This window comes from Carassius gibelio, chromosome A11 (genome assembly GCF_023724105.1).
Source record: "Carassius gibelio isolate Cgi1373 ecotype wild population from Czech Republic chromosome A11, carGib1.2-hapl.c, whole genome shotgun sequence".
NCBI lineage: Eukaryota > Metazoa > Chordata > Actinopteri > Cypriniformes > Cyprinidae > Carassius > Carassius gibelio.
This window is the reverse complement of record NC_068381.1, coordinates 10550497-10691257: the sequence shown is the minus strand read 5'-3', so window position 1 is coordinate 10691257 and position 140761 is coordinate 10550497. Positions and strand designations below refer to the sequence as shown.

General features: G+C 36.6%; 14 protein-coding genes, 1 long non-coding RNA gene and 1 pseudogene across 28 annotated transcripts in view; 11 read left to right on the top strand and 5 right to left on the bottom strand.

Annotated features, from left to right (window-relative positions):
• Window positions 1-2126: 2126 nt before the first annotated feature.
• On the bottom strand, window positions 2127-3750 carry LOC128022309 (transcription factor MafB). The gene has a single exon (XM_052609702.1). It carries the CDS (start codon window positions 3541-3543, stop codon window positions 2608-2610), a length of 936 nt encoding a protein of 311 aa, XP_052465662.1. The 5' UTR covers window positions 3544-3750; the 3' UTR covers window positions 2127-2607.
• A 2548-nt stretch (window positions 3751-6298) lies between these two features.
• Window positions 6299-8439, top strand: LOC128022822 (DEP domain-containing mTOR-interacting protein-like; annotated as a pseudogene).
• LOC128022307 (activity-dependent neuroprotector homeobox protein-like) lies at window positions 8320-15279 on the top strand. Of its 3 annotated transcripts, none has more exons than XM_052609700.1 (4): window positions 8320-8449; window positions 11768-11880; window positions 12016-12105; window positions 12203-15279. In XM_052609700.1, the coding sequence occupies exons 2-4, from the start codon at window positions 11773-11775 to the stop codon at window positions 14900-14902; spliced, it is 2898 nt and encodes a 965-aa protein (XP_052465660.1). In that variant the 5' UTR covers window positions 8320-8449; window positions 11768-11772; the 3' UTR covers window positions 14903-15279. The 3 variants fall into 3 exon arrangements, with proteins under 3 accessions (XP_052465660.1, XP_052465661.1, XP_052465659.1); XM_052609701.1 differs by lacking the exon at window positions 8320-8449 and adding an exon at window positions 9568-9934 and having other exon boundaries at window positions 11771-11880; XM_052609699.1 differs by lacking the exon at window positions 8320-8449 and adding an exon at window positions 9569-9934.
• Window positions 15280-17456: 2177 nt separating this feature from the next.
• On the bottom strand, window positions 17457-22362 carry LOC128022306 (GATA-binding factor 1-B). 2 transcript variants are annotated; one of them, XM_052609697.1, is made up of 6 exons: window positions 22211-22362; window positions 20148-20355; window positions 19108-19599; window positions 18880-19025; window positions 18133-18258; window positions 17457-18058 (listed from the first exon to the last, which is right to left on the bottom strand). In XM_052609697.1, exons 2-6 carry the CDS (start codon window positions 20353-20355, stop codon window positions 17774-17776), a joined length of 1257 nt encoding a protein of 418 aa, XP_052465657.1. In that variant the 5' UTR covers window positions 22211-22362; the 3' UTR covers window positions 17457-17773. The 2 variants fall into 2 exon arrangements, with proteins under 2 accessions (XP_052465657.1, XP_052465658.1); XM_052609698.1 differs by having other exon boundaries at window positions 22215-22355.
• A 7248-nt stretch (window positions 22363-29610) lies between these two features.
• LOC128022305 (host cell factor 1) lies at window positions 29611-45913 on the bottom strand. Of its 4 annotated transcripts, none has more exons than XM_052609696.1 (28): window positions 45712-45913; window positions 44408-44611; window positions 41940-42088; window positions 41310-41470; window positions 41017-41225; window positions 40826-40910; window positions 40627-40733; window positions 39921-40100; window positions 39426-39764; window positions 39173-39324; window positions 38878-39072; window positions 38363-38581; window positions 38171-38275; window positions 37860-38073; window positions 37641-37783; window positions 37407-37539; window positions 37067-37263; window positions 35429-36182; window positions 35103-35230; window positions 34582-34914; window positions 33858-34083; window positions 33487-33750; window positions 33197-33300; window positions 32973-33110; window positions 32494-32679; window positions 31870-32167; window positions 31707-31770; window positions 29611-31266 (listed from the first exon to the last, which is right to left on the bottom strand). In XM_052609696.1, exons 2-28 carry the CDS (start codon window positions 44601-44603, stop codon window positions 31227-31229), a joined length of 5319 nt encoding a protein of 1772 aa, XP_052465656.1. In that variant the 5' UTR covers window positions 44604-44611; window positions 45712-45913; the 3' UTR covers window positions 29611-31226. The 4 variants fall into 4 exon arrangements, with proteins under 4 accessions (XP_052465656.1, XP_052465653.1, XP_052465654.1 ...); XM_052609693.1 differs by having other exon boundaries at window positions 33475-33750; window positions 45712-45899; XM_052609694.1 differs by lacking the exon at window positions 45712-45913 and adding an exon at window positions 45509-45641.
• A 5712-nt stretch (window positions 45914-51625) lies between these two features.
• Window positions 51626-54022, top strand: LOC128022303 (blue-sensitive opsin-like). The gene is made up of 5 exons (XM_052609692.1): window positions 51626-52180; window positions 52290-52458; window positions 52668-52833; window positions 53306-53545; window positions 53686-54022. Exons 1-5 carry the CDS (start codon window positions 51802-51804, stop codon window positions 53791-53793), a joined length of 1062 nt encoding a protein of 353 aa, XP_052465652.1. The 5' UTR covers window positions 51626-51801; the 3' UTR covers window positions 53794-54022.
• LOC128022304 (uncharacterized) lies at window positions 53008-56890 on the bottom strand. Of its 3 annotated transcripts, XR_008185899.1 has the most exons (4): window positions 56725-56890; window positions 56369-56566; window positions 56088-56188; window positions 53008-54224 (listed from the first exon to the last, which is right to left on the bottom strand). It is a non-coding gene; the product is annotated as an uncharacterized LOC128022304 (long non-coding RNA). The 3 variants fall into 3 exon arrangements; XR_008185898.1 differs by having other exon boundaries at window positions 56369-56890; XR_008185897.1 differs by having other exon boundaries at window positions 56088-56122; window positions 56369-56890.
• A 1159-nt stretch (window positions 56891-58049) lies between these two features.
• Window positions 58050-60524, top strand: LOC128022302 (red-sensitive opsin-like). Its single transcript, XM_052609691.1, has 6 exons — window positions 58050-58263; window positions 58571-58867; window positions 58966-59134; window positions 59300-59465; window positions 59549-59788; window positions 59880-60524. The coding sequence occupies exons 1-6, from the start codon at window positions 58161-58163 to the stop codon at window positions 59976-59978; spliced, it is 1074 nt and encodes a 357-aa protein (XP_052465651.1). The 5' UTR covers window positions 58050-58160; the 3' UTR covers window positions 59979-60524.
• Window positions 60525-66397: 5873 nt separating this feature from the next.
• On the top strand, window positions 66398-76208 carry LOC128022301 (transcription factor E3-like). The gene is made up of 9 exons (XM_052609690.1): window positions 66398-66519; window positions 67435-67670; window positions 68938-69162; window positions 71230-71325; window positions 72255-72366; window positions 72471-72527; window positions 72620-72695; window positions 73295-73442; window positions 73700-76208. The coding sequence occupies exons 2-9, from the start codon at window positions 67479-67481 to the stop codon at window positions 74150-74152; spliced, it is 1359 nt and encodes a 452-aa protein (XP_052465650.1). The 5' UTR covers window positions 66398-66519; window positions 67435-67478; the 3' UTR covers window positions 74153-76208.
• A 171-nt stretch (window positions 76209-76379) lies between these two features.
• Window positions 76380-80862, bottom strand: si:dkey-245f22.3 (uncharacterized protein LOC492819 homolog). The gene is made up of 6 exons (XM_052610589.1): window positions 80725-80862; window positions 79047-79097; window positions 78401-78533; window positions 78183-78320; window positions 77879-78106; window positions 76380-77095 (listed from the first exon to the last, which is right to left on the bottom strand). Exons 3-6 carry the CDS (start codon window positions 78504-78506, stop codon window positions 76782-76784), a joined length of 786 nt encoding a protein of 261 aa, XP_052466549.1. The 5' UTR covers window positions 78507-78533; window positions 79047-79097; window positions 80725-80862; the 3' UTR covers window positions 76380-76781.
• Window positions 80863-81185: 323 nt separating this feature from the next.
• On the top strand, window positions 81186-87118 carry LOC128022299 (CXXC-type zinc finger protein 1). Its single transcript, XM_052609689.1, has 15 exons — window positions 81186-81264; window positions 81424-81448; window positions 81926-82041; window positions 82133-82233; window positions 82339-82463; window positions 82733-82888; window positions 82971-83108; window positions 83304-83411; window positions 84839-85017; window positions 85132-85339; window positions 85469-85579; window positions 85701-85750; window positions 86112-86208; window positions 86610-86762; window positions 86843-87118. The coding sequence occupies exons 1-15, from the start codon at window positions 81191-81193 to the stop codon at window positions 86987-86989; spliced, it is 1788 nt and encodes a 595-aa protein (XP_052465649.1). The 5' UTR covers window positions 81186-81190; the 3' UTR covers window positions 86990-87118.
• Window positions 87119-87476: 358 nt separating this feature from the next.
• LOC128022298 (uncharacterized) lies at window positions 87477-95247 on the top strand. Of its 3 annotated transcripts, none has more exons than XM_052609687.1 (15): window positions 87477-87614; window positions 88115-88488; window positions 88632-88769; window positions 89389-89512; window positions 89599-89909; window positions 90007-90091; window positions 90237-90272; window positions 90361-90531; window positions 91363-91425; window positions 91505-91537; window positions 91624-91704; window positions 91966-92130; window positions 92492-92722; window positions 93637-93771; window positions 93859-95247. In XM_052609687.1, the coding sequence occupies exons 2-15, from the start codon at window positions 88148-88150 to the stop codon at window positions 94333-94335; spliced, it is 2391 nt and encodes a 796-aa protein (XP_052465647.1). In that variant the 5' UTR covers window positions 87477-87614; window positions 88115-88147; the 3' UTR covers window positions 94336-95247. The 3 variants fall into 3 exon arrangements, with proteins under 3 accessions (XP_052465647.1, XP_052465646.1, XP_052465648.1); XM_052609686.1 differs by having other exon boundaries at window positions 87553-87691; XM_052609688.1 differs by having other exon boundaries at window positions 87554-87691; window positions 90007-90089; window positions 90241-90272.
• A 749-nt stretch (window positions 95248-95996) lies between these two features.
• On the top strand, window positions 95997-111058 carry LOC128022297 (coiled-coil domain-containing protein 120). Of its 3 annotated transcripts, none has more exons than XM_052609684.1 (11): window positions 95997-96222; window positions 103858-103972; window positions 104058-104161; window positions 104396-104526; window positions 104894-105001; window positions 105083-105203; window positions 106645-106701; window positions 106812-107010; window positions 107106-107207; window positions 107902-108933; window positions 110448-111058. In XM_052609684.1, exons 3-11 carry the CDS (start codon window positions 104113-104115, stop codon window positions 110545-110547), a joined length of 1899 nt encoding a protein of 632 aa, XP_052465644.1. In that variant the 5' UTR covers window positions 95997-96222; window positions 103858-103972; window positions 104058-104112; the 3' UTR covers window positions 110548-111058. The 3 variants fall into 3 exon arrangements, with proteins under 3 accessions (XP_052465644.1, XP_052465643.1, XP_052465645.1); XM_052609683.1 differs by lacking the exon at window positions 95997-96222 and adding an exon at window positions 101211-101370; XM_052609685.1 differs by lacking the exon at window positions 95997-96222 and adding an exon at window positions 101212-101370 and having other exon boundaries at window positions 106854-107010.
• A 3284-nt stretch (window positions 111059-114342) lies between these two features.
• On the top strand, window positions 114343-119883 carry comtb (catechol-O-methyltransferase b). Of its 2 annotated transcripts, none has more exons than XM_052609680.1 (6): window positions 114343-114475; window positions 117049-117220; window positions 117405-117522; window positions 118513-118706; window positions 118857-118988; window positions 119293-119883. In XM_052609680.1, the coding sequence occupies exons 1-6, from the start codon at window positions 114444-114446 to the stop codon at window positions 119470-119472; spliced, it is 828 nt and encodes a 275-aa protein (XP_052465640.1). In that variant the 5' UTR covers window positions 114343-114443; the 3' UTR covers window positions 119473-119883. The 2 variants fall into 2 exon arrangements, with proteins under 2 accessions (XP_052465640.1, XP_052465641.1); XM_052609681.1 differs by lacking the exon at window positions 114343-114475 and adding an exon at window positions 114668-114797.
• Window positions 119884-120905: 1022 nt separating this feature from the next.
• LOC128022296 (metabotropic glutamate receptor 6-like) lies at window positions 120906-138849 on the top strand. Its single transcript, XM_052609682.1, has 12 exons — window positions 120906-121243; window positions 122324-122928; window positions 130041-130257; window positions 130449-130581; window positions 131278-131432; window positions 132536-132676; window positions 132833-133033; window positions 134094-134233; window positions 134313-134936; window positions 135638-135949; window positions 137460-137709; window positions 137973-138849. The coding sequence occupies exons 2-11, from the start codon at window positions 122380-122382 to the stop codon at window positions 137697-137699; spliced, it is 2712 nt and encodes a 903-aa protein (XP_052465642.1). The 5' UTR covers window positions 120906-121243; window positions 122324-122379; the 3' UTR covers window positions 137700-137709; window positions 137973-138849.
• An 836-nt stretch (window positions 138850-139685) lies between these two features.
• Window positions 139686-140761, top strand: part of LOC128022293 (OTU domain-containing protein 5-A) — a 4586-nt gene continuing 3510 nt past the window's right edge. Inside the window, exon 1 of the mRNA XM_052609679.1 lies at window positions 139686-140473. Within this exon, the coding sequence (XP_052465639.1) occupies window positions 139931-140473 (543 nt within the window). The 5' untranslated portion in view covers window positions 139686-139930. The remainder of the gene's footprint in view (window positions 140474-140761) is intronic.

Sequence of the window (140761 nt, the reverse complement as noted above, 5' to 3'; positions counted from 1 at the left end):
TGTTATCAAACACAATATATTCAATACAATTTTTTTATATTATTATCAGTATAAAATGAAATATTCTTTTTTTTATGTGATATACATTATATAAATGTATATTACATTAAATCTATAAATGTAATAAATATAATGTATTTTATATTAAAACTACACATGCAGTTCCCAATGCCAAACAATGTGGCAAGTTAACAAATTAATACAAAACACTGACATTCATAGGAATGGATTTGTGTATAAAAAATACTTTAAAGCCAACTCATCCTATCGTCGTAATTAAAATTTTTCTACCGGAAATTCAAAAGCCTCCGTTTATCTAATATCAACTTTTTTTGAGCTTTTGCTTGTTCTTGGTCTCTTCCTGCTCCAGTCTTTCTGGTTTCAGTGACCCTCTGATGCCACAGAGAAGCAGACACCTTGGGCAAAGTGCTGACTCAATGGCCCCCTCCCCCTCGGGCAAAGGCAGAGTGGGGGAAGGAGGGGACGGGAGGGTTCACATTAGCCAAAATATCTCGCGCATGGAGAGGTTGTTAGTGACTTTTACAACGCCACTGCATATGCTGTGATAAAACATTGTACACCGAGTACTTCTCACTACAAGAACACCAAACAAAACAAAACAAAGATTAATGATACAAATGATTATCTACATGTAAAAAAATGCATGCATTTGTATACAGTCATGTAGATGGAACCCGAGCAAAGTTGAGTAGGCTACAGTAAAAAAAATCTACAGCAAATATACAGAACAGCTTACTGCGGAATAAAAAATAAAAAAAACCTGAATAAATAATAAACCTATTTTGGTGCACACCCGGGTTGCTTTAGGGGTGGCCTGGGGGTACAAGGCTAAGTTCGCAATCATGCCAAATCGCGGAAGGTGACCGCTATTAATGACGTATTATTTGATAAAAATGTGTCTTTCACTCACTTTCCTGACGAGCATGACTGATGCACTGCATGCAGAGAGCTGAAGGCTTATATATCATTTCTGTTCGCCTTCAGGCTTCTTTAGAGCAGCAGTACAGTAAGAAAGATGCAAGTGCTGTTTATACTGAAACTTTGGAAACAAAACATAAATATAAAAGTAAAAAAAAAGAGCAATGCTAGGCATTTTTACTTATCCTGCGCCGTCGTTAATAACCAATGGGGCAAACAACTCAGGCAATACAGCCAAGTGTGAAAGTACCCTATTAGTTAAAAATCATTCTCCCTTATGAATGTCAAGCTACTTTTCATTCTAAACGGGATGAGAAAGAGATCATAAAGCTGTTGCTTAGTGAAAAACTGCTTTTACACCTGTGGCCCTGTATTGCACAGGTGGCAGGTCATTTCAAAGAGGTCGGTCTTGCACTAACTTGCACTAAAGGAGCAGTTGACAACAAGGTCAAGGGTTAAAGGCTGTTTTGCCACACATGTTGTTTGGATCCCGAGAGAAGGAGAGTTGTGTAATGCAAAAATAACAACCAGTGCTTGAAGATCTATATGTCAATGTTGTGAAAGTGTATCGGCAACTTATTTAGCTTTTTACATTTATTTTCATTACCGAAGTATTCGCACATTTTAAGTTTGCATGTTTAAATCTTTTTAATTCATTACAAGTGCAAATGTTCCAAAGCGCATTGTGGTTTAAAGTGTAGATTACTCACTTTGCTCGTAAAGTCTTTCATAATGGGCTGGCCTTTCCAGCAAAACGGTCAGTGTTATTGGAGTTCTTAGTACAACAATTACTTTCAAGAGAAACCAAACAACAGTTCAGATGGATGACCTTTGCTTTCCTTTTAAGGAGAGAGCAGAGGGCTAAACTTATTTCCACCTTGGTACAATCAGTGCCGCGCAGCTCTTCACTGAGTCTCTCGAGTCATTAGAAACACATTTGTCTCAGGAAACAGCCGTTAAGCAAGGTCAAAGGTTGCTGCAAGCAGTCATACCTGTGTACTGGGGTTTTTATGCTCTCATGATATTTTGTGTGTGTGTATAGGTTAATATATTTGTTAGTGTTTCAAGTCAGTCTGTTGATGGGTTACATATAAAACATCTGTGCTACGTATGTTTCGCGCAATAAAATACAGCATGAACTGTGTTCTGGGGAAGTGTTAAAAAACTAAACAAGGGAGACCGAATGATTTTTTTTTTTTTCTTCAAAAATTTATTCTGGAGGTAACAATGAAATCACAATCACAATCGTTTACTCTTCAAGAGTTTCAAGGAACAACTGGAACACATGGTATAACTGATTAATGAAACAAACAAACACAAATACTAATGCAATGCATCTATTGCCAAAAAAAAGGTCAAATGTCATTTGCATAGCTGAGATGACTGATGGAGACTGTTGTGAAAACTACAAGATAAAAGATACATTATCAAAACCAGCTTGACATGTCAGAGATAAAGTCTAGTAAAAACATGAAATGGGATACTGAATAACAGAATAAAAACTTTCTCCTCTGCTGACAGAAACAACTTCAATCAGTCTCAGATGGTTTGCTGGTTTTCCAACTGGTTTTTAGGCATGTTTCTGTGGTCAGACCAAGGTTTTTTTTTGTTTTTGTTTTTTTTTAAGAAGAAGAAGAAAAGTTAGAAATCTTATTTGAGGGTGTTGAACTATCTCAAAAATTCAGGTGACGATGGTTTTTCACAAGAGGGTCCTTTACTCTGACAGTTCATTCCGACAACGAGCCTCTCGCATTTGAGTTTATACGCGTCCCTCTCGCGCACCAGCCTGTTGAGCTCGCGCTTCAGCTGCTCCACTTGCGTCGCCAGGCTCGTCTTCTCGCTCTCCAGCGTGTGTTTTTGCTGAACGCGTTTGTGCCGACAAGACTGAGCGTACCCGCGGTTTTTCAAGGTACGGCGTTTCTGCTTGAGGCGGATAATATCGTCCTTGCTCATGCCGCGGAGGTGTCGGTTGAGATCGCGCACAGACATGGACACCAGCTGCTGGTCGGAGAAGCGGCTCTCCGCGCGCTCGCTGCGCCTGTGGTGCGTCTGCTGATGGAAATTATGGGACTTCAGGTGCGATGCGCCTTGAGATGAACAGTCGAGATGCTCCATTAACTGCTCCACGCTTTTGCCTTGCCCGAAGTCTGGATTGTGGCCGAGTTCGGTGTACTGCTGCTGCTGCTGATACTGATGCATGTTTGGTGCGTGGAACTGACCCATGCTCCTGTATCCCTCCATCTCTGCCTGGTGGAGCTGAGGAGGGTGTGCATGCATGAGATTGGCGCCTAACGCTTCCCGGACATCCTCAGGTGTCAGTTCAAGACAGTGTGGATCTGCGTGCTGTGGATAAGCCCCCGTGCTCAGGGTCCAGTAGAGATCGTCAGCACCGTTCCTCTGTCCACTCGGGCTGAAGCTCGGTGATGAAGGCACGGAGCTGCACGGGGTGCTCATGGGTGTGCTGGACACGGAGCCTGGTACGTGTACACCGCACTGCTGGATAAAAGAGCGGTCCGGTCCCAAAGCTGCAGTCTCCTTCTTCACACCAAACCTCATGTCAAATTCGCCGTAGTCCAAATTCAGCTGATGCTGCTCCGCCGTCATGATTTCTGCTGAGGTTTCGATGAAGTGAACAACTTATTAACCTACTGCGGTTCAGGTTGAATTAATGTTCCGACGATCCCACCAGTTGCTGGAAGTGAAGTCAGCTCTTTTAGCCACTCTCCAGACAGAACTTTTGCAAGTTGACGCTTTTTAGTTTCAGATGGTCTCTCGGTGACCAGGGCAGGATGTATGTTGAAAAGAAAGTAAATCACGCTGCTTTAAAAGCGGCCGCGCAGTGAGGCCACGCCCTCTTTCCAGCTGTCACTCTCACCAAAACTAGTCCAAGTTACTTTTACTCCAAATCAAAAGAAAAAGTTGAATTTTGTACAGTGAAAAATAAACTTATTAATAAGGTTTTATAAAACAAAAGTACGAATTACTTCACTTTTTATTTTCATGCAGGGTTGATTCTCAGTATTGTGTATTTGTTTTTGTCTATAAATTAAAGACGAACAAGTTACTGTCATGCCTACACACTTTCCAGCATAACGATCACTTTCAAACCGTAGTGACAACTCACAGTGACAAACATTACGGGATGCAATTTTGTGACTATAGTTGTTACTTTTCATAATTGTCATGAAATTATAAAATTAACTACAATGCACTGCACTGCATTTTTATAGTGTATCATTAGCTTTACAATTTTGTACCTTTTTTTGCTGAGAGTGTAAGACACTGCAACTGTAATCTGGTACCGAGAATTAGGTTTTAAAAATAGCTTCAACTGAAAGCAATTTAAGTCAACATGGTATTTGGACCCGAGTCCAAATTTAAGTGATTATCTCAGTCTAGAAGATCCTCAGAAAGCTCGTGGTATGACTGTGTGTTTCTCTGTTAACTCTTTTACTGACACCATGTGGCCATTGTGTGAAACTGTTGAAATGTTTTCCAGGATACGATACGGTTGGTAATTTTTACATTTAAAAATTAAGTTAAGACAGCGTAAGAGCCGCTACCTTTAAATGTTTTGTCTGGAAAGTCTTGGCTGTAAAATCACCCTAAACTTGGAGCAATGTTTAAAATTCTTTTAACAAATTGATATCGAGAAAGAGTAGGCTATGTGTATACACAACACGTCACAGTATCGAAAAACTGGTGCCTCGGTTCACTGGATGTTTAGTAAACACAAAAGCACAAATACATTGAAGGAAACAAGTGCACAGAAGCAGATACTTAACAGAACATTCATGGAGCTACTGGAAACATTCAAAGTACAATGATGACCAGACTCCAAAAGGCTGAGGTGACGATTACAGGAAAAGTGACGTGACATTCAGCCAAGTATGGTGACCCACAGTTACTCAGAATTCGTGCTCTGCATTTAACCCATCCAAAGTGCACACACACAGAGCAGTGAACACACACACACATTGTGAACACACACCCAGAGCAGTGGGCAGCCATTTATGCTGCGGCTTCCCGGGGGGAAGTTGGGGGTTTGATACCTTGCTCAAGGGCACCTGAGCCACTTTCTCACCACTTTTATTTGTTGGATATCGAAACATTATTCTGTTATAGTAGGTTGCCTAATAATCACAATTTTTGTATGATAATGGTTGCTAATACAACTATCTTGGTTTTGAAGATTGTGACATGATAGCAAGCTGATAAAGGACCACAGACACCATTTGCGAATGCACCTGAATTGTTTTGTGGCTCAGGAGCTTTTTGACTGAATGCTCATAAAGATCGACAGAGACTGCTGTCCAGCTTATGCAGCACAGCACATTATTTACTGTACAGTGTACACCAAAAACAAAAAGTATGATAGAAGGTCATGTCTCTTTTCCTTCTCTGTTGACTCATATTAGGACCCGTTTATTTGACTTGTTTCAATGAAGAGAATGTATTTATCAATGCATGCTATGTAATCTTTTCATCTTGATAGTGTGTGATAAGTTAAAGATGCCAAAACAGATTCAGAAAGGATGACGGCATGGCAAGTTCAAAATGTTAATCTGGTGCTTATTTCTGGAGTAGGCAATTGCAGTCCTCCCTCATAATGTTTAATATTGACATAATATTTTGTCCACTGTATATATATATATATATATATATATATGAGTCCATTTTGTTTCCAGATGTTTTCAGCTACATCCCACAAATTCAGTATAGACCTTCAGCCTGTTCTGATGTTATCTTGAAAACTTTACTATTAATTTCTTGAAATGTAAAGAGAAAAAAAAGTTTGAGGTCAGTAAGTTGAGGAATTAAAACTTTTATTCAGAAAGGATGCCATTGGCAGTAAAGTGACAGTAAATACATTTCTAAAGTTACAAAAAAAAGATAATTATATTTCAAATAAATGCTGTTGTTTTTAACTTTATATTCATGAAAGAAACCTGAAATAAAATTATAATGGCTTTCACAAACTATAAAGAATTACTAATTACTAAGAAATATTTCTTGTGCACCAAAGCAGCATATTAAAATTACTTTTGAAAGTTTAACTTGGTCATCATCACATGAATAAATTACAAACACCACAAGAAAACAGTTATTTTAAATAGTAATAATTGTAATAATAATAATAATTTCACAATATTAATGTTTTTACTGTATTTTAATCAAATAAATGGAGCCTTGGTGAACATAAGAGACTTCTTTCAAAACCCAAACTTTTGAACGGTAGTGTATTTGTAAATGTAGAAATTAACATTTACCTACAGTCATAAATTCTGTAGAAGTATTTTCATTATTTGTTTATTATTAGTCTCTTTCAAACATTTTTTTCAGAATTCATGCACCAAAAATGTATCTGTTGCTTTTTAAAAGTCTGATTACAATCAGAGACTCCATCTTACAGCTGAGACAGCAAAAGGGAGTGGCTTATGAACATTCTTTCCCTGGTTACATGTTAATTGATTGGCTGTTACAGAACAGGTAAATAGAGAGTCGACAACAATTACTAGATCTCTGCAAGTCCCTACTAGAGCATGGTATCATTCAGCATAGTAAGAGTAAAATAGTGTGTGTTTTATTTCACCATTTACCAGGTCTAAATGCACTACCTATTCATTTAATCTAATGCAACATACCCGTGTATAAAGCGATGACCTCTTCAAGTAACATTATATCTGCAGTGAATTTTCTATTTCAAGTTTTGTCTTGCTGTTTCACTCTGCAGTCTCTCAGAAGCACCACTTCTTTGACAGTGGGCTGCTGTATAAATTCTGCATTAACTTTCGCTGGTGGCGCTGTCTTTCTGAACTGTTGCATGAGACAGAGAATGAAGAGGTTTAATGTAAAACACACCAAAGCCAATAAGACCAGGCTGACAGCCCCTTCACACTGCACAAAACTCTTCCATGTGAGGACAACAGTTACTTCTTATCTGGTAGCAAAATCATCTCAAATACAACAAATATATTTCAGTGCTATGATATGGAGTGTTAGAGCTTGAGATGGTGCTTAGGCGAATGGCCCAATTAAGCCAGAGGTCAGCCCCTCTGGAGTAATAAAGCAAGGTGAGGTTAAGTGCCTTGCTCAAAGCACAGCATAATGAGCTCAGTAACTCACCCATACATGTAACCTGCAACCTTTGTTTCAGCAACCCAGATCCTTAACTTAGGGTTTCTCATTATTTAATGTTTCACCAAAGGCCCCTTTCATAACCCCAACTATTCATGGATCCCCTGACATGACAAAACTTAATACAAGAGCACCATTAGGCCAACATAACCATTTGAGCAAATGACTGATATATATTTGTAAGTACTAATATTATATAACCGGGTCAGTATTACCTTTTTTGTAAAAGTTTTATTCAACAAAGATGCAGGAAAAGTGACAAAAAAGAAACTGTTAAAAAAATAAAAAACATTAAGCAGCACAATTGTTTCCAACAGTGATAATTATAAGAAATATTACTTGAGCACCCATTAAGCAAATTAGAATGATTTCTGAAGGATCATGTGACACCAAAAACCGTAGTAAAGCCTGGTGAAAATTCAGCTTTGCCATCACAGGAATAAATTACATTTCAAAATATAATCAAATAGAAATTTCAAATTGTGCAATTTTTTTTTTATAACATTACTGTTTTATTGTATATTTGATTAAATAAAGTCAGCCATGCTGAGCATAAACCCAAACATTCAAATGGTAGTGTAAACCCATGTATAAACTTTTCTAAATCATAATTATTATTTCTAATTCTAGCTCAAACAACTAAAGATTTAAAAGTGCCTAAAAATGGATGACGTGGAAGTTTGACCCACCAGCAGCATAGTTCACATGGATACCCATTCACTGCTTCCCTTACCACTGCCCATGCAATTTGTACAATCCTACATCAGGTTATAGGAAAGCATTTGCATGCTTTTGAAAATCTATTACAGGCATAATCTTTATTTTCCAAAAGAAAAGGCATTCCAAAAGTCTATGCAAAAAATGTAGTGACATAAATCTATCAGTTTCTAATGTAGTGACTGATATATTGTGTATTATTTTTGACAGTGCTGAAAAGACATGTAACTTGTGAGGACCTGTTATTTCTATCTCTATCTTTAAGTTATGCATACATCATGATTAGCTGGCCACGCAAAGAACCTTGAACTACAGATTGTTTATGTGAGTTTTATAATTAAAGATCCTAGGTGATGCCCTAGGCTGGGGCTCTGTAGTACGAGGAAAATCATCTTGTTTCAGGCTGTGGATCCTGGAAGCCCTGCTGTGGCAGCAGGAATTAAGGTGATTATAACATGTAAATACAAACAAAGTTGCTTACACAATGAAAATTTTGAATCCAATATCAGCTCCAATCTTGCTTAGGTACGCTAGTGCCAAGTGAATGGATGCAGTGTGCTTTACCTGGACTATCATACTCTTTCAAAGGTGGTGATGACTGGACCCCATGTTGTTAATTTGGAAGTGATGAAACCAGTGGATTAATTCAGTATAGGTAATTACATTACATTATATATATATATATATATATATATATATATATATATATATATATATATATATATATATATATATATATATATATATATATATAGTAGATTTAGGTGAAGGATGTGCAATATTTTTTCTCCATATACCATGTAAATCTTCCAGTATGTTAACATAATATAATGAAAAATATAAACACAAACACTTATTATATATACGGTATATATAGTTTCATATCTGCTTATAGGGTTGGTTCTCCATTAGAAGAGGTGTAAGCACAATACACTATTTACAGGGACATATTCAATATTCCAATATTCAGATTAGTGGTCATCCAATATGTTATCGTCACTAGTTTATCCTTATATTTGTGATGAAATGAAAGTAGCAACAGATTGTTGAGTGAAACATTAATGAAAAAGAAAAAAAAGTAGGACAATGATTTGTTTTTATACATTGGTTGTTGATTGGATGGATCATGGACGCAGATCTGAATGCAAGCTTAAATACGATTCGCCAGGCATGGTTTAAGAACTGAACTAAATGATTAGAGAAGTCTGGCACACATCAGCAGAGAAAAGTGTTACGAGGTCAAACTTAAAAAAATAAATAAAACATTTATTGTGAACATAAACATACACAATAAGATCAATAACATGCGTTTAGAAAATAGGGTGAATTTTAATTTCATGTCAACTTTAAATTATTAGTTTAGGTGCCTTCAATCCTGAATATGTATGAACAAGTGTGAACATTGAGTGATTCTGAAAACACAGAAACCACTTTGTTTCAAGTTCATGCTCAATTACAGTTACAGCTATTTTAATTATAATTTGTTTTAGTGTTGAACTGGCAGATATATGACAGTAGTCGTGTATATTTGACCCTACCACCACCATCACCGCTGATGTCTGGACCAGCACTAATCGTAACACTAACACAATATCATACTCTCAATTGAAGTGTAAACCCTAACGATTATAACTAATTCAAGAACAAAAGCTGCGATTCTTTCGTCAACCAACGACTTGAACATACTTGGTTCGACTTGTGTGGCGGTGATGAATGGTCTCCAGACATCAGTATGGCCCCTTTTGAACTTTACACAAATGTCATTTCCGTTTGCAACCGTCCGCCATTTTGAACAGGCTGGGCTGGTGTGAGGAACGGAACGGTGCTGAGAGAGAAAAAGTCTGTTCTGTGCCCCGTGCTTGTAATGAATTGACATAACAGCCTATCCAAATCGTGTATTAAAGAACAAGCCCATGGAGTAGACAGAAGCTGCCCTGTAGTCTGTATAAATCCACCTGAAGACACATAGTGCGGATTCTCAGGATGAGTTGCCGAAATCCACCGGCGGCAGCGGCGCGAAGGACTGCAGCATCTGCCGAATAAACCTCCATCTGTATCTGGCCTTTCATCCTAACTATTATTTTTGCCTGAAAGCAATTCGCTTGAAGGGAATTCCATGCAAGACTGTGAAGAAAAGCAGGTAATGTGTCTTTAAAAACGTCTGCATTTCTCTCTCTGTCATCGGTGCTTTTGTGTGGAGTTCAGTGAGCACATCAAGCATCCCGTGTGGCTAAGCTAACGTGCTAACTGCATATATGTGCATAGAGTAACAATTGCCTTGTTATCGCTAAACTAAGTTTGTTTTAAAATGAAATTATACATTTCAAGTATTTCCCTCCCATTGGAAAGTTGGTACGTGGTGGGCAGGGCAACGCCAGCGTAACCTGTTAAAATAAAAGGGGTATTTTGTTGAGACCATTAAAAAGGCCTGCTGTGGCCTGTATTGTTGTCTAGTGGAGTGGCATTCATATGATCAGCCTTCCCAGTTGCAGGGATGCATGCATGCGTTTTGTTTCAGGAGTCAGAGTTGTATAATGGCGGTTTGTTTACATTTTGCGAACTCTATCACACCATTGACCCTAGAGAGCTGGATGTGTAGTGTGGTTCATTTAGCATAACTGATCGTCATTGACTTACTGTGTGCCCAAGGATGAGGATGTTAAGTCCAATGACAAGCTGAAAGCACTAACGTCACTTTTATAATAACTGTACATTTACATTTAAATGTATTTGTTGTTTACAAAACAGTATTTGGAGTGCACAATGACACTTTAAGATGGGTTTGTACCATAAACTAGAACAGAAGTGAACTGCAGAAAAGATAAGTGAACTTTTTAAAACAGTTGTTTAATGCTTTTGGAAGATGTTTCAGTTGTATTTTTCATTTGATGAATGTATGCACAATTACATACTGATTGTTTTATTGGTCTCAGTTTTTTTTAACATGTTTCTTAATTAATTAATGTATTATTAATTAAAAAGTGTAAAATTGTTTAATGGAATAATGGTTTGTTCACCTCAAAAAGAAAATCATGTCTGTCATTTACTCACTCTCATGTTCTTCCAAACCCATAAGACTTTTATGTTTAATTTTTTTGTATTGTTTTATTTTGTTCGTCCACTGAAAGTCAGTTCACCTGAAACTTAAGAAAAATGCACATACAAAGAGCACAGAAAATATGGTAAACAGAAGCTCAACTATACTCGATAGACACTTGAGAACAAACCTCACTGGTTCTTGTGAATGCTCAAACATGCTAATATGCCAAGAACAAACCTCATTGGTTTTCATGTTTGGAACAAGGTTCACTTACCATATTTGATGTGCTCTGTGTGTGCGCATCGATCATAAGCCTAAATTAAATTTGTTCATCATATAAAGCAATTGTGTCTATTCAGAAGACTTGGATAAACCGTTTGATTGATTTGAGTTACTTTTACAAATTCTTAATTATGATTTTGAAGCATCAAAGTTTTAATATAATGTACTTTCAATAAAGAGACAGAAATCTCAGATTTAAGAAAAATGCCTTTATTCATGTTTCAAAGATGAACAAAAATTGTATTGAATTGGAGCGACATTTAAGTCAGTAAGTGATGATATATCTTATTTTAACTTGTTTTTTTTTTTTTACTATTCCTTTAAAATTGTTTAATGTGATGTACGCTCTCACGAGGCTAATGAAAGCTGGGGCCCTATTTGTTGAAATCACATGACCAGCAGATTACTGCTCATGTTTATCCCTGTAGCCCCTCTGTTTTGAACACTTACACTTGTGGAATAAGTTAATCATGGCTGACTGCAACTAGAGCATTTCTACAATGGTATTAATAACTGAAAACTACTGCTTTTGCATGATACTACATTTATATTGCAAGTGCATAAGTCAAAATTTGTCTGCACAGCATAAATAGTAATCATTTATTGAAACACTAACAACTGAAAGCTTTACTAAAATCCTTCTTTTCTTAGAAGAGATGTTTCAGCTTCCAGTGAATAACCTCACTCGGCTGAGAAAGGCCAGGAAAAAAGTCAAGAGACTGCTGAGTGACATTGGGCTTGACTACTGCAAAGAGCATGTGGAGGTAACTCTTCTTGAATTATTATTGTGTTTCCAAGTCATATTGAATATCAAATACAACATCATAACACAACTTGTGTGATAATGCATAACTTAAACTTTGCTTCGTTAATGTTATTTTCTGTCCATTTTCCTGTAGGACTACAAAGATCTTAGCCCCAGTGATTCTTACATGAAACAATTTTACCTTGACATTTGTTTGTGGGATCCATCTTGGACAAAGTCACAGGTATGTCGCCCATAGCCACTGCAACAAAAGTCCTCAAAGCAAAATATTTTGCATTGCGTAAACATTTTGTAATTTGCTTTGTTTTCAAATGTTGTAGGACTACAGAACAAAGCAGTTTTGCTGCTCAGATTGCCCGTTTGCCTCCAAGTACTTCTCTGCCTACAAAAACCACTTCCGCAATGTTCACAGAGAAGACTTCGAAAGCAAGATCCTTCTTAATTGCTCCTATTGCACATACAGTGGGAACAAGAGGACACTGGAGACCCATGTCAGGCTCTTCCATATGCCTCACAATATTGTGCGTCAGGGTTTCGTCGGCCTTCACGGAGCACCAATTGGGGTTAGGGACGGTATGCGTGTAGACAAGCCCTTGTTGGGTGATCGAAAGGAGCTCCCGGTGTACTACTGCAAGAAGTGCACCTATCGAGATAGACTGTACAATGTGGTGCGCAGGCATATCTACAGGGAACACTTTCAGCATGTAACTACACCTTACCTGGGAAAAAACTCAGAGAAGCAAGAAAACAGTGTAGAGGCCCCTGGCAACAGTCATGGGATTCACTGCAAGAGCTGCCACTTTACACCTCGTTCTTATGAAGCACTGGTGCAGCATGTTATTGAGTTTCATGAGCGCATTGGCCATCAAGTCACCGCTATGATTGGGCACACCAATGTCATAGTGCAGAGGCCCCAGGCGAACTTAATCCAAAGAGGCGTTGCAATCACTCCTGGTGTGCGTCCTCAAACACCTCAAATGAATCGCTTTAATGTGCCCAAAATGGTGGGGTTACCTGTCGGCAACCATTTCAAGCAAACCCTTGCAGGCAACTCCATGCTTGGTCACCCAGTACGCGTAACACTACCTGATAAAGCTTTTGTTTCTGGTGCGGTCTCTCAGTCACACACAGGAAAACACCTGGGCAGCTTTGGAGTACATGGTGCTACACATCTTAATGCCCAGTCGGCTGCTTTCTCCCCCTCGTTGAAGAGTCTACCTCTCTCTTCATCCGTGCATCCTGCTGCTGCCACGTTGACGTCACTGCAGGCCAAGAAAGCTTCAGCCAATGCTCTGAACACCTCACAAACACAAAAGTGGAAGATTTGCACCATCTGCAATGAACTTTTCCCTGAAAGCACATATAGTGCTCACTTTGAAAAGGAACATCAGGCGGAGAAGGTGAGGGCGATGGCTAAATACATCATGAAAATTCACAACTTTACAAGCAAGTGTCTATACTGTAACCGTTACCTACCGAGCGACTCTTTGTTGAACCATATGCTAGTGCATGGGCTATCGTGCCCCCAGTGCCATTCCACGTTTCACGAAGTTGAGAAAATTGTAGCACACAAGCGACTGGCGCACCCCAATGAGCCAGGGGATCCGCCAACTGGTTCTCCTCTTACATTCGATCTCACACTTCAACAGGGAAGCCCCAAAAATGTTCAGCTTATTATAACCACCTACAATATGAAGGAGAACCCTGAAGCCTCTTCAGCTGCCAATCAACCACCACAAAACAGCGCCATGGCAAAGCCTGCAAAGATGGCTACAAAGCAGCCAGATACTCAAAGTGATTCTGTGGTCCGAAACATGTCCCAGTCTTCGGTGTCGCAAAAGAAAGAAGTTGGGAAGACACTCTGCCCGCTATGCTTCACTATTCTCAAAGGTCCCATCTCGGACGCCCTAGCCCATCATTTACGGGATCGTCATCAAGTACTCCAAACGTTGCACCCTGTAGAGAAAAAACTAACTTACAAGTGCATCCACTGCCTGGGAGTGTACACTAGCAACATGACTGCTTCCACGATCACGCTCCATTTGGTGCACTGTCGAGGTGTTTGCCAAACCCCTAAAGGCACCAAGCCCATCACACCTGGACTGCGTTCAACTGGAGCTGGGTCTCTCAAACATGAGTTAGTCACCCCAGATGCATCTGACCCCAAGAGAAGGAAGATGGTGGACCAGTCTAGCTATTACCCTACAGTCTTTGCTGAGAAGCCAGAGGAGCCAGTCGTGTTGGCATTGGATCCGAAAGGTCATGGCGACGAATCCTATGAAGCACGCAAAGCTTTCCTTACAGCTTATTTCAATCGGCATCCCTACCCTTCCCAACGGGAGATCGAGAAACTTGCTGCAAGCCTTTGGTTGTGGAAGTCCGATGTCTCGAGCCATTTTGCCAACCATCGGCGCTCATGTGACCGAGACTTTGTCTCCCGCAAACCTGCTGTGTTACTAGGTTTTAACATGCGGGCCGTAAGCCAGCTCAAGCATGACATGAGCTTTGATACCAGCTGGCTGTTTGAAGTCAACGACGACGAAAAAAGCGGATTCTCAAGGACCTCAAGATTCAGGCTGAAGTCTCCTGTTGGTTTCTCTTCAGACTTCAAGGGGAAAAAGCAGCCATTAAACACTGGACAAAGTAGTCAAAGCAACTGTGCCTTCAAGCCATGCCCTGGATCATCCTCAGAACCTATTGCCATTGACTCTGACAGTGATTCAGAGCCGGAGGTGATGCCTAGTGAAAATCTTAATCAACAAACTGCGGCGTTAAGGCCTTCAGTAGTTCAGTCCCACACAAAAGAGGCATTGCTGCGAGAGAGCTTCCGTTCTGAAAGAGATGTCAGGGGTTGCAGAAGTTCTCCCAGACTTGGGCCAAAAAGTCTAGATGGCTCCGTTTCTAGTTCCAGTCCTGACGAGGCGACCTGGTCAGGCAGCATGCCTTCTGAAGAGAGCCACTGCAGACCAGCAGGACGATTCGATGTAAAGGGGAAGAAAGTTGGGTTGCTTGGTAGATGATGACTTAAGGTGACCGTCCCCTTTCTCTTCTATCTATCCATGCCCAGATTTTGGGTCAGAGCTTTTACCTCACATTTGGCTGACATTGAACGTTATTATATGAACGGAGTAAAACGTGTAAAGTTGGATGAGTTATACAGTTTTACTGAACGTACTGTTTACTCTCAAACAATTCTGCTGTCAGAAAAGCAGAAAAAATAATATACTGTATACTGTTTATTTTGTTCCAACCAATCCATAGTCATTGTTGAGGTTTTTTTTTTTTTTTTGTATACTGTTTTCTGTATCTAATCATTTACTTGTTGGATTTGTAACAAAATTGATAGGTCTATTGTTTTTTTGTTTTTTTGATCAAATAAAAAAAGTGTAATTTACAATCAAGTGCTTGGATTTTTATTTTGTATTTTTTTTGTAAAGAATTCAGAATTCAATGATTATTCTTTTATAGTATAAATAAAATTATAACATGCAGACCACTATTTCGGTGCAATGTGAAAGCAGGTGCTGTAATACATGAGCATCAGAGCAATTGGTTGTGTTCAATTAGTATTAGAATCTCATCAAATAAACATTATCTCTTATACTATTTATATTGTTTTATATATTTATTTTGCTTTATTTGAGAACTCGATTGTAACCTTTATCTTGACTATTGTACTGACACCACACTGCCCTTAGAGGTCACTGTCTATAAGATCAATGTCATTCATTAATACAGATTATAATTTACACAACGTTTATGGCAACGGCATCTTGCTAAGTCGACTAAAAACTTTCATCTACAACAGTCCTAAAACCTGTTGATGGTGATGATAATGCTAAATGTAGTTTTCCCACTTTTATACAATTTTGAAAAGTATTATGGTGCTATTGCGTTCATGGAGGGCATGGTTGCTCAAGATCTTTATAGAAAATATGTAATGTGCACTGATTCAGTAGAATTTTTATAAAACATTTGGTATTTAACATAGGGGGTTTTTATTAGCAAGTGTTGTAGTGAGCAAGGAGAGACCGAGGCACATGGACTGTAACAGATGTTGTTTTGTATTTGCTCGGCTGGTCCTGTGGTTGCTAATCTCTTACAGTCATTTGTCACCATTTCCCCAATACATGGCTGGCCGTCCCAGCCGATAAACTAAGTGAGGACAAAACTAAAAAACTAAATAAATGCCCACCTGCCAGTCACAGTTTGTTAGTTCAACGTTTCAAACATCTTTTATGGAAACACTGTATATTTTAAGTCTGTTTTTATTAATCAAACTCTTAATATTTGCACATCAATGTTTTATGGATATGAAACTGCAAAAGTCTATTCAAGATTGAACGTCTGGCAGTTTGTGCAAGCCTTTGCAAATTGTGGCTTTTCTAAATAACAGGGCAACCAGGGGTCAGGATCAGGTGGTGTCCGCAGATATTCACGATTCCCCTTGAGAAGTGAACCTTCATCTCTTTTGCACATGACTAATGATCAATCATGCAATGATTTGCCCCTTGTATATGCAAGTAATAATTATGCCGTTTTTGTTTTAATGTATCCATAAAATATACGAGTTTATTTTAAGGCTTTGCTGGGGAACAAAAATAGCTTGTGCTTGAGTTATAGTTGCAATTTTCCTCTAAACTGCAAATATACAAAAAAAAAAAAAAAAACAGAAACTAAACAGATTCTATGGTAATGCCAATGCTTTCAGTGTATTAATGATAAATTAATGTTGATTTAAATTTCAGAGATGCTTTAACATTTTCAGTCTTGTTATTTGGAAGTGGATCGTGTGGTTAAAGGACAGTAAATGTGATTTCTGGAGATGCTGAGGAGTTGAGAATGTTATGAATGTGATAAGGTATCACTTTCACAGCAGTCTAAACTGAACTGTCCCAACACCTTGCAGAACGGTTATCGAGTGTAAATGCTAAGTGGTAACAATTGAGTGAATTATTTTTCTTTTTTTGTATGTGTAGGTCACAGAACACACAGGTCAAAGGTCACTGTAGTATGTCCAGGAATTAATTCATATTAAATATGATATAATTAATTTTCACTACTGAAAATACTTAATTAACAGACAAATCCTGTACATACTATGACAGTGTGTATATGGATACAGTTTGATAGTTTTTCAGTATATCTTGGTTCTTATGTTCTCTGTGAGAATTCTGTGCAGGTGCATTTATTTTGCCAGCACCTGAACATGCAGTTGCGTTTTGGATACAGATATAACAGTTTTTCCGTCTGAGCTAAATTTAGGACCTGGCTCAAGTGGAACCTTGGTTAAATGTTTTTTCACCCTCCGCCAGCTTTATGGAAAGTGTTTCATTTGCATGTTCATGCTCCAAAAGCAGATCAATTGTCAAAGCCTCTGCAGAGTGAATGAATGGACAATGTCACTATTATTGCATGGCTGGAATGACATAAAGTCCAAACCACAAGGTCTAAAACAGTTGGCAATAAATAAAAACCATTACCACATAGAAAAATTGAAAATGGTCACATTAAAGGTGTGTGTGTCTATATACAGCATATATATATATAGAAATTTCTTTCAACCTCAAAACATTTAATTATAAGACATTTATTGAACATCTTAAAAGAACTCTAGTATGATTCTAGCACATACAATAAGCCATAAATCATAAATATTTACATTTGTCATTATAATATAGCTGACAGTTTTAGTTTTACTGTTCCACTATTCAAACTACAAGACAAAATCAAATCAGTGACAAGCTGTTAGAATGCGGCTCTTATGGAGCAGCTTTAACGCATTTTCTTTTTACTTAAAAAATGTGATGGAATGCATTTATGCAAGAAATGTGTTAACTATAGGTACAGCGTAATGTACATGCCTCATTATGGTCCTATACAAATTTCCTTCACACTAGTGTGGGCACCATGCCAGAGTTTGGGTGGTGGGTGTAGGGCAAAGTTGGAGAGGAGTGCAAGCTGGAAGGGGTCAGTAGGTGAGGGGTGTGACTGTAGGACAGGAGGGGTCCTGGATTCATCGAGTAGTGTCCTACATGCTCATCAGGAGCGCCCATGTGAGACATGTCAGGGTAAACCTCTGAAGCAGCACTCTTTTTGCCCTTCTTGTTTCTATTAGACACCTTGCGATTCCGCGTCTGTATACCGTCCTTCTTCATAGTTAAAGGCCTGTTGACCTGCAGAAAGACATAGCGGAGATTTCAGGTTTGGCATTCCTTCTGCTGAATGTAGTATGAATGAGTGAACTCACATTGTGCAGTTTAAAATAGAGGCCGCAGGCATTGCATACAGGCTCGCCGCTGGCATTGCGTCTCCATAGTGTTGTAGTGCTCGTGTGGCAGTTGGCGCACTGCGTTCCAGCACGTTTGCTCACAATCTGACACAGATGCAAAGTTTATTGTCACTACACTGTATATGAACCCCAGATAATGAATTAATAACTCAATTTAAAGACATTCATGATGAATAAAAAAAATGACAAAACTACTATAAGTAGGCTACAGTATATTCAGCTTTACTTGGATACATACAGTACACAGTAATGCAGTAAATACTATATAGAAAATCTCGGCTATGTTATTTTTAAACCCTTCAAAACTTATTAATTTATTTATTATTATTATAAATATATTATTTCTTAGCGATATATAAAAAGTTGGCTCTTACTTTACTGCATACAGTACATACAGTATGCTCACATAAAGCTATATATATATATAAAGTTGGATATATAAGTTTGTTCAACTTTATCTGCAGAAATACAGTATATTTCTGTAGAAGCGATGCATACTATATCAAATCTTAACTGCTTGGTTTCTTATATTGTTGCAAAATGTAAGTTTATTATCATCCACCTTTAATAGGCAACTAAATGCAACTAGGCATGAAGGCATGAATATATTAAAATATAATAAACATTAATATCATGATTTTCTGAAACAATGTGTACTGTGCAAATGTTATATAAATGTATATATTTTTACATTGTTTTACATACCAGCCTCTTTTTTGGTCTGATGAGGGGTCTGTTCTGGCCGTTCATCTTATGGTACAGTCCGCAAGCATTACAGAGGTAGTGGCCCGTCCCATCTCGACGCCACAGAGGGGTGGCAGTGGCACCACAATTTACACATTCACGTGCCTCTGCCAAATTCAGCAGTAATTATTATGCCAAATCATCCATGATTTTAAAATTCTCAATAGATTCTAGAGGAGATTTACATACCTGGTGGCGAAAGTCTCATCTTGTTACAAAGTTTGGGTGAGTATGATGAAGGGCTCATCCAGGGTCCCACGGAAGAATAGAGGGCCGCTGAACTATAGTCTTGTGATGTGGTCATGTACGACCCGTATGGACCCAGCATGTGCGAAGAAGGACCATACACACCTCCAGCGGCTGAACTCAGATTGAGAAAGCTGCTTCCGCTTCCACCCATGGGACTCAGGCGCTCGGCTTTCAGGACTTCCTGAAGCCTGGGACTTTCCTTCCCATCGTGGCTCGGGGAAGGGAAGCCATCTTTGGGGGAAGTGAAAGATGGGGTAACGCTGTTGGGGTAGATGGACGTGGAGGTGTGAGGGTGTAGAGGTGTCTTTGTGAATGGACTGCTTGCCCAGACAGTGGATGTGGGGTTGTACGAGGAGTTTAGAGAGTGACCACCAGAGTTGTCCAGCCACTGGATGTTTCCCAGAATTGATGGAGAGGAGTAGACTTGGCGAACTATTTCAAATTAATAAAATTAGTAAAAAGCATTAGTATAGCATAGTATTCATGCTTTTAGTGAAAGTGAAATATGCTTTTAACTTTTTGTCTTTCCAGTAACAATTGAACAACACTGGACACCACTGACCTTCGTTGTATGGGCAAAAAACAATGAGACATTGTGTTCCGTGGATTAATGATGACATACTTTTAATTTTTGGATGAGCTACCCCTTTACATTCTTATTAATAAAGGTTCTTAATTGGTATCTATGGTTTGATGAGGAACCTTTAATATCTTTGGAGCCTTTTCATTGCACAAAGGTTCTTCAGACTCTTAAAATTGTTCAACTGTTCATGCAAGGTTCTTTGGGGAGCCTAAAATGGTTCTTCTATGGCATTACTGTGACAAACCCTTTGTGGAACCTTTATTTACTAAGAGTGAATGGTGGTGTGGAACACAGTAAATGGTTGCATGTCTTCATATAAATCCTACTAATCTTTTATTATATTTGCAATGCCATTGTGATGCTAGTGATGCAGAAACTGCAGCAGTGAGGAACTCACCTGGACTGTGTCTGTAAGATGATGAGGCTCGACTCTGTCCGCTCGTGGAATAATATGATGGCAGTAAGTCAGTCTCAGAGTTGGAGTAGAAAGCCTCATCATCTTCACTGGGTGGCAGTAAACCAGGCTCTGTGGTGTAGTTTGCCAGTGGGTCTGGACTAATCAGGCCGAGGGACAGCCAACGGGACTGCTCGGATGAGTTCTCCATCTTTCATGTGGGAAAAATAAAATTCAGACTTGCATACCATCTATTTACGGTATAGGAAAGATTATTAATTTATTTGAAATTGAGCACATTTTTTAAATTTTGATTGCATAATTAATGTTAACATGTAATAATATAAATGAATGCATTCAAAATTCTATACAAACATTTTTCTCAATTCTTGTTAAATGATCAACTGCCATGAATATGGATGGGAATGCTAACAGATAGCTAGACGGGTATTGTAGACCTCCATGGTCCAAACAATACTTTATTAAGGTATCTAGACAGTACGGCCGGTCACACTTCCCTTTTAAAAGGTTCTCATTTGACTGTAGCAAAAAGTCAGCACTAAAAATACATTAGCATGTACATTCATAACAGCTAGCATTAGCTCTCAACAACGTTTACTCCCTTAGGGGAATTGACTATTAAAAGATTAACAGAAAGACATTAGCATTGCATTTGAAAAACAGATTAACTGTTGAACAAGATCAGTATTGATTATATATTTGTCCTGAAAAAAAAAAAAACTTTTATTTTTGCTCTACAAGCGTCAAATTTTATTACATTTAAAACTACGTTTTTTTTTATTAGAATGTCAAACAAAATGTAAGCACAGAAAGTAGTGAAAAAAATAGATCATTATCAGAAACAAATATTATTAAATAAATCATCTTAGAGCTTTAGTCTTTATTGCACTGATAAAGAAAGCCTTTCCACTTTAACTTTCACTGGCACTTTATGCATTCAAGGCATTATGTGTGTTTATTTATTTATGAACTTATTTATTTGATTATTTATTCACTTGAAGTCTAAATTTAAGTTTAATTAAATTAAACACCCTCAGACATTGTAACTTAAACTATAACATAAAATATATTCACAAATATTCACATAATCATATTTGACAAAGGGATATAATGGAAGAAATTACTGTTGAGTAATCTAGTTGAGTAATTATGAATAGCATCCTATTCTCCTGATAACTGTAGCTTATCATTATAAGTCTGTAATGAATGCACATACTGAAAATGTCAGACAGAATTCAGTCCATTTTCTGCATATTAGCATAATGCTGTGCAATCAGTTGAACAATGTTGAACAAAAATTGAATCAAAGTGTGAATGAACCGTTTCAACTGTGAAGGCACTGGCAGTTACGTGTACTTTGGAGAAATATGCGTTTGCTTTTAAAGTAGTTCTATTAGTTTAATATTAATACCCTTAAAATGTTATTTATAAAATTTGTATTTTAATAATAGCAATACTATGTTACTATCATTATTTTTATTTTAATATGTATATTAAAACAATTACAATACATGTACAAAGTAATAAAATGGAGAAAAACATAATTGGTATATTTATACTTGACATTTAACTAAAAAGTAACAACTGATTCTGCTCACATTTTTCATTTTCTTTGTACTAAATTATTGTTGCAGTATAGTCTCTTAAATATAATAAGCAGTAACTTGCTCTTTGAATGATCTTCAACACTGTTTTAAAATGTGCTGGTTATAATAGCAAATAAAAATTGCCCATTTATATGTATTCAATTTCATAAAATATATTGCAAACAGTACACACATTTATTTATTGATTTATATGTTAATTGATGGATTAAATTGTTTTCCTTTTAGGCTGTCTGGACACTAAGATCTAGACCATAACAAAACTTACAAACATAAAACTACACATCAGAACTATATCAAATATTTGGCAAATATGAAAGTATTAAATACATTTAAAGAAATACTCTCTTCTTTATCTAAACACAAAAAATATATTTGTGAGTACAAAGCCAGGTGATGTGTTGTGAGACACTTTTTCTGGCACTGTATGGAAGAACTTACCTACAAGTGATGTATTGAGTCTCTTGTTTATCAGGTGAGTGGATTCACACCACTGCACAGATCATGCAGGACGTCTGAGGAAAGACAGCGTAGTCTGGTCCTCTGCTCGCTTGCTTATCTCCCTCAGTCTTTGGGAACTAGTTAACTTCATTTGAAATTGTAGGGCACCAATGGGTGGGGTTGGGGTACTTTTTTGGACACTCCTACCACACGGCCATGCTTAGAGTTTTGAATATTACATGACAGATCTCTGGCTGACACAGCGACTACGTATAGATGAGTTTAACAATGATGGTTTGTACAAATATTCTTAATCATTATGATTGGCAAAAACATGATTTTGAACACAAAATATCACATATCCTATATTTCCTATTCAGATCTCATAATCTCACAACTTCAATCAGTTATTCAGCTTTCTGGTTCACAAAAACACCTGTAACATTTTAGCAAGACAGCTTTTAAAAGATATACAAAGATATAATTAACATTTGATTTATATTTCAAATGTGTCCAGGAGTAAATGTGACCAGTTATAAGAAATCCTTGTACTGTAGAGGTTATATAAAATGAACTGGTGTGTACATAAATACAGATAAAGAGGCAAATCCAACAGTTCATTGTCTGAGAAAATCCCACAAAGAATATGAGAAACCCTAGTTTACAACAACCATAAAAGTATCATTCATATGACTCAAGCACAATGATAACGGTGCAGTTCTGTGAAAAATAATAAAATAATAATCATAGAGCAAGCAAGTTTTCTTTTGGCACACATACAAAAAGAAAAAGTATCATTCATATGACTCAAGCACAATGATAACGGTGCAGTTCTGTGAAAAATAATAAAATAATAATCATAGAGCAAGCAAGTTTTCTTTTGGCACACATACAATAAATATAGAAATAAAAAGAGCACAAATGAGTAACAAAGACTATTCCAATTGGAAACGGTGACTATGACAAAGCAAATGAAAATGCAAAAGCACTTTTCCCTGGTGCAGCTCAGAACAGTAATGCAAATCAACTCAAACGCTGCAATCATGGTCAGAGATACGGACGCAGAACGGCCTGTCTGAGCACAGGACTTAGACTGTCACTGTCATTTGACAGTCAAAACACTTTCAACTTCCCTCCACCATTGTGCATTTATCATTTTCAGGGAAACTGGGAAGAGATCCAGAGAAGCAAATCCTTCAACAAGGGACGGGTTATTGATTTACATATGGCTCAATTTTAGAACTTCAGGATGTAGGCCAATACACTGCTGCATCAAAAAAAAAAAAAAAAAAATTATTCCATTATTCCTAAGTGTACATTCCAAACAACTGACTTTTTTTTTTCCTCAGTGGAACACAAAGGAACTTGTTTTACATGTAATAAAAGTGGATATTGACTATATAGGGGGATCAAGCTGCATAAAGGCACATAGCAACATAAAGCATCACAAAAGTTGTCCATACGACTTATGCACAGGTTTTGTATGAGAAACAGGCTCAAATTCTAATCATCATTCATTGAATTTTCTATGGAGGAGAGTAGAGTAGCTTGCACATTCTAAGTTAACTAGCATTTCAAAAACAGACGAATAAATACATGTTGTAAAGTTACAGTATTTCTGGTGATAAGGCATTATCCATTGTTATATATAAAAATAATTTAATTATCCATTTTTGGGTTGAAGTGCAAATGTGTAGAATTTAAAATGCTTGTAAAAGCTTAGACTTTAAAAAATAAAAACTAAAAAATAGAAAGAAGTCTCTGAAGAGAGGCAGTGTTGAGGGATGTGGCTGGTGGCTGTGTGCGTGGCTGCTGAACTGTGATAAGAGGTTATCAAGATTGGAGTGGGAGGCTGGGGAATCGTAAGCCATGACACTACATGAACAAACTCACAGGAACAGTGACAACCTACAGTGGTAGTCAAGACAACTCTTTTTTACACTCACATACAACATACACTTTACTCGGTTATTTAAATGAGGACACACTTTAGATGTCTATATGAAGCTAATTAATATGACACAGTCTAACCAAGCCTAAATCAAGAAATGTTTCTCATTGTTTTAAACACACACATGCATACAAATATATAAAAAATAAAAATAAAGTTATAAAAAGCATAAATAACAAATAAATTATATACTGTTCAGAAGTTTGGGGTAATGTTTTTAACCATATTTTTTATATGAAAGACTAAAAAAAACAGTTTCTGATTGTATGTATATATCTACACTACACAGTACTAAACGTTCTACAAAAAAAAAAAAAAGAAAGAAAAAAAAGAAGTCTTGCCATGCTCACCAAGGCTGCATTTATGTGCTTAAGAATACAGTAAAAACAGTAATGTTATGAAAAATTTCTAAAATTTAAAATAACATTTTTTTAATTGAATATACTGTATTTGATATATATATATATACAGTATGTATATATTCCTGTGATGTGAAGCTGAATTTTCAGCAGCCATTACTCATGATTCAGAAATCATTCTAATATGCTGATATGCTGCTCAAGAAACATTTCTTATTATTATCAATGGTGAAAACATCTCTGCTACTTTTTTTTTGGAATCTGTGATATGTTTTTCAGGATTCTTTGAAAATGGACAAGAACAACATTTATTTGAAATAAAAATCTTTAATGACATTATGAATGTCTTTAGTGTGACTTTTGATCAATTTAACATGACCTTGCTAAATATAAACAGACTCCATTATATATGTTTAAAAATATTGCATTGCTTTGGTCTCTCCATATCTCGAATGAAATAACTCTGTACAACTATGTGCATGTACACTTGTGTTGTGTGCTTGCAACCCAGGGTTTTGTTTAAGGGGCAATGTGACTGACAACAGTGACAGTGCATTTCTGTTAGTACAATGATATCCAGTCCTGAAACCAGGAAGCCCTTAGATCCAGGTGCAAACTACACAATGCCGTGTGGATCCATAAAGATGTTTCAGTTGGTGAGTGACACAAGATTCTGTGGGAACTGTTACTGATCAGGGTGGTGTGGGGGCCAGAGCAGAAAGGGCAAAAGGTTGGGGGCAGTTGTGGGTTCTTGTGGCATGGTTCCAGTTCCAAGGAAAGAAACTTCCATGAAAGCAGGCCCTTATCTCTGCCTCACACAGCCAGCTGAGCGACTCCGTGTCATGAGGCTACAGCTCAAAGGACCGCCTCTCTCTTTCTGCCTTGACTTCATATTTTTATTTATATCCAAAGTTAGAATGAATTTGCTTTAGGTCGTCCACATTTGTAAGTGTTATTGCCAACGAGTAGCTTCATTCCCAAATAATTACATATCTCATCCTCAAGACTCTGTATAAAATCATTTCTAGTCAAAAGTCTTATCCCAAAGATAAGTCCGAGTGAGAGGACACAGAATGCTTCTTGTCTATGGGTTGCAGACTGTAAGAGGATATATCACACTGAAATAATTTTTGGTCTGTCCCTCCTCCACACCACTTCATCCACAACATATATAACAATAAAGCTGTTAATTCATGACGCAAATTTGTAGGCATATTCACCATCCTTTCCTAAGGGGAATTTCTCATTTGTGTTTAGAATATTGGTTTTCATGAATAACAAGAAAGAAACTACAGTGGTTGTCCGATTCTTCAAGTACGTAATCTCACATCCTTGTGGAAGTTGCAGTTAATCGCTAACAATGTTTAAAAAAGTTTGAGGCCGAAAAAAAGGCTCTTATGATCACCAAGGCTGCATTTAATTAATCAAAATACAGTAAAAACTGTTTTTTAAAAACCCATTAGAAATCCATGGATGGGTTCCTTCAGAGACAGAATACATGTAACACTTGAACATAATTCATAGAGAGAGTGAGGAATGGCATGCAAGACAGAGGTTGAAATACTAAACTTTCAAAGAAGAGGATGTGTACCTGACCTCAAAGCCACAGCTCCCATAAGTAATAGTGTGACTCAAAGGTACCAGCTAAGTTTGTCTGTGTTTTTGTGAGGTAAATTAGTCGAAACCACGTTTCAGTTATGGAGAACTGGTCTCAATCTTCACTGTTACACTGTTACAGTTTTGGCCTCCACACCCTTAACTGACATAGAACGAGACACCTCCCATGTGAGGACCTCACATATAGCGGCTTCTGCCAAGTGTTTGCCTCTATATTTTGTACTTTGAAAGCCAAAGGAATTATGAAAAAATACCCTTACAAAACAGAACTTGTATCACATGGCTACACTGCTGTACTTATACATAGAATATGGTAGTTAATACATGTATGGTATTGTATATGGTTCTCCAAGAGCATGTATACAGGGAACAAACAACATCAATTTTGGCCTACTACAAAAATGAAGAGCAATGCTATATGTTGACTTGTATTTTCAAATATCAGATCATAGGATTGCAATTGCAATAGGCTACATTTTTGTTAGCCGACAGCATGTTTAGTTTGGCAGGGTGTTTGTTTACCTTTCACTGCGAAGGTGGTTAACCGTTACCTATTTTGCCATGTTTTCTTATGGATCCGTGATACGAACAGGACATTACAGTCTGAAATACAGAACGAAGAAGTGATGAGCGAGATGAGTTCCTTCATGACCTCTTTTCATTGAAGACAGCTTTGGTTATTTTTATCATGACACAGTGGAGCACACGCAAACCACACTTGAAAGTCACTCTTATCGGAAACTCTTGGTGAGTGTCTGTCTTAGAAAGTATTGATAGTATTACCAGTGAAGCATGTACATGTAGACCCATGTGCAATTCACATAAAAGGCATTATGAACAATTTTTCCGGTTACCTATTATAGTCCAGAATAGCTCCTTTTGCAAGAACAAACACATTAAAGGGTTAGTTCACCCACAAATGTAAATTAGGCCATAAAGGACTCACCCTCAAGGCATCCTAGGTGAGTATGACTTTCTTCTTTCAAATGAATCCAGTCGGCGCTATATAAAAAATTGTCTTTGATCTTTCAAATCAGCCTGGAGCTGCTTCCGTGTACAACTGTTGGAGCAAGCTAAATTAAAGTGATTATTATGTTTTGAATATGGATTTTTTTTTTTACAAAATGCATCGATTCGCTACAGGAGGCCTTTATTCACCTCCCCCGATCCTTGTGAGACACTTTTTTAAATGGATGGGCGCTTTCTATTTCACTTCTTTTGAAGTGATGCACTGCAGCATTGCCATGAAACAGCTTGAAAGATCAAAGATAATTTTTAATATAACTCTGACTGGATTCATCTGAAAGAAGGAAGTCATATACATCTAGGATGCCTTGAGGGTGAGTCATTTATGGCCTAATTTTCATTTTTGGGTGAACTACCCCTTTAATGCTAGCATTCAAATGTCTGGTATGACTATGACTGGTATCACTATCACTTTAATTTTGATGTTTCTGAAAGAGTGTGATACTTTTATTCACCAAGGTTGCATAATATTGATTTTAAAATACTGTAAATAGAGCTCCCTCACATATAGCAGCTTCTGCCAAGTGTTTGCCTCTATATTTTGTACTTTGAAAGCCAAATGAATGATGAAAAGATACCCTAACAAAACAGTACTAGTATCACATGGCTACACTGCTGTACTTTTATATAGAATATAAATAAATAAATGTTAATGTTTAAAAATAATAATAATAATAAATAAATATTATTTAAAACCGTTATTTTTTATTTGATTTTTTTATTTAACCTATTAGTGTTTTTGATTGTATTTTGATCAATTAAATACATTTATTTTAAAAACGTTTCAAAAATGATTGCAAACTTTTGAATACCAGTGTTTGTGTGACCCAAAAACAAAAAACAATGCACTGTTAAACAAAAACAAGGAAGTACAGAAAAAAAAACCTAAAGTTTGGCATATTTGGTTCTGTAACTCAATGGTAATGCCCTGTAGTTAGTTAAAACCCTCTTAAATGATAGAAATATTAAAGAAATAATTCTTGAACTAAAATAACAAAAGCACAAATATATAGTAATTCATATATACATCTTCATTTGTATGCTAATCTATAAGAGTCTGGGATGTTTAATATTAGGATATTAATCCCCCACCATGGTCCCTCCCTGCAACATCAAGCCCCGCCCCCTTACTAAAGAAATCACTATTGATAAAAGATCAGTGCTTCTTCAAGTGAGATACATTTACACCCCTTAATGTTAAACCAAGTTTTTAAAAATAAAAGCAATCTTAAAAAATAATTGACTTCATGTCATACACAGGATCCACAGAGTGTTTTCATCACAACATGGGTTACATCTCAACTGACTCAATAGGGCTCTACAAACTGTGTCATGCAATACTCAGCTGTTTTTGCACCAGATCTGGGACACTGCAGGAACAGAGAGGTTTTACTCCCTGGGTACCATACCTGGGTATATAGTGGAGCTCACTGCTGCCTCCTAGTGTTTGATGTTACCTCGTCCATATCATCTCCTCTGATGCACTGGAAGTCTGGCAGAAAGAGTTCCTTGTGCAGGCATTCCCTTTAATAGTGCTTGGCAATAAAATTGACTTGGATTATTTCCAGAGGTTAGCCATCACAATTGAATTATGAGCTATAAGATCCAGTGACTTTGCTTAATAACTGATAGCTGGATTTGATTGACAGGTGTCCCTAACAAGGCCCAGCAGTAGTGCAGTGAAACCAGAGCTGAATATTTAGAATTTAGTGCCAAAGAAGACAGAGCAGCTTTGCAGTGTGCGAGTTCAAGCATTCTGTTTAACCAAGACTAAATCAGGATTCTTCTTCAGAATGACAACTACAGTGCATGATTATAATAAACATTGTTTTTTTTATTAGTGTGGAGGCTAATATAGCTCAGTTCTTATTCTTGGTGTGAATGGGCCTTTAATCATGGAATCAGTCTTTTCACTGATGAAAGGTTTTTTTTTTAATGTTGTCAGCAATAAAGACGACTATAGGTGAAAATGCACATCATGACAATAACATTTTTGTTAAATGTTTAAATATATCAAATGTGTCAAGCGATAAAATTTCAAATCGACTACTACACTTTTCATCTACTAAAATAAACCATTTTAGTCTGTGTAAAATTAATGACATAAACATGATTTGAAGAATATTTTCATTAAAACCAAATTAAATAATACAATAACGCTGATCTTGTTTGATGCGTGTAAAAGACTTTTATATGAAACTAAAACCGCATTAACGGTGTCATATGAATAGAATGCTGGGACATCAGTCCTTTATTTCGGCAGAAATAGCTCCATATTAAATGCAAACAAGTTAACCGCCTTGTCCATTTAGCTTTCTGAAAAGAGTATAATCAAATATAGCTACTCAAATGGACTACATTTCTGGAAGACACTAGGGGTGGAACGAACTCTCAAGATGTGCTACATGAAACTAAAAGAAATTGGTCGAAATTATTCAGGGAGACGGTTTATATATTTCCTTTTCTTTTATAAGTCAAGACAAAAAAGGCAATCAGGAGATGACCAACATGTAAAAACGTTGTACAGGTAAATATATAAAAGGCCAGGGTATCATCTTCTTGCATTATGAATGAACTATATTACAGCTGAATCTGAACTTTCACCAAGAGTGAGTAAAGGCATCCTCACCCACACGGAGACACAGGTATACACTGAACATTTAGTTTGCATACCTCTCAGATAATCAAAGGAGGGGGGAAAAAGTAGAAATTCATCTTCACATGGACAACTTCCTTCACAATCTAGAGCAGAGAAAATTTGACAAAGAATATGTTGTGGAAAAAGTTAAGAGGAAAAGCCAGTGGAAGGGAAAAAAAAAGAGTGTTTACTAATAAAAGGCGTCTTGATAAGTTGAGGAATAAAAAAAAAAAAGTTAATCAATGTTTTATGATTTTTACATCTCAAGGTTTGGCATACACAAACACCGAGTGGAATCAAGCTTAGAAATATGCAGTAAACAAAGTAAAAGCCCTTCAGATGTTTACATCCTTTTCAGTTGCATTACCACTCAACTTGAGCACAAATACAAGGTCTTTCCTTTTGTAAAAGTACTTGACATGAGAACGGCCATCCAAAAGCCCTTCGTTCCACAAACCCCTTAAACAATGGGGATGGCCAGCAATTTTTAAAACAAAAACAAACCAAAAAATAAAAGTAGCGAGTAAAAAAAAAAAGCACAGACATACACGTACACACAGGAGAAAAGCTTTAAAAATACAAAAATAAACTACACAAAAGATCTTCTCCATCATCGCTTGCTAATTTTTTGTGAAGTTTTGCATTTTTTCAGTTTTTTTTTTTTTCAATTTTCTTTCTTTTTTTTTATGGCAAATCTCAGTTCTAGCAAAGTCTCTGTCCTGCCGGTAATGTACTTCCATGGCCACGTCTTTATCTGCAGTTCTGCTCGATTTCTGCTTAATGCAAAAGAGCTCAGACTTCACCAGGAGGCTGGAGTCCAGAACAATTCCTTATGCAGATCTTATTTCACCGAGCCATTCAAGTGAAAAATATCCCCTTTTGTCTGAGGACAAGTGCTTGGTTTGTTTTTGTTTTCCACCCCATTTCCGTTTTTTTCCCCTCCCATGAAAATTACATCACTCATCTCCGATCAGAATCGTGTCCACACATTTACCGTGAACTAAAACTTCACACTCAAGTCCATCACAAAAAAGAGAGCATCTTCAATTGAGCCCAGCTGACAGATCAACCGATACGAATATCTTAAAACTGGCATTTGAATTTACTCAGGCAAGATACGTGTATTGAAAGTAATGGGGGAGAGCAGGAAAGGAAGACTCTACAATGGAAAAAGCTTCTTTTTTTTTTCACCTCCCACTCCAAGTATGTTGAAAAATACCCAAAAATATGCAATGTGCTTTTCTCCATTCACACTACTAACAAGAAAAAAACGATTTCCCTAGTAACTGTATTCTTTAACACTATTTCCTTGTTGATTTTGTGCTGTTTGTGATGGATGGTTACAGTTGAAGATGTGTTGGATCCGAATGGAGCATTAGGAATAGTGTAAGTCTTTCTGGTCTTGGAGGATGAACGGAGAGGGGCTCATTGGTCCATTCTTGCTTTCTTCTGACCAATCCCTTTCCTGTAATAAAACATACAAGCATTTTAATACAACCATAATTCTACTACGGTTTAAAATTTCTATTTTTTACACTTATTTAGCAATGATGCATTAAATTGATTAAATATTTATATAATGACATTTGTAATGTTTTATAAATATTTATATTTCAAATAAATCCTGAACTTTCTTTGCATCATAAAATCCTGAAAAAAATATCACTGTTTCCATAAAGATATTAAGCAGCAACACTGATAATAAGAAATATTATTATTTCTGAAGGATCATGGGACACTGAAGACTGAAGTAACGGCTGCTGAACCTTCAGCTTTGCCATCACAGGAATACATTATGCATTAAAATTGAAAACAGTTAACTGAAATTGAAATAATATTTAACATTATTACAATATTTTTTTTATCAAATGCACTTATGTAATACTGAAGGCATGGGACACTCACGTATCTGGTGAAGAAACTGCTCTTTTTGGGGCAGGCTTTGCAGAAAGGCCATCTTTGTTAGACTCTACAAAGCAAGAGGCAGTACAAAGCAACTGTAAAATCTACTGTGTCACTGCCTGAAACAGAAAATACTATACTGCAAAGAAAAACAGAAATCCTTTACCTTGCAGCCATCGCACTTGTGTAGCCGGGCCGTAACCTTTCTCGTTGCGTGCCGCGATGCGGAAAATGATGGCGGGTTTGGTGGTATAGTCTATATGGGCGTTGGACAAGATGGAGGACTGGACCAGGCATGAGGGGTTTGGCCCACAGTAAACGCGCATGAAGGCAAGCTGGGCCGGGGCCGAGGGTTTCACCTCGGTGGTCTGGCTGCTCTGGATGGCCAAATACACAGAATACTCGGTGATCTTTCCTGATGTCACGGATGGAGGCTCCCATGTAAGATGAGCACCGTCTGGACTCTGAGGAGAGAAATAAGTGAAGAGAGGATGCATTTATAGTGTATATATTCAATTTCTTGTGGCATCAATTACACATCCTCCTGATCCAACTGCATCGAAGAAACTAACACTTTTATTCATGGAGGACACATTAAATTGGTCAAAAAGGTTTTTGAATTTTTATTTTAAATCTTGAAAAAAATCAAATAAATTACAATACAGTTTTTACTGTATTTGATAATAATAAAAAAGTAGTATATAATTCGTTATTTTTTACAAGATTCTATTTATCATAACACCATATTTAACAACAGGTAATCAAGTGCAAATTAAGATTTGAGGTGTACCTTGCTGATCTTTATGGCACATGGTGCCCCTGGGAAACCCGGCAAACAGGTCTTGAAAGCAGATATTTCCGAAAAGGCTCCACGGCCACATGTGTTTATACCAGCCACACGGAATTTATAGGCCGTCCCGGGCTGAAGGTCCACCTTCTTCATCTGGCTGTAGTCAGGTATTGTGCCAGAATCATCCTACAACATAATACACAAGTTCTGTCAGTATATTTACTTTTACAAACATTTACATTTATTCATTTAGCTGACGCTTTTATCCAAAGTGACCTACAATTGCTATGTATGTGTCAGAGGTCGCACGCCTCTGGAACAACTAGGGGTTAAGTGTCTTACTCAGAGACACATTGGTGTCTCACAGTGGATTCGAACCCGGGTCTCTCACACCAAAGGCATTTGTCTTATCCACTGCGCCAACACCACCCAAACAAGCAATGGTGTACTGTTTGAAGAAGAATGTCATTGTGGCTCACCTCAACATAAGCGGCGTCATCTGCAGGCATGTAGAAATGCGTTACAACCATGTTGGTGACTTTGACAATGCCAACATCATGCCACTGGTTTTCTTTTTTCACTTGAGGTTTGACTGTAACAGTGGGAGGGTTTTGTTTCTGTGAGGAAAAACAGAAAACGGGATTTTAAAATACTCTTTCCCATGCAGTGCATATTACTGTGATTATTTACTTATGAAACTCACCACAGCCACAATACCATTGGCCACTTCAGTCAGAGCTGCAGCTGCCTGCATTTTAGCTGGACTGGCAACTACTGCAGGTGCTAATGTACAGGATGGAGCCAAGGCTACACAGGGAATAAACAGAATCTTGAGGGTTTTTTTCTAATGAATGTGAAGGTTTTTTTCTGTAAGCAATTTTCATTGGGCTTTTTTAAAGCACATTAAGTTACTGAGAATTCAACTATAATAATGGTTTAAAACAACTAATTTAGTCTATACTACTGAAAAGTAACATGAACCTTCACACATACTCTCTGCCGAGGTGCTGGGCAGCAGTCCCACTACTGTACTTGTGGCAGCGGCGGCGACCTCATTGTGTCCATTGCTTTCTGAGGAGGGATCATTTAGGCTGTCAGCCGGAGCCAAGCCCTCTGTGGGCAGTGCGGCCTGGGCAGCAGCTTGCTGGGCTGCCTGGAGCTGCTGTTGCTGCTGAACCAAAGCTGCTAGTTCCTGCTGGGTCAGAACGATGGGTATGGTGTGGGTCTGCTGGTTGTCTCCTCCAGCATCACCTGAGCCTGACAGGGGGATAAAGACACAAAATGAACTACTGCAAGCTTTGGATTTAATATGAACATATGCAGGTCATAGGTTGGGATTTTGTGGATGAATGATGGGGACTCACTCATAACAGCCTGCTGTGCTGCTTGCAGTACAGCCTGAATAGCGAGGGCCTGGGCCTCCTCTGTCGCTGCAGCCTGGGCCGCTGCCTCTGCAGCTGCCGTGACGGCCAGCTCCTCTGGGGTCAGACCAGTCACCATCAGTGTTGTGGGTTGCCCATCTGACATCAGCTCTGGTGGCAAGGCCAGCGCCTCGGCCTGTGATGCTGACACCGCTTCTACACCCTCCATCTACCACACAAATAAATAAATAAATAAATAAAATACAGGACATTTGAACCAGGAGTCTCACACCTTAAAAAAAATTACTTTGTTTATAATCCCTATAAATATAAAAACTATATTAATATATTTAGTACTATTTTAGCAACATTTTAAAATGTTAAAACGTTCTTATTTCTATTAATCTTTTTTTTTTAATAAAAAGTTATAATAAATATATTTTTGCAAATTAGTTTGAATTCAGCAATTTATTTGCAATAATAGCTGAAACATTCTACAGTAAAAAATGCATATGAAGTTGAATATGAATAAATTTTTAAAAAGTACAAAATTCAATTTAATTTGCAATAATAACTGGAAAGTTTTGCTGAACATTTTACTAGAATCACAATTTATCTCTAGAATTAAGATTTTTCATTTTTCACAGTCAAAAATTAAAAGGTAAATATTGGTATTAATCTGAAAAACGAACTGATAAATGTATAGTTAGAATGGAATGGACTGTACCTCTGCTGTAGGTAGTTGCTCCTGAGCTGTTCCTCCCTCTGCCATGCTAGAAGCGTCATGCTCCATGGGCACTGCCCCTTCTTCCGCCTGGCTCTCTGCCTGCATGGCTACTGCTATGGCTTCTCCCTGGAAGTCACTCGGCAAGGCCGCTGCCTCTGCCTGGAAGTCACTGGGCATAGCCACTTCCCCCGACTCTGTCTGGAACTCTGCCTGCATGGAGACTGCCTCCGCTTCAGCCTGGCCTTCTGTCTGCAAAGACTCTGCTTCCGAACTCTCCATAACAACCGGCTCAGCTCCGGCATCTGAGGACGACTCCGTGATTGAAGAGATAGACTGCAGGAGAAAGACAGAGAAAGAAAAACTGATGTTATGAATCCCCCTTTCTTTTCAACCATCTCCAACCACCTTGTCCCCCACTCGCATTTAACCTCCGTAACGGTATGAATCAGTCTCAAAGTGTACAAAAGTATACAAAGTCTCACCCTATACAAAGTTTAGATCTCAAAATACAGGCGACTCACCGGAACAGCTGGTCCTGGTAGAGGTGTGGCCTGTGTGACTATGGTAATGGCTCTGCTCTGGGAAGCTGCAGTGGAAGGCAGGCCTTCTGTACTAGTGGTAGATTCTGATACTTCATCACTCTGTTGAGCTAAATGTGCAAAATAAATTGTTACAATCAACTTTTAAAAGATATAAAAAGGACAAATTGCAGGAAGTAACTGTGCGCATGTCATTCTTGTATGTATAAATACAAATAATCCACACAATTATCATCAAATGAGACCCAGTTAGTTTGTAAATATTGTAAATGTGCATATTTATAATATCTTGAGGAATTCTAAAGTACCTGTTCCCTCATCAGTCTCCATACTGCAGGTAGCAGTGGTTGCTGTGTTGGTGGTGCCTGTCTCATGGGTCTCACAGGGTGGGTTCGAGCAGACTTTTTGCACCGTTCCTGTTTGATTTCCGCCCATGTTAGATGACGCTGTTGTTGAGGTGTTGGTGGTGCCTGTCTCATGGGTCTCACAGGGTGGGTTCGAGCAGACTTTTTGCACCGTTCCTGTTTGATTTCCGCCCATGTTAGATGACGCTGTTGTTGAGGTGTTGGTGGTGCCCGTTTCGTGGGTCTCACAGGGTGGGTTGGAGCAGACCCTCTGTACAGTGCCAGCAGGAGCAGTGCCCATATTTGAAGATGCTGTGGTTGCGGTGTTGGTGGTGCCAGTCTCATGGGTCTCACAGGGTGGGTTGGAGCAGACCCTCTGTACAGCGCCCATGTTGGCAGATGCTGTTGTGGCGGTGTTTGTTGTACCCGTTTCATGCGTTTCGCAGGGCGGGTTGGAGCACACTCTCTGTACTGTGCCAGCTGGTCCAGTGCCCATATTTGCTGTTGCTGTGGTGGCCGTGTTGGTGGTGCCCGTCTCGTGGGTCTCACAGGGTGGGTTAGAGCACACTAAAGTAACATTTCCAGAACCATCGCCTGCACCAGACTCAGTAGAGGTGGCCTGCTCAGAGGTGGGAGAGGCCAGGATGGAAACAGGCAGATCTTGGACCGGCTGAGCCTCCACACCACTGGGTGTAGTTATGAGAGTCACCTGGGTGGGCTTAAGAAAGAATGACACAAAAACAGATTTTGTTATATTTTTCAGTAAATTGAGCTAATATGGTGAAAACTATTCATTTTACCAAATTATATTTTATATAATTAGCATAAAGTAAAGTTTCAATTATTTACTTTATTACACATTAAATTACACCACAGTTCTAGTTTTCAGTCAGAATGACTAATTGAAATAGATTTTACTCACAGAGGACACATTAAATTGATAGAAAGTGACAGTAAAGACATTTTATAATCTTATAAAATATTTATATTTCCAATAAATGCTGTGCTTTTGAACATATATATATATATATATATATATATATAAAACAAAACAAAAAAACACAGTTACCACAAAAACATTACCTGCTTTCAACACTGATAGCAGGAAATGTTTTTTGAGCACCAACTCATCACAGAATGATTTCTGAAGGATCATGTGACACTAAAGACTGAAGAAATGGCTGCTGAAAATTCAGCTTGGCCATCACAGAAATAAATAAATTTTTTATAATATAAACTCTTCAATTGTAATATTACATAATATAATTTTTTTTATATATTTTTGATCAATTAGATGCAGCCTTGATGACTTCCATGCAATAGACTTCCGAACAATAGCAAACAAATTATAATATTTTTTTTTATAAATAATTGTTTTTATAAATACTACTACAAAAGGACAAAAAAAAGGGGTTTATGGGGAAAGAAAATTAATTGCAAAAATTTCAGTGAATTGTTTACAGGTAATTATTTTGAAATATAATCATTTATCTTATTTAATTAATTTTAATAACTTTAAAGTACACTTGTATAAAAAAATTACTTAAAGATAAAATAATTGCAATACTTAAGATTATTAACCTCTGATTATCTGGTTCTCACCTGCATGGTAGAGGTGACAGTGTTCAGGTTGCTTTGGGCAGCTGACACAGCGGTAGCAGTAATGACCTGGTTTGAGAGGGTGGCAATCGTGCCCAGAGTGGTGACGGGAGTTGCCAGGGTGGCATTGGCACTGGCTAAGCTTCCTCCAGCTAAGCTGGTAGAAACAGTTCCTGTGACTGTGCCAAGTGTTGTTACACCTTGGAAAGAGAACAGACACGGCAAGAAGGAAATACTTCAATCATTCATAATAGAGGTTGCTGAGTTACTCTTGGCACAGAGACGAATTCAGTCTTTTAACAATGAACAATTACTATTGACTTTACTAGGTTCATATCCTCACCAGTTGTTCCCTTGACAACCAGCGTGGTTACAGTTGGCTTGACCCCAGATACTGGAGACACGAGTCGCATTCCTCCCATCGGCAAAGTGCGAAGAATGGTTCCAGGCTGACCAGGAGCTCCCTTCAGAACAACCTTCAGACAGGAAAAACACAACACATGTAGGAAAACGTGCCTTGAAGCTCTACAACGGCATCATGTTATTCATTTCGCACCAGATATTCTGAGCCAAATACCTGTGTCAGGCCTTGCTGGCCAGCTGCTGTACCAATCTTAGGCACTGCTGTAATAATTTTGCCAGGAGTTCCTGTTCCAGATGTCATCATCTTTGAGGTGATGATTGTAATTGGGCTCTTCACCCCTGTACTACTAGTCAGGCCTACAACAGAAAACAGAAACTCGTTTAGCCCAAACAAAGCCACCTAAAATAATATTTTACACACTTATTTCTTTACCTGCAGCTCCCTGCTGTAGAGCAGACATGGGGATTGTTTTGAAAATAGTGGTGGTGCCTGGTTTGGTGCTTGTGGGGGACATGCCACTGATACCCAAGATAGTGGGTTTGTTTCCAGTGCCACCTGCTTGACTGGTGGTAATTATGGTGGTTGGCTTTCCATCCGCAGACGTTACCAGTTTCAGAATGGTGCCGGGTGGGAGGGGACCCTTTGTCTATGGAATAAGAATGACACTGAAGTTCAGATTCTATCAAATTTTAATTAATGTGAGCACCTGAGAGATTTAACTATATACTATAGGTTTATTGTACCTGTATAATTTGAGTCACTGGGTTGGAGGAGGCCTGTCCAGTCACAGCAGATGTCTGCACTGGTTTGGTCTGTACCACTGACATCACCTTGCCCAAGCTGGAAATCTTAAAATAAATAAAAAAAGATAAATAAAACTAAGCCAATTCTATTCTGCCATAATTTCTCCTATGCCAGAATTAACAATACTGTACCAGGTTTCCTCCCATGGAAAGTGGGCTCTTAACAAGAGTGATGGTCTTGGTGACTCCACCCACCATCGTGGTCACAACCTGAGCCTGCTGGGCTACGGTTACTGTGCCAGACTTGTGCACGGTGATGATGGGCCGAGCAGCTGTGGTGGGACTGGACACTGTCGGAGTGCCCACCTGTGCAGCCGCAGTCTTCAGCATGCGAGTGGCAGGGTTGCTTACCTACAACAAAATGATTGCGAGTCATTAAACCAGTGCTGGCCAAGACTGCAAAATAGCTTGAAACATAAATATGTAATTCAGTTGACGTACATTTACAGTCATGTGTATGCTGGCTAACGTAAGTTTTGAATTCAGCACCTTCAATCATAATTTAGAGCTGGAACCATCTAGGTTTTGCTGTTTTGGAGTCTGTTTTTTTAATTCAAGCGTTACCAAAATAGGCCCAACATGAAAAATAAAGCCCAGGGGGCAAGAGGCAATATGAAGAACTATACAGTGACAATCTTAAGAATTACCATGACAGGTGATCCCACTTTAACGGTGTTGGGGAGAGTGGTGGACCCAGGTGTCACAGCCACCGTTTTAACAATCGTGGCCCCCGCCGGCACATTGAGAAGAGTAGCTCCAGGAGAAGGAGGGATTTTCTGTGTGGCTGCAGCAGCTGCGGCCAAAGCTGCCATTCCACTCATCTGAGGGCTGCTGCCAATGGGCTAAAAAAGAAAAAAAAAAAAGTGGGAGTACACATTTAATTAAAACAATTTATGAAACACCAACATTTTTACATTCCAGCTTTACTTTTTTGCTTCATACCGTTCCTTGAGTGGTCTGTGCTGGCACTACCATGCGAACACCTGCAGGAAGTGATGTCATAGTGACTGGGGATTTTCCGGCCTGGCTGGCCTGCCGAACAGTGACATACGACGTCCCGGTGCCCGACTGAGGGGCTGCAACTTTCAGAATAGCTTAAATATAAAATAAAATACATGTTAAACTTACCGTTAAACTCTGTGGTATTGAGTAAACATAACATTACTGTGCTATTAACAATTTAACTAATTGGTACCTGGGCCCCGTGCGGTTGAGGCAGCCACAGGACTTGCAGGTGTGCTGGGCAGGACTGAGGCTGTGGGAGAAGCCGCCTGGGGCACGAGGGTGAAGCCACTTTGCGGCAGACTCTGAGCAGACGGTGCAGCTGCGGCAGGCGCTGGACTCTTAGGCGAGTTTCCAGGGAGGGAGGGAACAGCGTTGAGGGATGGGGATGTGGCAGCAGTGGCTGCTGGGATATCATATTTCTGAAGCTGAAGCAGGTACATGTCTGCTGTAGACACTGCTCCCCAGCTAACCTCTAAAGAATTTGTGTTGGCCCGGACAAGCTGTACCCGTGAAGGGGGATTAGGTCGCTCTGCAAGAAAATGTACAATGCCAAAAAACAGTCAAATTGCACAGTTCAATACAATCAACTGATGCATAAAAAAAATAAAAATAATGCTTTTCGATTTTTGATGAAGCAGTTTAACTGTGTCAGAAATGCTCTATACTTCATCTCTCTCGCACTCACCGGTCTCCAGGTACCAGAGATCTTTGCAGCACACCTGATTGTTCCAAGCTTTGCGGTACCCATCCCGTCCACTCCAAACATAAAGTCTGTTGTTAATACCAACAGCACAATGTCCTGCTCGTGCACGTGGTATGTTGTCCTCCAAAGTGTCCATCAAAACAGTCTCCCAAGACAAGGTGTCTAAAAGAAAAAAAGTTTATTTTTTTACATTTCAAGGATATGGTATAACATGACAAACTGCAATCAAAACAAGCTGTCTGGGCCCAATCCCAAAGCCCTATTATTTCACATATAGTATTGTCACAATACCATAACTTCCTGTAGATACCACTGCAATTTCACAATCTTTAATACCAATTTCAAAATAGGTTTTTACAAATAATTACAGAGACAGGCAGTAATAAGAAAACAAAGAAAAGAGTTAACATTAAAGTAGCATCAGGACACGTTTACAGTTATCGCACAGACTAGATACATCTATCAGTAATTGTAGTAAAGGTTTCTGAAGGATCATGTGACACAAGTAATGGCTGAAATTCAGCTTTGCCATCATTACTTAAAATATATTAAACTAGAAAACAGTTTATGTTATATATTTTACTACATGACTGTTTTCACTACATTGTTGATCAATGAAAGTAAATGCAGCCTTGGTGAAGAGACTAAAGATATTTTTAATAATACATGTACTCAAGCAAAAACATACCCAAGTTCAGGCAGGCCAGTGTGTTTGTACACTTCCATTCCTTCTCATGCGTGGCCACCTTCACATCATCCATCACCAAAGGAACCCAGCCACCAAAAACATACATTCTACAGATGAAGGTATTAAAGGTCAGTAATGCCATTGTGTGCATTTAGGGAACACCTGTGGTGATGCAGTTCTAGATTACACTGAAACTCACTTGTTTGTAATCGTGGTGGCTGAGTGGAGGCTACGGGGAAGGGGAGCTACGCCGCTTATTGCAGGCTTGTTCCAGGTCAGTGTATCTGAAATGCAAAGAATGGCCTAATTATTGCTTAACCTAATTGACTGGTTGGATTAATGACCAATGTTTGACATGCACCACATTAAAAACAATGATAACCTTCATACCAATATCTAAAGTCCAAAGATCTCCCAAACGGCAACCACTCATTCCACCGTATATAACAAGACGGGACTTCTTAGTAGCTTTTTCAGTATAAACTACAGCAGTGTGGCTCTCTCTTGGCGGAGGAAGTACACCATATGTGACCGGTATATCCCAGCCCACAGTGTTGGAGCCCGGACGCAGCTCAAGGGTATAAAGGTCATTCAAATATCTGGAAGCACACATAAGTGAGTCTAGAAACCAAAGAGCATTTAAATATTTACTTCCTGACCACATTACAATATGATAGGAATACCTGGGAATGTTGTTCTTGGGGTCTTCGCTGTCATTGGCAAGCCCTCCAAAAAGATAACACTTGTTGCCCACAAGAGAAAAACTGTGGCCCAGGCGAGGGCATGGTGGTGCTCCACTTTTAGGGGCTTTTGGTTTCAATTTTTTCCATTCCCATCTGCTTGCCTGATAATAGGAACCAAAGGAAGAGATTTTAAAACACTAAGCATTACACACTTGCTGACTATGTAAACAGATACAAAGGAAAAACTGGGTTTAATACACTAAAATGACTGAGGGCCACAAATTTCCAGACAGCCACATCTTTCCAAATACAAACTCACACAGAAACATGCGTCTCGCTGTTTAGACACACATTACAATAAAAACAAATGTTTGCTCTAAATATCAAACATGTTTTATCATTTGACGGGTTGGAATAAAAGTCTGAAGCTAAAAATTCAGAGTCTGTGCCTTTCATACATTGTCATTTTCTGTGAAATCTGTCAACTCTGACTGGCCAAAATCATCAGGCCAGGTGTATCTTTCAGCAGCTAACATTGGCTAACTCAGCCTGCAAATTTGGGCAAATGGTTTGTAGTGTATTCAAGCCTTTAGTCACATAACAGAGTGATTTTAAATAACTTTTTCTTACCTGTAACTCATAAAGGTCATTGCTGTACTTTCCATATTCCACCATTCCACCAAAAGCTAATAGACGAGTGCCATCACATACAAAACCATAAGCTGCACACCCTGGAGGAATCTCTCCACGAACAGCTGGTATGAACCACTGGTTTGTTGCTGAAATAGATAAATATACCCCATTTCATTATTCTGTCAATATCACAGTGAAAATATGTAGACGACTTAAAATAAAGCTCTCTTGCAGTTAAAAAGCACTTTCTAATTGTCAAAATAACGGAAGGGAAGACATGACCAACAGAAGAACAACGCTAAACCACAATGAATCTTAGGTAAGCAACAGATATTTTTGTCCATAAAGCGATACACATCCAAGTGTAACAGATTAATGAAAGAAAAAATGTAGGGTGGGAACTTGGGTTTTACTGGAGACTAGGGGTGTGCCGGTTTCAGAATTGGTGATGACGGTTATGACGTGAGTCAAAAGTGACGGTCCATAACATAATTCGAAAAAACGAAATTCGTTTTTAAGAAAGGTTTTCTACAAAGCAAAATTTTATGAAGTGGTAAATATCATGTCTGACGATTTACAAATCGCCGGTCTCACGGTTATATACTAACCGTCACACCCCTACTGGAGACACTTTGATTTTGAGGTCAAAACCTCAAACGACGCTGTATTAGAAGAAAAATCCTTGCATTACCATTAACTACTTTTTGTAATTTGATGCAAAGTAATTTAATACAAAGTAGTGTAATGAACATATATATTTTTAAAAAATGGAGGATTTTTGATGCTGATGACTGTTAAAACGTGCCATAGTCTTGTGAAAAAAGTCCATTGAATTACAGGAAGAGAAATTTACTGCATTTCAATTCAAAGAACTGAAAAGTCATGCAACAGAGTAATTTGATTGTTTGGCTTAACTGGGAACATTGGTAGATAAATTAGACCTTTCTAGGAAATTAACTATTTCACCATAACCCACTTAATGAATATTATTGAATGTAATTTGTGTGTGTGTGTGTGTGTGTGTGTATATATATATATATATATATATATATATACACACATACATACACGAATTATATATATATATTTGGAAACATTAATATTTTAAATTTTTTGCAAGAAGTTTCTTCTGCTCATCAAGCCTGCATTTATTTGATCAAAAATACAGATTTTTTTTTTAATATTGTGATATATTATTACAATTTAAAATAATTGTTTTTTAATTTATTATACTTTAAATTATCATTTATTTCTGTGATGCAAAGCTGGATTTTTAGGATCATTATCACATGATCCTTTAGAAATCATTGTAATATGATGATTCATTATCAAAGTTGGAAACAGTTCTGCTGCTTAATATTTTTTTCAGAACATGTGATACTTTTTAGGATACTTGATGAATAAAAAGTAAAAAAAAAAAGAAGCTATGTTTTTAAAATATTAATATTTTGTAATAATAATATACACTACTGGTCAGTAATTTGGGGTCAGTAATTGTTTTCTTCTTTTTAAATAAAATCAATACTTTTATTCAGCAAGGATGTGTTAAATTGATAAAAAGTGATAGTGAAGAAAATATATTATTAGAATATATATAGATTACTATAATTTTTATTTTGAATAAATTCATTTCTTTTTAACCTTTTATTCATCAAATATATTAGACAGCAGAACTGTTTCCAACACTCATAATAAATCAGAATATTAGAATGATTTCTAAATGATCATGTGATAGACTGGATGTTACATGTGACAATGAAGGCTGGAGTAAAGATGCTGAAAATTCAGCTTTGCATCACAGGAATAGATTATTTTTTTAAAGTATATACTCAAATAGAAAACTATTATTTTAAGTTGTAATAATTTTTTTCTGTATTTTTGATCAAATAAATGCAGGCTTGATGAGCAGAAGAAACTTCTTTCAAAAATATTAAAAATAGTAATGTTTCCAAACTTTTGGTATGTACTGTATATATATAATATACACAATACACACACTTCTCACAACTCAGCATCATAAAACGTGTCTGGAAATATCTACTGGCAGAGTATGGTCTAGTGCAGCCTAATTTCCACAATACTAATAATGTCATTGTGGGCTCAACAGTCACACCAAAAGACAACAAAAAGGCGCACTGGTGCAAGTGCAGAAGGGGGGCGTGCTCGTGCGCGTGACGTCCATTTTTGTTTTCTGGCGCCTTTTTCGCCCACAACAGTCGAGCTGCAGCGCGACACGCAGTGCGTCAAACGTCGCAATGAACTCTCAGAATGTTTTACAGGTTATATTATGTAATATAAGTAGACATTTTCTCAGAGACGCAGACAAATTCACGACAGTAACTTCAAGATAAGTTGGCCCTTCATCGTTGGGCAAAAGAAATATAAGTTACTCGTGAAAGTGTATTGACAAGGTAAACACGGAGCACAAAAACGTTCCTCATAAAATAATAAAACATTTTACTCACCTGTATTATAAACGTGCAACTCGTCAACGATGCCTTCGTTTCCTCCGCCGAAAACGACCATGAGCTCCTTGATGGCTACGGCTCTGTGTCCGTGTCTCGGTCGGGGGACCGGCCCGGACCATCCCTGAACCCGCTTCCATCGCGGCTGCAACGGAGCTCCGGTGGTGCCAGGCACAGCGGAACCGGTGGACGTCATGTCCTTTACTGGGGAAACAAGGCAATGTACTTCAGAGACCCTCAACAACTAACGTTTCTGTTCTGTGAGCAATACAACACAAAATAGAATGGTGTGTATATATTAAATAACACGTTCTGAATATAGATGTGCATTGTTATAACATTACAGCAGTGCCGTCGGAATCCCAAACACTGGGTTATTCAGAAGTTTGATTAATTCAGGAATGCCGCCATTGTGGCGCTTGCAGACGGGCTAAAAGCCGGCCAGATAACGTTAGTCTAAAAGGAAACGCGTGCAGCAAGTTGAGCATCGATCATCGTATACACCAAAAATCAAACAGCACCATATCCCAGATTAAAAAGTCACACATTAAAATTACATTGTGCAGTTAGATGTCCCCGATGCAAAAAGAGTATCAACCCATGGAAGTCGCCATCTTGGAACAAACCTCCGCCAGCCTGAAAAATGGCGGAGCGGCAAATAAAAACAATTTCAGGTCAACTAAAAAGCCAGTGTATGGGAACAATCCCTCTACTTACTGTAAAATTAGAATTATTCAAATCCTCATCCGCAAAACACTGCGAAGGTAAACAAAGATATCACAACGGAGAACAACACTCGAAACGCAGTCCCCGTTTGCTGCAGAAGACTATTTTCATGCCCCTCTCTGGGAGTCGCCATCTTGTCAACCACTCAAAATAGCAACAATACTACATTTTAAGGGTGCAATTTTATTCCAATGCAGTGTTAAATAAAACAACCTCCAGAGTGCTACAGTTTCCAAGCGGTTTGGGCATTTAAGCGAGACTTTTAAGCGTGCATGAATTCATGTTACAGCAGCGCAGTGTAAACAGACATCTAACCTCATTTCACCAAAACATCTGCACATAAACACGCAAGAGCAAATGCATCCCGATACATACTAGTGGAAGATACGTCCGCGCAAATCCTCCAAGCGAAAAATATAGACTGGTTGTCTTTTATTCAGTTCATGCCGCCCCGGTGTAAGCAGCCATCTTGTCGTTAAATCAGCTCCCACAAGAAAAATGGCGGCTAAGTTTACGTTCGCCATCAATAAATACACATATCGGCTTAATGCATTCTGTTCGCCTAGAGTCATACGTACAAGATTCGTGTTGTAGTATCCGAGGAACTGTTTCGGTGGTCTGTTTTTGAAATAATAGCCCAGGTTCATCCGAATCCGTTAAGAAGTATCCCCTCTCATGCCTGCCTGGAAGCCGCCATGTTCCTGACAATGTTCAGCCGCTCGTGCAGCCACCAGTAACAAATATGGCGGAACCACCACGTCCCTCTCTAGACGCCCTGGAAAACTCGCTCTCATAGCTCAGATATAAAATCCTGAATTACTTAAGCAATTATTATTTAATTATTATGCGCTATATGTATGAATCTGGGATCTACTAAAACTATTCAGATAATTTCCTCATATTTTTACACTTTGTGTATTAAGAGCTTATTGTCCCAAACTAAAGATGGCGATTGAAGTCGAAGATTATTGTTATATATTCTTTTTATGACACATTTATTTTATTCTTTCTTTGTGAAAATAGTGTATTCACAAAAATGCATGATACAATTATTATTACGTTCGAAGAAAAGGTAATTAATTTGTAAGTTGGGCACGAATGAATGTAAACTGGGCTTCTATTTTCTTGAAACAACGCCCCCCCAAATACTTTATCGCCTACATGAAGCCAATGTTGTTATCTTCCTGGAATAGACACATTGTTAGGAAAAAAATGGGGTTTCTTTTCGTTTCTTCTTCTTCTTCTTCTTTTTTATTTTTATTTTTTTTTGTAAACCTGTGCAAAAATGCCTTTGAACAACATTAGGGAGATTTGTTTTGGATAAAAGCTGTCAAATGCATAAAAGTATCTTAGGGTCATTCTTAAAATGCAGTGGCAAATGCCAAGCGAAATTGAATTTGTGCATGTTAAAAATTTAATTTACAACATAAGCATTTTACTTGCGTTAAAAATAATATGTTGCAGTTATCCAAGGAAACCTATTTAAAAAACACAGATTTCGTTTCAAGCTCAATTAAATATGTATTTTAAAACAAAAATCTAACTTTGAACAGTTAGTTATACATTTTATTTCACCCTATTTAATAAAATTACTGTTGCAGTTGAGGTACGCTACTTGTCGCTGCAAAATTAAGAAAGACAGTTTATATAATTATTGGACTAAATATAAATGAAATAGTTGATATATCTAAGCAATTATTGTTTGTTTCTTCATTCTTTCTAGTGTTTTTACATGACAAAATTTGCATTCAGTAATATAATCTGATACACTTGGCTTAAAGGTATAAAAAATAGTTCATCTTCAGTTGCTGGTCTCCATTGACTTCCATAGTCTGGCGAAAAAAACACGTCAGCCAAAAAGCCCCACGAAACATGGAGACACGACATTACCAGGGTTTTTTCTCCTTTTACTCTACATTTAATCTCTTAGATCTATATGACGAACATGATCTCATGCATAATTTAGATATTACATAGATAATTTAGATACTAAATACATCTTATTTGTGTCACATTATGTTTTTTCTTTTCTGGAGGCAACAGTTTTATCCAGAAGCTCTAAATCCCATTTTTTCTTGCCAATGATCCATCAAAAGGTCAGCAATTAGTTCCAATTGTAAGTATGTATCCCTGTATAAATCTATAAATGAATCAGGTTAAACACATTAAGTATTAATGTCTATACAGAACTAATGATACTTTAAAAAATATTTAGACTTTTCACCAAAATACTTTTTAATTTAGTGCACAATAGCATAATATTTACTTACATCTACCAACAACATAGCTTATATTGTTTCTGCTGGTTTTCATTAATGTTTTTATTTTGTTATTCAAGGATAAAAAATAGGCACAACCATGTTGTAATACCTTTACATTCTGTTTGCATTTCTTAAGGTTGCATTGGAACTGCAGCTATGTCTCAGATGTCTTATAAAGAGGTTTGTGATCATTGGCTTTGTAGTAGACTCCTCCCTCTTCCGGACTTGGTGCATTTTCAACGTAATCTCTCTGACCCTTCAGTCTTTGACCTGATCCATTTCACTAAAATCCATTACACAAGAAATGGAAAATTCTATGTTTGTCAAGATGCGTATTTTATTATCAGTCTACATGTGTGTTATGTCATGTTAGAAGTCTGATCATAGTAGGGCCAAATCTGTCTAACCGCAACAGGACAAATCATAATATAAGAAAGATGATTTCAGTCAATATTTAATATTGACAGCTTAATGATAATGTTTTTTAATAATAATTTGAATTATTGTATTCATCTACTTTTCAACATTAATTTATTCTGTATAAGTATTGTTTGTTGTTAGTTAAATGATGTTAACAAGTTTTAATAGATTAATTAGAATTTATTTTTTGCCACTATTAAATTATTTAGAAATCGAGGTTTTGAATAAAATATTACCAAAAGTTAGAATTAGACACTTTGACATATGCCGGTGATAACAGTAAAGAGAAAAGAACGAACACCTGCACGTGATTAACCGCTCGGAGAAGGAGCATAAATTTAGCCCTGAGCCATTCACACAGTGCTTTTGTTTTTACAAAGATGCGATGTGGGCAGTGGAATAGGTAAAACATGCAAGAAGATGGGAGTGTACTTCTTTTAACTTGAGCTCCGTGTTTTTATTTGCGTGTTCTTTCATGCATGACACACTGTAAGAGACGCAAGCGCAACACATCCATGCTTACATAAAAAACAATGGAAAAGCAGCGCGATCGAATAAAAAAACCTGTGAAGAACTACTACTGTATGTCTGATATTTCATGTTTGCATCATGGCTGAAAGCTGCTGTTGTTTTCAAATAACTTTTATAGTTAATAAAAGTCTACTGGTGTTATAGCTACCTTCAGTCATTTTGTATTTGAATTACCTTGACTTTTCTTTGAGATTTTCCAAAATAATTTCCCTCGTATTATTTCTAAAAAAGAATATGTATAAGACCAGTTTGTACAATAAGTACTTGTAGTTGTTGCATGTTGCAAGATATTTTACAAGTGTTTTGTTTAATATTTACATCATGTTGACAACTTCATGTGTGTTGCACTTGAAATAGAATTTTCTTGAACTAGTGTTAATAAAGAAAAGGTAACTTGAATCATGTTGTATTAACATTTTTAAGTTGATTAGTTAAAATATATATTTTAAATCGAGAATCTGTCAAACATTCTAGAAAAATCAAAATATTGCAAAATAGACCAGTCCTACAAATGATACATTTATGTAAAGTATTATCAAATATCTGTTTTAGTTTGCACATACATTATGGCGCTTGTAAAATACCAGAACAGTGAAATGAAGTACTGGTATTTATGTTGATTAAACATATTAAGGCATCATGCAATGTGCTTTGGCACACAGTCAGATACAGGATGTCTATTTTTAAGCCCAGCTGTGTAAACCTCAGTCAATTTCATTTTTACAAACCCAGCCATTCATGGTTATTATATACAAGTGCGTAACAATTTATACTATCTTTATTTACATTAATTAAAGTTCTTGCATTTCATAAAAATTAAACTTGTTATTTTAAATGCTCTGTTTTACTGTAAGCTGATATCCATAACAGTTTTACTGCAGAACAGTTTTCAACTTCTTTCCTGACTTGAAGTTATTTACTTGGTCCTTGCACTTTTTGATCACTCATAATTTTCCTTAATAACATTTACATAAATTATATAATAATTAACAGATTTGTATTACATCAGATACTCTGAAACTTACACTATACACTCAAAAAAATGTACTTTCACCTTTGCCAATTTTACTTAATCCGTTTATGTTATGATTACTTAAAAAAATTTATTTAACAATGTGAACTTGGTTTAATCTAGTTCATTCAACAAAAAAGTGTGTATTGTCAGCTTTAATTAAAAATTATTTGTTCAGCCAACATAACATTTTTGCATAAAGGTAACATATTAGTGAAACCAACACAGACTTGCATCTCATTGGCTGAGGATTTCTGCAGTGTATTATGGGTAATTGTTATTCTGTCACCCTCTTGGAGAAGTGTAGCACCATTAGATAGGTAGATGAGTAATACAACTCATAACAATGAAGTTGTTCTAATAAGTTTTAGAACAAAACAAAGAAACAAATGGTTTGAAATGTTGCTTTATATTTCAAATATGTTTGTGATATAATTGATTAACTATATTTATAGAAAGGTCTGAATGAAGAGTAATATTAATCAGCTGCTCATGGTCCTAATGCAAGGGGGTGGCATTCCTAAAATGGCATTATTCAAATTTTATGTCATCATTGTTTAACATTTTCAGGTACAATTAACTCATTTGTTGTTTGTTGACTCTATTAAGGTTTGTTAAGTTTACTTAAACTTATTTTGTAAAATGAACTTAATTATTAAAAACATTGTCCAAAACATTGCAAATTAGTTGGGGTGACACTATTAAATTAAGCTTTGCCCAACCATAGTAAATAAGTTGAATCAACCTTAATAAGTTAAGTTGACCCAGCGTAAGTACATTAAATTGGAGTAACAGAATTGCATAATGCTGAAATAAAGCAAATTAATCATATGGAAATCATTTCCATGATTTTTTTATGTTCATTCAAAGAGTAATTTTTTTGAGTGTACAAGCCAGTATTCAGAACAGTATTACAACAAATCTTCAAATATTTGTGTGTTTTTGCTTCTGTGTTTGTTATTGTACATTCAGTTGTTTATGTTAATCACTAAGACTGGTAAATATAGGACTGCATGAACTGGCTGCAGACATACAGACACAATCTCTGCTCTGAAGCAGGTTAACATGCCGGAGATAACTATGTGACGCACTTACAGGTGTCTTTACCTCAGGCACCCCTCTTAACTGGTCCACACTGTCTGTGGTAGTTAAGAGCCTTAGCACAAGTCCGAAAATTAGTCCTAAGCCACTAAACAGCTCAACATATGGGTCAAACAATTGAGGAAAACCATAGATTAAAACAGAAAAAGAAGGAGGGACAGAGTTTTGGCCACAGAAGGTGATGTAACGTGGAGAGAAAAGGCTCATCTGCAGTGATTTGATGATGAAAGTGAAAAAGATTATGATCATTTTGATAATTACATTTTGTGTGCTAATACTCCTTATAACCATCTTTCTTTCTTTCTTTCTTTCTTTCTTTCTTTCTTTCTTTCTTTCTTTCATAGTTACTGTTACTCTTGTGCAAAGTTTCCAAGGTCCTAAATACTTCCCAGATAACTTTCATGCAATATTGAGACATAATGAGTAGAGTAAGTTTAACATATAATACCACATTAAGTACAGTACAGGTAAGTAAGTACTGGTGTTGAATATTTGTCCCTTTTTGTATGGGAAATCCACTGTTTACTTTTCTGGGAGCGATTACTGTATCTCAGAGGAGTATTTTGAGCCAGAAGAATTTAATTCAAATCCCACAGGATTTTCCAATTATTGTATGTATTAACTTTCCATATCACAGGATGACACAATATGACTGTGCCTGCTTGACTAATTCCTTCTTTCTGACTGATTGTGTGCAAGTTTTTGCTTTTTTAATGCCAGTTGCACAAGCAGTCAATCCTGCACTGCAGTCTCAAATTATACTAGATTGAATAGTGGACAGTTGCACCAAGGACATTTCAGCTGTCAGATATTTAAGGCTCTTCACAAAGGCTGTGATTCCAGGCTCAGAGCTGGAGATAATACGATGGGAAGCAGATTAAAGAGGAGTTAACTGCAAGTGATTAGCCGAATTATCTGCACTGTGCAGCAGATTAACTGCCACCGCTAACACAGAACCACATTGCAGGGTGAAAGGGATGATCCGAATTAGCCAGGTTTTGGTGTTGGAAATGAGATTAGGTGAATTGTGTGTTTTGCAATACACAGATTTAGTTTTGTGTGTGCGTGCACAAGATGGTAGATGATAACAAAACACAAATCCTTCCATTAAGGCCATTTGGGAGGAGCAAAATGATATCTTTTGAATCCTTATAAAAGAAGGATCACTTGGTATAGTTTGAGGGAGGCTTCATTTAGTGATCAGCTAAGAGAGAATTCACAGTGATACGGGTTAGACTATTTTTTTGCCATGCTACAGTGATCTGCGAAGGAAATAATATTATTTATTTAAGCTTCAGGGTGTTACAGCGTTCTTGGTGGAGTGGTTGGCAGTTTCAAACAAGATGAAGAAAGTACCAGTACCAGAGTTTCAAGAAGACTTCTACATCCCCATCCCTTTAGATATCAACAACATCTCAGCTTACAGCCCTTTTTTGGTCCCCCAAGACCACCTGGGAAACCAAGGCGTATTCATAGCCATGGCTCTCTTTATGTTTTTTATTTTCGTCGGAGGGACTTCGATCAACATCCTTACCATTGTTTGCACAATTCAATTCAAGAAACTCAGATCGCACCTTAACTATATTCTTGTGAACCTTGCCATTGCCAACCTGTTTGTGGCCATTTTTGCTTCCCCATTGTCGTTCTACTCGTTCGTTAATAGATACTTCATCTTCGGGGCGACAGCATGTAAAATTGAGGGCTTCCTTGCAACACTTGGAGGTAAAATGCAACATGCATCCACATTATTTTAAAGTTTCTGTGTTAGCTTGTTGTAGTTAATTGTAGTTAATAGATTCAATAAACGTTTTTTTTTTCTTTGTTGTTGCAGGAATGGTGAGTTTGTGGTCTCTTGCTGTAGTGGCATTGGAAAGGTGGCTGGTCATTTGCAAACCCCTTGGCAACTTTACCTTCAAAACCCCTCATGCCATAGCTGGTTGCATACTTCCTTGGATTAGTGCATTGGCAGCTTCACTCCCTCCGCTGTTTGGCTGGAGCCGGTAAGTCCCAGTGCTCATACTACATTGAATAAAGCCACAGTGCCATCTTCCTCTGAACCTGAAAAAAACACCTAGCACCTTTTTGCTCCATTTCTAAACAGCTAGTTGAAGTCCAGAAGTGAAATCCTCTGATTATAATTCAAGTGTGTGGAATGAATTATAAATTAATTGTGTCTTTCCCATCAGTCTCAATGAGATCTATTTTACAGGTACATACCTGAAGGTTTGCAGTGCTCCTGTGGACCCGACTGGTATACCACTAACAACAAATACAACAACGAATCCTATGTCATGTTTCTGTTCGGCTTCTGCTTTGCAGTTCCTTTTAGCACCATCGTGTTCTGTTATGGTCAACTGCTCATTACACTCAAATTGGTGAGTACAATTTGTATTTCCCATTGAAAGCTGCCCCAGAATTTTAGTAAAATGTCAGTGTTTTAAGAAAAGACTAAAAGTTTGGGTAAGGAAGAGGAATTTTATAGAACAACAGTGTTGTATAAAAATACAAAAATAAATAATTTAAATAAATATTAAAACCACAAAACCATATTATTTTCTGTTCTTTATTTTGATCTGAAAACCTTCTGAACATTCAGATCATAAAATGAACACACTTTGTTGTTTTTATAAAGGTGAGATTCGTATTAACATTTAAATACTGATAAAATACCATTCATTATGTATTTTTACATGAATAAATTATACATGTCTTTCATTCCTCTGCCGCACTCTTTAATGCTTTAGGATACACATTGCTCGTGTCCACTAGATGGAGACGGTATATGTATATTATTGCAGTGTTGCTCATGTTGCCAGGTGCTCTGAAATCCAACGTTTGTCCTACCAGGCAGCCAAAGCTCAAGCAGATTCTGCTTCGACCCAGAAGGCAGAGAGGGAGGTGACAAAGATGGTGGTGGTGATGGTTTTCGGCTTCTTGTTATGCTGGGCACCATATGCTAGCTTTTCTCTCTGGATAGTTTTCCACCGTGGTGAAGCTTTTGATCTGAGAATGGCTACCATACCATCCTGCCTTTCTAAATCCTCTACAGTGTACAATCCTGTCATCTATGTCTTAATGAACAAACAGGTATACTATTATGTGCTATGTGGACATTTGCAGTATTGTTGATGTTTGTCCCTACAGGGATACAGTACCAAGTGCCATGTTCACATGGCATAACTACTCACTTCAAGTAACATGTTCTGCTCTTTTCTTTTGAAACCCAGTTCCGGTCCTGCATGATGAAGATGGTCTGTGGCAAAAATATTGAGGAAGATGAGGCTTCTTCTTCATCTCAGGTCACCCAGGTCTCCTCTGTTGCACCAGAGAAATAAACCCACTCTTAATGTAACCTCCTCCTGTGGACAGAACGACTTTGGAATGTGAAAAACAGTGTTACAATGATTGTAAATAATAAACATAGACACAATAGGGATTTTTGATTTTAATGTCAAAATTTTTTTTTTGTAACTTGGCTTACTGAAGTGGTAGAATGAGTAGAAAATCATTAATATCAATACAAATGTACAATACATTTAAAGAAATAAAGAATGTGTTGTTAAATGTAGCAGTTATTGACATACAATACAACAGTTTGTATATTAAATGTCACATTGCTCTTATTTCTTCCTGTGTCAAACAGACTCAAACACACCATTTGACCACAGCTAAAACATAAAAACGGAGAAGTATCTCATATGTCTGGTTGTAATTAAGTCCGTAGTCCTTCAGTTATAATTAATGGAGTAAACACTCCAAGGATGGTCTGAAACACAAAGTTAAACAGAGTATAATAACTAGTGTGCAAAACTGTTTTACACTAATATTTATATTTATATACGGATATTTGATTTCTATGATGCCCGGTACAAGACATGGTCAGTTCACTTAGTTTTGTTGTGGCCATGACATAATAACTCGTGGGAATGAGATAATATGTCGTGGCCACTAGATATTCATTTGTGGGAACGTCATATTAACTCGTGGGAGCGTCATGTTATGTCGTGGCCACGAGATCATTTTGTCCAGGTAACCACATCCTTATGCCGTGGCCTCGAGATGCTATGTTGAGGAAATGACATCCATTTCTCATGCCCACAACTTCTTATCTTGAGGAAACAACATATTTTTCTTGTGGCCATGAGTTGAATGCGTAAACAAACCATAGCAACCCGTGATTGTCAGAGATTTATTCATTAATATTTTATTTTGAATCACAAAATTATTATTTATTATAGAAAATATTTCATTATTAAAATATTATATTAACCATGTACCTTGGCTACTGGACTTATGTGTTATAGTCAGCATTCAAATTAATTTATCATGAATAAAGACTTTTTTTTTAATCCATCCTACAATCTTGTAAATCCGATAACCGATAAAGTCTTTTCCCCTTAATATTATTATTATTATTAGATTATTATTGGTTACATTTTATATTCTTTTTTTTTATTTAATTTTTTTTTTATACTTTCGTAAATAATAGGCTACTGTAAATGCTTGACATGCAAATCAAGCTTTGATTATGCTTACTGGAATCTTTTCAAATGAAATATTAATGACTACATCTCTGATGTATGATACTAAGTCGCGTCGTATCATGCGTGGATGATAGCCAGAGATATTGTCAAAAGCATAAAGAATCAGCAATATTAAGAGGATTTAGCATTTCCAATTATTAACAGGTCTATCAATTTAAGCAGTTAACTATAGGCCTATAATAAAAATGTATTAACACTGCAGTCATCAATGAAAATTAAGAGCAGCTTTATTTCATGCACCAATTTTCAAAAACAACCTCTTTAACAATATGTATATTCTCATGTTTTGCACTATACAGGACACAAGAGGAATTTTAAGGAAATAATTTAATACAGTTATATACCGTTATCAGAATTTGTTGAAGTAATTTTGTCTTTTGTCTCATTGTCTCAGAGAATATTATTTATTAACACAGCTTTAGAAAGCTCTGTCAGTGTTTTTTTTTTCCACTTTCTCTAGAATGAATTGACTGATGTTCTCCGACATAACTCTTGCACAGTTTATGTGTTGTTTGCCTTAGACCTCCTCCATAATAGGCTTTTTCTTTTCCCTTTTTTTTAGGTTTTAAATGTTTTTTTATATTATTATTATATAATGTTAATGAAAGTGACATAAAAAACAGGAACATAATTTATTATGAATTTATTTATAATTTATTAGGAAATCCTTGGGGTGGGGGGGCTGTGCTGGGGCTAAGCAAGTTTCTGATGGGGCTATAGCCCCGTCAAGACCCGCCTATAGCACCGCCACTGGCAAGTAATAAAGTGTGGTAGCCAAAGCATATGGTTAATATAATAATTTAATAATAAAATATTTTATATAATAATATAATAAATTTTTAATTGAAAATAAAATATTAATGAATACATCTCTGTTAATCCCAGGTTGCTATGATCATGCAGGTTTGTTTATGAATTAAACTCATGCCCACGAGAAAAACATGTTCCCTCAACATAACATCTCGTTACGTCATGACATAATATGACGTTCCTACGAATTAATATCTCATGGCAACGACAAAGTTAAGTAAACCGACCATGTCCTCTCCCAGGCACTGTAGATTTATGTATGCATGCTTACTCACCTTAACTTCATGTACTTCATCCAATAAGTAGATAACTTCCAAATCAAGAGAAAAGTGCAAAGAAAGAATATGAAGTGAGCTCTTGTCATATTCAATCCAGCCTAACACAATCACATCAAGAACAAGAACAATTTAGTTCATCTAGAAATTAAACCACAGATGATGTTAGAGAAACAATGAGCAGTGAAAGCAAAGTTTTGCCCTTGTTAGATTAACATCACTTATATGGATTAATTTCATTTAAATGTTTTTTTTTTAAATACACATTCAGAACTATATACCGTGAATATAGCAGCTGTCCAATGGCAGGCCATATGAGACCAAACTGCTAATCTTGAGCTTTCGTTGAGAATTCAGTTGTATATCTGAGTTCTGCTAGTAGTGAACTTTTGCCAATCACGAATAGTTCAGAACTAGCGGAATTCCAGACATACGACTGACTGAGTCCTGCCCCATGATACTCTCTGATCCATCCGTTTCTGAAAAACATCCTTTTCAACTACATCACTGAATATCTCTGATTTTACATTGCAATAGCAACAAAACATCACAATGATTTTCAATCCCACCAAAGCATATATTAATTTCATTAAGTCCACTTTAAAAGAAAGTGTAAAAGATCATACTGAACAAATACCTGACAACTCTCAGCAATTTCTTATTTGCCAAAAACAAGGAAATAAACAAACAAACAAAAAATGTTTACAGACTGTTATATTGTCTTCGTGTTGGCTCCATTCCATCCTGGTTTGATCTGTTCATGTTCTAACATTTCCTCCGGCTTCACTTTGCAACAATTGAAGTAGAAGCAGAGCAGATGACTGAAAGAAAGAAAACGTCTATGGTCAGAAAAAGGGAGAGATTAAAACTGACCTCATCAAGATTTTCAGATAAACCCTGCTTTCCCTAAATTGAACCATCAATCCATTGGGATTAGGAAGGTTAGGGCTGCATCCTTGTCAATACTAATTAAGATCCCTTGTGGAGGGTACCAAGGTACCCCAGTTGTCCCAGTAAGCTGATTTGGAACTTGGACTTTAACTTAGATGTCTGACTTATAGTTACCCTGCACATAACATAATGTTTACAATTGAAATTGAATTTGTTTTAAATTGGCATGCGAGAGTAAAGATTAAGTGTTGTTAAGTCAGAACTGTATGGCACAGTGTTTACAATGGCAATGATATAAATATACTCCGTGAAGTCTTTAGTAAAGTTGTGCAGTCATTTTAACATTAGGACTTATTGAACTTAGGTGAACCTTCTGTTTTGAAATGGCCTGAAATTTTGAAATTAAAGCTTCTTTAATGATATTAAAATTCTCAGAACCACATACACCATGAAATATTGCGGTTGTAGAATATTATAGTATTTATAGTATAGTATGTATAGTAATAATGCAAAAAATAGAATCCTCTTTTATTTTTTAAACTTTAACTTATTTTTTATGGTAAAACACAGAATGCAACCTTTCTATACAAATCCATTTTTTTAAAACCTAAAACGCAGAATTGTACTTAGTAAGCACCAGAAAGGACTCTGTTATTTTTAGCCAAAGTATTCTAATGCTATATTGTTTCAGAAAGTGACATCCGTCTCAATTATTTGCAATATTATTATTTTTTGGATGTTTAATAAAAGTAATTCTTGACACTCTGCCCAAGAAGCTTGAGTCAAGTGCAAAAGTGATCTCTGACCTAAACTTAAAACTTAGGAAGCATCAATGGGCACTGTCACCGTAAAATCACTCCTGGCTCAGTCATGCCAAATGTCTCTGCACACTGTTTTGGTTTACCTGTGATGGCTTCAACAATCCTAGGACGGGGCAGTAGCTTAGGCCTCCTATAAGCCGAATGAATGAGTCTTTGTTCTGCTCCTGAAACCTGTTTTGACCTAAAAAAAACTTCACCCTGTAAGCCAGGGCATCCTCTATTTTTGTCTATAAAAGACCTTTGACAGGAGCCCAAAGTCAGTGTGGGTTGGCCAGAGACAGCAGATAGTAAAAGTTCAAAGGCCCAGACCTTTACAACAGCTAATTAACTACAGGTTTGGGCTATACTACGACTTCCAAAAATGGCAGAGCAGTGGGGTGATGCAATCTTCGCAGCCAGGCGAAAGGGAGATGAAACGACGAGGGAAACAATGTTTGTATATACCAACAGTAATAACACCAGGGGTAAGTTTTTAGTAACTTATTTCTGTCTTATTTTTTAAAAACACAATAATTTGAAAAATATAGCTATTCTATTAATATGACAAAGCATGTGAAAGTATTTTTGAGCTTTAAGTTGTTTCTGAACAGTGGCAAAGAAAGAAGACGGAAGTCTTTGGTAGTCATAGTTTTTTTCTACCTGCCAGAAGGATTATACAATTTCAGACTGATGAATAAGAAGCTTTAGAAAAATGATAGTTGGTTGTAATGGCTATTGGGTAAGAACTCTTTCAAGATGGTGATATTACTGCTATTTATTTCTAATTTCTAGATCCCTTTGAGGGACCCAATTACCACATTGCCCCTCGATGGGTGTACAACCTAGCAACAGTATGGATGTTCTTTGTGGTCGTTGCCTCAACCTTCACCAATGGCCTGGTGCTGGTGGCCACAGCCAAATTTAAGAAGCTCCGTCACCCTCTTAACTGGATCCTGGTCAACCTTGCTATAGCTGATCTAGGAGAGACTCTTTTGGCCAGCACCATCAGTGTCATCAACCAGTATTTTGGGTACTTTATCCTCGGACATCCCATGTGTATTTTTGAGGGATTCACTGTGTCTGTGTGTGGTAAGTTACTGACCAAAGACACCACTATTCGCAGTGAAATAACAACGGCAAATAAATGCATTAGAAAAAAACTTTAATACATATAACACAATCAATAGGTATCGCTGCTCTGTGGTCTTTGACTGTCATCTCTTGGGAAAGATGGGTGGTTGTCTGCAAACCATTTGGAAATGTCAAGTTTGATGCTAAATGGGCATCTGGTGGTATCATCTTCTCCTGGGTTTGGTCTGCTATTTGGTGTGCCCCTCCCATCTTTGGCTGGAGCAGGTAAAATACATTATTAAATGATCAAAATTAAGACATTTGACAGCTATTTAGATGTGTTTCTTAGTAATTCAACATAAAATGATTAAATTCTTTGTCTTGTAATACAAGCATATTCGTTCCACAAAAGTATAAATGTGAATCTTAAAATCCATTATTTTCTTACAGATTCTGGCCTCATGGTTTGAAGACCTCATGCGGCCCTGATGTCTTCAGTGGGAGCGAAGACCCCGGTGTCCAGTCCTACATGATTGTCCTGATGATCACTTGCTGTATCATCCCTTTGGCCGTTATCATTCTCTGCTATATTGCCGTGTGGTTGGCCATACATGCTGTAAGTTGTCTCTAGGACTGGTTTCAAAATTGTATTCCAGTTTGTGAAAAAGCCATTAAGCATCTGTCATTTCTTTTTAACAGGTCGCCCAGCAGCAGAAGGATTCTGAGTCCACACAGAAAGCAGAGAAGGAAGTGTCCAGAATGGTGGTCGTCATGATTCTGGCCTACTGTGTTTGTTGGGGACCTTACACGTTCTTCGCCTGCTTTGCAGCTGCAAACCCGGGCTATGCCTTCCACCCACTGGCAGCAGCCATGCCTGCCTACTTTGCCAAGAGTGCCACCATCTACAATCCCGTCATTTATGTCTTCATGAACCGACAAGTAAGCCCCTGCTGTTTAACGGAGCTCAGACCTTGAGCACATTGAGAAAACAGATATTCGCTAAATATTCTTGATATCTCTTTCTTTGCAGTTCCGTGTATGCATAATGCAGCTCTTTGGAAAGAAGGTGGATGATGGCTCTGAGGTGTCCACATCCAAGACAGAAGTGTCCTCTGTGGCTCCTGCATAAATTGCACACCAGATCTCAGAGCAAACGTCTCGAGTCAGACATGGGGAAAAAAGATGAAAATGGGACTTTTTATATTCCTTGTTTAGCCTCACCGTATCTTGATGATTCTGCATCCAGATATTTCCCTTGGAGTGATGGGGAATATCTTTTTGCATGACAGTGTGTGTTAAGATTACTTTCTCAGTGGCTCTGTGACTTAAGATCCACAGGAACAATATTACAGTTTTTATGGTAAGCATGTGTCACACTATTATTGTCCACTGGCTATTCAGAAGGTTGTACGCCTATATATAGCACCTTTTTGTGGGAAAGCGGCACTCAGTGAAAAGTAATTGCCTCATTCTAATGCACAATTCTGCTGGACTGATGTTCAGTGGCAATGTAATAATGTCTCTTTAATTTTTATTTTGTGGCAATCTTGCAAGAAAACTAAAATGACAACAACAACAAAATGTTTGATAGATAGATAGATGCCTGCTCATGTACAGCATGTAATATAGCTCTATTTTGTTCTTTAATGAAAATAAAAAAAAGAAGCAAACTAAATATATTGTTTTTTGTGTCTTTCATATATTTCCCTGGCATTAAATTTTCTTTATACAGTTTCTAATACAGCTGGCAAGCCATAACCATAATCCATCTGTCTATGTGTTTTTCCTCTTTTGGAAAGTCTTGGAAAGGCAATAGTTAATTTGTCTTTTGCAGTTGAAGCTAATGGGAATGGAAAAACGTTTGCTAAGGTCTCCCATACTTCTCTGGTCCAAACCTGGAAATGTAATTTATGAGTCCATTAAGTTGTTTCAGATATGTCTCTTATTTAAATTTTACACATTTTTTTTTATCAGGTTTCACTTAAAAGAAAGCAAAAATAAAGAAATTGCACTGAACTCCCTAAGACAACTGGATGTAGTCCACTTAGAGGAAAATTACTTTCAGTTCAATATGTTTTATTTTGCTAGACAGGATTTAAAGCTTAAAGTTCACTTAGAAGACTGCAAATAAGAGCAAGCCAATTGCAGTTCCTCTATTTAAGCCTGAGGGGACTAAGCAATTTCAATTGGAACGTGACACTAAAAGCACTGCTTATCTAAGGAAGATTAACCTCGAATTGAGGTGTAACCTTTTTGATTCTGAGGATCCATGTGCCCCTGTGTGCGTGGGTGCAAATGTATTTCTGGATGTGTGTTTTCATGTAAGGTCATGGATGGCAGTTAAAACCCATACTTTCACATGCAGATTTGGGTGCACTCTGGGTTGTGATTTTAACCACAAAAGGAGAAATAAAAGGCAAAGTAGAGGCCAGCCCCCAAACCTGTAACGGTTATAACAACTGGAATATTTGGTCAAATTAATTAAAAATAAGAATGGAATTTGACAGTAATTAAGTAATAATTCTAAATGTCAGAGTGGGCCAGACAACAAGGGGTACAGCAGCAATAATACAGCAAAATAATCAAATGTGACTTGATCTTCAGGTCACAGCTGGAATTCTGTACATTAAGTGATTAAGTAGAAGCGGAAGATTGAAGATCCATCAGAGGAAGCCAACTATCAACAGGAGATGAGCTTTGAACTGAACATTCAGGCTTAAAGTTGGAATAGTCTTGACTGCACATTTGTAGATAACACTTCTCTGGAAAATAATAATAATAATAATAATGGTTTACTGTCCTGGGAAATATTGAACTCAAGTTGAACAACATTTTGTAAGACTTTCTTATAAAATAAGGATTTCTTATTTATTTATTTTTTTTGCATGTTTGTCACACTTTAATGTTTCAGATCATCAAACAAATTTAAATATTAGTCAAAGATAAGTCATTTCAATACTCTGTGGACTGACGAGACAAAATTTTAACTGCTGGTGTGCAAAACCACCTCTGAATTGCTGAAGAAAAAGAAAATGAAGACTTTGGAGTGGCCTAGTCAAAGTCCTGGCCTGAATCCTATTGAGATGCTGTGGCATGACCTTAAAAAGGCGGTTCATGCTCGAAAACCCTCCAGTGTGGCTGAATTTCAACAATTCTGCAAAGATGAGTGGACCAAAATTCCGCCAGAGCACTGTAACCGACTCACTGCAACTTATCGCAAATACTTCATTGCAGTTGTCGCTTGTAAGGGTGGCCCAACCAGTTATTAGGTTTAGGGGGCAAATTCAATTCAATTCAATTCAAGTTTATTTCTATAGCGCTTTTTACAATACAAATCGTTACAAAGCAACTTTACAGAAAATTATGTTTCTACAATATTTAGTAATAGCTTATAAGTGGTGACTGTCAGTTTGTGCACGTATGACAGGATTTTTAGAAAAATTAATACAAGACGTAGTCAGCCAGACGATGAACATTATTAATATTATTAATAATTCATAATAATTATATGATGCAGTCACACTTGTAGCAATATTTGTTAGTTCTGTTTGTTGATTCAAGGTAAGCATCATCTGAGGTCCTCTGAGGGTCAGCATCATCTCTTCTCAGGTGTTCTGGGTCCAGACTGGAGCTTGTGTAAATCCTACTTACCACGTGATGTAAATCCCGTGGCAAAACATAGACACAAAATAGAGACATCATTAGCATAGCTGCTGATCCAACAAACTAAAATTAGTTTAACCCAAGCTAATGAATAAAAATGCGCATTTGATCAGATGCAACTACACTCACAATTTAAGAGATACATTATTCAAATAAAAAAAAGAGATGCGTTTTTAATCTAGATTTAAAGAGAGAGAGTGTGTCTGAACCCCAAACATTATCAGGAAGGCTATTCCAGAGTTTGGGAGCCAAATGTGAAAAAGCTCTACCTCCTTTAGTGGACTTTGCTATCCTAGGAACTACCAAAAGTCCAGCGTTTTGTGACCTTAGGGTCCGTGATGGGTTGTAGCGTGGTAGAAGGCTAGTTACGTACGCAGGAGCTAAACAATTTAGGGCCTTAAAGGTAAGTAATGATCATTTGTAACTGATACGGAACTTAACAGGTAGCCAGTGCAGAGACTGTAAAATTGGGGTAATATGATCATATTTTCTTGACCTGGTAAGGACTCTAGCCGCTGCATTTTGGCCTACCTGTAGCTTGTTTATTGAAGATGCTGGACAACCACCTAGAAGTGCTTTACAATAGTCCAGTCTAGAGGTCATGAATGCATGAACTAGCTTTTCCTGCATCAGAAACAGATAACATGTTTCGTAGCTTGTCAATGTTTCTAAGATGGAAACATTCACACAGGGCCTTGTTTTTTGGATTTAGTTTTCCCTTAATAATAAAAACCTTCATTTAAAAACTGCATGTTGTGTTCACTCGTGTTATCTTTTACTAATATTTAAATTTAGTTTGATCCGAAACATTAAAGGTACAATTTGTAAGATATTTGCAGATAAATATCCAAATACCACTAGGCTAGTGTTATATATTTTTTCCAGCTGATTACTAACAATATCTCTGATGTTTTCATTGCGGAAGTAGTGTCCAGCGTCCAGCAAACCACTAGCTTGCTTCAAGCAGTTCCTTATTTACTTCTTCTTGCACGTTTTATAGTGGATTGTGTTTATTTATGGAACATAATTATGGTTTACCGTCTGCCGCTGGTTCTGTTGACAAGTACAGCTCCCGTAAACATAAGCGTACGGGCCAACTAAACGACCCAAGAAGAGTTTGGGACAAGAGGAGAGAAAAAGCGAGGATCAATATTGGTTTTGCATTTTCTAGATGGAGAGAGCTTTGCGACAATCTTCAACTAGAAAGAGATGCCGATCTCGCTTGTGTTTTTCTCGACAGGAGAGTTGTTTTGATTTGTATCTTTACATAAAACGTATCATATTATAACGATCAACAAGATTAGTATTATGGGGCATACGTGCCAAACGCAGGGCATCATGTCTCTAGACCAGCGAGAGGATGCGTCTGATCCATAGTCTGATCTCTTCTTTGCATTGACTTTAAATGTTATACTCGCGTAAATCGTTGAACTCATGTTTGCTATGTATGCCCACTTATTGTGTTTGAATGTACACGAGTGTATATATTTGTTGAACAAGTGGTAATCGTTTTCATATCGCCTCATTGATGGCTGTCAGTGGTTGGGTAGAAAGCAACAAATCCAATCATTCCACGCTCCTTCTTAGCGTCATCAAACCTCGCAATTGTTATTGTTTTGGTAGTTCGCACTCTAGTGGCAAGTCCTATAATCTGTACCTTTAAAGTGTGACAAACATGCAAAAAAATAAGAAATCAGGAAGGGGGCCAACCCTTTTTCACACCACTGTATTTTCAACACAATTTAGTTTGAATGTATTGCAAATAGATTCAAGATTTTGAATGTCATTCAAATCTTTTATGAAATTTCTCATATGCACGCATTCTGAAAGTTGTCATAAATGTTCAGAAACAGGTACAATTAATAATGTTGTTGTTGTCAGCATCATAGAGTTTTTTTGTTTTATAGATGCATTTGCAATTTTTTTCTTTTTTTTTTTTTTTTTTTTTTTAGCCGGTAAGTGAATTTTTTATTTTTACCCTCATCTCAGTATCATGATTATTTCAACCCACTGTACAGGGAACAGCTCAGACCAGAATCCATGTAAAGTTGTTTTGCAGATGATCTAAGAGAACAGAAATAAAAGATGATGCTTTTCAAGAATAAATAACTTGCTTTTTTACTTAAATGATAACTGCGCTTTGGATCTCCTCAACTTATGGAAGAATCTAAGAATATCTCAAAAAGTATCTTGCAATGGTTTTATAAAGGATAAATGAAGAGCACATGAAGCCAGGTAACATATTGTAATCTCACATAAGCTCTATTCCACATCAAGAGGATAGAAGATTTCACCTAGACTGGCCAGTAAAGTCACGACTTTTAATAGGAAGCTTATATGATGGAACTAGGTTAAAACACTGTTGAGTGTATTTGTGTGTATGAGGGCATTTGTGTGAGTTGCTCATTGATTAGTCCTATTTTAAGTTATCCTAACAGCCTGTATCATGAAATATGTTGATTTTCAGTGAGTGGAGAAAACAAAATAAAGTACAGGTAGTACCCATATTTACGCAGCTTTAATTCAGTGGGCAGTCATATTACACACATTTGAGATCAGTCTGGATGGCCGAGTGGTCTAAGGCGCCAGATTCAAGGGCTGTTCCCGTCTGATGAATTGGGTATTCACGACTCTTAGAACCAAGAACCAAGAGACGGAAATGTTTTCTCTTGGTTCATGTAAAATTAATTTTGATAAATAAGTTGCACCTGACTATAAGTCGCAGGACCGGTCATACTATGAAAAGAAGTGCGACTTATAGTCCGGAAAATATAGTCCAGTTTGCTTTGTGGCAAACCAGCTTATCATTTAATTAATTGACAGCCTGTCAGGTAATCTACAACATGCTTTCCGTTAAACATTTATTTTGGATATGGTTGGTTTTTTACATGTAGTACAAACCAAATATACACTGTTCTAAAAACTATGTATTGTAACATATCTTCTCCATTCTTCTTTCATAAACTGGGCACCAAACATTCAGATTCTCTTTCTTTAGCTTTGAATTTCTCCTTGACAGCTGATGCAGCGAGCATTAAATCCAAAATGGCCAGGGAAGTAGATTCACATGTAGTTGGAAATACATGCATTTTTAAATGCATTTTCTATAATTTAAAATAATCAAATAAAAAATATTTTCTCTGACTGAAAAGATTTCTGAACACCACTAGATTTCTTTGGCTATTTATTGACCTCCTTTCATAAATCACCTTCAGGTTTTATTTACTGTACAGCTCCTTGTACCAGACAAACTCATCTCTGGTCAACCATCTTTCAACCATATATATATATATATTTTTAATCTGTACAAAATGTATGACCTGAGCTATACAACTGTGATGGTTTGAAATTTCTTATGAATTTTAAGGAAAATACAAACACACGTGTATTCACAATATTTTCCCCATACTTTCATTGTCATTTCGGAATTTTGACTTTATTACAGTTTTACATTTTTAAGAATAATAGTTAAGTAGGTATGTCCAACCTTTTGACTGGTGCTGTAAAACAAATGTATGTTTGTAAGCTTTGAAAACATGTAGATGCCATGCCAACTCTCTCTCTCTCTCTCTCTCTCTCTCTCTGTCTCTCTCTCTCTCCTATTATAGTATTTATAAATAGCTTTTATTTTTATATTTTCAGTTTTCGTTTATTTTCTGCTGTAAGTTTTAGAAATTTTGATGTGCTTTTTAATTTGTCTTTATACATTTTAGTTGTATTATTATTATCCAGTTTTAAATGCAAAAGTGCATTTTCATATAATATTATATAATTTTCATATAATATTAGCTATTACTATATTTCAGCTGTATTTAAATTATCTAACTTTTTCATAGTCTTTAGCTTTAGCTAACAGTGACAGAAAACTTTCCATGTGATTCGAGGAAAGGAACGAGTGTGATGAGGAGAGATGGGCTCAGTCTGTCACATCCAAAACAAGGAAATCGTCATGTAAGTAATGGCGATTCTTCTAGCCAACTCGCTATACTTCTGCTAACACCGACCAGGTAACTCAAACCACTTAATTTCGATCTCTTGTTGAGCTGAGATTTATGTGTAAACCGGGTTTATCTCAGAATAATTCTTCGTGAAGGAAAATAAAGTTAAATACAGGCAACGTGTCAATTTTCCTTTGCTCGACATGTCAACTAACGTTAGCTAGCTTGTTAGCTTAGCGTAAACAGCTGGATGCTGTCAAAACAACTATTCCGGGTTTGTTAAGTGCGCCATAGACATAGTTATATGCACTTACATTTGCTTAATGCTGTAAATAACGAATACAAAAGTTAATTTGGTTTAAATTAACGAAGTTGCCCAACTTTAAATAGTTCGGTTAATCCCGACAGTGCAGCGAACTATTACACAACTCCTCAGCTACAGTAGCATATCTAACTGTACAATCGTGATTTAAGTGTTTTAGTTTGTTTACAGCTCCAGAAATACATTCAATTAGTGTTCCTGGTGATTTTTTGGTATTTAAAGGGTAATTTGTTTAGCTGTCATCTGGTAAATTCCGAACTTCCCCATGATAGACCTCTATTTCAATCATATGACATGATGCGGGTGGTTGTATTTCTGAATATATATCTCGCTTCTAGGGTAGTTTTATAGCTTTAAACAAATGCACAGTTGCAATTTAAGTATGCTACTTGTGATTTGTGTGTTTATTCAATTATGTATATAAGTATTTTTGATATAATTTATTTTAATATGTAGTTTGAGAGCTAAATCTGTTTGCTGGTCAAGCTTTGGTAGAGTATTACATTTCTCTTTGAATGCAACTGAGTGTGATGACTCAACTCAAATACATTTCCGTTTCTTAACCCTTCATTGTACAAAGGGAGAAGTGACTATTTCCATAATTTCCTTTTATGCTGCCTCCCGTACTATTGACGACTCTCTTGATGCTTTCACCACTGCAGCTTGTTAATTCTTCTCGAACTTGACCTCTGGAACCAGCGTAGCCATGTCATCCCGGGTGTTGCTACGGCAACAGCTGATGCGGGAGCAGGCTCAGGAGCAGGAGCGGAGGGAGGCGCAGCATCAGGCATCTGTCGCTCAGCTCCGCCCTTTAGAGTCCACTCCCGCCATCTCCGTCACGGTGCCACCGATGGCTGCCCGGCCTTCTCCAGCTCAAGTACCGGTGGAGGTTCTGAAGGTGGGTTTGGACATTCTTATGAGCCTTAAAACAGTTTCTTGCTTGACACTCTCATGACATCTACATGTCTAGGGGCCATGATACAATTAGCTGAAAGTTTAAAACTAGGCCCAAAAGATTGTAAAACAAAAATTTATATAAATATTTAAAAAACAGTTTCTGATATTGTAAACTTAACCTAAAATAACATTTGATTATTTAATTTTAAGCTGAAGTCCTAAAACCAAAATTGAAATAAAATATTATGGCTAAATAGAATAAAAAATAAAATAAAAATTAATATTGCAAAATTTAGATTCTTGTAGATGCTGTTTTAGAAAAATGCAAAAAAAATAAAGATATTTTTGAATGACCTAAACTTAATTAAAGTCTTAAGTGAGTCCTAAATGACAGTAAAATGTTGGGAGAAAAGCAAATGTGTGTGTCAGATCCACTGCATGTGCATCAGGTTTTAAAGAGATAACTCTGCTTTTAAAGTGAAACCTGATGAAGTCTGTCATTGACATAAATCAAAGAACAAAAGAAAAAGGAGAAATCACTCCACTGCTCTAGTCGCTGATTAACTTTTGAAGTTTGAATAAAGATTAATTAACTTTCATTTTAATGTTTATACATATAACATTTGTAGTTTATGTGAAGACTGTTTTAAGTTCACTTAAATTAAAAGTTGTTTTCATTTTTCAGAGCCTACTAAGTGTTAAAAATAATGGCTTTCAATTATATTGTAGTGTTGAAAGGCTATAATTATTGGCTAAAATTTAAGGAAAATTTATTTACGGTAATAAGAGATTTCAGTAACATTACTGGTATCAGTGATACTGGCCTTCATTAACAGTAGGCTACTAAGTAAACCTTATTTAAAATGTACCATCTTTAAGTTGTTTCTTCATTAATTTGGAGGTTCAATGTGAAACTATGATAACATAAATATATTAATTTGCAATTTATCGCAAATAATTTCAGAAAGAAATGTGTGATTGATTAGTTTTGTTTTTTTTATCGATTGACACCATTAATGTTAACCTTTCAAAGATGTTATTTTTGGTATAATCTTTGTTTAGTTTAAAGCTGAATATGCTTTTCAAGTGAATTTCTTATTTTATATGCCCCCCAAAAAAGACATTGGGATGATCGCCCTGACCCGGCCCCCTTCAAATTTTCTATTTGATTATCTGGTCCTCAAATGAAACTAATTGAATAGCCCTGGTGTAGAGCTTGAATTGTCACTGTTTTAGCATGTCCATTGATCTGTTTTTTTCTGCTATAGGTGCAAACTCATCTTGAAAACCCAACTAAATACCACATCCAGCAGGCTCAGAGGCAGCAAGTGAAGCAGTACTTGTCCACCACACTAGGAAATAAAGTTGCCACTCAAACTCTCGGTGTATCCCCCGTTCTGCAGTCAAACTCTGCTCCGGAGAGGGGCCTCTCTGCAAGCAGTGCTCCCAACAGCCCAATGGCACATCTTAACCTGGGCTCCAACAAAGAAGAGGTAATACACATCTTAAAATACATTGTGTGCTGATCATCTCATTCAAATATAGGAGTTTCTTAAAGGCCAGTTCACACCAAGAATGATAACTATCAAGATAACTGTATCATCGTCCAATTACATTCTACTACAGTTAAGTCATCTGCTAATTTTAATGCTTGAGCTCTTTAACCCTCAAAGACCTAGAACATTATAAAGACCAAGTGCCATATATCATTATAAACAGAAGAACTTGAGATTTAAGTCTAACTAATTTAACGTCCCAATTTTCCTCGTTTCTTCTAAGAATTAATGAAATTACAGAACTTTAAGAAAAACGAAAGCAACATTTGGGTGTTTTTTTTACTGTGTTCTCAAACAGATACTCCTAAGTTTTAATATTTAAAGTTCTGGGTGTTTTACACTTCCAAACAAAAATTTTGTTTACATATAACATTTCCCAAGCAAGTTATAACCATTTATAAAAATTTTGTTATCGGGGCTTATAAGTGAAAAACAGGCCTATTTTGTTTACTAACAAAAGAGATTAAATTAAATTTAATTTAATTTAATTTAATTTAATTTAATTTAATTTAAATTTAAATTTAAATTTAAATTTAAATTTAAATTTATGCATTTAGCAGACGCTTTTATCCATTCAGGCTATCAATTTTGACCTATCATGTGTTCCCGGGGAACTGAACCCCCAACCTTGCGCTTGATAGCACAATGCTCTAATTGAGCTACAGGAACACTATGATAAGAGTATAAGAGATGTGTCCAAAAACGTTTAGGGAGTAAAGAAATTGGAAATATAATAACAAAACAAAACACTTTTTTTCAGATAAATATATTTTCAATCTGAGTATGAGCAATAAACACAAACCAGCAAGTATTCAAAACAATTGCACAAATTGTCTTCTGCAACAATACAAACAGTGCAAATGATTCACAGACTACGCACAAAATGAGTGAGAAATATTCAGTGCGCAACAGAAAAAATTGTGCAAATTATCTTTATTAACTTATTAACTTTCTTTATTAATAATATAAATGATCGATCTGTAATCTGGCTGTAATCTACGTCAGAATCGATTTTACAGGGACATCGCCTAGTGACCAGAACAAATAAATCCCAGTTTTTTTTTTATCAGACATGTACCACTGTTTTATCCTTGTTTTTGGTTTGTTTTGTGTCAAAGTACCCTGTTGTGTGTTTTTCTGTGCTTTTTCAGAGAGTTTTCTCATGCAAATGTGTTATTTTGTGCTTGTTTGAAATATGTTAAATAGTTGTTCAAAAGTCCAAAACCTATGTTTATTGGTTGAATATGGGACAGTGTGAACCAATCTGGGCACAGGGGTGGGACTAAGCATCAACAATCATTTCTGTTTGGCTCAGAGGAACGAAATGCATTGTTTTCTTCTGACAAATCAATGTGGTCAAAATATGATGTCGTAATCACATACACTACGGAGCAAATTAGAGAAATCGGATATTGCCGAAACTCTGAGAATCTCCTCTTTACGGCACTTTTTAAAGCATTCAGATAGGATTAGCGGTTAAAACGTTATTAAAAATTTAAGAACAACAGTTATTTTTAGCCGCGGGCTGCTGTCTCGGTCTTTGAGAGTTAACGCCAAATGGATGCTGATGGCTGATTGCAAAATACAAAAGTTAGCTCAGGTGCATTAAATTTCAACAGTTACAAATTTTGATTTCAATAATGCATCAGTAAATTAACATTAACTAAGATTACTAAATGGCTTAGAAGTATTTTTCATTATCATTCTTTTCTTAGGTGATCACGCTTACCTTTCCCTGTTCAGCTTGCCCTCTCACTAGCTTTGTGTCACACTGTACTGCAAAATACCACATCAATGGCTTAATTATATTTGGACCTCTCTTTCCCACCATACAGCACTTCTGCTTTAGATCACCCATATAACACACACTGGAAAGTTTTCTTGTTTAGAGCACAGTTCATTGGTTCCCTAAATACATGTTTAGAACCCAATTTATTTAATTATGTGATAAGATATGCAACACTCAACATTTAATGGTCTTAACACTCAACATTTAATGCTCAGATGGATGATGTGATCGACGACATCATCAGCCTTGAATCCAGCTACAATGATGACATCCTGTCCCTGATAGATTCTGGCCTGCAGCTCCCAAACACGGTAAGCTGAGCAATCATCTTCATTATTGATGAATACATCCATAACATTACGGCGATGTTTCGAATAAAAGCCTCTTTGAACCCCAGCTATATTTGTGGTAAACCACCACAAACCATTTTGAAAGCTACAGAGAGATCACTTCCTGAACGTAAATGTCCCCACCCTTCTTAAGAGTGAATGCTAACCACTGCACTTATGAGGGAGGCGATAAATGGGGATGCACCTCAGCAATCGACATAAACATTCACTTCTAACACTTTACTAACACCTGCCAGGCAGGAATCATCAGGGAGGGCTTAAAAAGGACCGAGTGTACAGAGTGTGCTGGGGCATGGCACGGGATAGAAAGAACTGGTGGAAGGATTTTACTTTAGTTTTTTTTTTTCCTGAGGAAAGAGTAAAAGTGATTTGACATAAAATGAGGATTTTAGTTTTTTTGCGGGAGCATGAAAAGAAAAGAAAGGTAAAACCTCACTCTTTAAATTATTAGCCTTTATTCTTAAAGAAATAATGTTTTTATTATAATTTATTCATATATTATATATTTCATTGTAATGTATAAATAAGGAATTTTTATATTAGAATGAAATTACATGGTTATTTTAATTAATAATAATGTTATTATAATAACTTGTCTGCAAGTTTTTTTCCCTGAATCAATGTTATGAACAATAACGTAATTTAATTGCAGGTAATAGTCACATATTAAATTTTAAAACATTTAATTTGTATACCTAATTGACAAGATTTTCATCAGTTGATTATAACACGTGTCAGTGTTCGTGGAGTTCATTGGCGCTTGAACAGTAGTACACTTGATGGTAAAGTGATATTCTGCTTTATTTTAGGCTAATGTGATCTTTCCTGGTGCAGTTTGATGTTTTGAAGATTTTTTTATTCAGCTTCTCTGTTATTGCTCTGTTATATAGCTACCAGGGAACCTTCTGGATGTCTACAACAGTCCTGGCATGGTGAACCCCGCCATCACCGTCAGCAATTCTTGTCCAGCAGATCTGACTAATATTAAAAGGGAATTAACTGGTAATGATTTACTCGGCCCATCTGTATTTCAATGGTTTTAGATGTTTGTGGTGTTTATGTATCTACAGTATTGTGTGGTAGTTTCAACAGCTGTTTAATTTCAGATGTAGATACCAGAACCTTCATAAAGGAGAGGCAAAAGAAAGATAATCACAATCTCAGTGAGTTCAGAAGACACCGGCTCCAGTAGTATATTGCTTGTGTATTGTGTCATTACACGGCTTAGCCTCAATAAATGTTTTGCTTTTTGCAGTTGAAAGGCGGAGGAGATTTAACATCAATGACCGAATAAAGGAATTAGGGGCTATGATACCCAAATCCAGTGATCCGTAAGTTCATTTCCACACCTAATGTCACAAAAAATTGTGCAATACTTTTGTTCTGGACATTCTTGGCTGATTTTATGGCTTATGCTTGAAATTAGTTTTGAAGTCTGTGATCACTATTATTGATTTAATTCTCTCTCTTTTTTTTTATTGAATGGCATGTCAGCAGCACTTGAACCACTGCTTTTTTGTTAAAAAATTGGCAAAGTGCAAAATGTTGGGTCTGTAATTTTTTTTCTGAAAAAAATGAAAACTTTTATTCTGCAAGGATGCACTTAATTAATCAAAAGTGAGAGTAAAGACATTTTTAATGTTACAAAAGATTTATGAAATAAAAATAAACGCTATTCCTTAAAAAAATTATATTCATCCAAGAATCCTGAAATGAGGAATCATGGTTTCCACAAAAAATGTGATAAAATAAAAAATAAGCAGTACAACTGTTTTTACCAATGATACATTTTAAAATACTTAAATACTATATATACTCTATATATATATATATATATATATATATATATATATATATATACTGTAATAATATTTCATTACTTTAAATTGGAATATTTCACAATATTACTGTTTTTGCATAATATATACAGGGAGATGCGTTGGAACAAGGGAACCATTTTGAAGGCTTCTGTTGATTATATCAGAAAACTTCAGAAAGAGCAACAGAGGGCCAGAGAGATTGAGATGAGGCAGAAGAAACTGGAGCAGTCCAACCAGGCTCTGCTGCTCCGCATACAGGTATGTGATCAACTCTCAGTCTGTATTACAACACAACATCCAAATAATGACCCAAAAACACATCATCCTTTATCAATCCCATTTAAAACGTTTTATATTTATTTGCACATCATTTTCCATATTAGAAATTTCTGCAGGATGGCATGGACATGCCATCAACATAAATGTGAATGTAAAACGGTTGCCTAGAAAACTGAACACTGTGAAATCCTGAAAAAAGATGGACTCCAACACCCCCTGCTGTTTGTTGCACACAGGAATTAGAGATGCGAGCTCATCACCATGGCCTCTCCACCACTATGCCTCCAGGCCTGAGTGCAGACGCTGCCTTCCTTCAGCAACAGCTCCTACAAGGAAACCAATCCATGCAGCCTGGCTCTGGGGAAGGCCAACCTCAGAACCACCTTAGCATAGATGGAGTCATGACACAGACTTCCCCTTCTCCCTTCCTCACAGTACCTTCCTCCAGCTCTCCGGCTGCTGCAGCAGTAAGCAGCCCTCTCGGTCTGGATACATTTAGCTTTGCAGAGCTGGATGACCCTACAGCCTCTGATCTTTATCCTGAAGTGGGTTTTAGTGACATTCTGATGGATGACGGCTACACGATGCCCCCCTTCAGGTCTTCAGATCCGCTCTTCTCCACAATGTCCCCTGGAGCCTCCAAGACCAGCAGCCGCAGGAGTAGTGTGAACATGGAGGATGACTTGTGACCCAACTATATGTATGTTTCTGTGCTTTTCCTCGTGTGGGATGTCATGGGATGTTTATTTACTCATGCTCATGTCTTTCCAAACCTGTATGACTTACTTTCTTCTTTGGAACTTGAAAGAAGGTATTTTGAGAAATGTCTCCATTTTTGAAGTCCGTGGTTACTAAAACTGATTCATATTTCTTCAAAATATCTTCTTTTGTGTTCTGCATAAATGTGGACTGTCCCTTTTAGAAACACTCCATGTGTTGTGCTGTCATATTGCATAGTTAATTGAAAAAAAACTGTTGATTAATACCGTTTTGTAGGCACTCGGTGAACCCAAAAATGTATTCCAAATTTGAAACGCACTCAAAACATTTAGCCTTTTTGTAGCAAAATTTTAGGACATTTTTTCCTATGTATGCATAGCTGTGTTGCTGTAAGGGTGGATCATGTGACGTTTTTTAATGTTTTAAATGTGTTTTAGACTCTGCATTCAGAGCATGCATGTGCACATATACATATATATATATATATATATATATATATATATATAAAGATGGATAGATAGATATATATGTACATATATATAGATTTATAGATATATAGATATGATTTTGGAGTGTGGCGTGAATAGTTTTGGAGTTGATTAATAGCATGAACTTATTTTTCATATAATGTTGAAAATGTTAGAGCAATATTTACTGCTTATATCTGAAAATTCTATTTTTTAACATTCTTTGCTGGTTTTACTTTCAGCCAAGTACTTGCGCATTTACTACTAACTGGTTGGAAATTTCTACATTTTATTTGTTGATTTACAACCCTTCCTTTTATGTTTTATGACCTTCTTCAATGTTACACTGCTAAACAAATATGTGATGGTGCAGGTGCTCATACATGACTTTTATTAACAATTTACTATAAGGTAAAATTTGTATAAATTCATTAGCATTACTGATTACATCAGGTATCATGAAAAAAAAACATCAAATTATTTCTAGTTTTACTAGACGTTAATTTCTACATATACTAATACATTTTAAGATTATATTTTGTAATGCATTCTAAAAATGCATAAATAAAAATGTATTATGGACAATGCATGGTAACAATGTACAGTAGTATATTTATAAATTAACATTTAACCTAGTTGGATATATGTTGTTGAAATTGTTGTTCATTGTTAGTTCATGATACCTTATGTTTATTAATTTCGCATAAAGTGTTATAGATTTTTACGATGTGTAGAAGGAAACAAGCCACATAAATGTCAAGCACAGATAGCTTTTCAGGTATAACATTTTATAAGCTACCTCTGCCTAAAGTGCTTTTTTTAACCAGTAGATCTAAATCAGCATTTTGTTAGATGCAGCTAAATACATGCTTGCCAGCGAAGATAAATGTTCTGACGGTAAACGTACACATCTGTATTGTGGCCAGAAAAATGACATTAAGACTACTGCCTCTGAAAGCCAAATGAAGTTTCATCTCTGATCAAACTGTGCCTTTAGCGTAAATGAACAAAAGTCATTTGTTTGGTTTGTAAATATAGAAAAATGAATACAAATCTTCAAAAGTTTAAAAGTCGTTCTCTATTAATTCTGCAGCAATTCAAATGAATGTATAATATATAAAACTATGATTTAAAGCTAAACGCAGACTTATTAAATGTATTTAAAAACGTGAATGTGATTATGCAGTATCCCTTTTTTCTATCACAGGCATGGACGTTTGAAGCCACAGAGCAATAATATTTTTTTATTGTTTGAAGTGCTGACAGAACTGTCCTTAGAAATAAGCAATAGTGTGTGTTGGGACATATTTCCACTCATTAAAACTAAATTGCCAGTTATTGTTCTGCTGCTGGTGTGTGTCATTGCCTTTACTTTCAGCACATCTGTACTCAATTAAAGGGAAGGTGTTGTTCTTTTTCTGTAAACAAGGTTTTAAAAGCACTTAATTTATAATTGAGAGAAAATGTATTTTAATTATACTTCCTGTGTGTGGGTGGCCTTTGATTGGCTAAAATAAACTGATGAGAATAAATCTCATTAGATTGCTTGACTTTCAAATGTTTCTCTTTTTTTTTACCATTTGCATATTCTCCTTCAGTATCATCTCAAAATTAATTTGAAGTGCTAGATTAGATGTGCAAGTGATCGGTTCTAGGTAAACAAATCTAGTACTTATGTATACATCAACTCGCATCCATTTCACACAAAGGAGCTTTAAAAGATAAAGACTGTTGTTTTATATTTTTAATTCAAGGACAGAATATGATACATCTAGTATAATGCAATCTAGCATTATCTTGCCAAATCATATCATGAATAATTGCATCAAAAATAGCCAAATAAAAAACAATTTATCTTCATAATTAAAAAAAAAAAAAGACCAAATATAGACTCACAAATTGCAATGAGCTAAACAAAAACGTAATATTTCAATATATTCTGGTTCAGGTGACATGTAAATGACATAATGTGTTTTTTTCTCCCTCTAATGCATCAAATGCAGCCTTGCAGTATCACAGCCAGGAGATTTGCATGCTTGTGAAATCAGCACATTACATTTGCTACATTGCATTCCAGCTTTATGTGATTGTTATGACCAGTATATTAATGAGTGTGAGATATGATGAGCTGCTAGTGAAACAGAAGCTGAGAGAGTTCCATGCCGAGTTCCAGACACTCAGTTGTCTGTAGACAGAGATCACAAATGGAGCAGTCAAAGGTGTTTTCTCCACAAGTACAGCCACAAGCCTCCATGTATTCAGCGCAGCTGCAACATGAGCATAAATCTATATAGTCCTCCAGAGAGGAAGGGTCACAACAACATGCGTTAGAGCAGAAGGATGAACAGATAGAGGCCACGCTGTACTGACATCCATCACCGACGGCCAGCACACAATCCCAAAACTTGCAGAACAAACACGCCAACAAAAAGGATGCACACAGGTCTAGAAGTGCAAGAAAAAAACAAATAATTTATTTAAGATGAAATGCATATTCTGCATTCAATACAGGATAAGACATATTGACATTGGTGGCATAATCTCTCTTAAAATCAAACACTATGGTTATGGTAATGCATTTACAGTATATGAGGCCTTATACATTTTTGGGTGGACTATTTCTTTTCATCATCATTTGCACAGTTGTTTTAAGTTACAATATCATGGCAACAAAAAAAGTTGAATGAAAAAAGTTTTCAAATTGAATGTTACTTTAGACAGAAAAGGAAAGAAAATGTTTTTCACAGCAGAATCATCTTAACACACACACATTGCTGATGTTTGTTGCTATTCTATATTAAAACAAAGATTGGCCTCATTCACTTCAACTGTAAGCGCCTTTTAAAGAACAGGAGGGGCGAGTCAAATTAACTTGTTTTGGGGTAATCAACAACACCTGTTGTCTGAGCTTCACTTGTATTGAACCCAGCATATTCCATTAATGGCTGAATCACTGATAAAATTTCACTGATTTGCTGACGACAGTGTAGTCCATCATAAATCTGCTATCCTGTTTTGTATAAATTTAAGAGCTTTTATACTACTAATCAGCACCACACCGAAAATGTTTGTTGTGCATCCTCATCAGTATGATAAAAGATGACAGGAAGAGAGAAAGCTGTTATCAGTCGTGCTAGTAAGGAGCTCAGCATCTATAATGCATAAGATGTCATAAAAAACTGAATCCCTCATTTCATTGAGTCAAATGTAATTTGAAGTGTTGCTTACCTTCAACAGGAGCTTTCAGGCTCAAATGACTCGATGTGGAGCTGGACGACTGGCTGATTTTGCGATGACGGTGTGTTGCTTTATAATCAGTGATATGTGATTTTTTAGGATGGCTTGTGGGTAGTTGAACGCAGACAGGAAAAGCATCATTGATGTCACTGCAGGGAGGGTTTTTGACATTTTGAAATGGCTTTTTCACATCTGTTTGTACTTCTTTGATATGCACATCTATAAAAAAGGAGACAATAATAAAGTTACATGGACGTTAGCTTAAAAAATGAACATTGGTGTGTTGGATATTCACCAAATGCTAGCGGTTTTGATTTGCTCAGAGGAGAAATAAGACACGAGTTTTCCTTCCCAGAAAGTTCATCAGTCGGTGATAGTTCACTGTCCTTAAGACACGTTCTAGTAAATTCCAGGCCTTTTACATCAGATGACTCTGTTAAATAAATAAGCCACACTATTAGTTGCTTTTTTTCCTCTATATTGAAGTATTAAAAGAGAACAGAAGAGTCTTACCGGTGTGTTCGCAAGTTGATGTACTAAGACCTGAATTGTTTTGCAGCTCATCGTCACGAAAGTTGGATTTTGATCCACCATGTTCATCCTCATGGTCGCATTCCATCTTTTCAAACTCCTCTCACTGTATTCGCTACAACAAGAATAAGTGTAAAGATGTAGAGTGAAAAAATGCCGGAGCAATTGAACTCTTAACTATGTCATTAAATATTCAAACACAGGAAGCAAAGAAAAGAGATGTGCTACAGTCTGTGGCATATTTTAAATACTAACGGTAAAATACTGTAGAGGGAGAAAGCTAATTGATCACTTGACATGTTGATATATATTATGGAACTAACAGTTCATAATTTGAACACTTTTACTTTTCTTGTTTTGTGACAAATATGACTACTTTAATGGATGGATATATTCATTTTCGAGTTATACATTTGATATGCACAAAGCATATAATAATATTATATAAATGCAAAAAATACAAAGCCTAGCATAAAAAGTACTGATGGAGCAAAAAAGTGCCAGAGTCATTAATCTATTATTAATGTCAATCCATTTGGCAAACATATTGTGTGACAGGGATAAGAGGCATCTTAGATGTAAAGAGGGCAATAAATTTCAGCAACCTATTAGTCCAATGTTTGCTTACCTTGAGTCTGAGAGATGCCAGGAAAGCTTCTTTTCAAGAAGATCTCAAAACCTTGTTTTGAAAAAATAAATAACAGTTCAAGTTGGAAAGATTTTAATTGAGATAAACCTTAAATTGATTACATGCAATAGATGTTTAAAATATATCTTTTACACTATTTACAAATAAATTGTGTTAAATCAGATTTACACAAAGTTACTTGTGGCGTTCCATGAAGTTCAGTATTAGGCCACAATTTTTTTGTATTGTATATGAATGATATTTGTAAAGTGTTCAAAGTATTGAAAATGGTTTTGTTTGCTGATGATACAAATTATAATGTTCTGGAAAAAATTTGGAACAGCTTCTGAATAAGTCGAACTAATGAGTTTCAATTTTTTTTAATAATATGTAGAATTTGCCAAAGTAACAGTAAAGTAAAAATAAAGATTAGCAATGAGGAAATAGAAAGAAATTTTTGGGTGTTATAATTTATCAGAAATTATGTTGAAAACCACATATAAATTATGTAAAAAAAAAAAAAAATTGTAACACATATATAACACATTATATATATTGTATTGGGCGCTCATAGTTACATACATTACTTATTGTGTGGTGGTGTGTGTCATACATATAAAACTAATACAAATTTATTATATATGTTACAAAAAAAGCTATAAGAATTGTAAAACAGGGTGATTAATACGAACCAACAAACAAATTGTTTATTAAATTACATGCTTTAACATTTACTGATTTAGTTGATTTATATACAGCACAGGTAAAGTACAAAGCTTATAATAATGTATTTCCAAATTGTATTCAGAGGCTGTTCAAAATAAGAGAAAGTCAGTATAAACTAAGAGGGAATGTTTGTTTAGAAAAGTAAGGGCAAGAACTAATGCTAAAAATCGGTGTATATCTGTCAAAGGAATAATTGTGATAAGGAATTAAAATCATTTAATTCACTATGCAAATTTAAGAAAATGTATAAAAACATGGTACTAAATAATTATATGACTCAAAGATAAATTGTAAATATTATTTAACATATTGAAGTAATTGCTGTAATGTGTATTTCTGTAATTATGTATGTTTGTATATTATGGCCATAATTACCGGTAAGTGTATTATGTAACTTTTGTTTATCTTGTATTATCAAATCTAGTGAAAAAGATTACGCCTACATCGGTTAAATATGTATGAAGGGTAGGTTTATTAAACAAGGCTACTGCATACAGCTTTGTCGGAAATTATTTTCATTTATTCATTTATTTATTTTTAAGTTGTCTGCAAGTACCGAAATAAACAGAGTTGACTGACTGATTGATTAATTGATTGATTGATGTTGAATATTCTCATCACAAACAATTCAACATTACAATTTATTTAAAACTCTCGTGGAACCCAAATATCAAATCATTATCATAAAAACACACAAAACACACTTGACCACCTCGTCATCACGTAAACAAAGTTAACTGCGGTATCGTGTCGAAAAATTTATACAGATACATATATCAGCAGGAGTAGTGTGACATTTATAATAGTTTCTTTGTCAACGTAAAACAATTTCTTTAAATAAATAAATAACACACACACTAAGCTGCCTGCTGACTTTTCCTACTTTTCCAAGTTATACACAATGTTAGGAATTGTTATCTTTGATCTCTCAAGTTTATTAAAATGCACTAACCTTCACCACCACATTCATCCCATCGTCCGTCAGATACCAGATTGATTTTCTCGTACTTGTGCTAGGGGCCGTTGCTTTGCCCAATCATTATCCTCTCGTTAGCATGACATGAAGTGTTGATAGGACCCACATGCACCACACCCCCTACCAATAAATAAACGCAATTACAACAACAACAACAACAACAACAACAATATAATATAATATAATATAATATAATATAATATAATATAATATAATATAATATAATATAATATAATATACGTGCATTTACAGTAATATAATTATTGTTGTTGTTTTATTGTTATTATTGATGTTGTTTATTATTAAACAGTAGGCCTAACAGAGAACAGCACTGATCTATAATATAGATCAGTGGAGAACACATTGATTGTTAGGCCTTTAGACTGTACCATAGAGTAAGTTTCGTTTTTAAACGTCCTAGAAAGTGAACGTAGTTTTCCCAATGAGGACTTTTATTATGACAAGCAGACCTCTGTCCAAACAGAACCGAAACGACGCTGCTAGCTGCTGTTTGAGGTAATAATTATTAGGTTTATAATATCGGTCCACTTCGTAGTTTTGTGCGAGGAATTTTACCGTTGTCATGGTCGTAGCATTCAAGACCCTGGCGTGTCCACGCAGTGAGATATTATCTTAATTCATCCTAATTTTTTTCTGTTTGATCGGCTTTTCTAGAAGGCGGGGGAGTCAGTTAGCGATGGTAAGTCGGCTATTATGATTTGATAGCATATTAGCACCTTCTTAAGCTGTTTAAATAAAACAAAATAAATGCCCTAAAAACAATCGTTGCAAATGAAACAACGTAATATTTCACTAATTGTGTAAACAAGAGTAAATTTTCATTGATTCATATCTAATCAGTTTTATTGTTTACAAGTGTGGTAGTATCATGCTAATATGTAACTTATTGCCACCCACTGTTGTTGAACTGCAGTCAAAACATGTAAACATGATGTCTAATATTTGTTTAGTATTATTATTGTTACTATTAGTATCATTTTTGTTATTATTTATTGTTTATTATTTCGGGAGTGGGATGCCTTACAAACATTGTCTTTGAATCTCGACAATCTTTTGAGGTCGATAAATTTCCGTTAGCTTGTTGTAGTTCATGTATTTGTAAACAGTTTTCCATCATTAGCTTACTGGTGTGTCGATATTTTCTCTGTCTTCATAGGACAGCGAGATGTCTGACATAGAGCAGACTCCAGCTATGAACAACACTGTAGTAGATGGAGAGAATGCTCCTCTCTACTGCATTTGTAGAAAACCAGACATAAACTGCTTTATGATGTAAGTCAAATCTTGTTCTCACAAAAATATGACAAAACAGGGCATGTTTCCAAATTGAGAACTTAATTTATAACAAATCCCTTTCCCGTAGTGGTTGTGACAACTGCAATGAGTGGTTCCATGGTCACTGTATAAATGTGACCGAGAAGATGGCCAAAGCGATCCGGGAGTGGTACTGCAAACAGTGTCAAAGTCAGTGACTAATGACTTTTACCTGAAGATATTTAAACATGCACTTGAACAGATTAAATTTTAGAATATCTGTTAATGCATTCTAAAACATTCTTCATCTCTTAGAATTGGATCCATCTCTTTCGATACGGTATCGGAAAAAGAATCGTGATAAAGATGTTGAGCCAGAGAGAGTTGAAAGACGATCCAGCACTCCAGAGTACAAGATTGATAAGCGACGAGGGTCTAAAGTTAGTATTTCTCCAGTTTACCATCTAGGTTTGCTTATTATAGCAACAGCTCTTTTGCATTATGGATGGGCAGTCTGACCAAAATTGTGTAAATATTACGATAAAAATGTTACTGGAATTAAAAAAAATTATTATTATTATTATCAAGATTCAAAGCTATACATGTATTTAAGTTATTATACCTGCATATGTTATATAGGCGTGCGTAATTATTACATTTATCTTTAAAAAATTGTAAATGATATTACTGTCCACTAACTGCATTGCAGGTGAAGCGCTCTGCCCGTATGTGTGGTGAATGTGAACCCTGCACTAGGACGGAGGACTGTGGTCAGTGCGACTTCTGTAAAGACATGAAGAAATTTGGCGGCCCAAACAAGATTCGACAGAAATGTCGTCTAAGGCAGTGTGTTGTCCGTGCACGGGTACGTGTTTATTTAGGTGGTTTATTACTTTTTAGATGGTTTTAGTTTTGTTGTTAACTTTCCTCTCACAATGCTTTTGCAGAAAATGCTGCGTGTTCGAGACGAGGAGTTTTCTCTGTGTGAGAGAAAGGACAATATAATGCGCAGGCATAGACGATACTCAGATGATTATGATGAGAACGATATGGAGCCATATGAGCATTACAAGGACAGAAATGCGGTAATGACTAATTGCACTAGCTTAACCACAACCGCTTAGTATATACATTGATTTGAGCTCTTGTCAGGTTATAAGACATCATTTGACATGAGTCATTTTGTGAGATATGCTTATTGGAGAGGATGCTTTAAGTCCATCACTTATATACAAACCTCACCCTTCTCTTGTGACTTTTTTTTTTTTTTTTTTTTTAAGTCATGGGGCAGTGATGATGAAGATGGCCCATTTTACAGTCCTGTCCCACGGAAGAAAGCTATAAAAGTCAAGCACGTCAAGAGGAGAAACAAGAAATTTGACAAAAAGGTACAATGAGAAACACGGAGTTACTTAACCCTTGTGCCATGCTGACAGCACCTTACCTAATTTGGTGTTTCTAGTCAAAAATCACTTACCATTTGAAAATCTCTTGTTATGCTATATTATCAAACCAAATCTTAAGCCCTATCTGAATGAACCTAGTTTTCTAGGAGGATGTTAGAGAAAGCTGTGTTGCACAGACTCATGGTGCTTTTCCACTGCATGGTACAGTATGGCACAGTACGGCTCATTTTTTGGGTTTTCCACTGTTTACAGTACCTGGTACTTTTTTTTCAGTATTACCTCAGCTGAGGTTCCAAGCGAGCTGTACCGTTACCAAAATGTGACATGTAAACCTTGTTGATCACTGATTAGCCGAAGAGAATCGCCATTAAAGAATCGCCACTACCTGGGTCATTAAACTTGCAACACAAGACACTAGACCTGCTAGATTAAATCAGCACAGCCAGTGAGGATTGAACACGTTCACGATGATGTCATGGCTGTAGAGGCTGTGCAACTTTATCGAAATGTCTATAATCCCACCCACTCTAAAGCAGAACTAAACTGCAGTGAAAGCACAAACTGAGCTGTACCATGCAGTGGAAAAGCACCATTACTTTGTGATTTCAATCCTGTGCGAATCTGCAATGTCTGTGTTTTTCTCACACAACCTCTATAAAAATTCCAGAGTAATTACCTACTGTTTTCTGCATGGTCCTCTGAGAAAACGAATCCCGTCTCAATGCAGATGTGAATGATTGCTGATACTATATATTATCCCAAAGCTTCTCCTGATGTTTTTTTTTTTTGCCTACCTGAGCTGTCATTTGCACACCAATCTTCCACATTCTGCACCCTTCAATAAGGATGGTATCTGACGAAAAAAATTTAATGTAAAAATTAATAAGAAGAGTCAAATCATGGAAACTGCTATAACTGGCCATTTTAAGATTAGTGTCATGTTAAGATACTGGTCTAGATTTCCCTGCTCACTTACATTTACATTACAGTTTGTTATAAGCAGCCACTTGTATAAACTCATGTGAAGTTTATTTAAATAATGATTTTAGAATAAATTAAAATGATACTTATACATATTTCTTTAGACATAAACGTTTTCACATCTAGAAAACACTCGTTTTGTCCCATTCTAATTAGTACATGGAATCGCAGACATCGGGTGATAAGAATTGATATGCAAAGGTAGTTTAGAAAAGTAGCCCTGTCCAGATACTGTTTTAGAATCAATCTTTGTCAACTTGTATTTTTTCAGCGAACATAGGTTTTGGAAATTTTATAGACCCAAAAATCATTTACTCACTCTCATTTTGTTCCAAACCTAAAAAGTTATTTGGCAGGCACTGGATACCAAAAACTGTTTTGTTACCTACATTCTTAAAAATAGTTTTCATGAATTGTGCCTTTCACAGAAAGAGTCCCGTCGCCACAAGCAGAAACAGAAGCACCGTGATCGTTCGAGACACAGTGAGAGGGGAGAAGGCAGACATGGAGGAGACATGCAACAGTGTCTGGGGCCGAACTGTATTGAGTCAGCACGTCCAAACTCCAAATACTGCTCTGAGGACTGTGGCATGAAGCTGGCTGCCAAGTAGGTTATTTCATTAAGTGCAGCCAACCAGCATGGAAGAGTCACGCAGTGTTATACCAGTTTAATGTGTTTTAAGAAGATTGTATTGATTTATTGATCTGCTGATCTGTGCAGCCGGATCTACGAGATCCTTCCGCAGCGTATCCAGCAGTGGCAGCAGAGCCCCTGCATCGCTGAGGAACAGGGCAAAAAACAGCTGGAGCGCATCCGCAGGGAGCAGCAGGCCGCACGGATGCGCCTCGCCGAGATGGAGCGCCGTTTCCACGAGCTCGAGGGCATCATTGCCAAAGCCAAGCAGCAGGTGGTCCAACAGGATGAGGATGTGAGTTTCCTGAAATACTTTCCCATGCTAATGTCATTCAATTTTATAGAATAACTGAATGGAATTCATGTGTTTCAGGGATTTTGTCATGATTGTTAGAGTAAGCTAGCTTAATGTCCTGTCTTGCAGGTGAATGAAACAGACAGTGAGGACACAGACCTTCAGATCTTCTGTGTGTCCTGCAGTCACCCCATCAACCCCAAGGTGGCGCTGAGGCATATGGAGAGATGTTACACCAAGGTGAATGTTTTGTTTTCTTTGCCTATTTATTGATCACTGTTCTTTTTTTTTGTATCTATATGTTTTACTTTTAGCAAAATGTATTTGCATTATAGTAATGGTTGATTTGTTGTTTTAACAGTATGAAAGTCAGACCTCTTTTGGTTCCATTTTCCCAACCAGAATAGAAGGGTAAGAGGGCTATATTTTAAACATTATTATACAGCACAGCAATTTTGTTTGAATTACCCTGAATATCCTTTGTTTTCTGATTATACTTTCTCTACTTTCTTTATGGGTGGTTAGTTTGACAAAAATTTTACGTTGTTGTATATAATTCAAAAAAAAAATTTAAAGTTTTTTTTATTTTTATTATTATTTTATAATACCTGTAATGACTTGTTTTTGATATCTAGAGTAAATTAAATACTTCACAAGTGGTATTTCCTCTCAATCGATTTTCTCGTTTTTATTTGGCAGACTCGAAACCATAAACTGCATATTATTTTTTCAAATCTAAATAATATATTTCATTCTCTCTCTCCTCTAACAGGGCGACAAGACTATTCTGTGACGTTTACAACCCTCAGAGTAAAACATACTGCAAGAGACTTCAAGTATTATGTCCAGAACACTCTAGAGATCCAAAGGTGAGAGTTTATTGAAATGCTCAGTGTTTCTGCACAAACTATGGGTACATGTACAACACCTTTGCAGTTTTTACAAGTTTTGTGTACAGCTGACAACATTGTCAAAACGATTCCCACTCACATGGATCCATGAAAAGGAATAAAAAGGCTGTATTATGCATCCTAGGCCAGTAGTTGGTGATGTCACTTTGTAAAGAAATGCTATTTGTCTGCACACACATGCAATCCTTTTGATTGAACATGGGTGCCTCTGATGTCACTGTTTTTACTAATTTGTGTTTTCGTAGTTCTCACGGAAAAGCTATTTTCAAAAGCTTGCACTTTGAACCTTTTTTTTTTTCAAAAGTAAAAAAAAAAAAAAAACAATTTTCAGGCCCTCTTTTCTGTTTTTCTCTTATCAGGTCACAGCAGATGAGGTGTGTGGATGTCCACTAGTACGTAATGTGTTTGAGCCGACTGGAGAGTATTGCAGGGTCTCGAAACGCAAGTGCAACAAGCATTACTGTTGGGAGAAGCTGAGACGAGCAGAGGTGGACCTGGAGCGCGTCAGAGTGGTCAGTCAAGATCTTCAAAACTGACTGTCATAATAGTCTGAATTTATATGAATGTACCTCATATTTCCCCCTCCCAACAGTGGTACAAGCTGGATGAGTTGTTTGAACAAGAACGCAATGTGAGGACGGCCATGACCAACAGAGCAGGACTCCTGGCCCTCATGCTGCACCAAACCATCCAGCACGACCCTCTGACCACTGACCTCCGCAGCAACAAAGACAGATAGCCGTGTTAAAAATCTGTGGTCGCTTGAAAAATGATTTGTTTATATTTGTATACTTTTCATATTGTATATTTGTCACGGTTTGGATGAAGTCATTCTTATTAAAACATGCTTTTCATCTGTCTCCTTCAATGTGCATATATTCATTTTACTTTACATTTTACTATTCAAATTATTTAGTTATGGAATTGAAACAAGTTTTTGTTGTTATCCTCAGATGTCTTGCCTTATTTTAATTATTTTTATTTTATCTTAATTGATATATAAGAAAGCATGCTTACAATATATTTGTCTTGGTATAAGCTTTCAGTACACAGACATATATATATATATATATATATATATGTGTGTGTGTGTGTGTGTGTTTTCGATATATATACATTTTTTTTATAAAAGTGTATGTATCCTATGTTGTTAAATCTCTGAAGACCTGTCGTGTAACAGTACAAAATGAACGTTATCTCAAGCTACGCGACAACGTCCCATCTTTGTGTGACGTGAGCAGGGGAGCTTTAATATATTCAGAATGCTTGAGTCACGTGTTTCCGGGTTACAACAACACTTCCGGCCCTTCTCCTGTTTCAGTATTTAAAATATATCAATGTGGGGTTTGTTAAGGAGATTACAGGTAGGTTTTTTAAAAATAGCGAGGACGTGTTCATGAATTTATTCTAACAGGACCGTTAAAAACAGCAAACTGTCTCGGTAAATCTCAATAATTGTGTTATTTGCTCTCATTTCACGCTTGCTAACACTTTAGCTACCATGCTAAGTATTGTCGCTAAAACGTGTTAGGTTGTGTCTCAAAACCTTGTGTGCCGACTACCTAGACAGCATTTTCCGCATCAGAAGTCGTGGTTTAATAGAGAAAGCGTTTGGCCCTTATAGGGAAAGCGACAATAGGCAGAAAGCTTACTGTTGTACTCAGTTGCAGGTGTCTGATCTGAATGCATAACATATTGCAAAGAGAGTTTTCAAATAATTTAGCTTTATTAAAATGAAAAAGCTTCAGAGAGATAAAAATTGGATGATTTACATTGCTGAAAGGCAGAAGAGCTAAACAATGATTGTTTGCTGCTTGAAACACTCTGAGGGGTTGCTCCACTGTTACATATTTTCTTTTTGCAGCTGAAGTAAGAAGAACAGGGAGGCTTTAATAGCATGGAGACAGAGGAAGTATCAGCTGAGGTACCTGCAGAACCAACAAACGAGGTCAAAGAGGCAAATACACAGGAAAGCAAAGAGTCCACAGCAAACACAGACATTCAGGACTATGTCACAGAAGAAAACAAAGAGGGAGGTGTAACCGAAACAGAAGGGGAGCCTTCCAAAGACATCGACAAACCACCTTGTGACTGGTTGGAGCCACTCGAAGAAGACTGTGATGATGTTGATTCTCAGAGCTTTGATGGAGAAGTAGAGAGCCTTGTGGGGAGTGAACGGAGTGGGAGTGTGGTCAGTATTAGGAAAACCGCTGGACAAAGAAGTGGCAGAGGTGTTGGGTATGTACATGACCTGGATTCTACTAACTTGACACCTCATTTACAAGTTACAGAAAAAGGATACATTTTCCTTTTATGCTCTTCACTACTTTATTGTTTACACTAAAACAGGTTTGTGTGTGTGTGTGTGTGTGTGTGTGTAGGAGACCTAGAAAGAGAACACAGTTTGAGGCAGATGAAGGCTGGGAAGATTGTCCATCACTAGGAGAAGGATGGAAACGCAAACTGGTTTTTCGTCGATCAGGCACCAGTGAAGGACGCAGTGATACATACTATATGAGGTATCTTGAGTTTGTGTTTTTTCCAACTGAAGAGATTTGGACAAATTTAGCATTACAGGACTTGCTGACTAATAGATCCTCTGCAGTTGAATGGGTGCCGTCCGAATGTTTACGTTAAAAGCTTCATGTTTGTAAAGCATTTTAACTTTAAACTGTCACTTGTGGCCAAAATATTAATCTATAATAACACTTTCTCCAGTAAAAATGTCCTCTCACATCAATATCTACCGACATATTTGGTTACACCTGTTTTGGACTGTTTTTGCATGTAAACGGTGCTTGGTCTGTGCATCTTTCTCTCCTGATTAAGATTTTTCTTCTCTCTTTGTTCACTGGAAAAAGCAATATTATGAATAGATGACTCGTATTTTAGCCAGAAACAACGGTTTGAAGTTAAAATTGTGTGGATGGATTTATTACAAACATGCAGCTTTTCACTACACAAGCATAAATCGTGTGTATTTTTGTGATGTTTTTAATCGGCTGTTCAGACTCTCTTCTGATGGTACCCATATTCACTGCAGGGGATCCATTGGTGAGCAAATGATGTAATGCTAAAGCATTACTATGTGGGACTTTCATTTTGCATCACTCATTTATTGCATTTTTTCCCTTTCAGTCCAAGAGGTCATAAAGTAAGAAGTAGGGTTGAGCTTGTGAAACATGTAAAGCAATCTGTGGACCTCACAAATTTTAATTTTAAAACGGGCCAGTTTATTGGTGAAGGGCTTCACTGGAGAAAGGTGAGAAGATGTTCAGCATGCTCTTTTCAATTTTTTTCACTTTGGTCCAATATTTGCCACTAATACCTACATTCTGGTATCTATAGAGAAGGAAACTGGATTCTCTCCAGGCAAACTCTTCTGTACCCAGTTTAACAGATGCAGGTCCTGCGGCCGGAAGTCCAGCATCTTCAACTAGTCTCAGCCTTGGTACAGTTCCGATGTCGAGCTCGTATTCGATCCAAAAGGATACTGGTCCTGAGACAAATACTGCTTTACCAAGTACCACCACTCACCCTATTGATGATTTGATTGAAGATTCTGCACATTCAAATCCTCCTCCGTTGGGCAGTTCAGTGTCTGCGGCCCCAGTTAGAACCATCAATGGTGCCAGTGGAGAGCCACAAAACATGTTTTGGTAGGCAGTGCCCTTTATTTTTTTCCACTATAGCCTAAATGTCAGAAACAGTGGTGTGAATGTCTGTCTTCACTCAGTTCCTTTTGTTTGTAATCAGTGTCTGCGAAAAGTGTCATAAAACCTATACTTTTGAAGAGGGACAAACTATGTGCCAGAACTGCAGGCCAGAGGGTAACACAAGTAAGTCAAAAAGTAGTCATTTATTTACCACTTTGTCAATGTTTATTGTAATAACAGAAATGTATTTTTGGCTATTGCTCTTCCTTTTAAATTATGTATTTCAGATAACATGGTGATTATTTATGGAATATTTTTTTTTATTTTGGTTTAGCAATAATAAGACGCAGAAAACCCTACAAAAAGGTATGTTTGCGAGTTTTTTTTTTTTTCTCTCTATGTAATGTGTTGCCTTACAAATAAAAACATAATTATTTGTGTTTTTTGTTCTCAGCGGTTTCCATGTGGCCGATGCCGGGCTTGCAGAAATACAGTGGACTGTGGAAAATGTGTTAGTTGCAAAAATGGTCTGCTACGCCTTCGACTCAATAAAAACTCTCGTAAAGTCGTTAAATGTCGCAAACGGAAGTGTTTGCACCCCAAGCGTAGGGACAGGGTTGTAAAGGTAATTTGTATTTGTTCTCAGCCAGTAGATGATATTCTATGTTATGTAAGGAAATGTAAGAATAAAAATAATCTTGAATATAATCTAAACCGTTACAATGTTCTAAATATACAGTGGCCTCAAAGTGTTTGAACCCTCGGGCAAAATTGCAAAGTATAAATTCCACTGAAGTGGATGATAAGATATCAAACTAAGCACATTTAGGTTGTTTTTATGATATATTTGTTTGTTTTGTTAGAAGAACCCCAGTTTTGTACTGCAACCCACTGGTGTCTTTTTACTTTATACTTCGTATACAGTATTGTAATTTAAATGTTTAAAAGTTTGGGGTAGGTTAGTTTTTTTTACAAATGTTTTTAAAGACTTTAATGCTCATCAAGACCAGATATTTATGCTAAAAAATACAGTAAAAACAGCAATATTGTGAAATATTATTGTAATATAAAATAAGCTTCCTACTTATATTTTAAAATGTAATTTATTTCTGTGATGGCAAAGCTGAGTTTTCAGCGTCACATGATCCTTCAGAAATCATTCTATGCTGATTTGGTCCTCTGGTTATACATTTTTGTGGAAACCGTGACACTTTTTCTTTGGTAAATAGAAAGTTTAAAAGAACAGCATTTGACATGGGTATCTTTTGATACGATAGAAATGTATTTATTGTAACTTTTGATCAATTTAATGGATCCTTGCTGAAAATATTTAAAAGTAAGAACGAAAATCTTACTGACCTCAAACTTTTGAACAGTAACTTTCTGAGTCACTTTTAAAGTCTAATGATCACAAAAGTCACTTTTTAATCTTTCCTCATCCTTATGCAATCCACAGACATCAGAGTGGCAGTTTTCCAACATGGCTGAATCGCTAAGCACCGCTTCAAATATTTCACAGGTGAAAACTTGCCACACAGTGCTTCATTATGCTCATAAAACATATGAATAATTAATCTCCCTCTTCCTTTATATTTCAGCCCACAGTCTCAGATGATTTTGAGGAATCACAGGTAACAGTCTTATGAATATTCTCTCAAAGTAATCCGAGGGATTGCTATAGAACAGCTATATCTAAACTTTGTTTTCCTGTAAGCAGAGCTCCTATCTGCAGTACAGTGACTCAGAGGACCTGTCTGTGTTCTTTGGGGGTAATGATGGTGACAGTGGCCTGGATGAGGTAGAGCTCTAGCTAGCCAGTTAAACACACTGCATCATTACACAGCAGTAGCATGATCCAAGTGCCTCGATCACTGATATTCACATTGTTTGAAGAGATTCACAAAATATTTGTTCTCTTCTTAGTTGGGATATATTGCATTTTAATGAAATTGTCATGCTACAGGCTTAAGCTGCAAATATTTAATACAGGAAGATTTAATCAGAGACTTAGCGTCCTTAATACTCTGCAAATAGTGATTTTTGGTCTCTTGATCTGCAGATGGGTGTACCAAAGGTACGTCGTCGTTCATGTGGGAAGTGTAAAGGCTGCGTTCTCCGTACAGACTGTGGAAGCTGTGATTTTTGCATGGACAAACCCAAGTTTGGAGGCAGCAATAAAAAAAGACAGAAATGCCGTTTACGGCAGTGCCAAAGAGAGGCTATGGTGAGCTGCCAAAATATAATTTAAACCGTATTATTTTTCATGAATTACAAAGTTGTTGAATGGTGCGTTATTTTGAAACCTTTAATTGTCTGCTAGATCTAGTATTATTCTCTCTCTTTTGGTCATATAATAAGACTATTATACACTAGCATGTTTGTTATTAAAATAATTTTTAACTGATTCATTGTCTATTACTTTTCTAAGCTTGTTCTTTCTAATTAATCTAACAAAAAATGGTACTGTTACTTGTTTTGGTAATGTGAATGAATAATGTTGTTTAGTGGAATTAGAACAGTTAAATCCCTTATGATTGATTAAGATTAAAAAAACTATTATAATCTTGTCTCCATGTGCTTAACAGAAGCATTTGCTGCCCATGGATGAGGCGGAGATGTTATTTTCTCAGGGCTGGGTTCCCCGCAGAAGGCCTCGTTACACATATGGACATAATAGAAACAGGTCCAAAAAGTTATCATATTTGAATTTCGGGGTTCCTGCTAATAAGGCTGAAGCGTATGTGCCAAAGGCTTCCTTGGGTGTTGCCCAGGTGGTGAATCGAGATAGGCTCCTTCATCCCAATTTTAATGGAAAGGTACAGTGGAGTCCTTAAAAGAAGTTTTACCTTTTCTTGTTAGCTTTCAGTCATTTTATAATGATGATTCTGCTCGTCTGGTTTGAGCTTAAACAAATAAAAAGAAACAAAGATTAGCAAGTCAATAAAATAAAAAGCAAGCCAATAAGTTCATATGAGGGGCTGTCTTACCTTAGGTTGGGTTGTGAAAGAATGAATAAATTCAGGTTTGTACCTACCAATCAGTGTTTGTTCTAAATCGCGTGCATGCATAGCTGTATGCTTCTGATGATATTCCCATGCAGAGAGGAAAAGATAAGGTGGAGAAGGCAGACTGTGGGCTTCAGAACTGAATGAGTAGGCAGATTTTCAGTAATTACATTGAGTTTTGGTTGTCTTGGCTATAAAATAAAAGCTTTCTTTCACATTATCTTGACACAACAAATCCGAAAATAACAGTAATGCATGATCTTTAGATAATGTATTAAATATTTGTTTTATATAACCTTTTTAAAGAAATGAACACTTTTATTCAGCAACTATGCAATAAATTTATCAAAAGTGACCATAAATATATTTACATTATTACAATATATCTGTATTTCAAACAAATCAAACAATTTTTTTTAACTGCATATATATATATATATATATATATATATATATATATATATATATATATATATATATATATATATATATATATATATATATGTATATGTGTATGTGTGTATATATATATATATATATATATGTATCTTTTCTTTGTAAATATCACATTGTATGTTTCGGTTCAGGTAGCTCAAGGGTCTACCCAATAAAAATACATTTAGTTAAACATTGGTTCCAGTACACATTATCAGTCTATTAATAGTTTTTCTTTGTTTGCTTGGTCTAATTAACCAGCTTTATTTCCCATACCAATTTATTTATAGCGACCAGATGTTCTTCCTATGGCAATTCCAATAAACTATGCTGGGACAAGTTTGAGGGAAGGGAATCAACCACAAGGTTCAGCAGGTCAGGAACCTTATCAAGAAGAGCAACAGGAGGACGTATCTTGTCCGTCGGTAAGAAGCCGTTTTAGGAATATGTCATATGATATGGAAGTTTGAAGAATTGGAGAATTAATGACTGTGTACTTCTGCCTTTTGCAGATCACTCAGATATTTAGCATGGCAGACAGTGACCCCATGATCCAAGGCATCGACAGCAATCATGAACTGATGCCTCTCCTGAGATCTCTTCGTAGCATTGTACTTCCTGTCCTCTGGTTCTGCGTGGTGGTGGATGGCCCTCGGTTACAGCTGATACAGTGCTCCAAGCGCTCCACTATGGCAGACACTACGATTCATATTGAGCCCAGCTTCCACTACCACATCAGCATCCAGGGACAGCCTCTCCTGCCCACTCACAGACTCTACGACAGCCACCCGTCTCGTCTCACCACAACTAAAGAGATTGTTGCCCTCCTCGAGGACCTAGAAAGGTACTGGGTCTGCCAGGGCTTGGGAAACAAGAATTCAAGAAAAGGGTCCGAGGCTGTGTTTCCTGAGCGGGCGGCTACCTGTGACTTCCTCGTTTTTTCAGAAACAGAATGCTGTGAAAAATGCAAAGCTCTACGAAGGGTATAAAGAGACTATTCAGCAAAAGGGAGTTAGTCTTCAAGTAATACATCTCCTATTTCTGATTTTGAACTATTCTAGAATATCTTTATACTCTAATATTGAAATATTAGAGCACCATTAATTGTTATTATTATTGTTATTATTTTTCTTTAGAAGGATGGTACCATTACATTGACAGCTTAATAATTTTTTGGTTACATTAAACCACAAAAACATCACTTCCCACATTAACAGGTTGGTTCAGCCCTGGATTTGTTATAATGCAGAATTCCGTTTCTTTCTTTTTGGACAAAAAATGAACAGCACCAGGTTAAATAAATAATGACTTAATTTCTGTATTTTTATTTGAACTATCCCTCGAGTGATTGACCACTAAACATAAAGATGTTTTTCGACCCTAGAGTATGTGACACAATTTGGTACCTACTGTGGCTAAGGATGCACACTGAATCGCGGTCCTATCAATGTAGGTAGTGAATGGGCATGTTTTAATCAATGAAACATTCAGCAGTTTAACTGTACATCTTGCCTTGCACTAAAGTTGTAATAGTGCTTCACATCCAGTGTAGATTAATTCCTCACACCAATGATATCTTTATATGTGTTAATGCTTATGTACTTCTCAGGGGGATTTTTCAGAATGCATTAATCAGATGGAAGATCCATGTTTGTTAAAAGATTTAATATTTGCTGTATGATATGGGATGAGGCTGCTATCATTTTGGATAGACAATTTTGTACATGGTGCAAGTGGTGGCAGAGAAATCAGATAAAAATATAGAGAATGTTTTGTTTTTTTGTCCTTTGCTATTCGTAATTTCTGTTTTCTTCATTACAAAACTCTTTGAATTTTTGTATATGCTTTTCATATAAATAATCTGAATTCTGTTTATTTAATAAATCATATTATCTGTTGGATGACTGCCATTATGTGCAATAGATATCGTCATACGTTGCCAGTTAATTATCACAGTACATTTTTGTATAAGTTTTCTCAAATCTTTAAATATAAAAAATGAGGCATTATCTAATTATGTAGTTTACATTTCAAACATATTTTAAACTGTGGATAAATCCAGGTTGAAAATTATTTTTATTTTGTTGATGTAGTAAAGATTTTTACAGAGGGAATATCACAAAAATCAAAAAAATGTCAACCGTCTGGGAAAACAAATTGAAGCAAAATTTTAGTTTTTGCTGTAGTGTTTTGCCTTATTCAATAGCATAATTAAATGATGGATTAACGAAAAGTCGCTTTACCACACAGTTGCTGCAGCATCCACGCCAATTTTCTTCTGCGCTATCATGGATTAAATACGCAATTCACACATACGCCAAAGGGGGCGCCATGACACAGTACAACTGCACTTCAGCATTCAGTTCGTGCAAAGTTGAATTAGTTTTTAAGTAGGCCTATGTCGTTATTAAGACACAATAAAATATAATGAAATATTTTGAAATATAAAACTCTATTTACTCTCATAAACAGTTTATTAATTGCTAATGAAAAGTCGTCCACTGGAATGTGGACCTATATCCCCCCCACCCCGTTGATTTCGTAGATTTTCGTTGCAAACAGTCTGTTAACATACTAGAAAGCAACGCAAACCGCAGTTAAGAAACTGTGTGTAGTTTGTCAAATGGGCGAGACTGAAAGAGTTAATCTCAGTCAAGTGGATGCGTGTTGCTCTTCTCTGTTTGCCAGTCTTGTTCCAGAGGCGTGACCGCGCTTTACACTGGATACCTGGGTGACTGCTGAATAGTGAGAGATGTTGTTATAATATCCTTCCGGCGTGATGCGGGGACCCTGTGTGTGTTTTGCGTGAAGGCGAGGATGTGATCTGCAGGATGTGACTGAGGAGAGCCGCAGATGAATATTAATTGGCATCGCAGGTCCGTATGCATGGTATTTTCTTACGTTATCCTCTCTTAAACGTCGCGTCTCTTCGAACAGACAAGCTGTTAAGAGAGTAACTTAATATATTAAATATAAATATCACTAGATTTATATGTGGGATGGATATGGCAGACACCGAATGTGATTCCTAAAATGCAGGGACGCATGAGGAAGAAACTGCCTGCTGTCCTGTTTAAACATCTTTTTTTTTTTTGGTGTTGTGCTGAATGTTTGTATGAAAATATCCTGTCACTGAAGATGTTCACATTCTCTTGTCCGCGACTCATTCATCCAGTATTGTAGTTCTTGCTGATGAAAGCATCGCGTGTGGCTTTCAATGGGATTTTCTGTGGCATGTTGCTATGCGATGGATTATTGATGCAAAACAGTCACACTTATTTGTCGGCTTGGATTGATAAACAATAATGTGTCGTGTATAAATGCACGCGTTCTTTTGGAAAAGCCACTCTGATCAATAATGCGATACTACGTATCTATCGTGGCGTGTGTCTCAGTTTGATTCATTTAAGTGATTCGAATAGTTCGAATCAGTTACTGTAAAGATTCGTTCAGTGACGCAGGCTACATCGCCAGTAGTAGGTGGCTGGACACAGGTAAATAATAATAATAATCCATTATCCAATAAAAGTCTTGCTGCTTTCTTATTGCATAACAATATATATTGTGCTAGTATGCGGTATGCTAATAAGAACTCATTTTGTGTGTCTTGAGTGAACACCGATTTGTTCTCCATAGTCTTATTATTCTTAATTGTTTCGTCCATAAATGTACTAAAAGACATCAGAAAGAATGCTTGAACATTATTTTTCCCCCCACAATAAATCAACTCTAATAACTTTATATCCAGTTGTCAACTGCTAGTTATAATTTGAATCAAGCTATAAAGCATAAATAAATGTTTCATGAACACCCTTGAGTCATTTTAATGGCATTTTATTTAATTAGTTTTGTATTTTATATTATTTTAAAATTTCAGTAATTTTATGTGTTTTTGTCCTTTTTTTATATATATTTGATGCCTGATGGAAGCATGCTGAGAGAGACATTTTTTTTTCTTTTTAAGATTTATATGTAGCTTTCATTTACATTTATTTAGGTTTTTAGTTTAAGTTTTGTAATTCATCTAACATTTCTATTTTATTGTAAGCTTTATATCAGTTAACAAAACTGATTTTAATAGTTTGTTAACAGGAACACTACTGATCTGCTGATCCAAAACTCATTTGACAAGGGGTCGTTGGTGTGGCATTCGTACTATCATGTGATTATTATTATTTTTTTTTCATCTAGCCTATATAATAATGCTTAATTTGTATGACAAGCAATACATTTGCCCATTAATTTAAAACGAGACATTTACATTTTGCCTATCATGGCACATGAACTGCGCTACTATGATTGAAGCTCTCTCAATCATGTCCCACTGAGTTCACTGCGATAGCTGAGGATGGTGAGTGTGGTTTGAAGTGTCTAGACTCTGACTCACTCCGCTTTGCAAAGCACAGATTTCCTGCTCCGTCTAGCAGTGTCAAGAGTGTATTTTCAGCAGATCTCTTTTGTTTTTGAGCTCCTTCCTATCCAGGGCGCACTGGCAAAAAAAAAAGAGTTCAAACTCAGTTAATTGTAGCTTGATGTTGTAACCTTGTGCACACAAGCAGGCACTTAAGGCTCATGCTGGGAATTTCAGGGAACATCTGTTTAGCTTGTTACATTTTCACCCTTTTCTCTTGAGTTTGCAGTATTTTAGATGATTATAGGAAGTGACAATATATAGAGACCACAGCTAATTGCATAAAGGGATAATAAAACCCATTTCATTGTATTGACAAAGACAACACTGAGACACTTTTCAAAATATCTTCTTTTTTATATTCCACAGAAGATAAAATTGTCATGGAGTGACATGAGAATGATGACCAAATATACATTTTTGGGTGAACCAACCATCCCTTTACAGGCTTGAGTCATGACCACAAACTATTGTGCAGGGTGTGAGTGTTAGTGTCCAGACAAGTGTCTTTCTGTGATCTGTCCAGCTGCCATGCTGTCTGACCCCAGGACAGGGTCTGAGGTGGCAAAACACTGTCTCCACCCTGGCTAGGATGTGAAATGTACATGTTTTCACAGAGGGATTTACCACAGTGTTGCCAAGCTGTGGTCAGCTTTGTTGCTGACCGTCTGTTTTGTCTTTGTTTATCCAGTAAAGAAAACATGGAGAAAAGAATTTCATCTTTGGGTGGACAAGAAAGAGGAGTTGAACAATTACTCAGGCAGAAACAACACACTTTTAAGCTGCCATCCATCTATTCTAGGAGAGATTTTAGGGTTTTTTGTTGTGTTTTGTAAGGCTCTGATGTTCTGTAGTGCATTACTGCTCACTTCATGAACAAATGAAAAGTTTTTTTTTTCTGCACACAAAACAATTTAAACATTATTATACTTGTATCTTCTTGTATAAAAACATCAAATATCTAATTTTTGTTCCATTTATGTTGTTGGCTGCTGTATGCATATGAAGGATAATATACATGTTTAATGTTTATAGAAGATCACTAGGTTTTCCGATGGCTGTAAGCATGAAGAACACCAAGCATCAAGAGCTTAAGACGGCAGGTTCTCAATTCTGTAGCTGCTAAAGTAGTTTGAACATAGTGGTTGCAGTTTGCCCCCTGTAACCTGATCTGCAGAGATCAAAGCATTTGGCAGGACAGCAGCTGGTTGTTCTTGAGAATCAGATATAAGGACAGAGGGTCACTGCTGGTCACACTTGCTTTGTGCCTCAGAGGAATATGCTATATATTATTATATGGAGAACGGTCCTCTTTATCACTTTTGCCCTTTACTAATGGTCTTTGAGCTTACTTTTGACAAATTTGCTCACAAATCACTGCTATAGGTTTACACTGATCAATGATAAATTAATAAAAAAGACCCCACCTGCAGTGTTTATGCTCATAAGGGCAATACACATTCTTGTTGAATTATTTTATATTTCCTGACCTACAGTTGTTAATAATTACAGTCAAATTGCTTTGGAGACTATCAACACTCCATGTCAATTTAAATGTGTCCTCAATTATGTCTTTTTGTTTACTTGCAGAATGCATGATTACACTCGCAGCATGGCCCATTAGATGATGCTCAAGTAATTTTGTCATTGACCCAGAAACACTTTTCATTGCATCTCTGTGGTATTTTGAACTCCGACGTGATGCAATGGCCAGAGCAAGACAGAAAGTGAGAAGCAGCGTAATCTCCAAGCAGTAATCCTCCATTTCTTTGTGTGCCAGAGTCCTATTGGTGTGCTAAAACAGGGCAGTGCAAATGAGAGACAGGTCATGACAGGTCCCTGGAATTGCCTTTGTCTGCTTTGAGAAAGCACTTCTCCCCCAAGTGCTAATCTCAACCCCTCCAATTTCTACAATAAGGTTTCAAGGTTGCAAATAGCGTCAGTTCCCTCTGCTATGCCAATTCACCATGCTGTCATGTGCAGGAAAAGCGTGTCATAAATTTTCTAGGCTGCCTGTTCATAGTCTGCTGGTGTCATCCTGCTCATGTTATTGAGTATGGTAGTGTTGCAGCATCCCTTAGAAACTACAACCCAATCTCATGATGAAACATAACTACAGGTATTTTTACGAGGTGGCGATTTCACATGCATTTGTAAGATGCTTAACCTATCTGTCAGTGGGGTGTAAGCATATTGTACTAAAACATACAAATGAGATTGTATGAATTTATACCAATTAGACACTAGTTTGTGAAACATTCAATTTAAACATTTATTTGGCAAAAAAGAAAAAAAAGAAAGAAACGCAGGTATGTTGTATGTTCCAGATGTTCTTTGGTTGACTTTTTAACACACTGACTTGGCACTGAATCACATAATGCTTGATCGTTTTAAAGCTTAAATACTGTAAATGCGTTTTAAAATAAAATAATTAACTGCACTGTTGTCACAGCTGTTTTTCCTAAGCACAGAAGAAAGTTGAGAGGAATGCTGCATGCAGAGGTCAGTAACTTGCTAAGTAATCACTGCTGACAGTTAACATTTGTTTGACCACATGACTATTGACTTAAAGGAATAGTTTAAAATTCAGTCGTCAATTATTCACCCTCATGTCGTTCAAAACCCATGACATATTTTCAGCTGTGGAAGACAAAATGAGAAATCATGAAGTGTACTAGTCACTTTTTTTATTTAATGAGAATGAATGGACCAAAAAGGCTCAGCTTTTAAAAGGATGCAAAATTACTATTAAAAAAAGTATAAATAAAAGTATCTGCATCACTATTTTAGAATTATTCTATGCCAATCAGTACATTTAATGGACAATTTTAATTAAACCTTTATGGTGATTTTGGCATTTTCAATCATGATTCATGTTTCTGTTTCCATGCATTTTGTTTCAGCTAATTTTTTTTTTTTTGAGTTCTGCAGAAGAAAGAAAATCATACATATTTGGAAACCACAATGTGAGTTAATGATGACAGCATTATCTTTTTTGGGGGTGTACTGTCCCTTTAAATATACAATGGTTATTGAGATTCCCTACAACTACCTTTGCAACTAACTTGACGCATGTGTTAGATAAACCTCTTATACTTAAAAAAAAAATGTTTTCCATAAATTTCCAAGTGCTGCATTCAGAGTAAATAATTCATGTCTGCCACGTTTAAGTTAGAAACCATATGGTTGTCACGGACGCCAAAGTCTCACCTGTTTGCTTTTCAGACGAAACTATTGAAATGAGTTGCCTGGATAACCTAGACTTACATCGCCATTTTGGACATAAATGACATTTTATGCGGTTTATATATAGACGAATTATCTCGAAAGATAACGATCTTATAATTTCTTTAAAAATGTTAAAGTTTAATCTTTTCTATCCATTCTATCAGTAACTAACCCCCTTCAGCCCGTGTAGATGGTTTCGCCCTTGTTGCCTTTAGGGCTCGTAGAAATGACTTGCTTGAGTTGCAGCAGCAGAAGAAACGCGAGAAACTGTTGAGTTCGTGCGTTAGAGACCACGTCAAGCGTAACACGTTAATGAAATCAGACTATATAATAAGCCTGCTTTTTCTGTCCTTTTGTGGATATATTCTCAGTGAATTTTGTCAAGGTAAGTTCTTGAAACTACTTAACGTTAGGCTGTTAAACCAAAATGTTTTTCCAGTTGCTCAAGAGTGTAATACGTTTTATTAGAAACAGTCTAACGTAATTGCTTTCAAGGAAGTTTATAGGAAGGATTGTCCCCTCCTTTGACTCGTGTTTTCTTTTTAGTTGACGGGAATAACATATGTAAAATGAAGACCATTAAAATGTATCATTTATAAAAGCATCGCTTTTTCAGTAACAAATAAATGTTGATTTTGACGGATATGGATTTTCCTGAAACGATTAGATACAGTTCATTGGAGTCAGCTGTGTATACAGTCCCACCTGCTAAAGCTGGTCATTTCACACACTGTATGTTTTGTTGTTTGATGGTTGTCAACAGAAACAGTCAGCTTCAAATCAGTCGTTTTAGGTAGACAGTCAATGAAAGTTATGAATGTTTTAAAAATGTCAGATTTAACCCTTTGAGACACTAACTGGCTTTGCTTCAGGAGTCAGGTTTTACATGTGACAAGAACTTGCAGCCATACACCGTGCAAAAGTAACAAACATTTCCTTAAAATGAAACCTTGAACTTTATTATTATTAACATACACTGGCCCAATAATATGAAAACGGACAGTTTTGTAAATACATAAACAGCAGCATAAATGTCTTTTATCACAACATGGAGCAAACACTGGGCAAAATGTGGAATTATGAGGGTATTTTTCATAGACATTTAAATATGCTTGGTAATCGCATATTAGTATTTTTTTTCATTGAGTTTTGTGTGTTTGTTGTGTGCTTTTTCCTTCTCTCACACTTTCTTGCACGTTTTGTCCCAGGACATTGGGTGCTTTGTCATCAAATTCCCATAAATCCCTTGTTTATATCTCTCTCATCATTCCCCCAGAGTTGGGTTTTGATCTCTGAGCATCTATCCTTCCATATCTCCACCCATCATGCTCTTTGCCAGGTCTCTACAAGAGTTGTGGTGTGTGATATCTGTTAGCATGTGTCCACCAGATGTGCTTGTAGTGTTTTGAAGAATCTTATTTGTTCAATTGCTCCTATATGAATGGTGAAAGCTTCTTGTTTTGAATATTTGGTCTCATTTATTTACTCACCTACTTACACTTAGGGTTCAATGTTGTCTGTTTAGCTGGCACATGGTGGTTTGTCTTTTTTTGTATACATTTTTTTGGATGCATTCCCAGCCACCTATCGAAACCACACGATCAATGCCACTTCCTAATAAAAAACACATCCTGCTTGTTCTCTCCAAGTTTTGCCAGCAGCCTTTATACTACAATTGTGATCCAATAAACGGTTTTGCAACATTTACCATTTTATGATTATATATATATATATATTTTACATCTATAATTTAAAAAAAGTAAAATGCATACAGGGTGATTTTAAACGGATGTCAGTATGCAGGGTTGTTATTTTTTCATTCATGTTTAGAATAAATTTTGTATTAATGGTTTATTATTTATGCCAGTGAATAATTTTCATTAGTGATCTTAAAGGGATAGTTCACCCAAAAATGAAAATTCTGTCATTAATTACTCATGCTCGTCAGTTCTGACCTAAGTTCATCTTCAGAACACAAATTAAGATATTTTTGATGAAATCCGAGAGCTTTCTGACCCTGCATAGACAGCAACACAACTACAAAGTTCAAGGGCCATAAAGGTATTAAAGACATCATTAACATAATCCATATGACATCGGTGGTTCAACAGTAATTTTATGGATTTGTGTGCAAAGAAAACTAAAATAATGACTTTATTGAACAATTTCTTCTCTTCCATATCAGTCTTTGATGCGCGTTCATGAGAATACCACCACGCATGTATGTGGTGCTGCTGATGCAGGATGCATTGCTGTCTATCTTTGCTTTCTTCAAAAATATCTTAATTTATGTTCCAAAAATGAACAAAGGTCTTATGGCTTTGAATGACATGAGGATGAGTAATTAATGACAGAATTAAAATTTTTTAGGTGAAAATGCTGACATTAAAGAGGCATAAAATACACAGTATTTTTATTAAATGTTGCCCATTCATATGAATATGAGTTATGTGTTCATATAGCTGTCAGTAGACTGCAAACCAAGATTTGAATCACTTGTTGGGTAACCTGGGTTGCCAGTTGCCACAATAACCTGATATGGGCTCTCACTTTCACACCTTCGGTCATGTTACCCTGTCATGACGTAATTTCCAGAAAGAAGAGAGCTAATTGTTTAATAAATTATTTAGAGGCTGAGCAGCAATGTAAGTATGGCAGTGATTTTTTTTTTTTTTTTTTGATAGTGCTGTTTGCCTCTTTAAAAAAAATAATTCTGATGTCTTTAAATTATGTTTTGTGGCAGAACGAGCCATTCAACTTTTATATAAGACATCATTTAGAGGACTATGTTACAGCCAGCAGAAACAAATATAAGTTTTCAGTGTGTGTATAACAAACATATGTTGTTTTTTTTTTTTTCCTGACTACTAAGGGCTCAGCAGTAAATTGAGAAGTCGCACAGTGGCTCCCCTGCAGGCCATTGGGATACTGCAGCATTGTGGACCACAACACTGAACGGACATGCCTCACGTGACTCAAAATATAAGGTGATTGGAGGCTCTCAAATCAGTCTCGGTTCACTTGTAGCTCAAATTATACCTTATTAATTAGATCAAAATTCTTTGTCTGCAGGAGCTGAGGGTAATTGGGAGCTAAAGACTTCACAAGACTTCCTCAAATCCATTCTATGGAGGTCAAAGGTCGCCTCATCACTGCCATGGGCTTAGGGGCTCCAGGTGAGTCTGCTTATTTCCATATTGATAATTGAGTATGGAAGCAAAATATGTACTATAGATTTTTGTGTGGGTCAATCTTGGATATTGAATTTTGCATGCTCATACTTACCGTGAACACCTTTTGTGTCTCTTATGCTCACCAAAGTGGCATTTATTTAATACAAAATAATGGAAGTGTGAAAGTGTAAATCTAATTTGAACTTTGGCTTTCTGTTTCATGCGCATCATGCACAGATGTCCAGGGCTGTCAGGACAGCAAGCTGCAAGTGGAGCGGATCTCAGAACTGCAGGAGCGAAAGCAGAGTCTGCAGAGCCTTTTGAACAGCCGTCTCGGAGAACTGCGACAAGTGTGTCTTCTGGAGGCGGTGAGGAAATTAATACATCTTTAAAGCAGTATTTTACTTTTGGGCAGTCATTATAAAATAATGTTCTCTCTCTAAAAAACAAACTAAAAAAAACAAATGGTGACTTCACCAGTGAAGGAAATGTGCACCCAGCTGTATACACGATTTATTCATTTTTTCTTTCTTTTTGTTCTGAAAGTGAATTATCTTATTCGATATGTGATTTTAGGATTTGCATTAATGTGAAGAACCGTTTGTTATTAAGTTGTGTTTTTCAAAAGAAAGAAACAGGCGTACGTATTAGAACCATCTGTTCTGTCCAATGCCAACAAACATGTCACTCCCCAGTGCAGTGATTCAAAAGTAAAAGATTCAAATGTCTGTACAGGAGCTCACTGGGAAGCTTCCACAGGATTTTCCTTTAGAAGAAGGGGAAAGACCTCCCTTTGTTCAGCGCCGAGCTGGTCTGGCCCCTCACATTACCTCAAAAGGAGAGGTGAGTCTGATTTCTGAAAGCTAATAGAAGGATTCTCCTAACAGGTTTATACAATAACAGCCATATCTGTCTTCCATGTAGGATGACGCAGGTCAGCGACGACAGATGAAGGCTCTCTTCAGTGGTGCCCTGCGCCGGAGCATCGATTCTGATAAAAATGCATTGCATAGTAAGAGGACTGTTCATCGGGGATGCCACACAGGTAACACACACTCACAAAAGCGCTAAACAGTTTCTGCTAAGCATTGGTAATTTGGTAACATGTGCACACATTGGGAATGTCTCTACAGGAAGTGCATGGTAACTGAGTCATTTCCCCTTATTTTCCAAGACCGTTGCCTTTGCTTGAAAAGGACAATGGACACATGTTGACAGACTTTGATATTAATAAATTACCTGATCATTAGTTTTAAACAAATAGCTTGCACAGAGAATTTAGAAAAAAATGTAACTATCGTACTGGCCTTTTACACTACTGCTGGAAAGCTTGGGGTCAGTAGGAGATATATTCTTATTTTAAAGGAATTAATACTTTTATTCAGCATGGATGCATTAGATTAAAGTGAGAGAAAGGACATTTACAGTGTTAAAGGGGTCATGAACTGGCTTTTTAAATGATTTTATACTGTTGTTTGACGTCTGCTTATGACGATCAAGTGGTTTTTACATTGAAAAACATCAAAATCAATAAGTAATGGCCTGTTGTTGTGGCCGGCTTGAGAAACACTGTTTTTATGGACGTGCCACATTGAAGTCTTGGAAGTAAAAGCCCTCTGCTATGACTGGATAACAGTCTGTTTGGCAAGCTGCGTCCTTCATACTTGGAGCCTTCTGTGACTTTGGTTAGACATGTAAAAATAATCAGGACAAATAAAGTGATCTCTAACAAAGCAGTAGTGACACAGTACAAATGTTTTTTAACTCCTATAAGTGTGCTGCGCCATTTCTGTCGGAATCAATATAGAAAGCACAGCATTGCTTTTTAATCTCGGTCTCTCTGCAAATCCTGCTTCGACCTGTGTCTTGTGTACAAAGGAAGTGAACAAACACTAAATGTTTTACTCATGTGAGCTGAAACTTCATTAAAAATAAAGTTCAACCACACATTCCTAATATTTGAATTTGAAGGAAAGTTATGCAGCAACTGTGTTCTTCCACAACGAGGCATTGCACAATGTTTTTTGATTTTCAATGGCATGTACTCAATACAAAAATATGTATTGAGTAATAAATGATAATTTTTGAAAACACTGATTTTTGAAGGATCTTGTGACACTGAAGGCTGGAGTGTTTAATTAAAATAGAAAACATTTATTTCAAATTATAAATTAATATTTCACAATATTGCAGTTTTTACTGTATTTTTTAATTAAATAAATGCAACCTTTGTGAGCATAAGAGACTTTTTTAAAAAAACATTTAAAAATATTTCTGACTCCAAACTTTTGTACAGTAGTGTAAACCATTGTGAATGAAGTGTTTCATCTGATTATTTATATTTAAATATTAATTCATATAATATTTTTTTATGTATCTTTTTAGATAATAGTGATGATAATATATTTATTAGACCATAGAAAAATTTGATCTTTGTGTAATCATTTTCTTTTATCTTTTATTCTCATTTTTTATTTAACTTTTAGAGGAAACTGTGAAGTCAGAGAGCAGTTCAATGTCAGACTCAACATCACATGACAATGGTGAGAAGTCTTAACATTATGAAACAAAGAAAGTACATCTCAATACTTGTTTTTTTTTTCTCAAGAATTACTCAATAATTAGTTTTACCACACTGGCCTGTGTATTACAGGCTGTAGCTTTGATACACAACTCTGTCACCTGTGGTTCACAGAGGATTCGTCTCCCAGTGTGGCACCTGAGCATCGCTCCTTGTCTCACCCCCGGCTGGCCCCAGGCAGTCCTGACAGTAGGCTCTGCAGAAAGCTGTCACCTGTGGAAATCTACTATGAGATGAGGACTCGCCGCAACTCGGCCTCAAGCTCTGTGAGGTGAGCGGAGGAGGAGGACAAGATGTTTCCACAAGCTGATATGGGTGAGGTTTACACTATAATTCTAACTTATGAATGTGTGGATGTTGATCCAGCCCGAGTCACTCACTCCCAAGAAGTGCATCCAATGTGGAGGGCAGAAGTGTTCCAGCCACACCGCTGTTGTCCCGTACTGCACCAATGAGCGTCCACATGAGGTAATGGCTCTATTTATTGACCATTTATTTTGCTATATGTACACTATGGCTAGGGAGCTTCCTACTGCCTACATAGGCATCTGCCTTCTAAAGCAGCATTTAAACTTACATTTACTTGCACGCTTATATGGGCAGCAACACAAAATAGCACATAAAATACTCTAATCTAGTTTGATATTAGCTTGTTGCTATACTTAATATAAATAAAATAAATATATTATTCATAGACATACACTACATTCAAAAGTTTGGGGTTGCTGAGTTATTTTCTTATTTTTAAATGTTTTTGAAACCTTATTCTCAAATATTATGCTCAACAAGGCTACATTTATTTGATCAAAAATACAACAAAAACAATAATATTGTGAAATATTATTGCATATTATTATTCCTGTGATGGCAATGGCAAGTAATTACTCCTCCAGTCTTCAGTGTCATGTGATCTTTCAGAAATTATTCTAATATGCTGATTTGGTGATCAAGAAACAGTTCTGATCGATGTTGAAACGAGTTGTGCTGCTTAATTTTTGTGGTAACCATGAAACACTTTTATAGAATTCTTTAAAGAACTGCATTCAAAAGAATTCAATAGAGCAGCATCTGTTTGAAATATAAATCTGTTGTAATATTATAAGTGTTTATTGTTGATAAATTTAAAGCATAATAACTTGATAGTGTCTTCTCCTCCTGCTAGGCCGGAGATGTCTTTTGGTATTGCACTAAAGCAGTGGTACGGTAGTCCAGATGTTCCTCAGTTTGTCCCGTTGGCATCTTTAGAGGGCTCCTCTTCTGAGCGCCGCAGCTGCCCGTATGGTTCCCGCGCCCGTCGTAGCAACAGCTCTGAGGCGCTACTCGACCGCTCGAGTCTCCCTGAGCCCGGTCCTTCCCGCAACGGCATGCCACCCCGAGCTGGACCATACAAGAGCTCCGAGTCCCTCACAGATGGGAAGCTCCGTCAGATCTATCAAGGCAGCCCAGACAGACAGATGATGGGATTTAAAGACCAGGGTCGAATGCGCTCCTCTCTGGGCGGCCAAAGCAGTGGCATGGGTTACAATGAGATTTTGATGGACTACATTTGGGGCAAACAGCAAAAGGGGCCCATCCAGGCTCAACAGAACCAGTCAGCAGGACGAATCTGGCCAGACTTCTCCACTCCTCCATCGGGCACCCCTCCACACTACAATGGTTTCTCTCATTCACAGTTACATCTGGCGGCGGCTCCACCTTTTTACAGCCCCATGCTGCTGCGGGGTCAAGAGGCCGAACCCCGTCGGGTAAAAGTGACACGCACAAAGTCCTGTGGACCCTTCATCCCTTTACAGCAGCACTCACAGGATGCCGTGTTGTTCTCTGCGTATGACCTATCACATCCCACTGCTGGATCCACAGCTTCTTCTATTCCTAACCTGCTCCCTCACCACACAGAGCTGTCCACTGCTGCAGCGCTCGGCCGCAGACCACCTCAGTTCTCTCTGCCCACTCCTGAGGACTCCACCCGCAGTCTGCACAAGGCTCTGGCTCTGGAAGGACTCCGGGACTGGTATCTGAGGAACGCCTTAGGTTATTCCACTATGGCCAAAGGTCACGATGGACTCACCATGCGCCATTCACATACTCACCACCTGGTGCACCAGCCCCAGTCTGTTACAGGCGACCCACTGTACTCTGTGCACCGTCAAATACCTCAGTCAGCTTCATTTCATGGGCATCCCTTGCAAGCCAGGTGAGGCTTCCCATGATAATGAAAAACTTGAAAATATCAAAGAATTTGTGAGACTGGAGAAGTAATGGAAATTGCTATTTGTGATCTTATATTACTATAGTAGCAGAAACAGTAGTAGTAGTACTACTAATACTAATAATAAACGTACAAATTATTATATTACTTCTTGCTCGGCTGCTTGTCAGTTTTCAAGACATTTGGATGTTAGTTTTTGTGTTACAGTCATCTTATGCTCACCAAGGCAACATTTATTTGCTCAAAAATACAGCAAAAGCAGTAATACTTTGAAATGTTATTACAATTTAGAATAACTATTTTCTATTTTAATGTAGTTTAAAATGTAATTTATTTCTGTGGTGGCAAAGCTGAATTTTCAGCAGCCATTACTCCAGTCTTCAGTGTCCCATGATTCTTCAGAAATCATTTTAATAAGCTGATTTGCTGCTATGGAAACATTTTTTATTATTATCAATGTTAAATAGTTGTAATGCGTACTATTTTTGTGGAAATAGTGGTATGTTAAAAAAAATATATATATTATTTTATTTTATTAGTTCAAAAGAACATAATTTATTTGAAATATAAATGTTTTTATTGCTACTTTTTGTTTAATTTAATACACTGTTTAATGAATCCTAAAAAATTAATCTTAGTCCTTAACTTTTTTTTTTGTTTAAAAAATATACAAAATAAATGTTTGAGCAAGTACATAACCAGCCAGTGTTCAGAACTATTGCCTTTAGCTCCATTCACAATGGTAAACTTGTAATAAAGGTTTCTAATTTGAGTGGCATGGGTAGGTTTTCACAGGCAGTACGAGCATGGCGCTGCCATATCTGTAAATATAAAGAAGTTAGGATGCTATATCACACATATATATGTGAGGATGTGCAGGTAATGGATTGTTTATAGCCATTTCTCACAACAGATGGAATAAATTGCCCATTGTTATCCAGAATAATACACACTAAATACACATACCTGTGCAATGCTTATGTTATTAACGTCAACAATTTGAAAACAAAGTATCACAATAATAATAATTGGCACGGTTTTATGTGTTATGAGCTAACCAAATCAGTTGATTTAATCACCATTGATATCGCAATTTATTGTAATGCTTTTTTCCTCCGTGGATCTGAACAAAACTGGCAATTGTTACTTAATTGTTCAGATTAAATCCCCCTGTGAAAACTCTTATTTGGGTCGTACTTTCATGATAGTATCTGTGAATACAAAGTGCAGTATCCACACATTAGATTCATCCATGCTGGAGCTGTGCCTGTGCACAACCCACTAGAGCAATATAATTCAGCAAATAACTGCAATTACAGGTTTTCAAACCGAGATAGCGACAAAGAGGCAAAACTTAAGGACTGCAGCTTTAAATCTATATTTAACACAATGGTTTGGATTGAGTAGTTTTTTAATTAGTTTATTCTAATTAGTTAATTAGATACATGTTTTCTGATGATGACATTTTCATTTTCTTCTTTCTTTTTTTATCATGACAGGTCTGTGGAGCTCTCTCTCTACTCGGAGCCTTTTCCCACCGAGGGGGGCGCTCCGAAAGAGTCGGGCTCTGAGCCTCCTTCACCTGGAACACTTGTCTGACTGGCAGCCAACACACCCCACAGCCTCCAGTGCAACCCGTTACAATATCTGATGCAAAATGACACCTTGTCTTAGGCATGCACCAGTCCAATACTGTGCTCAAAATTAAGGGGGAAAAACCATTGAAATAATGCATTCTTTGTAGCATAAATGCTGGCACACAAACAATGACAGCAGGACAAAATAGAATTTGATTGGAGATAGGTATATAATTACAGCATTATTTAAAAGTACAATTATTAAACTGTATTTAAAAATGATATTGGTGCATCGTTGAGCAAATAAGGAGGCATCTGTAACAGCTCAGAACTGAAATTGAGGAGCTCCCCCCCCCTCATTCTCTGTTTATGTATTATTGGGATGTTATTGTAATGTATTTACATTTTCAAAACAAAATATAAAGGTAATCATATCATCTCAACTTCATCCTGAGATATATAGATATATATATATATTTTCAGAGAATAAAATATATTATAAGATGTAGGTATTCTAAATGACTATTTTGTAACTAATATGTTTCAGGTTAACAGTCATTTAATTATATACAGAGTTTAATGAACTCGTGCGTTTTAATGTACTATAACAGCAGTGAATGTGTTGCATACCTGTTTGTTTATATCTGTATATCTAAATATCTATATGTAGCTATGAAGAGTATGCTATAAAGCATTTCATATAGAGGCCCTTGAAGTGAAGTTGAGCTTTCACTTAGACTAGAGGGTTTATGTTCTCTGACGTCTTAGACATGCAAACAACTTATGCCTGAACTAAGAAATGAACTGTAAAGCTCTAATACAGCTATTTATAATGTTTAGCCCACAGTCACAACCCACAATCCACAAATTCAAAGGACTGTTGACCTAAAATATTGAGATCTTGAACTCTAAAATAGTCTTGAGGCCTCTTCACACCAAGTCAAAAAAGGTGCATGAGAAGAATGGTGCATTCAAAATGAAAAAAAAAATGCATTCCTAAAAAATATATTCTTATGATGTGATTATTCGCTTTTTTTTATTATTTAGTAAAATATTTTTTTTTTGTTGTTGTTGTTTTTTAAGATGCCTAATAGTTTGAGTTTACCAGTTTGATAAAAATTGGCATCAGATTCTAAGCAAATAGTTTTGGTGCGAGATTATTTGCAAATATTTTATACTTTCATGTTTGGTCGCATCCGTCTTGGTAACCCCTTTAATAGATATTCTTGAATATTTGACAAATCTTAAGTGATCATCTACTGTAGTTTACATGTTGAGCAGTGGCATAAGCTGGACTTATGTTACCACTCTTTGGGAACAAAATACCTTATAATTGTCTTAACCAGTCAGTATGTTATCCTTCTGTTTACCAATTAGTTTGGCAAATTTTGTTACAGTTCGTGACTTGATGTTTTTTTTTTCTTTGAACTTTCTTCTGTATAATTAATTCTGGCAAAAAAATACCAGAATGTTATGATTATCCTCGAAATCAGTACAATTTGCTGTGCACTGTATTAAAAGACTATAGGTTTTTTCTGCCCATGTTAAGCCTACAGATTATTGCTTAAACTGCAGAACATAGGACCTATGATGGTTTTAGTTTCAAATTATGCTTTATTTAATAAGCAACTTGGTTAATTAGACTTGAACAATTCATGTGTAGTTGCTTCTCCTCATCTTGCGGGTTTGTGAGGTGCCTCCCGCTGGTATCTGAAAGTCATGACCTAACAGCTGTGCATTGCTAGTCTCTTTTAGTGTATTTTGGTGACATAAATGTCTGTACTGTAATAAATGATAAATAATGAAAAATACCTATATGTAGCAACTTGAATAAACAATATATATTGTATATTTATGAACTGATCAGATTTTGTATACATATTTATTTGCATAGTACATGCCTCTGGTTTGTTTACACCAGCAAAAAGAACTCTTGTTGGCATCTTTATGAATGACACCTTGTTTTGGCTTTAAATTGTACTATTGTTGCAGCTTTTAGGATCATAAATGCATTGCTTGATTTTTTTTTAAATGAACTTTTTTCATTGTTTCGTTTTTATATACATTTTTCATATCAGCCATAGTCTGTTAGGGCAAAAAAAAGTCATAATAAAGACCATGATACAAAGTAAAAATCTTTTTTTTTTTTTAAATCCACATTGTGTGGCTTATTTTTCTAGTTTAAAAATTCATTCCTGATTTCATATCTCAATTACAATGCAATTTGTAACCCAAACAGATTTTGTCTAACGTGTAGACTCTGAAAATCTGTTCCGATCACATTCTTTGCTTTAACCTTTGGTCACATCACTAATCCACATCTACTGAACACTTGGAATGTGTTGGACTCTTTTCCAGCCGCTTCACGTGATTCAAATCATTGCACAGGCAGCTCTCTTTGAAAAATGCTTCATCTATTATGCAAATCCATTTACAGTTCATTATGATTTCTGAATGACTAATAGGCATATAAAAAATGTAAGCATACTAAATTTAGTAAGGTTATCTTACTAAACTATTTACCAATGGGATAAGGAAATTTACCTTCACTGTAAAAATGAACTTGTTTTAAAATTGACGAAGAACTGCACACACCCATAAGAATTTGGCAAATTTAGCACTGATTCAGCCTTAGACTGGCTTGATTATTTTTGTGAATAATGTCCATTGCTACGTTCAATTTTAGCATCAATTCTAATTCTGGCATTAGAAATGACTTCATGGGAATGGAAAATGATATGTAAAGTGCTTTCCTGTCCACATAAAAGTCTGTGGATTGTCTCAGGAAGGAACTGTCCAAAACAAATTGGAGAGGCATTCAATATTGGTTTCGAATTGTTTGAGAAGATTGGCTGGTGCCATTGACCAGTGGTTTTTAGTGCAGGAGTGTGTGTGTGTGTGTGTGTGTTATTAGGTAGGAATACCCAGTCTTTTGATTGTCACAGGTTTACCTTATTGTTACCCTTATTGTTTCTTCTTCTTTTTCTTTGTCTCTCCAGTTCTTTTGTTTATTTTTAATTCGATTGATTGATTGATTGAATGAAGGTCTGAAGGAGGGGTATTCTTGGCAGCTCAGTTCAGTGATTCAGTCCATGCTGGAGCTCAGCCCAGTGAAACACATCAGTGTCTACAGTGGCCGTGGTTTATTCAAATAGACAAAATGATACTTTTTTTTAAGATAAATTCAATGGGATGGTTTTCATAATAGTTACAATAAGTATTTTATACATTAAGTACAGTTTAATAATTTAGAGTTAAATTGACAGTGACATCCTGTTGTTAGTATGTTTTTTTTTAAAAGGAGACTGCAGTAAATTATATTTAATGTAAATCTTTGTCAAAATTTTAGTAACTTTATATATACTTAAGAACTCGAAGGCTTCTGGCATCTGTTTCGTTACCAACATTATTCAAAATATCTTCTTTTGTGTTCAACAGAAGAAAAATGCTCATACAGGGCTTGAACATCTGAGGGAGAGTAAATGACAGATTTTCATTTTTGGGTGAACTGTCCCTTTAAAGCCACGAGAGGGCTTGTTTGAGCTCCATTTAGTATCTATTTAGTTTCTGCACGGGTAAAAATTGCTCAACTTTGTCGTTCGACTACATTTGTATTTTCTACACATAATATATTAAAGTTTGTCTTAAAGGAACAGTTCGCTTGAAAATTAAATTTATACCTTTTTTACGCAAATCGTTTTGAACGAATCGAGTCGTGAATCGGTTGATTTGAACGAATTGATTCACAGACTCAAAGTTCCAGTCGCAGCTTAAGTAAACAACTAGCTGCAGAGTAATTTTCACTGAAAACAACTTAAATTCTTCAGAAAACTGAATTGCCATTTTTTTTAAATTATGCTTTAAGATTATACAAAGTATTTAACTTCATTGCTACACAGATGTAAGAAGAAAGCCGACATGAGGGCGAGTATGACAGTATTCAATTTGAGGTAAACTAACTTGTCTGTTGCCAGCTGCATAACAAAGTCAGTTTTTGATCCCTGACCTAGTTTGGTTTTCTGTTTACTGTCTGGGGTGTTCATATCCCTCTAAAAGTCCTACGGCTAGACATTCCTTATGGCTCAACTCCACCCAGACAGCCTATTACAAAGTCAGCTGAGAGAGAGAGAGAGAGAGAGAGAGAGAGAGAGAGAGAGAGAGAGAGAGAGAGAGCGCGCAGCTAATCAGTAGAATGTGTAATTGCATGCTTGTAGGTTTGGTTTAACAGAAGCTCCATCTTGTAGGGAGTAAAGAGAGAGGCCCTCATCAAAAGTAAGTGTTTTTATTTTTAAATGGTCATTTACTTTAATTTATGTCACTTGATGCCTTTTGATGAATTGTGACACAAAACTGCTACTCTCCATCATTTAGATAATTTAGTTTCATTGTATTTATTTAGGAAGGTTTCCTTTCACTGTATAGTCTCGTATTGCATATTTAAATAAACATATGTTTATAATAATATTACATTGTGTATAATCCATTTTCTAGTCTCTCTTACTATTTAGATAATAATCTTGATTATTATGTGTCAATGTGTTTTGCTTATTTTTGCATATATATTCTTGGCTTGTGACTAAAATTGTAACTCAATTTAGGTTAAATCTAGTTTAGTAAGTGATTCACAGTGTGTTTTCTGTTCAGCTGATACCAATTATCATTGCTGAAGACAGCACATACTTTTGATCGACTATCACCATATTTATTTGTGTTCAGTCTGTTTCAGTGTATTGCATTTCTGGTTCACTGTTAATTATTATGTAGCTCTAATTAAAATTAATCCGCTTATTTAGCATGAATGGTGTAATAATTGCTGTTGCTGTGTGAAATCGCAGAATATATACAGACCTTTTCCCATGCATTGCATATATTCACTGCTATATTTTTTTACAACAGTGCATTTGTGAAAGCCGGTCTCTGTGCTTCACTCATTCCTTTCCAACACCCATTTGAGAGGATTTTCTCACTAACAATGGCCGTCCTGCAAAGTGGCTGAGCTCTGCATTCCACTCCAGACCCTAGCTTCATTTGTGTATATATTTAAAGAAACCCTAAGAAGCACTTGTCATGGTCCTCTCTCAAGGGTGCCACACTCTTAGTTTAATAGCTCTTAACTTTGAGCTTGTTGCCATGCAACTCTAAAATCACACTTTAGAGTTGCATTTCTTACTCTCCATGACTAGCTTACTCTTCTTAATTAACAGATCAATTATTAACTGAATTTATTTTGTAATAAAGTACATATTCTTTTCAGTATAATATATATCAAGTTCAAGTTACTTTATTTATACCCAAAGGTAGATTTTGTTTTCAGTAGAGTCCTCATACACACATATGAAACAGAGCACGTATCACATATCATCAAAAACATATTTATATATGGAGGAAGATGTCTCATCACCAAAAAGCAGCCAACTAAACATTCAGAGTACCATGAATAAATTGTGTTAGCACATGTTTTATACATTTTTAAAAGGAGTGGATTTGGAAACCATAATGTATTCTCAATTCAATCTTTCACTGAAGTGAATGCTGGTGTGATTCAAAAGTTTGGGGTTGGTAGGATTATTTAATATCTTTGAAAGAAATATTATATGCTCACAAAAGCTGCATTTGGTGAAAACTACAGCAAGTACAGACCCCAAACTGCTTTATGGACCGTGAGCTCCAGCAACATGCAAATGCAACCAAAGGATCACATGAGAGAGATTTTCAATGCAGGGTTTATTTGCTGCATAGTAACCACCCATCTCATTAGACCATGACAATAGAGGAATGACTGGAGAGATGAAAGCACAGCACTGAATGAGCTCGTTTATTTCCATATACATTCATCTCATGACCTGCAGGAGTGCAGACCTAGGCTGTACCAGAGTAATTAGACAGCCTTATCATATTGGATACACTAGTGTATGTGTCTGCTGTCTTGGAAGGTGATATAATTGTATTATTTTAACACTTAATATACGCAGACAGTTCAAAGGGATGCACAGTAATATCTGGCTTAGTTACATCTTTTACAGTTGGTTATGGATTGTTCCATAATAGGACCTCAGTGAAGCATGGCTCACATCAGAAACTTGCAGGGATGAAAAAAAAGGCTTCTTATTCTGGCATAATTCTTAATGTTGCTTGCTGTATTATATATTGCATGTACACTTACATTCAAAATTTTTTACTTTTATTCGGCAAGGATGCATTAAATGGATCAAAAGTGACAGTAAAGACAATACAATAAATGCGGTTCTTTTGAACTTTCTATTCATCAAAGAATTCTGAAAAATGGTTTCAACGTGTTTCCACAAAAGTCGTAAGCACAGTTAACTGATTTTAACAGATAATAAAATTAGAACCAAATATTAGAAGGATTTTGAAGTATCATGTGATACTAAAGACTGGAGTAATGACTGCTAATAAGAATAAATTACATCTTAAAATTTCTTAAAACATACATCACTTCACCTGATTTGAAATGTATGATAAATTAGTTTACTAAGGTTCCTGAATCTGTGTCTGACTCTAGTATGTTGCTGGTTTTGCTGGGCTGGTGTTTCGGGGCCACAGTGCTTTTATATGTGTTGTACTCCTGGCTCATCCCCACTGCGGTGCAGTTCAATGGCAGTCTGGCGTTACTCTGGCACGATGTCATCGTTGAGCGCGCTCTTGATACTCTGACCAGATCAACTCGACCACAGGTGACTCAGTCAGTCCTGGTTAAACACGGCTTTGCATCACCAAAATTACAGCATGTACCTGTTCTTTATCTGCAACTAGGATGCATAAGGGGGTCGTAAGAGAGAGTTTAATGATGTTAGACTTGTGAGGCCCATCAAGTAAACAAAGTCATCACCAGACTTCTTTATTCTTTGTTGTGACCAGCGTCTGCTGAAAGCAGTACAGAAGCATGCGACCCGTGGTGACCCTCAGAGTGTGATCTCGGCCATTGATCATTTCTGCCGACACAGTGAATGGGCTATGAACATTGGAGATGAGAAAGGTTAGAGAATAAAGGTTTTTATTCCTTATTTCCAGACAAAATTTTGGACAGAATCTGAAAGAAATATGTGCATTGACACAAAACAAAAACAAAACTTTTTCTGATTTTTTTTATATGGTTGCTCCAAAATACAAGTAAGAAAACGGATTTCGTTAATTATGCAATTTTTGTAACTTAACTAAAGATCAATAAGGTTTTTTTTTTTCTTTTTGGCACTGGCGCATTACATTGACCTAAATTGTCAGTAAAGACTTGTTGATCTAAAGACATTGTTGCTAAAGATTTATATTTCAAATACATTTTTACTTTCTATTCATCAGAAAATCCTAAAATGTGTCATGGTTTCCAAATAAATATTAAGAAGCACAACTGTTTTCAACTTTTGAGCACCAAATCAGCATATTCAATTGATTTCTGAAGGATCATGTGACACTGACTGGAGTTAGACTGAGTAATGGCTGCTGAAAATTCAGCTTTGCCATCACGCAAATAAATTATATTTTAATAGATATAATTAACATTTTTACATATATTCAAATAGAAATATTTTTAATTATTTTAATTCTTCACAATTTTACTGTATTGTTATTACATAAATGCAATTTTTGTGAGCAGAAATCTCTTCTTAAAACAAACCCCTAAAGTCTTACCCTTGTCAAACTTTTGAACTGTATTTTTTTTTTTATCAAATAAATGCTGTATTTCATATCAAATACAAGTCTTGGTCAGCATAAGGAGCTACCATAAAACAGAAAAAAATATACTGACCCCTAATTTTGAACAGAATTTAATATTCTTTAAGTTACTCTGAATAAAAGCATCTGACAAATGTCAACATACTCCGCTGCTTCATGTCCAAAATATGTTTAAAGATAAAGAAATACAAAAGTATTTATATTGGAATTTACATTTATTGCATCCAACTGTCTTTTACGTATTTGTGTGTGTGTGTGTGTGTGTGTGTGTGTGTGTGTGTGTCTATATGCTCAGGCTCTATTCTGGACTCAGTGGTGAGTGAGTTGAACCCAGAGAAGGTTCTAGAGTTGGGCACATACTGTGGATACTCCACAGTGCGTATCGCTCGTCTGCTTCCTCCTGGAGCTCGACTGATAACACTGGAGTTCAATGCAGATTATGCTGCAATTGCTCGACAAGTAATCGCCTGGGCAGGTCTTGAAGACAAAGTAAGGGCCCTTTTCCTCCACAAACATATCCTACATTGTTTTCATACAGGAATCTTTATTCATGTGAACTTTATGATGGTATATATTTATGATCGTAACCTATATATTTAAAGGATAAGAGTCATTTCAGTTAATGTTTTACTTTTTCAGGTTCAGCTCGTAGAAGGTGCGTCTGAAGATTGGATCCCACGCATGAAGGAGCACTTTGGAATTGAAACATTTGATTTTGTTTTTCTGGACCACTGGAAGGACCGTTACCTCCCTGACACAAAACTAATGGAGGTGTGTTTGATTCTAACCATTTTAACCTTATTCAATCTCAGTTAGAGATTAAGGTGTCTCTTCCTGTAGCACAAACATGGCACTAGCAGTGCCAAGGTCATGGGTTCAGTTTTTCCAGAGAAAGCAAAAAGTCATGTAAATGTAAATGTGTACCTTAAATGCAAGTTGCTTTGTATAAAGTGTCTGCCAAATGCAAAAATGTTCTGAATTTACTGCTATTCCAGTATTCCCTTCTCAATATTGCACACCAAGCCTATATCCACCATTTTCTACTCTTCTCTTTTTCTATCTTCTTTGTTTATAGGATTGTGGACTGCTAAGGAAAGGCACCGTTCTGCTTGCTGATAATGTGATCTGTCCAGGAGTCCCAGACTATCTTAAATATGTGCGCAATGGCCTTTCTTATAAAAGCTGCTATTTTAAATCCCATTTAGAGTACACCAAGGCAGAGGACGGCTTGGAGAAGTCTGTGTTTTTGGGCTAGAGATATACAGGGATGGTTCAGAGTTTCTGAGACCCAGCATGAGATTTATTTTAAATGATTTATTATCATAAGTCCCTAAGATGTATTGTGCTTAAAGTCTGTAAATCAGGACACACAGCTCTGCGTTTATGTTTTATAACTGTGTACCACTAGAGGGTAGGATCACGTTTAAAATGGCTAAATGAAATATGTGGCTGTGTCAAGACCAGACCCTCATATATCACATATTTGTGTTTGTACAGAAATTGGGACTTTTATAGGTTATTTTAAGGTTATTCTGTAATAATGAAAACATTGGCACTTTGTGTTGAGGAAGATATACAAGTCATTTGGAGTGTGCTAATTTGATGCATTTTTTCAGCGTTGATAATTGCATGGATTGCAGTTGTATTTGTTTTCAAAACATTTGGTGCATATTCGTGTATGCTTTTTACTAATTTTTTTTTTTTTTACTAATTTAAAATGTTTGTCTCTAGCATTTATATATATTTTTTATTTGTTTAATTTTTAATGTAATAAATTAATTAGCTGTCACTATTTTACAATTTTTTCTCTTTTTGTCTGTTAACTAAGTTAACTAGTTTTTTTTTTTTTTTTTACCTCACCCATTCTTTATTTCTTTATTTCTTGACACAAACATGAGGGCCTGCCTTGCATAGAAATTATTATCACAAAAACCAAGACCATAAAGATGCAGAAAATTACACTTTTTTTTAACTGAATGTTCAAATCCCTCAGATTGTATAGAGTGTTATATCCCACAACTTAAATTGACTGTCATAAATCTTTAATAGCATTCCAAATTAAATGCTACAGTACATTAAAATATACCTTGTGATTTATAATAGATGAAACATCTCGTAATAACATACAGATCGTACAGCCGCATACTTCAACTCATTTCATCCACATGCACACAAATAAATAAATGAAAATATCACAAGCACCTTAAAGGAGCATTAGACATGAATATTGTAATACTAAATTGCAGGTTTGCTTTAAAATGTAATAAATATGACACATTTAGTTGATTAATTCATTAATAAAATAAACAATAGATGAACAGGTAACAAAAAGTGAACAGTCGGCTAGTATGTCGGGGATGTAAAAGCCATTAGCCCATATGTATTTCAGTGATGGTGCTATTAAGGACTAGAGAAAGCCTATACACTACCATTTAAAAACACACGTGACCGTGAGGTCAACTAGATTATCTGTCTTTATATTGAAAAAAAAACATAAAATCATTCTAAAATGTAGCTGCTAAACAAAGCATGTAAATCCTTATGATGAGACCAGGAGGGATTGTTGCTTATAAGCAGACGGTTTGAATGCAGAGAACTATATCTAGCAGTTCACATTAAAAATATATACGGTCCATCTCTCTCAGACTTCTCAAATGCATGCATGCGGTAATCCCAATCTGTGCCCATTAGTGCACACCGAGAGAGAGACTGAGTGGGTGAGTGAGTGAGTGACAAAGAGAGAGAGAGAGACAGAGTGAGGGGCTTTTAAAGGATTTGACAGTGATTTGTAGAAGCACAGTTGTGGAATGTTTGGGCATTTCCACCTTTTCCCGCGTTTTAGGTTTTACTAAGGTTCTGAATACTCAAGAGTCAAAAAAATCCTTATCTTAGCTTTGCGTGTGAGAAGACTGTGGACGTTTTAAGATGAGAGCTGAAGACTCGGATGTTGGTGACGTTTACCGTCGTGCTTCAGAACCATCAAACTTCAGTTCCAGATGGGCGCACACTGGCATCTGCAGCAGTCGGTGAGACATTTTTAAGAAGCGAATACATTAATAACCCTTATTTCAGTATACTGAATGTAAATGTAGGTAAAATGTTACGATGTTGTAAAGATGTGTATTCAGGTAACGCGATAAATGGTGAAGAAGGATTAGTGCTGCAGCTGTTCCCCTCAACACTCGATCAAACGGTCGCGCGCATGTCTTCCCGCAGGAACTTCAGTTTTTAATCCAAATATAGCACTTTTCCGCTCACCTGTTGCTGAATATGCATGAGCTAATTTACATAAAATTTTAATAAGCATGCCTATACATGCCCTTTATTCTCAGCGGTCTGGTGAGTGCGAAGACTTAAAAAGTGAGTTCATTTTCTAGAGGACAGAGACTTGAAATATAATTTTGGAAGAATAATTATAAAAAATAAAGTAGCTGATCATTCAAATGAGTAATGAATAATATAATGACATTATATGCACTGTATCAGGGTATACAACAACTATATATTGTTCTTCTTTGAATATGGTATAAAGTATAAAGGATGTAAAAGAATATGCATATGGTATTTTTTGAAAGTACCTTTCAATATCACTGTGCCATGGTATATGAATATGTAACCAAGTTGTTTAGTACTATTTTTTATTCTTTGTTGAATATTTCTGGTGGAACAAATGAAATAGGAAAAATGGAAATCAAAGCCTTAATCCTTTGTTTAAAAAAAAATCTAAATAAATAAATGGAATGGCAAGTTGTAAAATAAATGTGTGTTTGTAAAAACGGTAATAATATACATTTATTATTTAAATAGGCATATAAATATAACACATTCCTATTCTGTATTAACTAACATTTATATACTTTTAAAATCTTACTACAAATTATTTTACAATATTTTAAATTATATATTAATATACTGTAATTATAATATTTAATTAAATGTATTTGTATTTAATTATATTTATAGTTTTTAAATCTAATCTTTATAAAAGCAGTGAGTGTGGGTCATGAGGTCAAACATTCAGCTGCATTATCACATGCAAAGCAGTGCTGTCGTAAGGTATGTTTTATACATATTTCATGTACACCTTCTGTCTCATTTCTCCATAGGAGACACAGGTAGAGAAGAAAGCACTGTGCTGTAGTAGAAGACTACTACGACAACTATGACATCACAGCACCACACAACATCACTATGTCATCGCCGCAGGATCAGCAGGGCACCCGGACAACGTGTGAGCTCCCTGATTCACGTCATGTGGATAGTGATGATGGGATTCACTCCAGAAACCTGGGCCTCCTCAGAAACTCAGCCTCATTCCATAAAGATAGAGGGGGACGTCACTCTGGGAGGCCTTTTTCCTGTGCATTCCAGGGGCCCCGCTGGTGTTCCTTGTGGGGAAATTAAGAAGGAGAAGGGGATCCATCGTATGGAGGCCATGTTGTATGCGCTGGACCAGATCAACAGTGACCCAGACCTGCTTCCTAATATCACCCTGGGTGCCAGGATACTGGACACGTGCTCCAGGGATACGTACGCACTGGAACAGTCCCTCACCTTTGTCCAGGCCCTCATCCAGAAGGACAACTCAGATGTTCGCTGTTCCAACGGAGAACCACCCATCATCCCAAAACCAGAGCGTGTGATAGGGGTCATCGGGGCTTCGGCCAGCTCAGTGTCCATAATGGTGGCCAACGTCCTTCGTCTGTTTGCGGTGAGAGATCTTTTTAATAAACCTAATTTTAATTAATTGCATTTTAATGATGATTCCCTCAGTTATGGGAAAAAGTCTTCATTTTCAAAGCATGAAACTACAGGTGATCAGTGTAAAAAAAAATTCACCATTTAGTTAACCAGCTAGTTTATTAATCACAAGTTTTCTAAAATGTAATGTCTTAATATGCAAATGAGGCAATTCATTAAATATGGATTCATTTGCATACATTCAGAAGACTGAGGGAGGATTTTGAACATCTCTCCATAAATAAAATATAAGTATAAAACAAATCAGGTGGATGTTATAATGAGCAAACCCATCTGTAAAAATCGTAATAATATAGAATATAGATAGAAGTAGTGCTACTGAAGGAAAGATTTCAGACAAAGTGCGTGAGAATTTTTTTTTTTTTGTTGAGAAAACAGCTTTTAAAGTGTGTATTGTATTTGTAATGTACAGGTGCAAAACCTCAAAATGTAAAATAATAATAATAAATAAATAAATGTACACTTTGGAAGTTTTCTTTCCACACGTTATGCCTTAATTTTAAGAAGACATGGTATGAAACAAAATCTCAAAATGTACTTTCTATAAGACAGATTTGTAATTAGGTGATGTTTTTTGTGTGATATTTAAGGCTCTGTTTATGTTGTATATGTGTGTGGCAGTCATTGGATTCCCTTCTGTTTTGTGAGGAGCTCTCTGATTTTGCTGCACGACTGGATTCTGCAGTGCTGCAGGAAGTATAACTAATTCTGTTAAAAGGTTTGGATTGTGTTTCAACTCACTGCCCTCTCAGCAAGAGCTTCTTAAACAATATAGATTCTTCCTTTATTTAGTTCTGAGGGAGAGTGTATCAGATTTTCTTTGAAGTGAGAAATGTTTTTGACAAGCACGAAGGTGAAATGTGCTGTGTGCATGTCATTTAATTTCAAGTCCTTTCTCATTTTCAGACCGTCATTCAGTAAATCCTACACCTGAGCTACATTCAATTTCATTCCACCCTCTGCCACTTTTTCGGATTTTTTTATTCATTTGTTTTAATCAATAGTGTTCTTTGTGGTCACTGCATCAGGCTGCGTGTGCTTTAGTACATGAGCTGATAACCTCACCCAGGAGTTATCTGCAATCATTTTCAGTCATCACAGTTTCAGGGAAGATAAACAATTCACAAAATAAAAGTGACTTAGTCAGAGCTCCATTAGGTTGCTCTCAGGACATGATACCTGGAATTTGTACATCGTAATCATATTTTGCAGTGATTATTCATTACTTTTAGTGATACGCTCTGGAACACGACTGGCTGATATGGCTAAAACAATCATATCTAAATTTTCTAGCCTTTTTGTTATATTGGATAAAGGGGAGACTGGGTCTAGTTGAATAAATTAGCAAATGAACTTTGAGAAATATTTATTGGAATAAAAAGTGTCACCCAGACTTCCGTATCTAGAAAACACTACAGGCAAAAATCATGTTTTTTTTTTTTTTTTTTTTTTTACATATTTGAAAAAAAGCACATTATTTTATTACACTTTATACACTTTATCTATGTGCTTCTGTAGATTTCAATTACAATACATACTGTATATTTAAAGCTTTTTTCCCCCTCATATACTGGGCCAGAAAATTCAGTCCAGCTGCTCTTACGTTCACCAAACTTGTGAGTTGTTAGTTTTATTATTTTCCATATTCTGAAGGTTTCGGGGTGGAGGGGGGTGCATATATTATTTGCCTGATCTATATGATATTTAATTCCTTAAACAGTATTTTCTGATAAATGGAGTGATATGCAAAATTCTCTCTCTAACAATTTTTTTTTTTAAATTGACAACAAATTTAATCAAGAATTTTGAACATGACTTAACATAAATGTTAACATAACATTTCAGAAAACGTGTAATGCAAAACAATCTTGTACTTTGGTTAATCAACTGTACTGTATAGTTAAAATCAATCTTTTACCATATTTTACCCTAATATCTTCCCAGGTTTGTTTTCTTCATTATTAAAAGTATAATTTCAACCAAACAGCTTATTAGATTCATAATGTTTAGTGCATTATGTAAAATACAATTAAAATAAAATGAATAATTTATTAACTATCAAGGTAGTTTTCCACACTGTTATCCACAAAAATATTTTTTTTGTTTATGTACAACAGTACATAAACATCAATATTTTTACAGTGTTTTTGGCAAATATTGTAATACAATAAGAACAAAGAGACCTCCATGAATAATTTAAATAGTGACTGAAAGAAAGCAATGAAAGAGACTGTGTGTATGGACTTACCACAATGATTTAGTCACACAGAGAATAAAAATATCCATCAAGGTGTCATATTGAATGTTTTTCTATAAATGTCAATCTTCCCACTAGTTTATGTCTATGTTCCTTACTGAGTTCTGGTAAGTGGGAACTAAGGATGGCAGATACTACCCAGGATCTGCTCTCCATTAAAGCCTTCTGACCAGCTCAGACTCCTGATGGGAAATCAAGCGTGGGCCCAGAGAAATGCAGCTGCCCTCTTATCAGATACAGGCAGCGTCTGTTCTGTGCCTTTTGCTCAATGAGTGAAGGCCTTTAGCAAGTAGATCGACATGGACAGATAGCCAGCATTTATGGGTGGCACTTAGTCTCACATTCCGTAAATAATGATATTCACAAATCCAGAAAAGGTTGTTTTAAAGAAAACACAAGTTTTATTTCTATATATAAATTTACATTAACCATTCTATATCTGATCTATGCGATTGGTGGTTGACATTCAGCCTAAAGCAGATTGTTGTATAATTGGATTAAGTGCCATACAAAAGTTTTTATCTTGCAACATTGTCACTTTTAAAGGAATAATTTGGAATTTCCTTAAACAAAAAGTCATAATAAAAATAAATTAAATCGTAAAATCTAAATCATATTGTAAATCTTTAAAGGGGTCATATTAAAAAATAAGGGGTCATATGATGCTTTTTAAAAGATTATTATTTTGTTTATTTGGTATAATAGAATATGTGGACATGCTTTAATGTTCCAAAACACATTATATTTCAAATACTGTACATTTTTGTAGGTCCTCTATGCCCCACCTCTCCCAAATGTATTGTTTTCAATGAAGTCCTTCCTTCCGAAAAGCGCTGTGTGCTCTGAATGGCCAACTGACCCAGTGCATTGTGATTGGCCAAACACCACAAGCACTCCTGTAACACTCCTTTCCATAATCGCGAGCTTCATCTTTTTAAAAATAAATGTAGACTAGTGATGGGAAGTTCGGATCATTTTACCGACTCTGACCTTTGAGTCTCATTTTAGCAAAATGAGCAAAAACATTTTCGAGTCATTTTGTTAATTTTTATCAAAATATAAATAATTGTTACATGTTACTTCCCTAAGATGTCTACTAGTACTTACACAAACGTTGATCACACTACAAACAATACAAAACTATAATTCTATAAGAAACAGAAAGTATTAATTTGTTGTTTACCTGGGTATTTAGCCTATGATTAGCTCACCTCTTATCTCACAGGGTTTGAGTCGTTCTTTTATCACGTGACAGCCCCATAAGTTTCAACCATTGACTGTATAAAAGGCTTTAACCTATCATTTTTTCTTTTGTCACGTGACGGTTGTATTTGGCAAACAGTGAAAGTCACTTTTAAGTGTCAGATCATGACAAAATAATGCAGATACTCATATTTTTACAAAATTGGATGTTTAAAGAACAAGTTTAAACACTTCTAGGAAATATGGGCATTTGACTGCTGTTAATCTTGACATGACTCAGGTGTGGAAAGGCTTGAAGGCTATATATCAATGGAGGATAGCAACAAATCAGTATCTGAGACTAAATATTTCAGTAACGTCTCCCTATAACCATGTTTTTTGCTTGTACATTTTCATGAAACTTATGTATTATAATTGCATTTGGATGGTTGGATGGATAGATTGCATTTGCAAACTTAAAAATAAGTTCATGCAAGTCATGCAAGATGTAACAAGGTTCTGGATGGTCATGGGTAGATCAACAGTATTGCCACACACTGTAATGTATATGTTGCTTGATGGGGGAGGAGTGGTTAAATATGCCGCAGCATCTAAGCTAGTAGAATTAAATATATTGTATGGCTTATGGCTGAGAAATGGCAACCTTGTCTCTTGATCTGTCTCTCTCCCTCTGAGCTTAACGTAATTTGACTAAAACCCCTCTAATCCTTCCAGATAATCTGTCAAATGGTCCTCTCCCTCTTCTTTCCTTCTCCGGTCTTTATCCACCTTTTCTCACTGTCCGCTGTCCGGCTTCTTTAAAGAACCTTTCATTAAGCCACACAGGCTCAACAGATATTAGTCTGTGGAAAGCGTAGTCCAATGACATCAGGTGCATCATTAAGAAAATAGCACAACAGTAAATTAATCTTCTCATCCTTTTTTCATACAAACAAATGCTTTTACAGTGGTAGCTCGTGCCATCTGTATTTCCCCAGGATTTTTATGTGCTGCAGAGAACATTACCACTAGGGTTGTTTTGCTGCAAAAGACTTGCTAGGACAATACAATATGAACAACTGTGCTGCTGCACTGAATATGATGATCTTAAAACCTGATTATATCACAAAGGAGTATACTTGGAGTGATTCTTCTTTTATATAACAGTTCAGTAAACTAGAGAAGCCTGTAAAAAGTTATTTTTCAAATCAAAGTGTCAATTCAAAGACCAATTCAAAGAGAAATACTATAGACTATAGAAATACAAAAAAATACTGATTTCAAAATGTCGTGTTTTATCTTAGACCCAGTAAGATACTTTGTCATATACTTTGTCTATTGTTTGCCATCAAAAATAGTTTAAACCAAAGTCACAGCTGATTTAATAATTGATGAATCTCCAATCTTCGCTTCTGTGTGAATCAATGTTTTTAAACAAATTGGTGGAATTAATGATTCAATGACATATTTGAATCTGCGTTTGAAGGAAACGGTTGAATCAATGGCTCACAAATAGCTTTGTCCTAAATCGTATACTCGATTTAGGAAGTTGTTTTGAATAAGTACTTTGCAACCATTAAAAAAAAAAAATCTAAATGGTATGAATGTGGTTAGTTATGAATGTACAGTGGGTATAGAAAAGAATCACGCCCTTTAAAATAATCACATTTTGTTTTTTTGCAGCATGAAATAAAGATAGACAGTTTTTGTTTTATCCAGTTGTACTTGCACAGTGCAACTTATAACATACAAGTGAAAGACATAATACCAACATGTCAGAAAAAAACCCCGAAAAAGAAAAAAGATCACTTCCTTGTGTCAGTCTTTTGTTAAACCACTTTTTGCTGTAATTACAGCCTTTAGTCTGTTGGGATAGGTCTCTACTAACTTTGCAAAACTTGCCTACTTTTTTTAAACACTTAAAGGTTACATTACATACACAGTTTCACCCAATCTCATGTTAATCTTGAGTACCTAGAACCTAGTAGTACTGCATCCTTCATATATCCAAAAGGTCTTTAGTTTTATCATATTTATAAAAGAAAAATACACCTTTCCGATTCTTTCCGGAAAAAGCCGAGCTCCTGGAAGCGTGCCGTGAGCAGAGCTATAATACTGATGTTTTGTGTTGTTTCCATTAACATATATTCACTTATGTGCTGATTTCCAACAAAATACAGAAATCTGATGCAATTGTACCTACATGAATGGGGTCTTTTATCACAGGGATGGCTCCATGTTTTAATAGCAAATGATGTGCTAATCCAGCGTCGACTTGGGCCTTGTTTATAAAACATTCGTCACTCAAATGAACAGAACACACAAAGGCACTTGATACACTCCGTTGCTGCCCCGGAAAAACAAACTGCATCCACTGTTCATGTAACGCTGGGTTCTTGGGAAGCTAAACACAGTAAACTTTCCCTCACACGATTTTGAAGCGCGTTGATGTGCGCGGTCTTGCTCTCCTCTGGTCAATGTGTATCAGATTTCTGCCAAACAATACCATTTGTTGTTGAGGCCAAATAATCAATTTTAGTCTCATCTGCCTCAGACTCAGTGTTTTGGCAAAGCTCAGTTGTGACTGCATGTGGCTTTTCTTGAGGAGTATTTTTTTCTTACAGTACATGCTTTTTTTTCTTCCATACAAGCCACGTTTGTGGAGAATTTGTGATATTGTTATCACATGCACACAATGAGCACTCTTTGTCATAAATTCTTGCTGCTGCTTCAGAGTTGCTGTAGCTCCTGGTTGCCTCTCTGACCAGTTTCCTCCTGGCTCTTTTATCCAGTTTGGAGTGACGTCCTGATCCAGAGAGGGTCTGTGTTGTATCAAATACACTTCATTTCTTAATAATAGACTCGACTGTGCTTCTATGCATTGGTAAAGCATTTAAAATATTTTTGTATCCATCTCCTGACTAGTGTCTGTCCACAACTTTATCAACTTTATCTTTTGACAGTGCCTTGCCACCCATAGCTAATTGTTTGCTTCAGTTGCACTACAAGGACTGAAATGCTCCACAAAAGCTCTTTTCATGCTCAGCTGATCAAAATGAGCACAGCTGATCACAGATGAGAAGGTGATTAGCTACACCTGATTGAGTGGAATGAACACTTTTTAGGAGAGTGGTGATCCATTTTCCAAATCAGTGATTTTTTTCCCTGCTTGTTTGTGTTATATCTTTCACTATGATGTTATACAGTACGTTTCATTGAGTACAGCTGGATAAAACAAAAACTGTGTCCATCTTCATTTCAGGCTGCAAAGCAGCAAAATGTGATTATTTTAAAGAGTGTAATTCTTTTCTAGACCCACTGTAATTTGGACATAATACATCCATATTGTTATGTTTATTTGACCAACATTATGTGGCCAGCATCTATTGTGACACTTAATACACTCACAAATCCTCTCCCATGGCCTCATGGCATAGTAAAGTGTTCATTTGTTGTGCTCTTCTGAATTCCGCAGGATGTAATCTGGGTCATCCGGTTACTTTTCACCTACTGTTTTATGAATAATGTTCAGACATATACAGATCAGAGAAATTCATGTTCACATTTTGATGGAAAGTGAGTCCTGATGCTCGCTAATCTTTTATGCATCTTTCATTTTGCAGATACCTCAGATCAGTTATGCTTCAACAGCACCTGAGCTTAGTGACAACAATCGCTACGACTTTTTCTCCCGAGTCGTGCCACCCGATTCCTTCCAGGCCCAGGCGATGGTGGACATCGTCAAAGCCATGGGGTGGAACTATGTTTCTACTCTGGCTTCAGAGGGGAATTATGGAGAGAGTGGTGTAGATGCTTTCGTTCAGTTATCAAGGGAGGCAGGTACAGAAAACTGAATTGCTAAAAAATTTAATTAAAGAATGCGTATATAAATGCATAAATGTATATATGTAAACAAATACATGTGTTTTGGTTGCAGGTTAATTTACCATGAATTACATTTTACTTTAGTTATGGAAAATGGTAATGTCCTCAGAGTCCTTCAAAACTGTCTGTCCTTTTTTTTTCATGAGGTCTTTGTATCGCACAGTCCATAAAAATTCCTAGGGAGCCAAGACCAGGAGAGTTTGACAAGATTATCAAAAGGCTAATGGAGACATCCAATGCCAGAGGGGTTATTATTTTCGCTAATGAAGATGACATCAAGTGAGTAACTTTTTAGTGGTAATTCTGAATCTCTCTGAGGCAGGAGGTATGGCCTTGGAAAGGGTTTATAAATGATTAGAGAACTGATCAATCACCTTAAAATGGGAATATCAGGAGTCTTGGAAGAATTTATGGCAAATGAATGTACCACAGTGTGAATTTTTAGTCTAGTCTAATTTGCATTTGCATAATATAATTTAATTTGCATAATATAAAATGCTGCTAATACATAAAAATTACACATATATATATATGTATATATATATATATATATATATATATATATATATATATATACACACACACACATACACACATAAACACACCAAGGCATATACAGTAAAAGCAGTAACAGAGAAATATTACAATATTATTAGAATTTAAAAGAACTGTATTCTATTTTAATACTATAAATTGTCAAATTTATATATTATAATTTTTTTTTAATGCAATTAAGTTCTGTGATAGCAAAGCTGTCACATGATTCTTCACAAATCATTTTAATATGCTGATTTAGTGCTCAAGAAACATTTCTTATATTTTATCTAGCAAGGAAGCATTAAATGCATTAAAAGGTAGCTTTGAAATCAGCAGCAATCAACAGATTTCTAACTATGATGGATCTCATTGTCCTTATCTTTAATGAAACCTGCCTTTTGTGAGGTGTCTGATATTTTTGTATTCTTTGTATTGTAGGCGTGTCCTGGAAGCAGCAAAAAGAGCCAATCTTACAGGTCACTTTTTGTTTGTGGGATCTGATAGCTGGGGAGCAAAAAACTCACCCATCCTAAACCTGGAAGACGTGGCTGAGGGTGCAGTTACTATCCTCCCCAAGCGGGCATCCATTGAGGGTATAAAATGACAACACAGGCAACTACAAAATCAATGAAGGCTTGATCATTTACATAAAAAAATCCATCTGAAAGTCTCAGTTGAACTATTGGTAAGCCCCTCCAATCGAACGCAGACGAGCCAATGCCAGTCGAGTATCAGTTGCACAGAGAGCAGAACTCGGACATCTTTAGGTTTCAAAGCCAGAGAGAAACATTAGAAGATCCGAAGCTTGCATCGGTTTCATTGTGTTTATGCTTCAAAATGGAAAAACAATGTGCCTAGGGTACTTTTAACGCTAATTAAAGGTATCCTGAGAGGATAGGCAATGCAATTTATTCCATTTCCTAAATCCAACCGAAACAGAGCAAAATGTCCCTAAACATCACAATGAAGATGAAAACGTTTATTTTCTGGTTTTCACTCTCATTAAGTTACACTTTTTAAAAAATCTGCTCAAGGACAATGTTAATGTCATCTTGTGCTTCAGCAAGGTATCTCTGGATAAAACGAGCTAACCTTAGCGTTAAAGTTAGTGAGTCCATGCTAACGCACAAATCTAAATAGCGAACTGTTCTCACGTCGTGTACCGTGCAGTGAAAGTCAAAAACACATAAACAAAGGTCTATATGAGAGTGTCTATCCATATTAATCTGGTTAAATGTAAATTAATTTAATCTTACGCTGCAGTATATGAACGTGTTGATGCGGGATGTTGTCATTGCGATCGTGACGACCTTAACATAATTCTCCCTTTTACACTGTGAACTGTATATTTATTTTAATATATTTTATATATCCCTCCATGGCATATTAAAGTCCCATTTGAGTGTCCCATCTGTGTCCCAAATTTATCAGAAACACCTCGGAAGAAGGTTTAAACTGAAAGCTGTCATTGTAAGACTGTGAGCAACGTTTGTTTGTCCGAGTGAGCAACAGTAACTAAGGGGGCGGGGCTTACCAGTAGGTCAATTATTCTGAAGATTTCTGCTCATGTAATTACTTAAAGGGATAGTTCATCCAAAAATTCTGTAATCATCCATGCCATTCCAAACCTGCGTCCTGTTTTTTTTTAACAGTACAATGTTAAATTTTTTCATAATCCCTTTAATCTGTTTCTCAGGGTTTGACCAATACTTCACATCAAGATCACTGGAAAACAACAGGAGGAACATCTGGTTCGCTGAGTTCTGGGAGGATGACTTCAAATGCAAACTGACACGTCTTGGCATCCGAGGAGACAGCGGGCTGAGGAAATGCACAGGCGAGGACATAATTTCCAACAAATAACTCCCATAAATGCAGTAGTACCTGGATTATCGTACTTTCTTATGCTTTTAAGACATGTAAAGCACATCTAAGTGGATTATTCCCTCAGCATTGCTTTTACATTCCTGTCATGTTGCTTTCGGTCATTCAGGAGAGGAACGGATCAGCCAGGATTCTGTATATGAACAGGAAGGGAAGGTGCAGTTTGTGATCGACGCCGTGTACGCCATGGCCCACGCACTCCATAGCATGCACATGGACCTCTGTCCAGGTTCGATGGGCGTTTGTGACAAAATGGACCCGGTGGATGGAAGAATGCTGCTGAGTTACATCCGTGCTGTCAGTTTTAATGGTAAGCCTTCCCAAGGACACAGCTGAAGCATGTGAGCCATTTCAAACATTGTGAAAGAGACCTTGAAACAGCCAGAATTTTAGCATTGGGTCTGTATTCATACAGTGCAAGACTTATATGAACATCTCAAGAATTTGAATGTAAGCTTTTATTTCCGAGGAATGCTTTGTTCGACTCTGCCAGGAAGATTACACATAATAAACAGCTTTTGCCAAACACTCTCAAATCGATGATATTTCCTTTACTGTGAGACTGTCAGGTGAAAATAGGTGAAGAGTAGTTTCTACAAGAGGGGAAAGGCCAGAAACGAAGCTGCTGTTTCCAAGGAGGAGGCATGCAAGTCCCATGGGTTAGTCAGAGTGCGGCGAGAGAGGTCAGCACTCAATCCCAGCCTGAAGAGATCCACTAATGCACAATCCAGCAGCGCACATACTTGTTTTAACCCCCTCCCCTCGTCTCTTTCCTTGTCTGTGATTTTCCCTCGGGCAGCCTCTCTTCAAACACAAGGCGCATTTCCTTTTTTCAGCACTATCTCTCTGTGAAAATCCTTTTTCTTTTCGTCACTCACTTCTAAGAGATTTCTATGAAAAGCACAGCTATTCAGTTTATGCACAGTGGACGTCCTCACACTCTTGTATGAAAATCTATTCAGCTTTGAGAGCCTAAGGGGAACAAAATCACGCCGCGTGGAGACCTTGCCCCTCGTGATTTGTAAACTCTGGTTTACTGAAAGAAACCTGGGATTGAGTTTGCTTTGTTGTGACACATCTATCTTTACAGAATTACATCTGAGACGTGTGTGTTTTGTTCGATTACAACACCATGTTTTCTTGTAAACAACCTTTGATATGGAAAAGTCACCTTTAAAGTTCTGTTTGACAATTTGACTATAAAATCAAAGGGTGAAAGAGAACAATGATGTGCCGAGGCACGCGTTTCTACGCATTAATCCATTTTTATGCCCTTGAAGTGGGCCGTTTCTATTCTGTTGTTTCAAATGATTGCATTTGAAGTAATAACTAGTGATGTGGAATATCAAAACCCTCTGTTTACTCTGAAGGCAGTGCTGGGACAGGTGTGATGTTTAATGAAAACGGTGATGCCCCAGGACGATACGATATCTTCCAGTACCAGCTTTCCAATACCACCAACCCGGGATATAAAGTCATCGGCCAGTGGACCAACCACTTACGACTCAGTGTAAGCATGTTAAGCCCCTTTGTAGTTTGGAACATTTTTGAATTTGTGTTCTTGAAATGTTCCTCTCTCTTTCTGTAAGGCGGAGGACATGCAGTGGTCTGGAGGGGATAAACTGGTTCCAGACTCGGTTTGCAGTTTTCCCTGTGAGTCTGGGGAGAGGAAGAGGATGGTGAAAGGTGTGCCGTGCTGCTGGCACTGTGAACTATGTGATGGCTATCAGTACCTCCTGGATGAGTTTAACTGCGATACGTGCCCCTTTGACATGAGGCCCACGTCCAACCGCACTGGCTGCCGTCCTACTCCCATCATCAAGCTGGAGTGGAGCTCTCCGTGGGCCATTATCCCAGTATTTCTGGCGGTGCTGGGCATTCTTGCTACATCAGGAGTCATCATCACCTTCATCCGCTTCAATGACACCCCCATAGTCCGTGCTTCGGGCCGAGAGCTCAGCTATGTTCTCCTGACAGGCATCTTCCTCATCTATCTCATCACCTTCCTCATGATCGCTGAGCCGAGCACTGTGGTGTGCGCGTTTCGCAGGTTGATTTTGGGGCTGGGCATGTCCATCAGTTACTCTGCCATGCTCACCAAAACAAATCGGATCTACAGGATCTTTGAGCAGGGAAAGAAATCAGTGACACCACCGAAATTTATCAGCCCCACATCCCAACTGATCATCACATTTATTTTGATCTCAGTACAGGTGCGTGTATGTCTGTGATAAATGTACCTTTTTTTCATTTAGCAGATGCTTTTTATTCAAAGCGAGCTGGAGACCAACATACATTTTGAATAAATAAAAAATTAATAAATTACACATAACTTATAACATGTAGTATATACAGTATATACAGTGAATTAATGTATGTCTTGAAATATATATATATATATATATATATATATATATAACATTTTGTATGTCGAAAATTATTAATAATAATAATAATAATAATAATTGTATATATATTAATTCACTTATGAATATGTATATGTATATAACAATTAAATATATACACATTTTGTTTATAATAGCACAACATTGTCAATGTTAATTTAAATGATCTGCACAATAATCAGTTCTAAAATTAATCTTGTTCAGAGTAACTGCTTTTCCAAGTTGTTTACAGTCTTGTCACTGTGCTTTATGTCCCCGAAATACATTTTTGTCTGAGAACATTTTATCCATTGAATAATTAAAGCAGCAATATTTTTGAGAGTAGCATTTCACTGAAAGCTCTTCTCTTTTGGTGTTCCATTAATGGTTGTTAATGCATATTATTTGAGGAAACGTTAAGAGACATGGTCTCCTTCTCAAAGATCATTTTGTTTGAAGGTAGGTCAGATATCATTGACCATTACGGACATTGGTTTTGTATAAACATTCATGCCTCTTTCTGTTCACAGCTCCTGGGTATTTTCATTTGGTTCGGAGTGGTTCCACCTCACACAATCGTCGACTTTGATGAGCTACATCCCCCCAACCCAGAGTATGCCCGTGGGATCCTGAAATGTGATATGTCAGATCTGTCTCTGATTGGCTGTCTGAGCTACAGTATGGTGCTGATGGTCACGTGTACAGTCTATGCCATTAAGAGCAGAGGGGTTCCTGAGACCTTCAATGAGGCTAAACCCATTGGCTTCACCATGTACACTACCTGTATCATCTGGCTGGCCTTTGTTCCCATATTTTTTGGCACGGCACAATCCACAGAAAAGGTAAATTGTAAATAAAATGTAGTTTAAGATTAGAGACTATGCTTTTGAACAGAGGTTTTTACATTTTTATAGGCAATAAAAATAGATGTACTTTTTGTTGCAACATTGCATTTATTTTGATTTTTCCATTGCTATATATTTTCTTATGTAAAAAAGCACATTAAAATTAGTCAGAAACAAAAACTTGTTTTATAAAATAAAATAATTAAAACACTTGATCTAAGGATACATTTAAAGAGAATAAAAGAGATATCATATTATTGGTTTTCTTACTAAATTATTTAATTTCATTTTTATTTAATATTACCAGAGATACATGCATCACTTACATTGCAATGATTTTACTATTGTTTGACTATTAACAGTCTATATTTGGGTCTGTTGACATGTCCGTTCCTAGATTTTCTCATCTATATAAAACCCTTACTTCCATGCTATTAGTGTAAAAGATTGGCTGGTGCCTGATATTAACATGACATACAGGAATATGATCTTCACCCTGAGAGTGTCTAGACATACATTTCACTAGATTAGATGGTTCTGTTTCAGTTAATGATGCTGCAACATTTACTTGTGAATGCTTCAGCCATAATCAGATGATAAGAAACCTAAAACAAATCTAGCTAATGTCAGGTTAACGTAATTGCTATTTAATTGTGGGGCTGTTTTGTGTTGACCTAAAAGCTGTTCAGATGCTAGCCACACTTCATGCATTTAGTCATTCAGTTTTTCACATCTATTCATCCTGTGGGGGATGGTTTTGCTTACAAAGCACAGGGATTTAAAAATGGAAAGTATACTCTGACTAATAGAGAGGTCTTTTAGTGGCCGGTCAACCGAAAAGCTTTTGGCCCTCAGGTGGCCTTCAAGTCTTTTCATTTCTTGTAAACGAAAAGAAGAGCATGGAAGAATAAAATACCAGACTATACAGCGGGCTGCAGTATATATATTTGTGGGATGTTAGCTAACATTTTATCATATCGAGTTCAGATTTTAAAGTGTATTTTGTTTATCTTTATTCTTCTAATAGGACATTTTATTCTCGTGTTTACATTTTTCATTAACTGTATGTTGTGCATCTTCAGCTTTTGTCATAAACATACATGATATACAGGCTTTTTTGGCTCACATTAAACAAAGCAAAAATATGTAGTCACATACATGACCTCAAATCAACCTTGCTTGAATACAAAATGTATGCAAATTACATGTAGCTTTCCCTCTATAGGTTTGTATTGTAAACTGATTGAAATTATTGCTTGTGGGTGATTTCAGCCATTTGTCTTACACTATTAGTAGTCATTGCATTGATTTCCAGGAAATGCACTGTGACAATCAACAGAGAGTTTATATATAAATATATATATATGTGTGTGTGTGTGTGTGTGTGTAATGTGCAGTGATATCTCATCACTAAAGCCCTGAATGCTGATCTGTATCATGTGATAGGTCGTGGCTGAGGCCAGGCTGAAATATTACTCTTAATCTTTTTTTTTTTGCCCTGAACCAGATGTTCATTCAAACCACCACACTGACCGTGTCCATGAGCTTGAGCGCCATGGTGTCCCTTGGCATGTTGTACATTCCTAAAGTCTACGTCATCATCTTCCACCCAGAGCAGAACGTTCAGAAACGCAAGCGCAGCTTCAAAGCCGTGGTCCAGGCAGCTACCATTTCCACTCACCTCTCACAGAAGTCCAGCGACAAGCAGAACGGAGAGACCAAAGTTGAACCAGATAGATCCAAATAAAGACCAGGAGGTAAATATACATACATACATACATACATATATATATATATATATATATATTGTACATGTGTTTTTTTTATAACACTCCCACCCCCCACCCCCCAATATCTGCAACAATGCAAGAGGCTGGGTGAGAAGGACACTAATATAAATGCATAGTACGCTATGTAAAGGAATTAGAGGATCAGTGGATTCTTTGTGGTGTGGAACTCACTTTTTTCGCTTCGAGACCAAAAGTATTTGTCCCCTTTAAAATTTCCTTTGTCACCACAGCATCACCAGTTGAGTTGAAATGATTCATGAATTCATGATGAAGACTGGCCAAACAGAGTCCCTTTGGAGAAAAAAAACAAAACAACAGAAAATGTCTTGCACCAGCATTCCTTGAAGGATTGGAATCAGACAATTAAACTTGGGCACACATCAGTGAGTCAGATTCAGCTTCAGTGTCATCTCCATCCTGATCTCCTTATCCTAAATATATATCATAAAAGATCAAATGAGACTTTCAGAGCTACAGAGACAATGCTGGGATCAAATGTGCTTCGACAATTCACTCAGTGGAGTGCACTCTCTTTGAACTCTTTGGTTTTAAAAACGTGCCATAACTTTCAGTATAAATGTTTTAAGTGTCTTGTGTGCGAAATCCTGTATTCTTCATTATATTTATTAAAATGTATATATTACCAAGAAAAAGCAATGACAATCTAATGAAACAACAAAAGTTTTGATCAGAGATTTTTAGTTGTATCATGTTTCCTTGAGCTTCCCGAGAAATATTGATTTTAAACAAAAAATATATTGTATTGATTGATATTTATTGAATAATTTAAATTAAACTAGTAAAATTTTAGATCCTTTTATTGTCACATGCAGCTGGCTTTCAGAGCAGTCACTTGTATCTTAGTAAAGGAGAGGGGAAAAGAAGACCATGCATTATTGTTCAGTTACTTGTATTTTCAGCATTAAAGAAGCAGTTAATATTTAATGATGATCATGCAGTTACTGTAAACTCAGGTTCCAGTTAGGCTTATTTACCTTGATGAATTTTGTGGGTGTCTCGTTTTCATTTAAGAGATGTAAAATATATTGATTCAATGCATGTTGGAAAAAATGATTTTAAAAAATCCTGAAAAATAAATTGATATGTAAGAAATCATGTTTGTGATAGTGAGTGTTTTTGTTCTCATAGTGTTTAGAACAGAATTGCATTCAATGGTCCCTTTACTGGATTCTCACCCATTGTTCCCAATTATATAAAACCATATTAGTTTCTCATTGACTTAGTATGTGTAAATGGTGAAGTATTTAAAAAATAGTTTTTTTGATTCAAACTTTCTATGGAAACTATCTCTTAAATTACACAAATTGTAATTTTTAATTTTAGTTTGAATGAATAATCATTATTTTCTGTTCTTTTGCTTTAGTATGCTATATTCATGTTCAAAATAACTAAAATAATGTGGTCAACACACCTGGAACTAGTTCATAGCCGTGCAATTATAGAATGTTTATGAACCAATCAGAATCAAGATTCAGCTGTGTTGGTGAATGACAAACATGAGACACACTTATTTTTTAGGGGATAGTTTACCCCAAAAATAAAAATTCTGTCATCATTTACTCAATCTCGTTCCAAACCTGTATGAGTTTATTTTTCTTTTTTGTTTAGCACAAAAGAAGTCGTCGATGGCTACTCAATTAGTTTCATTATCAACAACATTCTTCAAAATATCTTCTTTTGCGTTCAGCAGAAGAAAGAAATTAATACATTTAAAATTTGTTTTAAATATACAAAGCAAATCTACACGGTCACAAATACTGTTTTTATACAGTCTATGGTTCCTATCTTTCCTAATTCCTAATTTCCTATGGTTTTACTGGGAAAAGGGTCAAGAATAACAGTCAATAGAAGGGTTAATGCGCTAGGGGGCAGTACAAAGCAATTTGAGCCCATTTGACAGGACAAAGCTGAGCAAGGGTCGGAAGTGACGTAAAAATCGCATTGTGGTTTGTTGATGTTTGTGTCAAACGCTCGGTCTTTAGGTGTTACGAAAGAAATAAAGTCGACCTGTGACGACTGTGTTGATTCGCCGAGACCTGGTATTATGTTAGGACGGGTGTAAATATACATGTAGTGAGCAAACTGTTCACAGACTAGCGAAAACGGCAGTTTATGATCTGTGTGTAACTCATAACAACACACATCATCACCGCACGCTGGGCCAGCGATGACAATCCTCCCGAAGAAGAAACCGGCCTCTACAGCCGGTGGTGGGGATCACACGGACGAAGCGGACAGAAGAGGCGGCTCTGAGTCGCACCCTCATCCCCTCGCAGGACGATCGGGGTCCAGACCCAGGGCCTCTCCGCCGCCGTGGACATACCAGGCCACACCGCACACGTCCAGAGAGGAGCGGCGGATCGAGGCGAGCGCTCGCCCGCAGCAGGCCTCCCCGCAGCCAGGTCCCGCTGGAGCACCAGTCGTGCAGTGCGAAGGGAACGCGAACTCGGTTGTAGTTGCGAGTCGTGTCGAGGTGCCCTGCGGCGCAGGTGTTGTTGTAAGTTGCTGCTCGGGACCCGGACTCAGCAAGCGCAGACGACAGGCGGTGTGCTCCAGCGGTCTGACAGGTGGAGGAGGTAGAGTGGGAGGCGGCGGAGGGGGCGGCAGTCCAGTCTCAGAATCCGAGGACGGAGCTGGAGGCAACAACAGTGAGGATGAGTATGAGAATGCGGCCAGTCTTCAGGTGGTGGACCCCGCCACAGTCGAGCAGGTATCAATCAAACTGCCGTTTGTCAGGATACCTGGCAACACAAGAACAGGTTGCCAGTTGTGTTCTCCTCTAAAATGCATTAAATGTGTAGCTGCTGTTCTTAATTATCTCTACATATTCACTGTTACTGTTTCTGTAAACGTTTTTAATGTCATTCATAATTGAAAGAAAATAAATATTTTTTCCTAAGAAATACAGTAATGTTACTAGAATGAATGAACATTCTCTCGTTATTAACCCCCTAATTTCTTTCCGATTCTGTTTTGAGTTTTGGTCTTTTAATTATTG

Excerpts from the sequence above, each read along its gene's own strand:
- LOC128022309 (XM_052609702.1), bottom strand. The coding sequence starts at position 3,543 with ATGACGGCGGAGCAGCATCAGCTGAATTTGGACTACGGCGAATTTGAC.
- LOC128022307 (XM_052609700.1), top strand. The coding sequence starts at position 11,773 with ATGTTTCAGCTTCCAGTGAATAACCTCACTCGGCTGAGAAAGGCCAGG. Across the intron at positions 11,881-12,015 it reads ACTGCAAAGAGCATGTGGAG|GACTACAAAGATCTTAGCCC; the intron begins GTAACTCTTCTT and ends ATTTTCCTGTAG. Across the intron at positions 12,106-12,202 it reads CATCTTGGACAAAGTCACAG|GACTACAGAACAAAGCAGTT; the intron begins GTATGTCGCCCA and ends CAAATGTTGTAG.
- LOC128022306 (XM_052609697.1), bottom strand. The coding sequence starts at position 20,355 with ATGGAGAACTCATCCGAGCAGTCCCGTTGGCTGTCCCTCGGCCTGATT. Across the intron at positions 18,259-18,879 it reads TCAGACCAAAAAAGAGGCTG|ATTGTGAGCAAACGTGCTGG; the intron begins GTATGTAAAACA and ends CATCTGTGTCAG. Across the intron at positions 18,059-18,132 it reads TCTATTTTAAACTGCACAAT|GTCAACAGGCCTTTAACTAT; the intron begins GTGAGTTCACTC and ends GTCTTTCTGCAG.
- LOC128022305 (XM_052609693.1), bottom strand. The coding sequence starts at position 44,603 with ATGACGTCCACCGGTTCCGCTGTGCCTGGCACCACCGGAGCTCCGTTG. Across the intron at positions 38,074-38,170 it reads CAGTGACTCAAATTATACAG|ACAAAGGGTCCCCTCCCACC; the intron begins GTACAATAAACC and ends CTTATTCCATAG. Across the intron at positions 37,264-37,406 it reads GGTTGTCAAGGGAACAACTG|GTGTAACAACACTTGGCACA; the intron begins GTGAGGATATGA and ends TCTCTTTCCAAG.
- LOC128022303 (XM_052609692.1), top strand. The coding sequence starts at position 51,802 with ATGAAGAAAGTACCAGTACCAGAGTTTCAAGAAGACTTCTACATCCCC. Across the intron at positions 52,459-52,667 it reads CCGCTGTTTGGCTGGAGCCG|GTACATACCTGAAGGTTTGC; the intron begins GTAAGTCCCAGT and ends TCTATTTTACAG. Across the intron at positions 52,834-53,305 it reads TGCTCATTACACTCAAATTG|GCAGCCAAAGCTCAAGCAGA; the intron begins GTGAGTACAATT and ends TTGTCCTACCAG.
- LOC128022302 (XM_052609691.1), top strand. The coding sequence starts at position 58,161 with ATGGCAGAGCAGTGGGGTGATGCAATCTTCGCAGCCAGGCGAAAGGGA. Across the intron at positions 59,466-59,548 it reads TGTGGTTGGCCATACATGCT|GTCGCCCAGCAGCAGAAGGA; the intron begins GTAAGTTGTCTC and ends TCTTTTTAACAG. Across the intron at positions 59,789-59,879 it reads ATGTCTTCATGAACCGACAA|TTCCGTGTATGCATAATGCA; the intron begins GTAAGCCCCTGC and ends CTTTCTTTGCAG.
- LOC128022301 (XM_052609690.1), top strand. The coding sequence starts at position 67,479 with ATGTCATCCCGGGTGTTGCTACGGCAACAGCTGATGCGGGAGCAGGCT. Across the intron at positions 72,528-72,619 it reads GAAAGATAATCACAATCTCA|TTGAAAGGCGGAGGAGATTT; the intron begins GTGAGTTCAGAA and ends TGCTTTTTGCAG. Across the intron at positions 72,696-73,294 it reads ATACCCAAATCCAGTGATCC|GGAGATGCGTTGGAACAAGG; the intron begins GTAAGTTCATTT and ends TAATATATACAG.
- si:dkey-245f22.3 (XM_052610589.1), bottom strand. The coding sequence starts at position 78,506 with ATGGAATGCGACCATGAGGATGAACATGGTGGATCAAAATCCAACTTT. Across the intron at positions 78,321-78,400 it reads ATCAACTTGCGAACACACCG|AGTCATCTGATGTAAAAGGC; the intron begins GTAAGACTCTTC and ends TTTATTTAACAG. Across the intron at positions 77,096-77,878 it reads CCTGAAAGCTCCTGTTGAAG|ACCTGTGTGCATCCTTTTTG; the intron begins GTAAGCAACACT and ends TTGCACTTCTAG.
- LOC128022299 (XM_052609689.1), top strand. The coding sequence starts at position 81,191 with ATGAGGACTTTTATTATGACAAGCAGACCTCTGTCCAAACAGAACCGA. Across the intron at positions 85,018-85,131 it reads GGCATGAAGCTGGCTGCCAA|CCGGATCTACGAGATCCTTC; the intron begins GTAGGTTATTTC and ends TGATCTGTGCAG. Across the intron at positions 86,209-86,609 it reads AACACTCTAGAGATCCAAAG|GTCACAGCAGATGAGGTGTG; the intron begins GTGAGAGTTTAT and ends TTCTCTTATCAG.
- LOC128022298 (XM_052609687.1), top strand. The coding sequence starts at position 88,148 with ATGGAGACAGAGGAAGTATCAGCTGAGGTACCTGCAGAACCAACAAAC. Across the intron at positions 88,489-88,631 it reads AGAAGTGGCAGAGGTGTTGG|GAGACCTAGAAAGAGAACAC; the intron begins GTATGTACATGA and ends GTGTGTGTGTAG. Across the intron at positions 88,770-89,388 it reads AGTGATACATACTATATGAG|TCCAAGAGGTCATAAAGTAA; the intron begins GTATCTTGAGTT and ends TTTCCCTTTCAG.
- LOC128022297 (XM_052609684.1), top strand. The coding sequence starts at position 104,113 with ATGGAGGTCAAAGGTCGCCTCATCACTGCCATGGGCTTAGGGGCTCCA. Across the intron at positions 104,162-104,395 it reads CATGGGCTTAGGGGCTCCAG|ATGTCCAGGGCTGTCAGGAC; the intron begins GTGAGTCTGCTT and ends CATCATGCACAG. Across the intron at positions 105,204-106,644 it reads TCATCGGGGATGCCACACAG|AGGAAACTGTGAAGTCAGAG; the intron begins GTAACACACACT and ends TTTAACTTTTAG.
- comtb (XM_052609680.1), top strand. The coding sequence starts at position 114,444 with ATGAGGGCGAGTATGACAGTATTCAATTTGAG. Across the intron at positions 114,476-117,048 it reads ATGACAGTATTCAATTTGAG|TATGTTGCTGGTTTTGCTGG; the intron begins GTAAACTAACTT and ends GTCTGACTCTAG. Across the intron at positions 118,707-118,856 it reads GGGCAGGTCTTGAAGACAAA|GTTCAGCTCGTAGAAGGTGC; the intron begins GTAAGGGCCCTT and ends TTACTTTTTCAG.
- LOC128022296 (XM_052609682.1), top strand. The coding sequence starts at position 122,380 with ATGACATCACAGCACCACACAACATCACTATGTCATCGCCGCAGGATC. Across the intron at positions 131,433-132,535 it reads CAAGCGGGCATCCATTGAGG|GGTTTGACCAATACTTCACA; the intron begins GTATAAAATGAC and ends TCTGTTTCTCAG. Across the intron at positions 132,677-132,832 it reads CGGGCTGAGGAAATGCACAG|GAGAGGAACGGATCAGCCAG; the intron begins GCGAGGACATAA and ends TCGGTCATTCAG.